General features: G+C 37.3%; 10 protein-coding genes and 2 pseudogenes across 10 annotated transcripts; 4 read left to right on the top strand and 8 right to left on the bottom strand.

Annotated features, from left to right (window-relative positions):
• Positions 1–1174: 1174 nt before the first annotated feature.
• On the bottom strand, positions 1175–1837 carry LOC143571717 (SKP1-like protein 1B pseudogene; annotated as a pseudogene).
• Positions 1838–12635: 10798 nt separating this feature from the next.
• Positions 12636–13200, bottom strand: LOC143571714 (SKP1-like protein 1B pseudogene; annotated as a pseudogene).
• Positions 13201–19476: 6276 nt separating this feature from the next.
• LOC143571722 (uncharacterized) lies at positions 19477–21098 on the bottom strand. The gene has a single exon (XM_077057070.1). It carries the CDS (start codon positions 20769–20771, stop codon positions 19653–19655), a length of 1119 nt encoding a protein of 372 aa, XP_076913185.1. The 5' UTR covers positions 20772–21098; the 3' UTR covers positions 19477–19652.
• A 25386-nt stretch (positions 21099–46484) lies between these two features.
• On the top strand, positions 46485–48916 carry LOC143571713 (transcription factor bHLH130-like). The gene is made up of 6 exons (XM_077057066.1): positions 46485–47279; positions 47476–47639; positions 47731–47913; positions 47989–48054; positions 48125–48193; positions 48287–48916. Exons 1-6 carry the CDS (start codon positions 46808–46810, stop codon positions 48338–48340), a joined length of 1008 nt encoding a protein of 335 aa, XP_076913181.1. The 5' UTR covers positions 46485–46807; the 3' UTR covers positions 48341–48916.
• Positions 48917–50632: 1716 nt separating this feature from the next.
• LOC143571712 (histone H3.2) lies at positions 50633–51091 on the bottom strand. Its single transcript, XM_077057065.1, has one exon. The coding sequence runs from the start codon at positions 51057–51059 to the stop codon at positions 50649–50651; it is 411 nt and encodes a 136-aa protein (XP_076913180.1). The 5' UTR covers positions 51060–51091; the 3' UTR covers positions 50633–50648.
• Positions 51092–58348: 7257 nt separating this feature from the next.
• On the top strand, positions 58349–76236 carry LOC143571729 (uncharacterized). The gene is made up of 12 exons (XM_077057077.1): positions 58349–58431; positions 58515–58611; positions 58699–58782; positions 59036–59076; positions 59836–59869; positions 60296–60380; positions 60628–60719; positions 60905–60979; positions 75604–75692; positions 75775–75901; positions 76009–76098; positions 76183–76236. The coding sequence occupies exons 1-12, from the start codon at positions 58373–58375 to the stop codon at positions 76234–76236; spliced, it is 927 nt and encodes a 308-aa protein (XP_076913192.1). The 5' UTR covers positions 58349–58372.
• Positions 76237–76240: 4 nt separating this feature from the next.
• On the top strand, positions 76241–78329 carry LOC143571728 (uncharacterized). Its single transcript, XM_077057076.1, has 7 exons — positions 76241–76255; positions 76345–76436; positions 76541–76606; positions 76712–76778; positions 77651–77739; positions 77820–77940; positions 78037–78329. The coding sequence occupies exons 1-7, from the start codon at positions 76241–76243 to the stop codon at positions 78133–78135; spliced, it is 549 nt and encodes a 182-aa protein (XP_076913191.1). The 3' UTR covers positions 78136–78329.
• A 5759-nt stretch (positions 78330–84088) lies between these two features.
• On the bottom strand, positions 84089–84850 carry LOC143571727 (uncharacterized). The gene has a single exon (XM_077057075.1). It carries the CDS (start codon positions 84848–84850, stop codon positions 84089–84091), a length of 762 nt encoding a protein of 253 aa, XP_076913190.1.
• A 3029-nt stretch (positions 84851–87879) lies between these two features.
• LOC143571726 (uncharacterized) lies at positions 87880–92881 on the bottom strand. Its single transcript, XM_077057074.1, has 12 exons — positions 92823–92881; positions 92646–92742; positions 92308–92399; positions 91013–91091; positions 90124–90192; positions 89898–89968; positions 89643–89769; positions 89429–89521; positions 89279–89344; positions 89086–89177; positions 88721–88787; positions 87880–87963 (listed from the first exon to the last, which is right to left on the bottom strand). Exons 1-12 carry the CDS (start codon positions 92879–92881, stop codon positions 87880–87882), a joined length of 996 nt encoding a protein of 331 aa, XP_076913189.1.
• An 11302-nt stretch (positions 92882–104183) lies between these two features.
• LOC143571725 (small ribosomal subunit protein uS10m-like) lies at positions 104184–104621 on the bottom strand. Its single transcript, XM_077057073.1, has one exon. The coding sequence runs from the start codon at positions 104619–104621 to the stop codon at positions 104184–104186; it is 438 nt and encodes a 145-aa protein (XP_076913188.1).
• A 2206-nt stretch (positions 104622–106827) lies between these two features.
• Positions 106828–107298, top strand: LOC143571724 (uncharacterized). The gene has a single exon (XM_077057072.1). The coding sequence runs from the start codon at positions 106828–106830 to the stop codon at positions 107296–107298; it is 471 nt and encodes a 156-aa protein (XP_076913187.1).
• Positions 107299–112817: 5519 nt separating this feature from the next.
• Positions 112818–118607, bottom strand: LOC143571721 (DNA topoisomerase 6 subunit B-like). The gene is made up of 19 exons (XM_077057068.1): positions 118447–118607; positions 118298–118350; positions 118090–118187; positions 117895–118000; positions 117603–117740; positions 117417–117468; positions 117271–117335; positions 116909–117015; positions 116703–116805; positions 116501–116586; positions 116206–116402; positions 115287–115402; positions 115055–115140; positions 114555–114627; positions 113951–114042; positions 113715–113853; positions 113528–113622; positions 113271–113451; positions 112818–113201 (listed from the first exon to the last, which is right to left on the bottom strand). Exons 1-19 carry the CDS (start codon positions 118556–118558, stop codon positions 113055–113057), a joined length of 2046 nt encoding a protein of 681 aa, XP_076913183.1. The 5' UTR covers positions 118559–118607; the 3' UTR covers positions 112818–113054.
• Between the last annotated feature and the right edge of the window lie 25572 nt (positions 118608–144179).

Raw genomic sequence — 144179 nt, 5'->3', positions numbered from 1 at the left:
CTGGGTTCTTCGATTTAAACCCAGGTTCGATCCCCACATACAATACTTTGAAAGGGTATGTGTGACTCAATGAAGGAAGATCGAGATCCTTGTGTTCTCCAATTCCATCATGAAGGCGTCCGATTTTTTTAACAAGTGGTTCTTCGAGCGGGTGGATGTTCTCCAAAACTGTAGATAACTTTGAGACGTTTAAGGCTCCATACGGCTAGGTTGGGCCTGCTAGCGGTGGAGTTTTGCCATTGGGCAAAATTCTCTGTTTATTAGCCATTAAAAAAAAGAAAAATTAAAGGCTAAATTTAAAAAATAATAAATTTTACATTTCCTATCTAAAAACTTAGATATTAAAAAGAAGTATGAATTTATAAACCATGCATGCTAAGCCAGGCTTCTCTTCTCTATTGGGCAAAAAACAAACACCCGAACCACTATTTCAAATTTTCAATAAACATGGTTGGACCCAAAATTCTGACGTTTAGTGTATTGTTTCATCTAAGAACTCAATGATCCATAATTGGAAAACAAAGGGTCCTAGTGTAAAGTATCAAATAATTTCTAAATCTTTCATCAAAAGATATACATTCAACAATACATTTAAAATTTAAACAAGAGATATTTAAGGAAACAAGATAAAGATGAACAATAAAAGATACAAACAAATATATAGGAAAATCAAATAAATATATTTTCTAGCGCATGCATGGCATAATTCGATTAACCCCCTAGAACCAAACCATGATGTTAAAGAAATCTTAAAATTACATCGTTCTCGGTTGGATGTTGATTATTAATGAATTTAAATACCTATTTTGTCTATACCACTGTATTTGGATCGAGAATATATAGGACATGTTTGGGATTGAGAATATATAGGACATGTTTGGGATTGAGTTTGAAAAGTGTTTACGGCTTTTCAAAAAGCCATTTTGAAGGATTTGGAGCTTTTAGAAAACTGTTTTTTAACCCTTTCAAAAAACTAAAATAAAATTTTTTTGTGATTGTCAAACACCATTTAACTTATTTTTGAAAAAGCCAATAAGTTATTTTCAAACTCAATCCCAAATATGCCCATAGACTGATCATATTATCACCATAATATTTATAGAGGTTATACAAAAAATAAAGTAAGAAAATATATCAATATCAAATCAAACTAATCTCCAAATAAGTACCAAGATTTGCATAAAACCAAAACATCAATGCCAATTAAACATTACAACTAATAACGAATAATAATCAACTAATAATAATAATAATCTTTACTCAAATGCCCATGCATTCTCCCTGAGAACTTCAGCTTCTTCCTCGGGAGTGAAGTCATTAATGATGTTGAAAATCTTGCGAATCTCTTCAGGAGTTTTGCCATTCATCATGTCAGCCACCGATTGACAGGTCAGGTCGAGTAAGCCTTTGATGTCGAGATAGTTTGCAGCCAGAATTAGATCAAAAAGAGTGTCTTGATCTACTTTAACAAATTCTGAATCAAACGCTTTCAGATCCTCTTCGTTGTTGTTCTCCGCTGGTTCGACGTGCTTTTTACAGTACTCGATAACCTTGGACAAGATCTTGCTGGTGACGTTAGGTAGTGGGATGCCGGAACTGGCACAGTCATCTTCGATCATGTGTTTGATTGTTTGTGATTGCAACGCCACCACTTCTTCAACCTCAAATGTTTCTCCGTCCTTTTTTTCGACGACGACATGGTGGTTTGATCTGCCTTTGTTGTTAGACACAAGAAGTTTGTGAATTGTGAATGAGAAAATAGAGAGGGGTAGAAGGGGTTTATATAGGTTGGGATGGCGGTGCTCTATCGGAAATATCGGCTTACTATTCGGTATCCTAATTCAAGTGTAAATCAAATTATTATTTTTAGTTTGACCTTTTATAGTTTTAACTTGTTGCATCGGGGTCCATTGAGTTCATTAGTTAATACCTGAAACATTTAAATAAAAGTTTCGTATTTTTGTATTATATCAACAATGTTCGTCCTTGTTTTAAATTTTAAATGTGTCATAGTGTCATACCTTATGATAGAATGCTCGTTTAATTGATTAGTTAAATCTAGTTTTTAAAGGAATTATTTCACTCTTTCAAAAATATTTTTAGAAATCCTTTACTTATTATAACTTGATGATTTATTTTGTGATAAATACATTTTCTTGAACGGCCAATATATATGTGTCAGTTACCCGAGGTAAACCAATGACAAAAGACGACTTCATACACCCGTGATCACAGACAACACTAGATAGCAAAGTCCACCATCTCGTGTACCGAGGAATCGGATTCAAACTTAAGATGTTGTAGTCTCCTGCAAAAATCTTCACTTCTTCTCCAATGTAAATTAAGCTAAAGCTCATTATTTGTTAGTATTTAATAATATAAGTAACTATATTACATATTAAAAACCAAATGTTGTTTGTAAGTATGAAATACTATAGCCAAAAGTAAAGTTTTTAAGTCTTAGGTAGCCACGTCTCATGGTTAAGTTGCGTGTTTAGATGAAGGAAATAAGTAGAGACAAAAATAGAAAACCACGAGATAGAGAGAATGTAACTGGAAGAAGAGAGTTAGAAAGTGTGACAGTATTCCACGTCGTATGGCAGGCTTCAGGCTCAATCGCCTTGCTGAACAAACTCGTTTTCATAAGCCTCGCAAACCGGCGACAAGGAGTTCCAATCCTAATAGTGGTATCGATTTCATAACCCTAGAAACCGAACACAACGTTGGAGTTCAAAAATTTTGGCTCGATTCACATCCAAATTTCAATTTCCTCAACTTTCCAAACACTTTTCAATCCTTTTATTTTGTATTTATCGCATTAATCTTCTCGTTATTTGAAATTTTGTTGATTCGTATTTTCTGATAACTATTGCTATCCACTATCGTAAACGGTGTAAGTCGTTAGTTACTTTGTTTCTTCTTTATAAGTTTAATTTATATTTCTAATTGTGGTTTTTATGGACTTGATTATGTTTTTTGGTGCTAATAAACCTTAGGCGAGGAGACATGAGTCTTCGATAATCAATTATGTATTATTTACGTATATTTGTGTATGTGTATTATGCATGTATATTTATGTTTGTGTATGTTATTTTTTATTTGTATGTGTGTATTTGTAAATTTATTTGTGTATTTCTATGTTTATCAGTGTATTTGTATGCTTATCAATGTATTTGTATTTGATTATAGGTGTTGGTTCTATATGACAGGTATTGTAGGTGTTGGTTCTATATGACAGGTTTAGCTAGCGTGGACAAACGCTCGAACTTCACTCGTGGACTTTGATAACTTTATAGTATTTGCATCTACAACACTTATGATGTTTTTTTGAACCTTAAAATCGTCATTAACTCCACATATTTGAGTTAGTTCATGATATCCTTTTCATAACACAAGAGTAAGATAATAAGTGTTGCACATCAAGAAGAATGGATGCAAACTTGCTTTAATAGGATGATTGACTTTTCATGTTTAAGTTTAAGTCATGAGACACTGAGACATGTTTGTCATGATAGGTGTGCTGAAAAATATAAACTAAGACAAGACTGGCACGAGAAATGTCGCTAAAATCGAGTTCAAAACAAGATATCATCAAGATAGATATGCTAAAACCAAGCCTCATATAGGTGTGTTAAAACCGAGTCCAATAATTTTCAATTATCGAAATTTTGTTATTTAAATTTAAATTACATTTATGTTATTTTTCATGATTCATATTAAATTTGTAGATTTTGTATTATTTTTCATAATCAATATTAATATCTATAATTTGTATTAAAATTTTAGATCTTGTATTAATTTTCATAATTGGAATTACTTTTATAAAAATATGAAAGATACACTAGTAAAAAAGGATCCTTAAGAGCAACTTAACCCACCATCCTAAAGGTGGGTTAAAAATTTGAACCAAAATTAATTAGCTCCAATTCCAAACCATAAACTTCATTTTTGCCAACACACTAACCATGTGCAATCTTTTAGACTCCTCGTTATTGTAAAGCCCCGAACCCGGTAGCCTTACTTTAGCGTCGGATTTACTCATAAACACAGTTCTTACAAATCAGAGTTCATTAAAACTTTCGCGGAAACGTTTACTTGAAGCATTCGTTACAAAACATTCAATCTCTTCTTTGATATTATAAAACAAATCATTATATTTAAAACATCTTTTCTTCCATCTTAAGATGCCAGCTGTTCAATCCATGCCATGTGCCATCCTCATGCTAGTTCTTTGGTCTGATCACCTGCGTGCATACTAAAAGTCAGCTATGCTGAGTGAGTTCTAGTTAATCGGACGCTATACAATACATACACATACATACATATCCGAAGATACATATCCATACTTAACTAGTTACCCTTCTGTTATACATACATACTTACTACCATACATACATACATATCTACAATCACTAACCTCAGTCTACCGAGAGTACGTTCATAGTCCGCCGTCTATACCTGTACTCAAGGTCGTGAACACGTAAAAGTGTCCGCAGTCCTTACCTATGTTCACCATTCATGGTACGTGCAAGGTCCGCGGTCCTTCCCTATACCATCCCACTTTCACAACACGTACAAGGTCCACAGTCCTTCCCTATGTTGCAACCTAATTCATAGCACGTACGAGGTCCGCAGTCCTCCCCTATGCTACCACAGCACGTATAAGGTCCACAGTCCTTCCCTATGTTGATGCCTATCTATAATAAGTATAAGGTCCGCAGTCCTTAACTACATTGTCGTCTATTATCTGTAACACGTATAAGGCCCACCGTCCCTATCTACGTTTACATCTATCATCTACATTACGTATAAGGCCCGCAATCCTTAACTACGCCATCACCAGCCGAGTCTATGTCCGACGGAAGCTAGAGGGATTTGCCATCCTAACTTACTATGTCGAACGTAGAACTCACATACCATTCGTGTACCTGTATACACATACTTCACATATACAATAATTACATTATAGCATAAGAACACTCTAGGCGTTCTTTACATCCTTCATTTAGCAACCATACCCCTTGTCGTTACGTGCAATATCCGAAGATCGTTCACGCCCCGACAAGTATTCATTTGTAATATTCATACATCTTCGATATATAATATTCGTACCTTTATTTTTAACCTGACAGTACGCGCAATATCCGAAGATCGTTCGCGTACCGACAAGCAATCATTCATATCCATCACATATATCACATAGGGCATACACTTATCACTTAGGATAAATGTATTAACAACATATCGAGTATGCACACAGCCCCGAAAACATAACACATAAATGGGGCTAGAAACCCACCTGAACTCTGCTTCTTCCTCCGATAGTTGTAAATCCCTTCTTTAACTGAGCTCGGCTGACTGTATAAGTTACACGTATCAATACTCGCCTGATCTAATCTGGTGGCCTAGTATTAGCTTACTTTTACTTATCGTTTTAATTTATTTTCTAATCGAACTTGACTTTAGGCGAAGTTAAACCTTAGGCGAACTTGGCTTTAGGCGAAGTTGTCATCAGGCGAACTTAGCTTTAGGCGAAATTGTCATCAGGCGAACTTAGCTTTAGGCGAAGTTGTCATCAGGCGAACTTAGCTTGCAGGCGAAGTTGTCGGCTGCAGCTACTGTTCGTTCTTAAATCCTTCGTTTCTTAACCAAATAACTCGATTTAGGTATCCACGGAATCGTCTGACCAGCGCCTACAAACCCCAACCATCAAATCGACCTAACATCGATGTTTAAAGGGTGCGATTTAGGCATATAGGTTACAGGTTATTTTTATCAATCGATTAACCCATCAAATCATAACCATATTCAGTAAGTTTAGCTTTGTTGGATTCGTTTTTACCATACAAACACAGATCTATCATTTCTATACTAATCCAAACCTAAAAGAACAAGTTCTCGATATAAACGTACCGTAAATGAGTCGAACTACGAACACGAGCTGGTCTTGTTGCTTTGGTTCGTCACGACGATCTAGCACCAACAAGCTCGGGTCCTCGCCTTTGGATCATGGTTCGGGTTGTGTGTGTTTTGGGTGTGTGTAGAGATTAGGATGGATAAATGGATGGAATGGAAAGGATTGGGGTTTAAGGGGGTATTTATACTCCCTCAAGCCCATGGACCGAAGGCCCATATTTCCTTTTGGTCCATATCCAAACCCATCTAATTATCCTACTAAGTCTTCATATTATACTGTTCCACTAACTCGTTTATTTCACCCGAAAAAATAATATATTAAATATTACTTAGAAATTTCGGGATGTTACAGTTATGGGCGGTAAAAGGGGGCAGCGTATGGGGGACACCGCAGAGGGTGGTGGCGGTGTGGTGAAGACGAGCGGTAAAGAAGGGAAATGGTGGGTCATGTGTTTCTCTCTCTCTCTCTCTCTCTCTCTCTCTCTCTCTCTCAGACACACTCTCTCATACACACACACACATATATATATATACTAGGTTAGGCACCCGTGTACAACACGGGTTTAATAAATTTAATTTTATAAGTCCAAAACCATCAAAATATCAATAATAATAAGTCATGATAAATGACAATGATCTATTGTTCAATTGGTTAAAAGCGCCTAATTAAAGACTTCAATTTAGAAAGGAGGATTTTGGATTCAAGCCCAGCTTTAAAAAAAAAATAAAAAAAAATAGGGGACTCAAGTTGGGTAGCGAGTTTTCTAACATATAAAGGTGTGTCTCCTTTTGAGGGTGAAATGAAGACGACCAGCTAGGTCAGTGGCACATTAATGATCCGAATTGACCGTTTAAATAAAAGTGATTATGATAATAAATTTGGTTATTAGATATAAAAGGTACAAATATACCTTACAATTAAATGATATATCTTTTTTACTAATACATTGATGAGTTATTATATAATCGAACACGATATAATGATACAATTAATCATATCATGAGTTTGAAAAAGAAAATGGCGAAATAAATTGAATAAGATGAAATATAAGTTATATAAATTACCATAAGTTACTAAAAATGAAATAATAAAATAAACATTAAAAAATATCACTTCAGGTCTTCTAATTTGATGTCCATCTTCATTGCATCTATGCCACCTCTTGTTAGTTTCTTTTCCATCTCATAGCGTTTGTTGACAAATCCAATAATGTCTAAGTTGGAACTCAAGTTAAAGCGTAAGCATTTTAATGTTTGTTTTATGTGTGAATAATAAATAAAGAATCTAATCTAGTCTGTATTACAGAAATTGATAAAAGAATTACCTAATTTGTTGTATGTGGTAAGTGGTAACAAAGTATAATGATCAATATAGGAAAAGCAAACTTACTTGGATTTTAGGATCCCGGTTGTCAAGAAATCAATTTACTAAAAGAGCATAGGACTTAATTCGATATGTATTTGTCATCACCTTATGATATTTATAGCATTATAAAATTACCAATCATTTAGTGATTTAATTAGTATTTTGGAATGAGAATAACTATTTAGTGAGTTAATTAGTATTTTGGCATTAGTAACATACCGGCCAAAATAAAAGTTCCGATTGGATAGTCAACGACGTCGAGGAGCATGTACGTCGATGGTGATGGAGATGAAACTGGATGGTGATTTTGGAGTCTGGGAATAAGCTTGGAGAGATCTTATACACCACGTTAGGGGCATAATGGATTTAATTTAGGGTTTCCAAATAATTATGATGAATCTAATTATATTTGGGTTGGGTAAGGGATCCAACCCGTGACCGTGGATGAAGTATTGTGGGAGGCGGGATTTTGAGAGGAAGGATGGCCTAGGTATACGACACATGGAATAAAAGATTCCGATAGGCTTAACGATGAGACATGGATGATAAAGATGATGATAAGACAGTGTGATAGGGATTGCCGGATCTAGAAGACATGTCGATTTTGAGTGTCGATCTGCAGATAAACTGAATCAATTGGAAAGGGGAAAGACAAATTTATGGTTTATCTAAAAGATTAATGTTGTTATCTGGTTATTAGATGGATAGGGTCGGGTAAGGATAAGACCTGGTGTGAAAAAGGGGTGTTGTGGGAGGCTGGAATTGGTGAGGAAGGATGTGGTAAGAAGATGCCACGTGGCATAAGGAAAGCTTTTATTTATTTAGTAGTATAGATATGTGTGTGTGTGTGCGCGCGCGCGTGTATTGGGGCTGTAAAGGGGCTTCGAACCATAGCGAGGCAACACAGTAAAGGGGCTTTAAAGCCCCCGGCGCCCACGTAACGTTAATGTCTCAGAGGGGCTTTAAAGCCCTGTCCATAGTGAACAGCCTTACAAGAACACCACAAATTAGACAACATATACATAAATCAAAGTATCAAACCATATGGTTTATACATAAAACAGGATGTTCTAACAATAACCAGGAAATCAAAAAGGGCTTTTAGCATGAATGTTAGGGGGTGTTTGGGATTGTTTCTTAAAAGTGCTTATGGCTTTTTGGAGAGGCAAAATATTCAAAATGCCCCTCCAAAAGCACCTAAAAGCTCCAAAGCTCCAATTTGGAGCTTTTAGGTGCTTTTGGAGGGGCATTTTGAATATTTTGCCTCTCCAAAAAGCCATAAGCACTTTTAAGAAGCAATCCCAAACATGCTCTTAGCTTAAATGGAAATTAAAATTCCATCTTTTGTCAACAATTATTCAAGAATCAAGTTGTATAGTTATCAAACAATTTCAAAAATAAATAAATACACGATTTCAAGAAAACTTAAAAGGGGTTCTTTTGCCCCAACATGTGCATCTATTTCATATAGCTCATAGAACTTTCCCATAGTAGATATGGATTAAATTGAAAAACCAGAAATACATACACAAATACAGTCATAAACTTGATGCTAATGCTGCAAAGCATAAACTAGATTTACCCATTTTTACAAGAATTGCGGCTCTTTGAAGCCTTTCATCAAACATATGGTGTGCACCTTCAGATTTGTAGAACACAACAAAAATAAGACTATTAAAATATACAATCAAGAAAAGAAAAAAACAAAGTATCTGGTCTCACAAGCAAATTGATAAACCAATCTTGCACAAATCAATTGTAAAAAAGTTGAAACAATGCATTCCGCCTTCCGGTCCTAAAACAGAACTACGGCTAAGAGTAATTACAAATCGAAAGCGATGATTGGAAAATTTAAGCCACTAAGACGGGTACTAATTTTCTTCGACCATTCAACTGCTTGACAGCATCGATGGAGGCTTAACGAATGAGGAAAATCAATTTTTAAGGTAGTGAAGGAGCCAGAAGGTAGTAGACCGCTCCTAAAGCTCGATCTTCTACTAGCCATTTTTTAATTTAAAATCCTTCTAACTTCGCATTTGCAGTAATACCATACCAATAGCCCACTAGGTCATGGGTAGCCTGGTTTAGAGATGATCAAAAAAACCGGTTCCGGAACCGGAACCGGTGGAACCGAACCGGTTCCTACCCGATTTTTGTAGGAACCGGACCCTATCTGATTCAACCCGATGATCCGTGACCGGTTCTTGCATTTCTGAGTGGGGGCGGGTAGGAACCGGAACCGGTTAGGAACCGGTTCTAGCCGTTGGATCGAGTATAGCCGTTGGAAATCGTTTTTTTTGGCCGTTTTTTGACCGTTGGGGTCAAAAATAGCCATTTTTTGGCTCCCCCAAGCACCCCACTGCTAGTATAAATAGGTATTTGGTGTCATGGGTTCATCACAACACTCAAAACGCAAACCCGAACGCAAAAAAATATAAAAAAACGCTATTACAACGTTTTGAGTTCTCTAATCTCTTGTTTTCTCTTCTTCTATATTCATATTTGTTGTTATGGCTGTCTCACAATCATCGGTTGGTCAAGGTTCCAACGCCGAACCAAGTTTCGTTCGTATTGTACCTCATAATCGTAATCAAGAGATTTGGTGCAATTGGGATTTGGTTGAATTGAGTGACCATTCATTGAAGGCTCGGTGCAAGTTTTGTGGGGTTTATTTAAACCCACTTTCGAATTCAAATTTGAAGAAACACATCGAAAAACCGTACTGCGAGGCGTTGAAAAAGAACGTCGATTCGCAACAAACGCAAATGGATAGTGAAGGCGGAATATTTACATACCAAATTGATCGAGTTCAAGATCGTATGGCGAAGTTTGTGATTCAAGAAGCTTTGCCGTTTAGCCACTTCGACAACCCTCGCTTAACCGCCATGATTCGAGATACGCTTCAACCACAATACACTCACGTAAGTCGTCATACTCTTAAACGTTATTGTTTAAAATTGTGGAAGAAGGCCAAAGAGGTACTAATTGCATATTTTGAAAATATAAATACGGGAATAAACTTAACTAGTGATGTTTGGTCGGCTCCACATGGTCTACCCGAATCTTATCTTTGTGTCACCGCTCATTGGGTAGACCCGTCATCGTGGGAAATGATGAAACGCACCATTGCTTTCGAACTCTTTGAGTATCCACATACGGGAGATAATTTGTTTGAAATTTTAGATTATGTTATAAAAACTTATAAACTAGAAAATAAAATATTTTCAATGGCATTTGATAACGCGTCGAATAATACATCGGCGGTTGATAAATTAAAATTAAAATATACGCCGATTTGCAATGGTGTATTTTTTCACTCAAGGTGTGTTGCACATATCATTAATTTAATCGTGCAAGACGGACTTGCTTCGGATAAGGTTACATCGGTTATAAACGATTTTAGACTAATGCTACATGAAGTTTTTAAGAAAAGTAAAAAAAGACAAATGGATTATAGAAAATTTTGTAAAGATACGGGAAGAAAAGCTTTGGGAGCTAATTGGGATGTACCTCATCGATGGAATTCCACTTGCACAATGTTTCAAAGTGCTTTGGAACAAAGAGAAACTTTAGAAATGTTTCATTCTAGTCTTGCTGAGAATAATTTGGCAATCCCCTTTTCAAATGAGAAATGGGAAATTATCAATGACTTATCGACTTTTCTTGAAGTTTTTAAAACATCAACTACGAAACTATCGGGAACGTATTATCCGACAAGTCCCTTGGTTCTTTCGGAGTTATTTTTAATGGTTAACAATCTTAAAGAATTTGAAAATAAAAGTCCAATGTTTTCAAACATCATATTACCAATGAAGTTTAAATTAAAAAAATACTTTCTTGAATTGCCACCGGTTTTTACTTGCGCCGCCGCTTTAAACCCAATGTTAAATGTTACGGGGGTTGAATGTGTGATAGACGAAATTTTTTCAGCCTTAGATATGCATGAAATTGACCCAAACTTTTCAACAGAGGCAAAAAATTATTTTAACTTGAATTTTAAATTTATGTATGACTTTTATTTAAATAAATATGGGTCAAACATACACATGCCTATGACGGGGGGTCTTCATCAAGTTCAAGTGCTACTAGAGTACGAGATCCCATGATTAGCCTTATGAACACCGTTCGCAACGTAACGGCTAAAAAACAAAGGGGTAACACCCCTTCAAGCGAACTAGGAAGGTATAGTGCAAATGATTACTCTACCGGTTTATCCGAAGAGGAATATGGCACTTTTGATATTTTGGCTTGGTGGAAGGTAAAGGAAACCGAGTTTCCGATTCTTGCCACCATGGCCCGTGATTTACTAACCGTCCAAGCTTCTACGGTAGCTTCGGAATCCGTTTTTTCTCTTAGTGGCAGGGTAATATCGGTGAGAAGAACAAGACTAAATTCGGAGTCGGTGGAGATGTGCATTTGCTTAAAGGATCACTTGGACTCAATCGATCATATTCAACACTTAACCACTCTCGAAGATGAAACACCACTTGATGTTCGAGTGCACGACGAACAAGAAGGCATTTCTACAAGTAATTCCGAGGAAGAAGTCGCCGCTCAATAATTACGACGAACAAGAAGGCTTTTCTAGAAACAATATGTCACAACTTTATATTTATAAGTTTAATGTTTTGTTAGTTTGTTTTTGAAGATTTTAAAACATGTAACCTTTTTTTTTTGAACTTCTTAAAGTAAATAAAATGAATTTTATGTTAATTGTTTTGTTTATTTTTCATGCTATACAAATACGAATCGTAGTTTAGAATCCAAATCGCAAACGAAAAACGAAAAAAAAAAAATTTACACTGTAACCGGTTGGACGGTTACAGTGCAGGAACCAGTTTAGGAACCGGTAAGAACCGGTTCCATATGTTAGGGGTCCGAGGGTGGGAGAACCGGTTCGGTTCCCTAACCGGTTCGAGCCTAGAACCGGTTTCAAAGGGGGTTTTGAATATAGAAACCGGTTAGGAACCAGTTCCGGTTCCTAGTCCCAAACCGTTTTGAACATCTATAGCCTGGTTATCTACTAGGATGGGCGAACCTTTATTGTGGCCCGCCCCCATTGTTTTTTGTTTTTTTGGGCCGTAAACCCCCCTCGTTACGTATTCAATCTCGCCTTCCAGCGTTTTCCTCCCTCGTCCCAGCTTCGTCTAGTGATATTTTTCTTAATTTTATAATTGAAAATAAATTAGTGCAGTCTCATATAAACATATAATGATATTAGAGTAAACCAATAATATTAGCCTTAATACAAATACCCTGATTAAAATAATCTCAACATTAGATAACCTCATAAACATAACTAGTAACGATAAATAATATATATATATATATATATATATATATATATATATATATAATCAACTAATAATAATCGGCTAACAGTGATCTTCAACTAATTAAACGCCCACGCATTCTCCTCACGGATTTCCTCTTCTTCCTCGGGAGTCAAATCATTCCTAATGTTGAAAATCTTACGAATCTCCGGAGTACTCTTACCCTTAACCATATCAGCCACCGATTGACACATACACTCAAGCAAGCTTCTAATGTTGAGAAAGTTAGCAGCCATAATAATATCAAACAGGGTCTCTTGATCCACTTTCACAAACTCGCTATCAAAAGTCTTCAACACCTTCTCGTTGTCACACGATTCCACGTGGGTTGTGCAGTACTCGATAACCTTGGCCAAGATCTTGCCGGTGACTTTAGACAGTGGGATGCAGGACCCGGCGCAGTCGTCTTCGATCATGTGTTTGATGGTTTGTGATAATAAGTCGACTTGTTCTTTGATCTCGAAGGTTTCTCCGTCGGAGCTTTGGAGGATGATTGTGTTTTGTGATGACGAGGTGGAGGCTTGGTCGGACGACATTGTTTGTTTGTTTGTTTGAGTCGAGGGTTGGTTGGGAATGAGAATGAGGAATGTTTGAGGAATGGAAGGGGTTTAAGTTTATATAGGATGGGTCATGGGCTCATGGCCCATGAGATGGTAACCCTAAGTTTTATTTTTTTCAATTTACTTCCTTATTGTTTTAATTTATTGAAGAGGAATCCTTCTAGTTTGTTGATGTTGAATTTTTAACTGGTGTTTTGCATAACTTGACCATGACAGTGAAACCCGAATTCGATGAAAAGCCCGAAACCTAATATAATTGGGATGGGTAATACCTGACCCATTAGGGTTTTGAACCGGTTTGGAATTAGTTTTGAAATTTTTCATGGATTTGGGACGGGTTTAGGATTTGTAATATACCCAATTAACTACTTGACCCAATTACCCGGTAACCTTAACCCATTTACCCAATGTACCCGACGTACCTTTTTTATATTATATATACATTTTAAATATTCTAAATGTATTATTTATCGAAACTAGTTTATAACAATTATTTAAGGCATTTTATTTTTATGGTAATCACTGTTTGTAATCGATTTGATATATTTTGGCAAAATCTGATAGAAACCAGATGGATTTGAGCCGGGTATACCCGTACAATATTTTTTCAAAGCCTGATAGGAACCCCGAAACCCGACGGGCTTTAATAATCGGGTATGAGTTGAAGAATGCCTAAACCCGACTTATAGCCATCCCTAAATTTGGCTTCTTTAAGGGAAATACGGGGTAAAAATAGTCTTACAAAAATATACATAACCAATACAGATAGATACATAATCCCTTAATGCACAACTAGGTGACTTTGAAGCGTAAGTGCATTGTCTCATACAATTTTAAAATACACTTAAACTCTTCGTAGTTGATATGTTGATACTTAGTTACCTATGGAGCATAAGCACACTGCCTCATTCAACTTTGAAATACGCTTTGGCACCTAATTTGAAGCATATGAACACTACTCCATACAACCTTGGAAGACGTTTAGCCACCTTTGTAGCCTATATCACTTACCAACAAATAAAGGCATTCTAAACAAATAAAGGCGATGCTGTCTTTTTATTAGTTGTAAGTAAAGAGAATTAAGGATTTTTAAATGATTAATGGTTTCTACACTTTATAAGTAACTTTGTCAATTTTTGTTCGTTTCATAATAATGTTATGTTGTTCTACACAATTAGAGTTGCACAAATCGAGTTTTTAAATACCCGGTTCGGGTATGGAACCGGGTTCGGGTATAACCGGGTATTGGAAAATCAGGTATTGATAATACCCGGGTCGGGTTCGGGTTCGGGTTCGGGTCCGGGTATTGTCTCTAAAAACCATACCCTATGCATCAGGTTCGGGTCGGGTATAGAACCGGTTATTCAAAAACCAGGTATTTAAATACCTTATTTTCGGTTATTGAAAAAACACTATTTTCGGGTTTTTTTCCGAGTAATTTTCGGGTATATATTGGATTTTTTTTAAAGTTTGCACTTTTTAAGGGTATTTTTCGAGTATTTTCAAGGTATTTTTCGGGTATACATCGGTTATTTGAAATACCCGGTTTCGGATGTTGGAGAAACCCGGTTCCGGGTATGGAACCTGCTCGGGTTTTCGGGTATTACCGGGTACAAATCGGGTCCGGTTTGAGTTCAGGTAGGGTCGGGTACAAGTTTGGATATTAAAAACCCATGTATTAAAAAAACCGGTTTCGAGTTTTATTTCGGGTCATGTTCCGAGTTCGGTTTTTTTTTCACCTCTACACAACATCACAATAAATTTTATCTGGACCCAAAGTCAGTTTGACTTCTAAACTTGCTTTATAAAAAAGAGATACGTGATTCACTAGACAGCCCAATTTTGCAAGCCCGTTTCAATGAGTCCAAGCCCACTTCAACGAGTTCAACTGTTCAAGCCCGCTTCAACGATGTCATCTTTAGAGACTAGTTATCTATGCTTCTATTTTCTAGAAATAATGTGTCATGTGTGTCTAGAATAGGCCTACGTGTCGGGGTCGATACCCTAGATACGGACATGGTATCTACATAACGGTAGCCTAGACAGAAAGCAAACTACATTCAAATTTTTATTTGGTTACGCTCCTATGTCTAAAGTACTAGCGAAATGTTCAAAAAGCTTCGGAATCACAAACTCGTTTATGCTCCTCGTATCCTAAATTTGTTCAAGCTCTTTGCCCCGCCCCAGCCTAACACGTCTGTTTTGTCACCTCTATAGCTAGGGGGTAAAACACTTTTTTTTTCTTTTTAAATTATGACTTGTAAAAGCAATATCTTTTATTTTATGTGACATACACTTTTGTTAGACATTATAAGCCCTTTAATCCTAACTATTTTGTTTTGTGCAATGCACTTATAAGCATGTTCCCACGTTACAATCAAACTTGCAAATGTGTATTTTCATGGAATTTCAAATCAAGTTAAAACACATTTGATAAATATAACGACAACTAGTGTAAAAAGCATGTTGCATAAATTAACAAGTAAATCATACGAGTAACCATTGTGTGTGAGACATATATATGGTAACAGGCATTTTTTCTACGACATGCATCATCTTTTGATTTTATCATATGTTAATAAGTTATTGACTTGTTATAGTATATAATTCTTGACTTAGTCAATAATGTGTGTGTGTGTAAGGGTGACTTATTGTACAAAGGAGAGCTATCGTACAGATTATATGAAGTTCGAATCTCTGGTTCATATTCGAGTTTTGAAACCACATAACCAATCCATTATCCACCAATCCACTCATGGGCTCCCAAAATCCCAGTTAGGTTTAAACTTTTAACATGTCGCACAATTGTAGTCTGCAGTTTCACGACCTTCACAAAACTCAATCATCTCATTTTGTTGGCGATCAAAATTTCAAATCCAACTTTAAAATTTCAAATATACTTTGAATTGAATTCAATTGCAGCTTCAAAACTTTAGAATTAGAATGATTAGGTTTAGATATTCAATATTTTAAATTTATTGAACACCACTGTTACTCAGGGCATAGCGAAGTTAACCTTATTAGAAATGAAAAGGTTTTCATGCTATGAGTAAAGCATGACAAGATCAAGAGTATTACAAAATAATCACAAAATATATTTGCTATCAACGAACTAATTAAGAAATTAAATATCACAATAACCAAAATTAAATGTGAGGACTTATCACTTGCATAAAGTTATAACTCCTCCTTCACTTATTACACGAAGGCAAAGAAAATTGTATTAAAATTTGAGATGAAGTGTATCCCATCTATTCAAGGTGTATTTATAGATGGTATACTTGATATAGTATATTAGTATTAATAACAGTTTAAAATGAACGAGATTGCGATGATTATTGTAGTTTCTCATGACAATGCCTTAGACCATCCGTGGTGGAGGTGGTATCCCAAACGTTTTCCTTCATAATGTGGGGGAACACTGCCCCTAGGCGTTATGAGGGTGGCGTTATAGGGACGTGTTTTCTACGTAACGCGTTTTCTACATGACTTTGTGTGTGAGAAGAGGAGAGAGAGAGTGGAGTAAATGTAATTATTGTAGGAGAGTTATGGTGTTTTGCCCACTACGTCACTTTTTGCAAAAACTCTAAATTGATGACGGGGATGCCATATGACGCATAACGCTTAAGTGTGAGCCGTTTTAACTACACATGGTTTTACCGAATAAAAATATTATTCATTTATCAGTAAGTTGTCCCGTGACAATGACCATTTCTTGAAAGAAGGTGGATGTACCATCACATTATGTCTTTAAAATCAATTTCAATTTTGTTCTCAATTTAATGCATAATCAATCATGTTGCTATACAATATTTCATTTACGAGGGAATGTGTTTCTAGTCACTTCGATCATAGGATGTAAATAGTATATTTTAAAGCTATTTATCTATATTAAAAAATCTTTTATAAGCTCTTGGCCTAGTCAACCTAGAACTATACTAAGCTCAGTCGAAACTCGTTTATTATATAAGCTATGATGTAGACTTTTACTAATTGTTTTTGTACGAGTTGATCTTAATAACTTATAAACGATTTTCTCATTCCCTCCTAATTACAGTTGGCAAGCTTTGTGTTTTATTTTAGGGGTATGAAACTATGGTAGTGAAATTAGTTACAAGCAATATAATTACTTTTTCTCAATGAAAAAATGAAATAAAATAAAATCTAAAAAGAAAAGTGGGAACTTTTGGTTTTGGATACATAACTAGAATTTGGGCCTGAAGGAAACTGGCGTAATATCTGGGCCCAGGGGCCCGTCACAAATTAATTATTGCTCTGTTGAGTTGAATCACGATCCGACACAACTTTATAAATTGGTCGCATTTCTTGTGTATTGATATTGATACATAAAGTCTCCATCCAAACACGTCTTCACGTTGTGTTTAGTAGTTTTCCCAAGTTCCAACGCGTTTGTACACCCAATCACAACACGCTAGCTGGAACCAAACACCCCGTTTAAACGCGTCAAGACGTCTTTTGGTGCACAAACACGTAGGTTCCAAAAAAGTTGCTCAAACATGTCGCCAAAGGCCCAAAACGTATTTGGTGCACAAACACATCGTTATGACGTTGATGCGGAAACACATCGTCAAGATGTATTTGAAGGGGACGGTTATGGAATTTTGTGGCTTGTGGAGACAATTCTCTAATTTCTCTCTTCAAGAGAGACATTTTGAGAATTTCCGATTTTATCTACCTTTTTATGTATGTCAGTTTGTAATACTTTGTTTCTCTCTATGAAAAATCAACCGACTGATCTACCATGTTTAAAATTCATAAATCTGGTTGACTACAAACAACTTAGTACCACTAGTTATTTAAGCATTTAAACATAATAATATAGAATAAAGTGATCATTAATGCAATGATAATTAGGGCCTTTATTTTAATGTTTAAAAAAGTCCAAATAATGAGTTTGCTCGTCGTATCAAATCATAGCAACACGAATAAAAGCATGGATCGTGTTCAAGTTAAACATTTTAACCTGTCAATAATCAAACATGATGGACACCAGTAGTTAAAGTCTGCCTGATGAGCCAAAGTAGACACGTGACGATAGACTCACGTATTTTCAACACTTTTTAGTATTTAAGTATGATACATGATTAAAAACAAATGCACAATGAAGACATTTATCTCATTACTAAAGATGTGATTTTTCTCTAACATAACTATAATGGTAAGGCACATTATGAAAAACGGCTTCCGTCTGTGCTATCCTTTACTTTAAAGAAAAAGAAAAAGAAAAAAATGCCTTGAGTATATCTTAAGGGGCAATGGTTATTCATACACCCTTTTTGATTATTCACACACTCTCTTAGCGCACACCCTATCTATATATATACCCTATAAAGATTGTATGAATAACACATCCCATCTTAAGGTTATAGGAATCTGGAAACAAGCTTCTTTCATCACAACATACCCTACAAGTCTTAAAAGTATGGTCCCAAACACTCAAGATACAGTTAATATTCCAATCATCAAAAGAGAAGGAGATCAATGATGAGAGTTTGCTTAAATAATATAAGTGCACTGTGTATGTAGACGAACATTCATGGTGCATGTGATTGTGGGATGCATGGTATGGCCCCGTACATGTGATCATGGGTCTCACTGCTCCTTGTAGGTCCAACTATCACCCATTAACCACCGAAAAACCACCCAAAAAAAATGAAAAATAAATAAATCTTCATGATTTGATTTATAAGATCTAAATTCTTAATCAGATTTGTCACGTTTTCGTGTGAATAGATTAAATATTAAACTTCAATCAATCAATTTATTAATGATACATAACAAGAAACGCAAACATGAAATCATTGGAGTGGTTTTAGTAGCATCACCAATGGCAAAGCTTGGACGAAAAGGTCGGAGACCTGAACTCAAAATGTATTTAAATTTTAAAAAGTCATAAACGAGGGGGGTCATACTCAAACTTCGGTCAAAAATAGGTAAATTTATATTACTGCACAAAAAAACTAGGGGGTGCGTTCCCTGGCCCTCACTATACTTCACCCATGAGGACCACTACTTAAAAGGTTACTATCTGAATATTAAATGTTTATTGGCATAGCTTGAGGCTGGAAGACAAAACATGGCACGTACAAATCTTAAGTTGCTCGTTAGTTATCAGAGAACGACTCACTAAAAGTTCGAATGGAGTCGAGCTTAAATGACCTACTTATTATTCATCTAAAAATTTACATATATCTATGTACACACACAAAACATTCTAAGAAGAGAACGAGGGAGAATATTTTCATTTGGAGCATAGTTTGACATAGTTAAAAACGTGAAGTGCATAGTTAATAATCACAACATCTTTTTATAACATAAAGTACAATCAAATAGATACGCATTAATAATCAAACACTTAAACACGAAAACTATATATAATACACATTAATCTTAGCAAAGCTCACTCATTTCGTTAACTTTGCTCACATAACTCCGGCATATTATCACATAAAACTATCAACACCTCTTAAGAGGCTTCCCACACAAACAATCATTATTAACAAACGAAGACGCTTCAAGGTGCTCGAACCACGACCCGGCCGGAATCAGGCCACAGAGATGATTATGACTCAAATCCAAGTGCCCGATATACGAAGCCGACGTAATCGACTTCGGTATCGGCCCTTTAAGCTTATTATGACTCAAATCCATCATCATAAAATAAGACATCGGCCCAAACACGTCCGGTATGTTACCTTCAATAGCATTCCTACTTAAATTCAATATACTAATACTTGAATTCATTAATGTTGCCGGTAATGTACTGGTAATATTATTCCCGTCTAAATTTAACGTCGCAAGAACCGCCATTTTACCGATTTGTTCCGGGATCGGACCGGATATCCGGTTCAGTGATAAATCTAAATCCGAGAGCCGGTAAATGTAAGAGATCGTGTATGGAATCTTGCCGTAGATCCGGTTTCCGCTTAATAAAGCCCGGCTGAGCATACGAAGCTTACCGAAGTCTTGTGGGATTGTTCCAGAAATCAAATTGTTACGTAAATCTAAATGCATTAAGGACGATAGATTCGAAATTGATCTGGGCATTCTACCGGTTATCCGGTTATCAGCCACGTTGAGTACTGTTAACCGGTTAAGTTTTCCGATGTCGAACGGAATCTCGCCGGAGATTCGGTTTCCGATGAGATCTAAAATACGAAGGAATGGTAAAGATGTTATACATTTTGGTATAGTACCGGAAATGCCCTTCCAGTCGGCAATAATAATACTGGAGAGTCTTTTGAGATTACAAATGGCGGGAGAGATGGACCCGTTCATGTACCCGGTCCGATGGGCCTTTTGGAAGATCGGGTCTTCGGACTCTCCACGGAGGTTTATGTCCGCGACGCGTTTTGTGGTCGGGTCGCAACTGATGCCGTACCAGTTGTGGCAACAGTCGGGACCCGTCCATGTTTTAAAAATGCCTAGGTAATGCTCGTGTAAGCCTCCTTTGAAGGCGAGTAACGCTGCCCGGTCGGATGGCGGGCAGGCGGTTACTGCGGTCATGAAAATAAAAACGAGTGCGAAAACAGATGTGATTAAGGTACTGGTGGTATAGGTACGGGTACCGGCCATAATTTTTTTTTCTTGTTTAACAAAAGACGACGTGCATGTGGGAAAATCAGGGTGTATGGTTTGGGAATGGGATGAGGGTTGAGGGGGTTTAAGTAATAATATTATAGGGGTGAAATGACGGGTTTGACCCTCACTTGTGATGTGTGAGGTACGGTGAACAGGTCAACATGGTAGGGAAGACGGGATGGGTACGAATAATAATGAAGAGAACTAGAGAAGGATATCGAACCGTGTGGCACATGTGTTAACTCGGGTCTTATTAATTGAATTCACGGCTTACATGTGAATTTAATGAAATTAGGAGACATATAATGGAATGTATTTATTGATTAAGAGCTACTAGCACCGGATCAACTGGGGCTGAGTACTTAATTTCGTATCACACGTTAAACTCACTGATATAGGGATATCACACGTTATAATGTCTTAATGTCCTAATAAGGAGCAATAATCCCCGACATACTAACAATTGTTGATAGGATTTGGGTAATACCGAATTCTAACAAGTTTTATAGAGTTGCTTGCGACGCTAGAATACAAGTGCATAGTGAAAGATTGTGAATTTCATTTAAGGCAAGATATTCAAGAGCATCTCTTCGATATAAATGCCCCTCTCTCTGTGTGGGAGAGACATTCCAACTGTTCTATATTTATTACACTCATTTTCACTCTCTTTATCATTTTGTTTTGTAACTTTTTTTAAGTTATATTCACTTATAAAGCCAAGTTCATTCGTTGAGTGTAACATAAGATATTTTCATATGTAGTAAGATCAAATGTCGGTGGCTTATGAGGGCTCATAACACCTTATATTTGTAGGTCTTGTATAATTTCTATAGGCCATGACATCTTCAGTGAATCACGTACAATTCAATTCTATATTGAAATATTTCGTTAGTATCCATGAGGGTTTATTCGGATAGTTCTCAAAGGATAACAAGAATGAATATGTAGATACATTATGAAAATAATGTGCACCAGAAATAGAAAAAAAAAACCTTACATATGTAAGGGGCCCAACATAATAATTACACAATTATATAAGTGGAAAACACTAATTAGAACTCCCATCAATAACTTACTTAAACGCACAACTTAGTTGCTATTAACATTTAACACCTAGTTACCCTTGATGACCATTTATTAGTAATGGATTACATGGCAATTGAGTTTTCGTGACTTACTACGGCCCAGATGCAATTACCATTAATTATTATTCATGATTGACGATTAGTCTTCATTAAAATCTCAATTAACTAAGACTGGCCTTTTGACCTCACCTAGGGCGTTTCCCCGGCCTCCACCAAGGGACGCAACCCTCTTACATCTCATGGCTTGTTGCGACATGAAATAGAAATAGTGGTTAACGAATATGTACTTCACACCTCATAACTCATAATAATCTTTATTCTTTTTCATTTTATCTTTGATTTTAAGCAAACCCAGATTACCTAAAACGACTTGACACCACTAAAATCATTTTTTTAACGGCTATATATTATAAACAAGGTCCAAGGACAAACACACTGACAAGCAAACCAATGAACCAAAACTATACAACGAAACAAGAAAACAAATTACAACATATCATGGTTGTTCGATCTAGCACCTAGCAATAGCATGGCATCCTCCAATATCATAAACACTCGTAAATGCTTATCACGTCATTTCTACACTTCTAAACGGTGCCACTAAAATCATTAACATTGTCTTCACACATAAAGCTTCTCTACATATTGGATTCAGGTAAGTCCCTGGTTTTCTTGTGCATATCGAATCGTGTTAAAATCTGGAATAGGTCCCAAGAAGATTAGAACAATTTACTTGAGTTTTTACCTTTTAGCAGTTTGGTGGAACAGCACATTTGTCCGGTTTCGAAAAGATGGGGGCCTAAAAATAAAGTAAAGGGGTCCCTCCAAATATATATCCAGTACCCACAAATAATTAAAACCAAAATTAAGAACACACCCACAAAAATCTAACATCTCAGCGGCATCGCATTGGAAAACCAATCAATTTGTCTTTTCCATATATGAAGATAATGTATCACTTTTTTGTAATATATTTTCTGTTCAACATAAAGTTGTTACTTTACAATTTACAGACAGACGTTTTAACTTGTTCTAAATACCAGTGAATTAAATAATTTTACAAAAAAATCAAATCAACTTATAAGTTCATTGTATATCTATTTACATGTTGATTTCTTCTTGATATAATATTGTACTACGGCTGAAATTTATAATTATAACGTGTTTTGAAAATTAGTGACTTCAACTGTTAAACTACTATGATGGATCATTCACGTTGGAAAACTCCGTCTTTAATCTTTATAATTTAACTTTTACTTTATATATATGTGTTCCAAGCTAATAAATAAAACTGAAAATCCACACTATTTCACTTAAAGTTATCTAACTTAGTGAGATTACTAAAAATAAACAAAAATGCAGTTATATAATAAGAATATTATGAAGAAGTAAACTTTGATGAAGAGATGTAGATTTTTAAATTTTTTATTATTGTTATTTTTTTCTTTTTTTTATGGATAGGATCAACAAATTTTAATAAAAGTTGTTTCAAGACAGCTATGTTTCTTAAAATTTTTAACTTTATATAACTCTAAAACTAAGGGGATGTTTGGGATTGTTTAATTTTACCTCCTTATGATTTGAAGGAAAAGCTAGAAGTCTTTGTGACTTATCAACTTTTAATTTTATATAATAAAACTTATATTTAGGGGTGATATGAGACTAAGACTTTGAATCTAAAGCTACTTAATAGTAGTAACTCTTAAATTGATTATAAGAATATGGTTCATTGGTGATTTGGTTCTATTAAAAAAATAATTCCTATATTTAATAGCAACTCAAACATCATATAAGTCTAAACTAATGGACAGATCATGGAACTCAAACCTTCATGAGTCGTGTGATGAGACATTATTTTACATATATTGATATAGGTAGGCCACGAAACCGTTAATAAAATGATAAGTATCTTTAATAACTAGCTAGATAATGCTTATCTGAAATAGTTTAATTTACTTTATTGATATTTTGTAAATGCTTGTTCATCTAAGTCCGGGCATATAAACTTTTGTAACCTTTTTTATTTTGTTTATTTAACTAAAACATAATCATATAATAAGGACGCGTTTGGTTTAGAAGTTCGTATCAGATAACGAAAATGATTGGTAATATATTTTAATATTAAAAGTTTTTTGAAACCATGAGATATGGTTTTATCCTCTCTTACACACCCATGAGACATAATTGAGGGGTCAATTTATCCATCGATGGACCAGGGGTCAGTAGCGCACATGACATGCATCACAAAGTTATCAAGAAAAACACTAGACAAGCAAAATCGATTTTTTTTTCAATTTCAATCTTTTAATGTTTTCATTTAGTTAAATAATTTGTTATAGAGAACCAAGTAGATATCAATGTGTGTAACATATCTTTTCCTTGAGGACATTTGGAAATTGGAAGTGAACTTATATTATTTTTCGAAAGGACTTAAATTTACATCACACCCATTTACACACGGAAAGGATGTGGTCTAGCGATATTAAGGTGTGTAAAATAGTATTTCTCTACAGAGAGTTCTAGTCACATGGACAATTATGTCGATTTACGAGGAGAATTAACAAGTATTTGCTTGCAATTAAGAAAAAACTATACACATGAATTAATGGCATTCATGATCTTTATTCCACAAAACACACACAAAAAAGACCTTTAATTAAATAATAGTGAGAAAAATGGTGGTCTCTAAAGTCAAACAAGGGATCTAGATGAACTAGTGTGTGTTCAGAATCGTTCATACCGCCATTGAGGTTTTACAATGTGTCTTTTCTCCAATGTACACTTTTGTTCATATCTTATTTTGTATGTAATTTCAAACGGATCAAAAGTTATACATGTTTTAAACTAAGTTTTTTTGTACCGTTTTATCACGTTGGTATAAGATAGTGGATGAATGGCCTGCGCTTGCAAACAAATACTTTAAATTCAACCAAGATGCTAAAAAATACAAAAAGAATTAGAGAAAAAAACAACTTTATGTAGTTTATTTAAAACTACTATCTAAGTGTTTGTGTGGGGCTTCAAAAAGAATTCTAACTCAAAGTCAAAACGTGTGTGTAACAATTTCATAACGTCTGTGTAACAATTTGATAGTTGATACCTCATTAAATAGTCAAATCAAATGACATGTTTCTTCTACGGTGTTCACGGTCCGGTTTTCACGATTTTTAGGTTAAACCATGAGCCAAACCGTTGGTAACGGTTTTTGATTTTCGTAAACTAAAACCAAACTATTGAACTCTTAAACCAAACCAAACCGTTGGTAACGGTTCGGTTTCACGGTTTAGGCTTCTTGTGGTTTTATACAAAAAGTCTGAAATAATTTATGGTCTTTTAATTGTATAACTCTTAATAATTAATAATATACATAATTTATCAAACTGATGTTTAGGTTGTCATTTAAAATATTAAAAGGCCGATTAATGTTTCTATCTGCGATTTGGATTTGGGTTTAGCACATGTTTTTTTATTTCTTGTCATGTTATTTACTTGAATAATTATATATACATACATATAAATATATAATACAAAATATTATATATGTATGTCTTGTTATATATTTATATACACATATATATTATAAAATATTTAATATATATATATATATACGGTCCGGTTTGGTTTTACACTGTTGGTTTTCGATTCAAACCGTAAACCAAACCGTTCGCTACGGTTTGAAAATTTCAAACCAACCGACCTAATGTTAAGAAATAAAACCAACCGTGAAACCAAATTGATGACCGGTTTGAATGGTTTCACGGTTCGCGTGAACACCCCTAGTTTCTTCTAAATGAGTCAAATTTCTACCGTTAAAAAGAAAAAAGTCAAATTTCTTATTAAACCCAAATTACACATATCCATATATCCTAATCACTATAATTAAAATTTGTTAGCTCATGTGAACTTTTATATCAAATAGAATATCAGCCCTTAAGTTTCATTCCCACGTCTTATCTAAAACAATGTCAAACAACTCTCGACGTGTTCGTCTAGGCAAACATCCTAGTTGTGTCAATATCAGCAAACCCATAATCTCACAACCGCTGGTTCGTTATCTTACTTCAAATTTTTATACCTATGTAGATACTTAGATTGCCTATAAGATCGCTCAAACATTTTGTTATCTTGATATGTGGTTCAGTATGAATTTCAGTCTATCGAATGTTCATCAAAAAACATGAAACATCCATGATCCAACTCATCAAAAGCATTTCATAACAAGGCCCATTTGTAAGGAAGATGGATTTACGGGCTGATCAATTTCTTGTAACTTTGTAACTTGTAAGTAGAGGTGCACAAACCGGTTTTTTTAAAAAAACCGGTTCGGTTATTAACCGGACCGGTTTTTTTTGGCCCGGAAAAAAACCGGTTCGGTTAATAACCGGACCGGTTAATAACCGGTTTTTTTCTGTCAAAACCCTAACCGGTCTAACCGGTTAGGACCGGTTTAGAAACCGGTTAGAACCGGTTAATAAACCGGTTTTTTTATTAACCGGTTTTTTTTATTAACCGGTTTTTTTTTTTTTTTTTTTTTTTTAAATTTCGCGGTTTCAAATACGAATATTTGTTTTTTATATTTTGTACTTAATGAAGACCATTATTTTTTCACAGTATAAACAAACCGGTAACTACAAGGCAAACCGGTAACTACAACTCTACAAGGCAAAACGGACTGACCGAAGCCATTCTTTGCTTTCGTTGTTAGGGTTCTTTGCTTGGAAGATGAGTATGAGTGTGTGTTGGTGAATGTGTTTTCAACAAACCAAAGATTAAAAACACATAACTTTCATTTATAGTTTTTACATTAAAAATACAAACATTAAATCGTTATCGCATATTCATAACTCAAAAATACAAACATTAAATCATTAACACTGAAGAAATCTCTGCCAAGAACTGTTGTTCATGATTTAACTCAAAAATACAAACATTAAATCGTGAACTAGCAGATGCTCCTGTTGTTCCCAATCGCAGTTTGTTCATGATTTGCCTCCATGTTTGCTGTTTCTTTAACTAAATTAGAAAAATCCAAATCAACAAGTAAATAAGAGCACATATTAGAAAAAAGAATGCTTAGACACGATTACATGAACAACTTGCTGTTTCTTACTCATGATTTGCCTCCATGTTTGCTGTTTCTTTAACTAATTTTCTTCGCTACCCGATCCCGAGCTATTTCTTAGGTAATCGTCGTACGCAGCTTCTTCATCGGTCATTGGTTGAGTGTGTCCTTCATTGACCTCGTCTTCATACAAGCCCGCTTCATACTCCATTTCCCCCTCGAGTGAGCGTTGATGTTGTGTCATATCTAAAGAGTCCAAGTAATCCTTGTAGCAAATCGACATCTCTATAGCTGGTGCAGTGAGTCGAGTCCTCCTAATCGATATAACCCTGCCAGAAACAGAAAAAGCAGACTCCGAAGCTACCGTGGAAGCTTGGACCGTTAGTAAATCTTTGGCCATGGCGGCGAGGATCGGAAACTCATCCTCCTTACCTCTCCACCAAGCCAGCAAATCAAGACTTCTAAATTCATCCGGAGTCATGTGTTTCACAAAGTTGGTACCACCATACCTTCCAAGTTCACTGCTTGGGGTGTTTACCCTTTGACGTTTACCGGCGTCTTCCCAAATCATGTAGTACATCCCCATTTCAAGGTCGGTTTGGGATTGGGATTGGGCAACAGCTCTTAACGAGTCATGAATTTAGGAAGACGACCCGTATTTTGTAAGGTAGACATCATACATGTTTGACAAGGTGGTGTTGAAAGCATTCTTCAAAGTTTGGCTATAATAGGGGTTTTGATCGTCGTTTAACCCAAGCTCATCACAAATTTTTTCTATTAAAGCTTCAACACCACCAACATTGATGCAAGGGTTTAACGCAGCAGCACATGTCAAAACAGCGGGTAGTTGTTGAAAATATTTTCTAAATTTTTCTTTCATTTTTACACCCATATCAAAATAAGGTGCACCCCTACAATCAAGTTCACTCAACTTTGTGCACATGACAGCAATTTTTGGTAAAGCAATGGGGCTTGTTGGATAGTAAACCCCGGATAAACTAGTTGTGCAAGATTTAAAAATTTGAAGGACCTCCGTAACGATCTCAATCAATAACCAGTTTCTAGGATCATATGGTGCACATTTACCCCTACTTGACAAAATTTGATGAAACACAATTAATGATTCTTTTTGTTGGATGGCTTTCTCAAACATATTACAAGTCGAGTTCCATCTTGTTGGACAATCCCAATTTGGCCCCAACCATTGACAATTAGCTTCTACACAAAATTTTTTGTATCTTGAAAATGTTTTATTGTTGCTAAAAACATCTCGTAACATTCTTTTAAAACTGTTTCTTTGCGTTTCGATCACGTTTAACCCATCTTGCACGGCCAAGTTGATAATATGTGCAATGCATCGGCTATGAAAAAACGCTCCATCACAAATAGGTTTATACTTTAATTTTAAATGGCCAACCGCGGCCGTATTGTTGGACGCGTTATCAAACGAAATTGAAAAGATTTTATCTTCAATTTTGTATTGTCGAATGACTTTATCCAAGATTTGAAAAATATTTCTACCCGTGTGCGGGTAATCAAACAATTGAAACGCAACGGTTCGTTTCATCATTTGCCACGACTCGGGGTCAACCCAATGAGCCGTCACACAAATGTATGAGTCGGGCGAACCATGAGGTACCGACCAAACATCCGTTGTTAAGTTTACACCAGTTTGTAAGTTTGAAAAGTATGAAATTAGTTCGGATTTAGCGTTTTTCCATGCTTTAAGACAATCTCTTCTAAGGGTCGAACGACTTACGTGTTGGTAGCGTGGTTGAACATAGTTTTGCATCATCTCCGTGAATTGAGGGTTGTCGAAGTGGTTGAAAGGAAGTGTTTGTTGAATCACAAAGTTTGAAAACTGTTGACGTACCGCTTCAACGTCGTACGTAAACACCCCTCCTTGATTCGTCATCTCCGGCTGCGAACTACTTCCCGCTTCGTCCTTCAAGGCCTTGCAAAAGCGCTGTTGTATATGCGCTTTTAAAGTGGAGTTTTCATCTTTGGCATAGAACTTCAAACAGTGCTTGCATCGAGCTTTTTGGCGACCGTTAGACAGTTCGCATAGGTCGAAATGTTGCCACACATCTTGGTTTTGTTTCGTGGGGATGATCCGAACGACCGTTATGTCTGTGTTCGAGGCACCCATGTTGACGGATGAAGCAGCACTTTGGGAGGCCATGATAATAAGAGCGTATAATCGAGTATGAAATAAACGAGTACGAGTATGAAATAAACGACTACGAAATAAGAGCGTATGGAGTGGTAATGTGGTATAATTGAGTGTGATATAACAAAATAATCGCGTATGAAATAAACGTTTAGAGCTAGTAGAGTTGTATAATCGAGTGTGAGCTAACCTACCCAACCTAAACTATATATAGTTGTTTGTGGGGGTAAAATGTTAAAAAAAACGGCTAGAAATCAAGAAAAAACGGGCAAAAAAAGGACCCAAACGGTCATATGGCCGTTTTATAACGGTCAAAAACCGGTTAACCTAAGTTAACCGGTTTTTGACCGTTAACCGGTTAACCGGTTTTTAGGTTAACCGGTTTTTTAATAACCGGTTTTTAAATTTAACCGGTTTTTTTACTAACCGGTTCAATAACCGGTTTTTGTCCACGAATGAGTAACCGAAGTACTAACCGGCGGTTCAATAACCGGTCTAACCGGTTTTTTAATAACCGGTTTTTCTATTAACCGGTTTTCGGTTAAACCGACCAAACCGGTTCTATAACCGGTTTTTTTGAACACCTCTACTTGTAAGCCACATAATAGAGTTGAACAAGAAACCCATAAATTGTGAAAATAAGTTATGCGTGCTTTTAAAAGCAACTTGATTGATCGAAAAGGTGCAAAAATCATCATTATCATCATCGTACTCAATATATCCCACCAATAACAATGTTATGGTAGGGTCTGAGGAGGGTAAGATGTAGACAGTCTTACCTCTATCCCATAGAGATAGAGAGGCTGCTTCTGGTGAGACCCCCGGCTCGAGAAAAGGTGCAAAAATAGTCATCATTATTTCTTTCGCAATTATATCCTTCAATTACTTATTTTTCATACCAATTGAGGGCCAGCCCCAGCCTATACACGACGTAAATACTTGTGTCAACTATCAAGTGACACATAAAATCCATTCGTGTGAGTAAACCATTGCCTTCAAACCATCTAATGAAAATGTGCCACGTCATCTTATTTGTATAGCATATCAATAACCAATACAAGTTAGTGATACTGTATCTTTTGCGTCATGTGCCGCAAACCTTAGTACTTTTGAGGCGGAGAGTTCAAATCAATTGCATTACGACACACCATCATATGCGCAATTAAATACAAAGTCAGGTCACAGGCGTTAGGTATAGCTTTAAGTTTTTATTTGAAACTAGGTTATTAACTCGTGTATGATACGGGTGAAAATATTGAAATTTTCTAACAAACACATGTCATTTGAAAGGACAGCATAAGTTGTTATATGTTATTCAGGACAACAACATACTTTAAGTTGTAAATAATATTTGTACGAATACAAATGATTGTGAAATACAAAGATAAACCCAAAAAAACATTCAAATTACAGTCTTTGAAAGCATAATCAAAAGTTAAAAATGTAAAATTCATAAGCTATTAGAAAGACTTTCTTATAAACCATATTGATTCTTTATTTGTAACTTTATCTTCCTTTTTTAATAAGAATTTTAACACCACTCTTTGCTTTTGATAAAGCTACATAGAGTTGTCCTTGTGTAATAACCGGATCTCTGAGATATATGTCAACTTTTGCTAGAGATTGACCTTGACTTCTATTAATGGTCATTGCAAAACAGACTACAACTGGAAAAAAAAAACTACATTCTCTTCAATTTAAACGAAAATTTCATATCTGAAGGTGTTACACCACAACGAATTATATAAGTGGAATAACCAGTATTAGTACCTGAAATAACTTTTACTTCAACAAAACACCTTTCCCAACTTAATTACTCGCAATCTAGTTCCACTATACAAACCGTTCTTCTGATTCATATTCCTTAGTAACATTATTGGCATGTCGACTTTTAGAACCAATCTATGAGTCAAAATAATTTTAGTCTTTTTGATTTTATTTAGCATAATGTGTTTTTGAAAATTTTAGTTCAAATTAAAATCTAAAAAAATAATTGGTATGATCTTAATTAAAAACCAAAAAAATTGATTTTTTTATATGGAGCACAACTAAATTTGTTAATTTTGTTGCCAAGTATGGAAACAATATAAATTGAGTAAACCAGATATAAGTAAAAAATAAGGAATAATATCTTTGCGCCTCTAATTAACATAATTTATTCGTATACACATCTTAATTATAACATATATTTTAATTGGTTTTAAGAAAATAAAATAGTATGGATAACTGAAAATTATGTTTCGTATCAATTCTAAAAAGAAAATAGAAAAAATAAATATGAAAACATACATTCAATGTTATTAAAGATTTGTTTATCAAAAAGGTATAATGTATTAACAATAAAAATATTAAAAATCGTTTATAATTTTTTGTTACAAGTGCCTAATTTTTAGATAATAACATATTAATTTTTATTTACTATATTTTAGTTAATAAAAAAATATACTTTAATACAATATAGTGTATTAACGTGTTTAAAATAAAATGTATCCGTTCAAAATGTTAATAAGTAGTTCTCTTGGCGTTGAAGCTGCACGTTTACAAAAAAAATGCATACTTAAAAATTTTAAAGGGTAACTAAAAAATATGAAAATAACTAACCGTTTGAAATCTTCTTATTGGAAGGCGTTGATTGACCAGAAATTACGTTTTCTTTAATTTTGAAGACATCTGTAATAGAATATATAATATGGTTAGCATATGAAAAAGATGAACAACATAAATATAAAAACAAAATTTTATAGAGCATGATGTTTCAATTTTTCTTACATAATGAATGATTTTATAACATAAAACAAAAAATTTGGAAAACCAGAAAACCAAATACTATTAAATTTAGTGACAATTGTAGGTTATTTATATTTGGTGTTCATAAATATATTAAAGACATGAAAATTAGAAATATTACACAATAAACAACAATAACACAACTTACTCTACTAGATATGAAGACTATTAGCTAACTTGAATCCACATAGATGATCAGAAATTCATTTACGTAAAAGTATCTAACCCACCAATATATTTCTAGAATAGTATGCCATGTTACACATGGGTTGAAAACATATAAACAACCATATACATATAGACAACCATAAAATTTCATAACTAACATATTAAACCAACAAACATATTTAACATAAGTTTGTAACCAAAATATTAAACATTTAGACTGTATACATAAAAAAGTTAATACTTACACAAACTTACTATATACCTAAATTAAAAAACCAAATGAAGATACGAACATGTTATAATCATATTAGCCCACCATCAACTTCTTCGATATTTTACAAAAAAAATTCATTTTGCTTCACAATCTAAAAAACAAAATAAACCATAACAGCCTGATTAAGTATACAGCTAAAGTTTTTAAGGTGTTATGAGTTTCATTTCAACATTAATAAATAAATAAAGGTATATTTTATTATAAATTATTTTGTAATTAAACTTTTGTTTTATTTCAATTCAAAGACCATTTAGTTAAATGTATTAAGTAAAATTGAAGTAATAAAGTTTTATTCTACTAATTTCACTAATTAAGTCTAATTAAAATAATATAGAGATAATTAAAATTAAATCGATTAATTTTAATTTTATTACATAGAAGTCATTCCCTAATTAAAATTTTGTTAAATTGACTGCAATCTAAAGTAAATTATGTTTCAAACTCTTTAACATCATTACTTTATTTAAAATCAATTTCATTATATAATTATTTTTCCAATTGTATACATTAATCTGGACATTTACGCCTAATTAAAATTGTTCGAATATAAAAGATGGAAACTTTGTTGAGATCGGAGACTATTAAAAACTATAAAAGAGTTGTCAAATTCGTTTATTAAAGATGATGATTATTTAGCATAAATAAGCAATTATAGTGAATATCAGATTTTTTAAATATAAATTTAAATAAGTAATTAACAACATATTAAATTGCTTAAAATTATGTGTATTTAATATAACACATATTAACTTTTCAGTATAAATCAAAAGTAAATTATTTAAATTTCCTGTATTCATTAAATTTGTCATTTATGCTAATTAAAAATCGGTTAAATATAAAAGATGGAAAGTTTTTTGACATTGAAAACTATTAAAAACTTCAAAAGATTGTTGTAAGAGTAGTCAATTTCGGTTTTGAAAAACAAAAATAAATAAATGTAAATATTATTATAAAAAACTTTCCATTTTGTTATAAGTTTACTAACTAAACAATATACTATTAACTTTTTTTAATTATCACGAAATTATTGTCAAAACTATAGCATCATTAATTTATTTAACAATAAATTCATTAGATAATTCTTTTTTCAATTTTATACATTAATCTTGACATTTATGCCTAATGAAAAATTAGTTAAATATAAAAGATGGAAAGTTTTTATCTTCTATTTAGTTTATTAGTTTATTTTTAATTTCACCAGAATAATTTAGACGAATCGGTAATTCTTGACATTTATGCCTAATTAAAAATTGGTCAAACATAAAAGATGTAAAGTTTATTGAGATTGGAGAATATTAAAACTAAAAAAGAGTGGTCAAATTCGGTTCTTAAAAATAGAAATAAATTAATGTATAAATGATTAAAATGTATCATTAAATTAAAGACGATGAATATTTTAAAATAAATAAGCAATTATAGTAAATATATAAGATTTTCTAAATATACATTTGAAATAAGTAATACACCACATATTAAATTGGTCAAATAAATTAATTTTTTTAATACAAAACTTATTAACTTTCAAATATTATCAAAAGTAAATTATTTAAAATTTCTGGTATATATTAAATATGTCATTTATGCTAATTAAAATTTGGTAAAATATAAAAGATGGAAAGTTTGTTGAGATTGAATACTACTAAAAACTAAAAAAAGATTGTTGCAATAATGGTCAATTTTGAATTTTGAAAACAAAAATAAATAATTGTAAATATTATTATAAAAAATGTTCGATTTTTTGGAAGTTCAATAAATAATTGTTAAAACTTTCAAGATAAGATTCAAAAACTTTAACACGGAAAAAATAAAGATTGTTATTCAAATAAAAATGAAATAATTTACATGAATTGTCTAAGCTACATAAAATAAAAAATGATATAAAATTAATAACTAAAATACATTAGTAATGACCAAAACAAACATAATCAAACTACTCTCCGTCAAATATTTTTTCCATGCAATTAGCCAATCTACCAATTTGGGCCACCATAAACTGAAATTAATTAAAATAAATTAATGTTAGATATACTGAACTATCAAAAAACAAATTAGTAAGAATTATCAATGGATGTAATCGGAATAATTAACATAATAATTTCGATAAGAAAATAAATCAACAGTATTTTCGTATATCTCAAAACCTTGGGAATGCAAGGCTTCCTTACATAGGTTTGCATTCTGTTGCCCTGCCACATTATTATTAAGATTAGTAAATAGTTGTATGAATAATATAGTAAATTAATGAATGTGTTAACAATATCATTTCGTCTTGAACAATCATTTCGATGGATCAATCTTGCCCGGGCTTTGAGTTGCCATTCAGCCGCCAAAGTTTCAAAATACGCACCTTTAGGATACACTCACTGTTAAGAACATCCAATTTGTTCAACATGGTGATATTGGTTGGCTCCATCTTGCTAGATGTAACATCCTAAAATATTCTAATATTAAATAAAGAAAGTCGCGTTTAGTTATCGTGTGTTAATAGTTAACTTATGCCTAATAAAGAAAAGACCATGGACTTAGATTAATTAAGGTGGATTAAGTGGTAATGGGCTTTAGGTCCATGGGCTTCAAGAGGTATAAATACCCTCTTAAACCAACCTAAAACCCTAAACCCTCATTTCTTTCCATCCTAATCTCTACATACTCAAAAACACACACATCCTCCACCTCACACGGCCGCGAGAGAGAGAGAACGGGATCCGAGACCAAAATCAAGCCAACCATTATTAGATCTTCGATATACGAGCTAGATACGAGATAACTACGCAAACCGAACACATAAAGGTAAGATTTCGATCTTAAAGTTCATGTTCTTATAGACGGTTTGCCATGAAACTTGAAACGATAATAGATCGGATCTAAACGAAGCGTAAAGTAGCGAACTTGATGCTAGGACGAACCTAATAAACCCTTAAACATGTACGGTTCGTTTAAGATAAACCGTAGATCTTGTATTGAACGTTTCTGGAATTAAAGGTCCAAACTTTACGTGTTTTCGGGTCAAATATTAACCAAAAACGACCATAGGAATGATCTCGGGTTAGTCAAATACCATACCCCATGGATTTCTCGGTAAAACGATGATGATTTTGGGGATTAAGGATGAACAGCGACGGCTGCTGCACAACTTCGCGTGCAAGCGAACTTCGCTTGCAAGCAAGTTCGCCTAACTAATCAACTTCGCCGAGTACATAAGTTCGCTGAGTAAGTTCTCCAAGCCATAATAACTTCGCCTGATGATAAGTTCGTTCAATGCTAACTTCGCCTGAGTTAAGTTCGCTGAATGCTTAACTTCGCTTAATGTTAAGTTCGTCTAATGTTAAGTTCGCTTAACACTAAGTTCGCTTACAGTAAGTTCGCTTAATGTTAAGTTCGCTTATTGTTAAGTTCGCTTAATGATAAGTTCGCTGGAGTTAGAGAATTAGAAAATAAATTAAAAACATAATGAAAAATGTGTTAAGACAGTTAATGGAAATAAAATTCTAGACCCCGCTGCCAGGGGCGCTGCCCCCGGACCCCCGTTCGTTGTGGGTAGTAGCTAAGACTAGAAAGATGATATGAGTAGTAATAGTTAATTGATACATGTAAATATTATACAGTTAGCCGTGCACAGCTCAAGAAGGGAATAACGATTAACGAAGAGCGTAACAAGATCTAGGTGAGTTTCTAGTCCCATTTATGTGTTATGTTTTCGGGGTTGTGTGCATACTCAATATGTTTGTTAATACGCTTATCCTAAGAGATAAGTGTATGCCTTATGTGAATAATGTGAAATGTATGAATGATTGCTTGATGGTACGTGAACGATCTTCGGATATTGCAAGTACTGTCAGGTTGGAACACTATGTATAAGGTAAGTATGATATGTATGCTTATGTGTATGAACGTGATAAAGTTAATAAAAGAAGGAAATGATGGTTGTATGGTTGTATGGTTACGAAAAGGGTACCGAGCCCTAATAATACTCGAGGTATGATGTATGGTTGTATGGTAACGAAGAGGGAATCGAACCCTACTAATATTCGAGAACTAGGGAACCGAACCCTACTAATATTCGAGGAAAGAGGGTACCGAGCCCTAATAATACTCGAGGAAGGAGGGTACCGAGCCCTAATAATACTCGAGGAATGAGGGTACCGAGCCCTAATAATACTCGAGGAAGGAGGGTACCGAGCCCTAATAATACTCGAGGAATGTAGGGCGTAATGCTCTTTATAACGTAAGATATGAAAGCAAATTAGTATAAAAGAAAGTATGAAAGTATGAAAGTAGGATTGAAAGAATATGAGTTTGTGTGTATTGTATAATGTATGATTAACTAGAACTCACTCAGCGTAGCTGACTTTTAGTATGCACGCAAGTGAATAGGATGAGGCAGCTCGCTTGAGGAGACACGTGGCATTGAATAAGAGGCTGGCATCAGAAGGCTCAAGACGTGATATGTTTTAATTACTTTGTTTTTGAAAGACAAGTTGTTTGTTTAAGACAAGTTTTGGATTGTTACGAAATGTTTTATGAAAGTTTTTAATGTTCCGCGAATGTTTTAATTAACTCTGATATTTAGAACTGCGTTTATGAGTAAATCCAACACAAAAGTAGGGCTACCGGTAACGGGGCCTTACATTAGAAAAATTTAACAAAAACACATAAAAATTAAAATTAAATAACAATAACACTTTTAAGCCTCAAAAATGAAATATGAAAATGGAAGATATATAAACAACAAAAACTAAAAACCTTGGCACAAAGTTATTCGTTTTTACTAAAGAGGCTTTGATGCTGTAAGAATTAGCCTCTCAAATGTACATATTTATATGAAATGAATTAGGGTAGAGAAAATTATAGAAGGAAGGTATAAATGTAATTGATTAGAAACATAAATTTAGGAAATTTCAAAAAATTTTTAAAAAAATATAGTAAGAAGAAATAGAATTGATATCGTAATTAATGGATTTTCAAATAATATGCAATGTTACATAATTAGATTCGAAATACAAATAAAATATTTCTAATTTTTTGAATTTTATGTAATGGTAGTTCTGTAAAATGCAATATTGCATAATGTAAAAATGTAAGTTACTAATTATATAGTATGTATTGTAATTCATATAAGGTGTGAAAATAAAAAGTTACTAATTTTGTTATATATATGTAACTCAATTGTTAATTAGTAAATCGTAATTCTAAGTCAATGTTGACAATAATAAGTGAATGGGTGAATAGGTCAACAATGGATTTGTAACTCAATTGTTATTGTTAAACAATAATAAGTCAATGGATTTGTATTTTAATTCTTAAAAGTAAATGACTATAATTAAATCAGTGGGTCAATGGGTCAACTAACGTAATTATAGTAAAACTTAATAATTGTTAATTAAATAAAATTTACATTCAAATTTAGACCATAATTTAGACAATAATTAATTCAAATAGGAATGAGGGAATATCAAATTTTCAAATTTACAAATCCGTAATTAAAAACTTTCCTTAATAAAATGGGTCATCTTTTCCTAATTTGCTTAATTTTCTTACGAGTTTGACAAATTTAATTTAAATATTTAAATAATATAATATATTAACAGAATTATAATATTTTAAATCGGTATCTCTATATATTATATATGTATATATATATATTATCCGTAATCTCTATATTAAATCCGTAATCTCTTCTATTGATGAAATAACAAATAATTAATTAAATTATTTATTATATATTATCTATAAAATTAACACATGTGGTGAATGAAATCAACCAAAAAATAACAAAGGTGATGAATGAAATCAACCAAAAATAATAAAATTTTCAAAAAGAAATTTTGAATATTTCGTATTCAAACTATACCTACGATTTTAAAATATTACATTAATTAGAATATTTTGTCTTCTTATTTAATTAATCTAAATTTACACTTTTAGCTAAATGTAATATTAAAATATTACATTATTATTTAAGTATTCAAAATGAAAATTTAAAGATTAAAGGAAAGAGGAAAGATAATAATTAAATAGCATTGATGAATCTTATTTTAATATATTATTGATTTATTTTATTCACTTGAAAATTAGAGAATGCATTGATATACACGGAAAGTATGAGAATCAACCAATAGTAAGGAGGTCTATGGACTTAAAGCTTATTGCTTTAATAGTATAGTTAGATGATTTTGGGATTTAAGTTGCTTTCGCTTTTGTTTCATCTCAATAAAATTTTCTTTTTAAATTAAAAAAATGCTACTTATTATTGTAATCTACAAATAACATAATGATATTAGAAAGTAACTTATATGTTAATTAGTCATTATTGATGTAGCAAATGAACTAAGGTTAAGAAGAAGAGAGGGAAGAAAAGTTATACACCACATATCGTTCACCTATTAGGTTTTGTTAAATAAAATATTTCTAAAAAAAGTCAAAATGATAATTTATAAAATAAAGTCAAACGCTATTTTTGTATTCTTGATGGTCGTCAACAAAGCGAATACGTGATTTTCTTATAATTATGAAACTCTGCATTTTTTTTGTTTCTTTTATATTACCATGATTCCTTTTACTCATGTATTAGACTTATTGTTTCATCTTCTTAATTGTAATCGTTTGCCTGCTACTTTATTGTAATCGTTTTATAGTAAATTATATAAAACTTCGATTGTGATGGAAAAAAAAATCTTCTTAATTTAACACTTAATGATCATAATACATTTGACTATGAGGCCTCCTTTAATCCCTTTCATTATGATTTGATTGGTTTAGTTTATTTTCTTTTATGTCTATAGTAATCCAGTATTCTTTATTGACGGTGATCAAATTGCAATAAGGAAGCTAAAGAGTGACAATATTATCCACATAGATTCAGCTACAAACAAAGCACTAGTGAGATGTTGAAATCTGACTCTATTGTAGATTGGCGTTGAATGGTAGTTGGCATCAACAAAAGAGTGAAACCATAATTTTGCAGCAGACTCGAAGTATCTATTTTTTTAACATCGTTTGGACATACCCCCAATACCCGAACGAGTGTTCTTATGACAGATGTCTACCTTCCATACTATTTTAACGCAAAAAACATCATCGAGAAAACCTTAGTGATATGAGTATTTGTCTCGACTCTCGAGTCCTAAAATTCCAACTTGCAAGTTGCAACTATCTTTAGTGGGCCACTTGTATACACTTTGGGCCAATAGGTTTTAACAAAGAGTGAAACCATAATTTTGCAACAGAATCGAGGTGCACAATTCTGGTTTTTTCTAATACTCGGGTGCGGGTATGGACCGGTTTCGGGTATGATCGGGTATTGAGAGAAACTGTGTAGTGTTCGGGTAGGGTATTGAGGAGAAAAACTCAACCCTATGTACCCGGGTAGGGTATGATCGGGTTCAGGTATTGGAACCGGGTATGTATCCGGGGTACGACCGGGTATTAATACCCGGTCTTGAATTTGTAATTTTTTATATATTTTTAATTTGTTTAAAATTTAAATTTGCTTATTAATGTATAAAAACAATTAAACTATATTACAAAAACCATAAATCCACTTAATACAAATTATTTACTTATTAATATGCATTTTACAAAAACCTAAATATAAAAGTTGTGAAGTAAACATAAAAATATACTATAAAAACTCATGTATTATTTTGGGTATTAGAAAATTGGTATCGGGTATAACCGGGTATCGGGTATAGGGTATGACTGGGTCCGGGTATTTACGGGTATAAATCGGGTACGGATATTGGCCTCAAAATGCATACCCTATCCATACCCTACGGGTAGGGTCGGTTCCGGTTTCGAGTATAGAATACCCGGGTATAAAAAAAGCGGTTCCGGGTGTTTTTCGGGTCTGGTTTCAGATACGGGTTTTTTGTGAACCTCTAATCGAAGCATCTATAAGGATTTGAATATTTGTCTTGAGTCCTTCAGTTCCAAGTTCCAAGTTCCAACTTCCAATTATCTCTAGTGGGCTTAGTTTAATTTGAAACTGCCCATTGTAATATTGGATACACTTTGGGACAATAAGTTTTATTAAGCCCGAGGTGGTTTTCTAAGTTGAGAGTTGAGTCATGAGTCATGACCGTATTGAGTCATCCTTAACTTTTACAGTGTATTCTCGAATGTAAATTATAAGGAAAAGAAACAATAAAATTAGATAGGAGAAGAAAAGAAAAAAAATTTATATATTTAAAAGACATTCTCGAGTTAAAATAAAATAAAAGAAAGTATTAATTATATTCTTGAGTTAGATCGGAAGGAAAATATAGGAAAACAAATTTATAACTTTACAATTATGTCTTCATAGCAACATGAAAAAGAGAATTGAGATATGGTAAATTAGTAATATTATAAAGTTTTCCTTCACAATCATGTCATATTTAACAGGAAAGTTTTAAAGAAAAAAATATATAACTTTTCTTTTCACTCTTTCTTTTTCTTAAAAAAAAAAACTCACGAATGAAAAAAGAAAATTTTTCTTATATTTTCTTTTTCAAATCCTTAAATAAAAAACTAAAAAATGTCCTATAGTCGATAGGCTGAATTTAAATCTACAAAATTCAAGTGGATAAAAGTATAGAACTAATTAAGTTTTTATTTATGCTAAACATACCCTTTTACGTTATTTTTACATGTTTTACCTCATCTCTCAAGTCTCAATATACAATTTAAACATTTTGTTTTGTTTTCATTTATTATTTTGTTTTATTTTTATTATTATTATCATTATTATTGTTGTTGTTGTTGTAGGTATGATTTTTATATTTACCTAAACATATAGCGGGTATTCATGTTTCAAATGATAAATTTTTGCGAGTTTTACTTTTTGAAAACGGACTTGTTGCATTTCTATAGATTTATTTTATCCTAATCAAAATAATTTGGACGCATCTCAACGTCATCGTATAACATATGGGTGTCATTATTTATAAGATATGTATATAACACATAAAAATATAATTTATCAACACACAAGACATTGATATTCATTCAAAGGTCGATCCGCCCCTCCTTCACATGAAGTAACTGAGACATTACATGTTTCTACTTTACGAGTAACCAATGTAAGTTTAATATTTAGAGAGTATTTGTTATATATTAATAAAAATCACAGTTTCACGAATTTATTCATTTGCATACCTAATCTCCCAAGTAACAAAGTAGGATTTTAATAATACTAGAGGTTAATACATTATTCTAAAGATGGCTTACTACGATATGAGATGTATTTCTTTTTTCTCAGATATATTAATTCATCGTTGATTTGTTTCTGTTAAAAACCTTTCAATAGCATAATAACAATTTTCCAACTATCAATTAAAAGAATATTAAGGAAATCATAAAATTGACCAAGAACCTGAACAAGACGTGTATAGCCAAATGCTACGGAAACAAATCTTTAAGAAAACCATTTTAAATATAATTATTTTTTCATGGGTGGCGTTCACGGTCCAGTTTTGACGGTTTTTAGAGCAAACCGAAGCCAATCCGTTACCAATGGTTTTTAATTATCGAAAACCAAAACTGAACCGTTGAAATTTAAAACCGAACCAAACCGAATCGTTATTAACGGTTTGGTTCCGATTTGGTTTCATGGTTAAGCCTCTATAAAATTTACACAATATACAAAATAAAGCTGCCAAATAGAATAAAAGTGTTCTCCAAAAAAACAAATTATGTTTACTATACAAGCTTAAAACACGGTATCAAAAATATATAAGAGTTGTCTAGTATCAAAACAGCCAAAATACAAACAAGTGTGTAGTATACAAGTTAAAGCTAAAATTCACAATGAATAGGAAGCCTAAAAAGTTAACAAGATTAACATCTAACAATAAACATAACATTAGCCTTATGAAACCAACTACCCTTGAAATATGAACATAACAATAGTGAACGTAACAAAATGAAAACCATTTTTTCCTGCATAACAGAAAGATACACGGGGGACTTTTGAGAGTTTGAGGGCTAATGCAAAGCCCACCAATGTGATTTTGAAGTTCAAATATTCTGAAGTGCGGTTTTTTTATTAAACTTAAATGTAATATATATTATGAAATATCTAAATAGTTAATATATATTATTAAATCTTATGGTCCGGTCCGGCTTTATATGGTCGGGTTTTGGTAAAAACCGTAAATCAAACCGTTCATTACGGTTTGAAAATTTGAAACCGGCCGACTAAAAGTTAGAGAAAAAAACCAACCGTGAAACCAAACCGATGAACGGTTTGGGCAGTCTCATGGTTTGAAACCGAACCTAAACACCCCTAGCTTAAACCATGATTTTTCCAACATTGATAGAAATTATGATTAGAATGAATTACATAGATTTTACATTATGGTTTTTTTCAACTTTTCAAAAGTCATAGGTTACCTTCTTATCATTCACTTGTGGATAACACGAATAGTACTTACACAGTAAAACTTTGTTGCGTTTTCCTTTTTTGAAAAAAAAAATAAAACTAACATGACATGTTATATTCTCGATATATCCTCTCGAACAACCCAACCACAACATTTGATGTTAGGTGCAAATACACAAGTTGGTGTGTTTCATGATCACGGGACTGAAAAATGCTATCGATGGAGTACGATGAAATAATTCTATTGGAACCATTCGATATAGAGGATCTATGTGATGGGTTGGCAAACAGTGAGAACCAAACATGTAATTTTTGGAAAAGCTGGTTCAAAACTATAATACGATCACAATAAAGTCTCGTTTAATTAGTACAAATATTCTCATTAGTTTATTTATTTCCCGTTCAATTCGATTGATATTTCTAAAGTGCATCACTTTATTTATTTGCCTCCCTTGATTTTGGACTAAGATTAGGACATCATACTTTATAAAAAATTGTTTTATGTGGGACGATAGTGAATCCGCTAATTCAAAGTGACTTTAGACATAACTTAAAAGTGGTTCCTAGTACGATGAGTATGTAGCAGGCCCTATTTTTCCAATGCGCGTCACTTTTTCTACACACTTACATAGAAAGGTAGGGTATAGGCACATTCGTAAGGATTTTGAAGAGGAAAATGACGGTGAGTGTGGGTTTCGTAGATTTTATGTGTCTTTGATTGTATTCTGAATCCTGCATATATATCACTTTTGGATTGAAGTATTCCGTGTCTAATGAAATTAATGATTGATAAGACAGTAAGAGCTTTCTTTAAGATGAAAAACTAAGAGGCTGTTTGGCAAGTACTGAATCATTAAGTGCTAAATGATTAAGAGGCCTGAATGATTAAAAGGTTCTGAGCCATTAAGTGCTGAACCAGTTAAGACTGTTTGGTTGTACTTCTAAATAACCATGCAAAATGACTATTTTAGCCCTTTCCTGCTGAAAGAAATGTATCTGTTCGATTAGAGCTCTGAATGATTAATAATTATAAAAAGAAACAACAAAATGTGATATGTTCGGTTAGAGCTCTGAATGATAAATACTAATAAAAAGAAACAACAAAATGTGATAGAAATCCAAAGTACACGTTTCTTCAAAATCCATGGAAACATACTAAAATCCAAATAGAAAGTTTGCGTACAAGTTGAATTTTATTTATGGAAACATACTATTCAAATAAAAAGTAATAGAAACCATCATAGGCTCATAGCTATAACTAGTTATGACCCGCGCAATGCGACGAAACCAGTTGCTTCCATGTTCTCTACACATTAGAGAGTGTACTTGTTAATTATAACTACCAAGTCAAGTCTCCTGACCAAACACCAGTAACTTTTGATATCTCCATTGACCGTCACTTTTGTTTTACTTTAGCCCATCGGTTACTTCTCATATATCCGCCTGCAAAAGCCAATTCTAACCGAAAGTAAAGTCTGACCAAAAAGTCAATTCATCAACAAAATAACTTCTTTAGTTTGTATTAACGGGTCACCAGTCTTATCACTTATTTACCAGCATCATATTATTACAATTTTTCGTCATTCATCAGTTTGTATGCTATACAACTATCATCTTTTCATAAGTAGCTTCAAATAATGTGTGGAGTTGTTTGGAGCCAAAGGCTATAAAACATAGATAATAATGTCATCTAATTATCATATAAATACAGTAGAAGCTTTAAATATTTTCTTCTTTTAAGCGCATAAACTTTTTTCAAGATCGAACATAAAAACTTAAGTAAATTTGGAATATGCATAATTTGGAAGTATAAAAGATTATGCATGACGCATAATCGTAATCAAATATTAAGATACTTTCTCGGGTTTCTTACGAATATGCATAATTTGGAAGTATAAAATATTATGCATTGCGCATAATCGTAATCAAATATTTAGTAACAGTTCGGTTTGGTTCAATTTCAACTGTCAATAATTTCATTTTGGTTTATAGTGATTACAACTTTACTAGGGATGAGATCGGTACCGAAAATCCCGATCCTGAAAATCGGAAATTCTTGGAACCGGTACCGGTATTGAAGGTAAAATCCGAAAAAATACCGGTACCGAAACTCAAAACTTTTGTACTGATTTGATACCGGTACCAATACCGAATTTGCTCATCCCTAAACTTTAATAATGGTTTTAGTTTGAGAAGCACCATAGAAACTTGAAATTATACCAATACCAAATGGTTAATTGTAGATAATTCGCACAATCCGGATTTGAACATCATAACTCAGGTATAACTAATTTCATCTTTTGGTATTTTTCAAGTGTTGGCCCATCCAAAAGTAACAATCAAATAGCTTGATTATGACAAAGAATAGTTAGAAAAAACATAGTTTTGGAACAATATTCAACCTCTAAAATGGGCTTGTGCAAGAATTCATCAAGATTAAAGAACTGTAAGTATGTAAGTGCAAGAACTCAACCAGTTCAAGAACATTAAACATGTAAGCCCTAATCTCAAAAACTTGATAAGAAAAAACACAGAATAAGCCCTAATCTCTAACAGTTATGACCAATCCTATGCTTAGAAGATGGGAGAACAAAGAACGAACCAAACGATTCATCAATTTCAGAAATAACATTCGCAAACTGCTATTGGAGAAAAAATTTACCTCGAGTGACATGAGATCGATGTAGTAGATGTATTCGAAGGGTGGGTTTCTTGCTTCAAAGGGCTGGTAGCAGAAGCTATGTGCAGATGATGTGGGCAATCGTGATTTGGGAGGGAAGAATTAGGTTAGGGTACTCTTTCTCATTCAGACTTATTTTGTGTCTGAACGAATAAGAGGTTAGAAAAATCATTTGGAGGTAACTCTTGAACAAGCCAAACACACTTAATCTGACCGATTCAGATATTGACATCTGAATGGTCCAATTAAGAGGCCAAACAAACACCCCCTTACGTGAAATTCTAATGATAGCACCTTATGATCCATGTATATAAGAATCAGATCTTTACAATGGTTAGTTTCATAAACATTTACAACAGTTAGGGTGTAACCGTTGTAGTTACATCGGTAACATAAACTTAATTTGGACCCAAGTTCTTAGAACCAATTGCGGTACATGATGATATCACATCTTAGTTGTTACTAAGTTCATTCGCTACTATTTAGGTCATCACCCAACTTGCAGTCGCTGAAGGCCTTCAATAACCATATTGCTATCGAGGCGGTGGCAAGTTGCTATTTAATTTCAGTAACGTTTAATTCAATTTTTTTACCATCATACGCTGCCCAACCCTTGTCCTTCAAGGCACTCCCATGGACCCGCTAGGGGGGGGGCACTATTGGAACCTTAATGATACCGAACCCATAGAGGTTTCTTAGTACCAAAGTCATAATAACATTAATCTAGCGTTTACTCTATAACTCATGAAAAATGCTCAAAACCGGAAGAGTTGGGCCCACTACTTTGGTCGCTTTTATTTATTATAAATTTTATTAAAAAAAATTTATGTTTAAAAATTAGTATGATATAACATGATAACAATTAATAGTATGGAAAAAAAATTGTGAATACGTCTAAAAGTAAACAAAAGTTCAAAAAAGTACTGGATTTTCACGAATACTTGCAATGATTGTCTACGGATCTTATATACCGGATATAATAATAATAATAATAATAATAATAATAATAATAATACATTATTGTTTTTTCTTTCACTTTTCTCATATAACAGGATAATGAAACTTATATATCATAAAAAAAAATAATACAAAACTGACGTGGAAATAAATAAAATAGTGGACACAATATGTGAAAGCAGCTTTTGTTCCTATTGGCTGCACCGCACTAAGACCTACAAATTCGGAAAAAGGCAAAATCTTAAAATGTCTGCTTTCTTTCTTTCTTCTTCTTATTCTCCTTCTTCAAGCTTCCATTTGACATTTCAATCCTCTTTCTCCTCTGTCTTCCACTTCCATTCATTTTCCTCTTAAATGCAACCATTTATTTAGTTAATATCACTTTCTATCCATCACTGTTTCAACCAATTTCATTTCAATGTTGAGATTTTACAACCTCTAATAATATATTGTAGCTGTTATTGACTTATATATTTCTAGTGCTCTAATGGATTCAGATATCCACAATCATTATCATAATAATAATATTAATAGTAATAATAATAATAATAATAATAATCAACAACAGCAGCAGCCACACCAGCAGCAACCAAATATGAATTCTGGTTTGACTCGATACAGATCAGCACCGAGTGCATACTTCTCGAATTTGATTAACAGTGGCGTGTATAAAGACGAAGATCTTGACCCGTTCTTTAACGCTAGAGTTTCCAGCCCCGAAACCGAAAGGATTCTGTCCAGATTCATCTCCGGTGATGGCGATAATAACCGGAATCTAGATGAGTTTCAACAGCAACAACAGATGGTGTATCAAAATCAGGCTCAATCTCAGGAAGTTGTTCGTAATAATAATAATACCGCAGTTGTCGTTGATCGATTGCCTATGGATACTTCGACGAATCTTGTTCGTCAAAGTAGTTCGCCAGCTGGATTTTTGGAGCACATTAATATGGACAATGGTACTTTCTGTTCATGATTGATTGAAATTTTTAATATTATGATAGTGTGTTTTTAACGGTTAATATTCTGCTCTTAAATTCACCTAACCTACATATTATGGGATTTGAACCCCTCGAAAGAGGGAACTGTTACACCACCAGATATCATTACGCCACCTATTATGACAATGTGTTTAATTCATTATTATTAATTTAGGTTACCCCATGATGAGATCAGTCCATTTCCAGCCTGGAAAAGTTCCAATGACTCGTAACAATGGTGGTTATTGGGACGAATCATCATCAATGTTAAATGATAGGATTCTGGAAGAATTTGGGGAAAGTGATCAAATAAATTCATCAAAAAATCACGAAAAAATGGTAATTTTTTGGTGTTCTGATAATATTTAAATCCCTCTTAATTGAGTTTATTTTATATTTTAGTCTGACAGTTGATTATTTTGATGAAAAGCATGATGAAGGGAGAATTCGATCGGTTCATGCTCCAACCGGTTTGACTCACCAGCTGAGTTTGCCGACGAGTTCAACTGAGTTGTCGGTGAAGGAAAAACTAATGCAGTTTCAAGATAATGTGCCCTTAAGGAGCAGGGCTAAAAGGGGTTGTGCCACTCATCCAAGAAGTATTGCTGAAAGGGTAAAACTATCATTTTTTGAACATTTTTAACCACCAAATAACTAAGAACAAAGATATAAAAAATGTTGTATGTAGGTAAGGCGAACACGAATAAGTGAAAGAATGAGGAAGCTACAAGATCTTGTCCCAAACATGGATAAGGTAAGATCATCTTTTCATAGTATTAACTAAATTTGTACCTAGATAATAGTGCCTTGATGTTTGATTGCAGCAAACAAGTACAGCAGACATGTTGGATTTGGCTGTTGATTATATCAAAGAACTTCAGAATCAAGTTGAGGTATGCACGCAAACAAATCATTAATCTATGATCTACCGCGTTTATGGTTTCATATTATGTCATTTAGTATGTCTTTTTGTCAAAACATTGCAGACTCTTTCAGACCGTCGAACAAAGTGCACATGTCCAAATAAGATTAAGCTGTAACACAAGTTTAAGCATAGTTATATCTCGCTTCTGTATATATATAAGTGCACACGTATAAATTTAAGTTATGGTTAAAGTAGAAAATTCTTGTTTGGTATAAAACTCCATTTCTTAGGTAACTTTTAGCATATTATATAGTCATTCTAAACTACATAGAATACTAGCAATTAGGTGTGGTGTTACGAAACAACATAAATTTATGTTCTTAGGTTAATTTGTTGTGGCCATAAAGCTGATTCTTCATGGATACTGACCGCACAAAACAACTATGTGGTACGTGGAGAATCCAGGATACCGATTCGATGAGGTCCAATTTGGTTGATGTGGAAGAGGTAGTGGGTCAAGTTGGTTGGGTAACGAGTCGGTAAAAGAATCTCTACAAAGATCATTGTCTCTATTACAAGAGGTCTGCAACGGTGCAATGAAAGAGATTCTCTCCTGGTTTGAAGTGGAGGCTGTCATGTTCGGTTGGTTTCGAGCCCGAAATGGGGATGCAAATACTAGAGAAATCCGTTAGAAGGATTCAGTCCAGATAATCAAGTCATTGTATTATTGTTATAACTATCAAGTATAAGTTCAAAAGTTTGGGTGTGCAGAGAAAAGTGCATAACTTTCTTTTTAATGGGGCAAGTATACTTCTATAACTACGAAGGACACAAATATGGTACTATAGTTGTTTTCTTGTGATTCAACATAATCTCCGTTTAAAAATCTTGATCATGATCTTGAAAAAGAATTAAAAGCGGACCTTGTGGTCTAAAAGGTAAGCAAGTCGGGTATTGTACATTAACCGTAAAACTATGTGTATCTTTCTTAACTATAGACGTATAATATGTTTTTCAAAATGGCAAGATCTGTGATTTCTCTTGTAAATATGTTTTGTTAACTATTTTTTAACTAAAAAATCATCGGCCCCACCACACATGATGTAAATTCGTCCATACCCATGGGTGCGAGTGATGATGAAATCTTGAAAAGAGTTAGTTATACGGAAAAGTCTACAATTATCCTCTACTTAGACTAGGAAAGATGGGCATTTATGGTTGATGATTGTCTAGTTTGTCGAGTTTCATTTTCTAGTTATAGAAATATGATTTGAGACAATGGGGTGAGTTGAATCCGTTGGTTATGGGCCAATATTTGTCACGATATGAGAAAGGTAAGTGCCCTGTCCTTAAAGGAAGGAGATAGAGATGGGATGGCACAATCACAAATTGGGGCTAGCAATAGTGACTTCCACTGCACCCCTTGTTAATGGTGGTCTCAAATCAGAAGGAAATTGTGTCAAGCCATGTCAAGAGTGTTCTTTAAAATAATGTAATGTGATTTGATTTTTAAGTATTCATTGTTGACTTTTTATATAAAATTTAGTTTCATATTCTTTTGAAGTCAAATAACTTTTATATACTTTGTTATTTTAAAAAATAAACTAGATCAAGATTTTATTCCTTTAATTTTAGTTTCTATTTTATAAACGGTGACTTTTAAAAAATGGTGATGCATTGTGCAAGATACATGCCTAAAGGTGTGTAATCGGTTGGGATTGGTTTGGTCCTTTACGATGTCGGCATTAGTTATAGTAACCTATATGCAAAAAGAAACGAAAATGACTTGAATAAATGATATCACGACGTAGATAAAAAAATCAGAATGCCGCGTTTTAACAAAGCAAAGTACTATTCTTATTAATTTAACCAAATTGTTACACTTGACTACTTGAGAGATTCAAACAAATATTGAACTTAGGGGACTGAAATTGCAACTCTCAAACAAATTTTTGAACTTATCAAAGTACTATTCTTATTAATTTAACCAAATTGTTACACTTGAGAGATTCAAACAAATATTGAACTTAGCGTTAATTAAGTTTTGTAAAGTTTCTCGATAATAAGTAAGCTCGAATGTTTAGCCAAATTAACAAGCCTAAATTCATGTTTTTTTTCTGAATACACCACCTGCTACCAATTGCATTAAAAAACATTGGTATAGCTTTTGACATTTAACAAATATATTGGGGCCAATTGTACGATGTCTATTTAGACTAGCAACTTGCTAGTGTACTCATTTTTAATAAAACTCATTATACTTATTGGGGAACAAAGCACCACCACTAAAAAATGAATACCTTTCAACTAATTCTTAAATTGCAGCAGAAAATTATGAACCAGAAAATAATTAGGGAACAAAAACTAATGACAAAATACCATACTTGAATAAAATATAAAACCGATAGATAACAACCATTTGTTCACGAACATAACAGACTGCAACCTTTAACCAAGTAACCAACACAATACCCATAACCACTCTAAGCTCGTTCACCACGAATCCTCCTGGCAAGCTGCATATCCTTCGGCATAATCGTAACCCTCTTGGCATGAATCGCACACAAATTCGTATCCTCAAACAGTCCAACCAAATACGCCTCAGCCGCCTCTTGCAAAGCCGCAACAGCCGAGCTCTGGAACCGCAAATCAGTCTTAAAATCCTGAGCAATTTCTCTCACCAGCCTCTGGAACGGAAGCTTCCTGATCAAAAGCTCAGTACTCTTCTGGTACTTCCTAATTTCTCTTAAAGCCACGGTTCCAGGCCTGAATCTGTGTGGCTTCTTCACTCCTCCGGTGGCTGGAGCTGACTTCCTTGCGGCCTTGGTGGCTAGCTGCTTCCTTGGGGCTTTGCCTCCGGTTGATTTGCGGGCGGTTTGCTTCGTACGAGCCATTTGAAGGTGTTAAATGTTAAAAAATTTGAATGTTTTGGTTGATGGTTGTTTGGGTTTTTATTGTGGTGGGGTTTGGGTGGGTGGGTGGGCGGGAAGGTTTTGATTTTTTGGTTTGGTGTGGTTTTTTGGGTGTGTGGTGAGCCGTTGATTAAGATGGAATCGGACGGTTAGGAAATGAATTGACACGGATTGGGAACTGTTGTGATTGTTTGATGAGAGAGTGGGAATTTCAGATCTCTTCTTTTTTTCTTTTTCTTTTTTTAAAGGCTAATAAAGATTATTTTTTTAAGGAGAAAAACACTTGTATAGAAAATTCTTTTGAAGATGATTTTTTTTGTATTTTAATAACACATAAATTCGCTCATTATCTGGAATTAGTTTTATGAATGAACTAATGTATTACCCGGTGCAACACGCCAGCCAGTTCAAATATGTTTATGCACCCATTGCGTTGCTGAAGTGCATTAATGTGTATTTGGTTGGTATAAGTTTGTTAAAATACCGACACAAAAATTTTAAAAATAATCAGTCAACACAAAAAACAGTAGCGACGCTCGTATAACTTGTAATAAAAAAAATTAACATATTAAAAAGTCTGTAACGCTAACGTTGGAAATTCGTTCGGTAAAACCCAGCATCGCAGCTGTGAGTCAACACGAATTCGGTCAGTATTGGATACCGTCGTTACGGTACCTGAACTAAACCTAAAAAAATAAATTTGTCAAATTCAAATGTTTGAAATTAAAAAAAAAAAGTAACGGTAGTAGTGGCGTTCGTAATGGTACCAGAATTAAGCCAAAAAAGTAAATTCGTTAATTTAACATATAAAAAATTTAAATTATTTAAAACAAAGTTAATTCGGTCGGTAAAACCCGAGCATTGGTGAAACCCAATCAGTGTATGTCGGGTGCTCTTAAAACCTAAGCATTGCTGAACCCAGGCATTGAACGGCGAGTCGATGCAAATTATGTTGATTTTGGTTATATCCGTTACGTTGACAAAACTAAAAAAAGGTCGGTAAAACCCGGTCGTTGGTAAATCCCGAGTGTTGTCGCTTCCGATCGTTGAGGTGATGAGTGCATGCGAATTTGGTCGGTTTCCGTTATATACATTACGGTACCGAAACAAAATACAAAAAAGTAATAAATAAAAATTTGAGGTAGACCAATGCGATGGCGTTGGTCGGTAAACTCTGTCGTTGAAACGGTGAGTCCACACAAATTCGGTTGGTTTCTGTCATATTCGTTATGATACCGAAGCTAAAACAAAAAAAAAGAGCGTTTGATCGGTTTCGTTACATTCGATACGATAGCTGAAGTAAAAGGAGCTGCAAACCAATACGGTGCCACCAAGTGGTCTAATAGAATCCTTTGCGATACCAAAGTTCTTGCTTATACTATAGTAACAATTCAATTGATATCTTTGTTTTTGATTTTTTTTTGCATGTATATAAAATTTGTGAACTTCTTTTAATATACATAAACCTAAGCTAGTAGACATAAAGTGTGTGATGGTATGGAGGTTAAGTTTGAAGAGAATTGAAGAATAAAAGCTCTTGGCTTCATTTGGTTTAAGCATAAGACTAAGTATTGGTAGTTAGCTTGGTCGAATTTGTGTGAATTTATTTTAATGTAATTTCCTTTTTTTGGTGGTTACCCTACGGCTTGTGGAGGTAGATCGCCGGTGTTGTTTTTTTGTTGGCTTGGTGCTTCCATACATGCACAAACCCAAACATACCTTGTATTTTTGGTGATTCTATTAGGGATGAGACCGATACCGGTACCGGAATTTCCGATCCCAAAAATCACAAATTCTTTGTACCGGTACCGAAATTTTAGGTTCGGTACCAGTATTTAAGATAAAATTCAGAAAATACCGATATCGAAACTCAAATCTTTGATACTTGTATCGAATTTGCTCATCCCTATGTTCTGGCACATATACAACCCTTTACACTCGTTATATACTCAACATAGTACATATGTATATATAGGTGCATATACGAGCCTTCGAGAACGTATACTCGAGTTTAGGTCTATTCATGGAGTTTTGGAAAGTCAATGGACTAAAAGTGCCAATGCTACAAATTCAAAGTTTAAGGGCTATTTTGTAATTATTAAAGAATGTCATACGAGTTGTATTGTTGGCCATATGGCCCGTATTGGGCACCGAGAAAATATACTATTTTTGCCATCTTGCCTTATGCATGTGACTTTGTTCCTGAAACCACATGTAACAATGTAACATCATCGTTTATTGTACCACCAATATTGTTCGATTTCCTCTGATGGATATCCCATTAGAAAAGTCATGGACTTGTTTTTGGTTGACCGGTGAAGACTTTATATGAGCTCGCATATTCTTTTATTACTTCCACCTAAGCACGCTTAAATGCAAAGTTTTCATATGCTAGACAACTAAGCCCAAAACGCATTGATGATTCAAGAAGCTAAACATTCCTTATGAACCAAAAATCTCTCATTTCCACACCTGATTTGGAATGTGTTTAAGGTGTTACGATTCTTTGCATCGTTACAATATTTAACACCTTTGTATTAATAAAATGCACATCCATGCTAGTTTCATACTTTTCTTGAATCCCCATTCCACTCTCCATGTTTTTTTCTTACCAAATATTTGAAGAACATTGTTATTCTTCACTTTGCTAATCTCTCAAGTGAATTTTCAAGTGCTTCATCTGCTTAAGAATCTTTATTTCGTGGGAAAGATAGTTGGATTAAAAGACTTGAGTTGCTTAGATTATTATTTTGTGGTAAGGTTCTTTTTATAGACTTGGTTTTTTTTATAACTTATTGCCTTGATTAAGGTTGACAATGCATGTTGATTTGTTGTGTTTTAGAAAGCCCCACTTGTGTTTCTTTAGTGGATATCAAGATTAGGTAACAATTCCTTGTTCAATCTTGTTAAATTCATTTGTGTATTTTTATGAAAGGAAAACTGGTTTTAAATAACCCTATTGATTTTGGCAAATAACATTCCCAACAAATGACATGGCTAACGACCACGACTAATATAATCATAACGGCGTTACTTACAGGTCACTTGAAATTTTAATTTTTTTGCCAAAAGAATCACATTTTTTGCTAGAAGTCTCAAATCTCTTTGTAACATTAGATCAGACTTTCCATAACCCTTTTCTAGTAAAAGTCTTAGTTATTGAGTTCGTCTGAACCCCATAACCATCGTCGGAGTCGATGTGGTGCTCAAGTGGTGGTAGTGAGCCAGTTGGCGTTCAAGTCAAGTTTTCCATAAAAAATGTGAGTTTTTCTACCATTTTTTTTTTCGACGACCTGAACTTAAAGATGTAAAGATTACGTTAGTAGTGGACTATTGGGAACAATCATGTTAATAGATGGGACCGTTGTTACCCATGTTGTTAGTTGGGATTGTTATTTGACAATAATGAGATCATTTAAAACCAATTTTTCTTTATGAAAAAAACAATTGTATACTTGTGTATTCAACTTACACATGTCTTGAAATGAGTTTTTCAGTCAAATGATTTTTACAATGATTCGGGTTGATGGAAATCGAAAACCGACACTTAAAACAAATTTTTTAGACTCAAAATCATCAAAGTGGTTTTCTGTCAAAAGGGCCATAAAGACCATACGACATTTCAATGTTTGTATTGGCAATGTTTTCAATATTTCATAACATGTTTGACGTCATCACATGCTCCGTATGATCTATTAAGTGTTTGCTTCATAAAGGAAAATTAACAAAATTTGAAATAAGTGTTTGTTTCATAAAGACCGTATGATCTACTCATCTACGAACCCCAATACGGTTCGTGTTGCATGTCTTTGTTTTTGAAATAAGTGATGATGTAATCATATGCTCCGTATGATCTATTTACAAACCTTGACAAAATTTGTATTGTCTTATAAAAAGAGTCAAACCATGTATTGCTAATACATTTTGAAACCCGAAACAAAACCAAACGTTTTACCTAAAGTTTCTAACATGGGAGTTGATATTGTTAGGATCCAGTAACTTGATACAGAGCAGTTGGTTAATTGCAATAGATCAAATTTCCTTGTAATCGACACCGAGAATTTGCAACTTTTATATTGATGAACTACAAGCCTATAGTTTACATGAATACCTATTAACTTTTAGATACTGAGAATGAAACGCCTGTTAATTTTAGACTATTTACTTACTTTAAAACCACTTAAAGTGATTGTAAAAGTCGAATTGTAAGCCGAGTCCCCAGCGACTATTCAGTCTCAGACCCTTATCGTGCCGACTCTGTTCAAGCCGACTAAATATAGTCGGCTTTGGTCAAAAGTCGAACTAAGGAGGTAACAAGACAACATTTAACTAAATTAGTGAGGATGACAAGATCGATATAAGACTGTCCGTTGTGGGCGGTAACAACGCCGGGCAGCGTGCACACATGGCTACCAACGTGACAAGGCTTTTGTAGAGTTGGGGGGGCGGTAAACGCCGCGCCGGGGCGTTTAGCAGGGGCGATATATGGTTACCGGTGGAATGCTTGGATGGTGGGGCCGACAAGCGTGTTGTCCGACGTGGAGATGAGGTGGAGGTCATACCGTCCCTGGGCGGTAACCAACTATTGGTTAGACTGAGGGGTGTGGGGCTTCAACGGGGGCGCTAGAGCCCCTCCGCTCGCGCCCCCAGGCGCTAACACCACACCACCAGGCGCTAGCGGGGGCGCTAACGCGAAAAACAATGCAGGCGTGAGCCGGTTAGCGGGAGAAGAGAGAGGGCTGCACGGGATTTGAGGGTTTTTTGACCGTTGGGATCCGAACAAACCCAAAAAAAAATTTATTTTTCCTATATAATTATACCCCATTTCACCCATTTTTATACCAAAACTTCAAACCTTCACCCAAAATCAATTCATCTTCTCAACTTTTTTTTAAAAAAATGGCTGGAAAATTGGTACCCAAACCTTGATTCAGATTATCTTGACGATGATTTATGGTCGTCACCGCACCAACCGATGTTTTATTCGGAGCCGCAAGAATCATCCGGCTTTCAACCATCCAACACACAACCGTCTCCTAACTTTGTTGTTCCGGAGACACAAGAATCACACGGTGAAGCTACGGGACCAAAAAGACGCGTCCACCGGAAAAAACAAGTTACAACGGACGGGTCGGGACCGGCTTCGACTCCGAGGACGAAACGGAAAGCCACTCCGTGGTCATCGGATGAGAAGGAAGCCTTGTGTCGGGCTTGGATAGTCATTTCTGAGGATCGGCGTTGCGGTAATTGTTTTAACGTTTTTAAAAATGATTTTTAATAAAAAAGTTAAATGGAAATCTAATTTATTTATTCATTTTGCAGCCGACTACCAAAAGAGCAAGATTTTTTGGACAAAGGTTAGGGAGACGTTCTACATGCTCGTTGGGAGTACAGAGCTGAACGCCGATATGATTTCGGGTCGGTGGTCCGAAATCAGAAAATTTGTCGGCTTGTTTACTAATCTTTTCAACAGGAACAACGGTCGTATGAGACCAAGTGGCAGTGATGATTTGGCGGTTTACAATTTCACGGTCGAAGAGTGGAAGCAGGAGTGTTTGCGGAGGTATGGGATGGTGAAGACGTGGGACGATTTATTGTTGTGGGAGAGGTTGAAAAGGTGTTCCAAGTGGGTTGAGCTGATGGCGCCGGACTTTGATGCGGAAGTAAGGGCGAAACGGACTAAAACTAGTTCGTCTGGAGCGTATAGCACTTCAACCGGGTCGGATTGCCGCGTTGGATTCGACCTAAACATTGCGGAGGAGGAAACGTCTTCACCGCCGAGGAGGCGGCCATTGGGAAGGGACGCCAAGGGGAAAAAACCGACTGAGGGGGAAGCCGTAAACATCGCCAATCTTGTTGAATCCCTCAATAAATTCAACAAAACCATGGAGGTGGTCTCTAATGACAAAAAGGAAAAAAGTCGAATGAGAGATTTGAACTTTCTTACTAGAAACTTCAGTAACCTAAATCCGGTCGATCAAATGCTAATGGAAAAGCAAAAGAAACGTATCCGAAAGAGGTTGATCGAAGAAGACCAAGCTGAAGAATAAGAATAATGTTTTTTTAGTACTTTAATTTTTATTTTATTTTTAGATATTAATGTGTTTTTTTTATTAATGTGTGTTTTTTTAATAATTTATGAGTTTTTTTAATAATACGTTGTTTGAATATATTTATAAAAAAATAAAAAAAAAATTCGCTGGAGCCCCTGCTGGAGCCCCTCCACACCAGGGCCAGGGGCTCCAACGGGGGCTCCAACACCCCCTTATCCAGTTTCTCTCTCTGCCACACGTCATAATATTATTGGTTGGAGCCCTCATTAAAGCCCCCCACACCCATCAGCCTTATTGGTTACACTAAAACTTAACATACATTTATAACTGAACAATAGTTATTGGTTACACTAAAACTTAACATAAATTAATTTTAAAATTAAATAATAAAAACTACAATACTCAAATAAGCCAACGAACGAGCTCACTTGACTCGAACTTTGACTTCTTCACAACACTCGTCGAGTTAGGGGTGTTCATCGAATAGAATAACAACTTTTCAAGTTAATCGAATTGAATCATTCGAATAATTTATTTTTTTGATGGTATTCGAATTCGATTCGTATTTGTTTAAAAGTTGGATTATTCGATTCGTATTACATACCATATTCGAAATTCGATTCTATTCGTATTTGAAACTCGAATCCGAATAAATTTGAATTGATTCAAGTTCACATATGTCAAAAACTTAAAAAATCATAATCATCAATGTAAAACACATAAATATAAATTTAAAGTAGCTACGATACCATATGAAAATAAATTCAAAATTAAGTATTGACAAAATTAAGAAATATCAATATGAGATATTGAGATTTATTATTATGTTTTGAAATTTATTATTTAAGAATTTAACCCAAATTAATAAATTAAATATATATTAATATATTATATAATTTTAATTCGAATTTCGAATCGAATAAAAAATCATTAATTCGTATTCGATTACCATACTCGAATACGAATTGAATCAAATTCGAATATTTTGAAATCGAATTCAAATCTTCATATTCGAATTTGAATAAAGTCGAATTTCGAATGTTTCAATTCGAATCAAATTTTGAACACCCATACTACGAGTCACCCGCGCTAAACCGTAGCACCTGGAGGGATTGATTTAGTTCGCCCCAAATTATATAAAAAGGGCGGGAACTTTATATATTATTTTCATCGCCTCACTCTCACCACACCACCTATCAGTCATCACTCCGTACCCTCATTTGCTTCCACAAACACTCCGTAATGGACAAGTACGCAGTTCCAGTGGCTCCGATCAACGAAAAGCCTAAGCCAATTGCAAGGTACACCAATTCAAATTCAAATTCAACTATCGTTGCTTTAACCTATTTCGTTAATTGCTGTTTTTATTATCACCTAAATTTAGGTCACACTGGAAACGGAGTCTCGTTGAATTGAACGGCAAATCGGATCGCCGTTACCTTCACGACGTCTGCCCGCGGCTAATGCAATCGTATTCCGAAGTAAGAAGTTAGGTGTTTGTTTGTACTGTTTATTAATATGATGTAGTTTGTTGGATTACTAACCCTAGGTTTGTTTTTTCAATTGAGATTGGGGTTTTTCCTCATACTTATTATGAAGAGGCGTCAACACCTTGCAGTACACATTACAGACAGTACTATCCGTTTTCCGTGGTGAGTTTTCATCATGCTTGTTGACAGTGTTGTAGAACTCGCTAGGCGCTAGTAAGCTTGTTTGGGGGGGGGGGGGGTTATGAACTAGCGATTAGTCATATATATAATTATCAATTTTGACCGATTTTGACCAAATAGCGATTAATCGCCGAGTAGTCGGTGGGGGTACCTGCTCGCGATTAATTGGGGATTAATCGGCGCCTAGGTGGAATTTTTACAACTATGCTTATAGATGATAATTGATTATTTGCAGAACGATGAACCTCAATCAGGCATCACCAGGTTCACACAACTGTGAGTACTCAGTACCTCAACTTTTATATTAATTTGCTGCCTTTGATTAGGGGTGTGCAAAGTCGGTTCGGTAAGGGGGCTTAACCATAACCGAGCTTCGGTTATGGAAGATTGCTTAATCATAACCGAATGGTTGGTTAACCGTCGGTTTGATCAAGTTTGGTTAATAGTCCGATGCATTTTTTTTTCAAGTTAAAAATGGTTCGGTTATTGTGTTTATGTTAACTTATGAAGTTTCGAAGCTGAAATATGCCTATTCAAAGCATAGTTATGGTATTCACTATTTTGAGCTATGTTATAAACAACTGTAGCATAAATTTAAATGCTCGAAGTTAAAAATGGAGGTATAAAAGACGGAATAGATGTATAGAATTTGGAAAAACAAGAACATACCAGGTTTGGTTTTGTTTAAAGTCGGTTAAAGAAGACACCATAACCATAACCATAACCATAACCATAACCATAACCATAACCATAACCATAACCATAACCATAACCATAACCATAACCATAACCATAACCATAAATGTCCGTTTTGTTTGGTTATGGTCAATTTAGGTTAACGGTTTGGTTTTGTTATGGTTCGGTTTTTGCTCACCCCTACTATGATTATGTATAGTTGTATACACGCATATTGTGTAAGGAAGTCATTCACACATATGCGTGTAATGTGTTTTAACTTTGATAAATGCTGCAAACAAGAACATGTTATGGAATTAATAGTATGCTATGTCAAAGAATCACTGCTTTGTTATTCAGGTTGGGTGTCTCTGCTTTGGAATTTGATGCAAAGGTAAAGTTGGTTCACTGGTTGGACAATTATAGTGTCTGTGTTTCTATGTTTTATCAGCACTATTTTAAATGTTATAAACTTATAGTAAAATCATTTCAGTTAGTGGTTTGGCTTTTTGCCAGATCTAGGACTAGGAATAGAACATACATGTTAATAATTTCATGTAATATATTTTTTCAACATTATTTTCTTTGCTATAAACTTATAATAAAATCATTTTTGTTACCGGTCTGACTTTTTCCCAAATCTAGGACTAGGAATAGATCATCCACCGTATTAATTTAACCTAATATAGTTTTCAGCAACATTTTATCTGCTATAAACTTATAATAAAATCATTTCAGTTACTGATCTGACTTTTTTCCAGATTTAGGACTAGGAGTAGAACATGCGTGTTGTTAATTTAAACTGTATTTTTTTCCTCAGGGCATCTATTTGGCATCAGTGACAAGACCAGGGTGCTTAACAGTACATGAATTTGAATCTTTATATTGCGAAAGTAATGGGTCTGGTAAGTTTTTGAAATTTGGTCTATGATCTTTGTCGCCTCTTGCAATCCAATGATTTTAATGAAAGAATTGATTTGAATTTGGGTAGATGAACTGTGCTGTTTTTGTGAACATGAAGTGCGCAAGTCACTTATTTTGATTTTTGTACTAATGAACTCATATCATTTTGTTTTTTGCCACACCAACTGTTTCAACTTTCAACCATGAATTTCTTACAACCCCATTTATGTTTTTTATATGTGATTTTAGGCGCAGAGGAAGATCAAAGCAAACATTTGCTACACATTCCTATATTTAGTGGTGCCAATGCTGTTCGCTGGAATCCTTCTAGTCAGGATGAGGTGTTTAATTACCTTCTTTTCATCTTATTGCCATTTACTTAATTTTTTCCTCTACAAACGCATATGTTTTATACCTTTATATAATATAATGCATGCCGATCCAAAAGGTGTTTTTTTAATCTTGTTATTATATGCTGTTCCATCAAAGTAGTTTTTTTAATAAGATATAACTTTATATCATTTAGGTTGCATGTACATCTCTGAGCAATAATGAAGTTTGCATATTTGATCTTGGGTATGAATCTTCTGAACCAACTGAGGTATGTTTTTTCTTTTATATTCTCATATGATATTTTGCTCATTTTCTTAGCAAGTCGCTTGCTAACCTCTAGCAAACCTTTATATGGAATTTTGTATTTACGTTTTTTGTTTTGTACATTGTGATGCTTTAGTATTGAACTTTATGTTATACCATAAGCATGAAACATACTGACCTTGCAAAAGCACATTCGTAATGTTTCATCACGAAAAAACTAATTGATCATCTCAATTTAGGTTAAACAAGTTATGTTGAATGTTTAACATATGATTAATTTTAATTGGCCTCAAATTCAGCATTCAAGGGTTTAAATAAGAGGAGGGGAGATGACAAGTTATGTTGAATATATAACATCTGACCCATGCATTAATATTTTTATAATCCTTTTACAGAGTTTTTTACCAAAATGGGGTTTGGGCAAAAAGTATTTACTAATATGGGGATTTTGAAACTTATTTACCAAAATAGGTTTTTTCTTTATTTATTTGTTTCTTTGTTAATGTAACTCAGTTAATTAATTCAACCAATTATTTTATAAATAAAATCATACTAAAATGCCAATTAATTATTAGCACAACTCTCTGACTATTATTGTTGTTCAAGTCGACAGATTATTCTTCAACTCTGCAAATTATTTTGGTTGTTTTAGTCAAACAATAATTATAATAATAATAATAATAATAATTATTATTATTATTATTCAACTCTCCGTTAAAAGATGCAACATGCTCTTCAAGTCTTTTTCTTCTTTACAAATGTTGGCACAAATGCACTATTCAAAAGCATAAAATAATGGACTATCATCAGTAATATGCCTAATTATATACATCCTCAGATCGTTAATCAAAGGGAATGAATATTAAGAAACTTGATTCCGAGGTGAATTCACATATTAATCAAATGGAATGAATATTCAGACAAACTAACAGATCCGGTCGCTCTCCCTTTCATCGATTTTCCAAAGGAAACCGCACAACCATCGCTTTTGTCTTCTTAAGAACCATTGATTTTATGTTATGATAAGCAGCAGCGCGTGAGATGGTATTTGTTGAGTATTAGACAAGTTATTGATATTTATGTATATGATTTATATTAGAGGGTATTAGAGTGTATTTATGTAATCTATTTATATCTTGTAATCTCTTATGCATAATCACACAATACAATACAATCTTCGTTGTTTATTTTGGTATCAAGAGCCAAAAAGGGTCACAAACCCTAATTTTTTATTTCTGTCGTCAAACACCCCAGCCAACCACCCTCTGCTGCCATGGCACTTCTTGCATCCTTCACCCAAGCAGAAAAACAGAGTCACAACTCACACAAGTTCGGTTTTACACTCTCTACAACTAATTATGGCTACTGGAAAACATTAATCCAGCCATTCCTTGTTACCAACAACCTTTTTCCCTATGTTGATGGCACCATTCCTTGTCCATGATGAATACATGATCAGGAAGACTCCAGCAGCCCCTATGCAAGCCTTTACAGCCGCAACACCACCAGCTAGCTCTTCTTCAGTCGCGGCTCCTTCATTGCCTCCTGACACGGTTCATGCTCTTCAACAGGTTATGTCACAATTTGGCCTTCTTCAGCCACAATCTTCGGTTTCACAGCCCGCTTTTCCACATCATCAGGCAAACTATGCCTCTCGGGGCCGTGGTCGCAGTTCGTACAATCGGGGTCGTGGAAATTGCAACAATTCTAGGAACTACAACAACAATCACAGTTTCAACAACTCTAATGGTGGTAATAGAAATTAGTTTTCTTGGGCATCTACTTTCAAACATGGTTTTTGGTACTTGTAACAGGTGCGGAATTGGACATATTCCATCTCAGTGTCCTAGCAGGGATCCGAGTACTATGAGGTCTACTCCACCTTCAGCAAACTTTGCTGACTATCGTTCACAGGCAACAACTAATTGGCTTCCTGGTTGCAGCGGACACTCTGCTATGGATCAACACAGCCTTGATCACTCAGAACCATACTATGGTAAGGATTCTCTTTATGTTGGTAATGGTGAAAGTCTCCCTATTTTACACATTGGTTCAACCAAAATTTACTCCCCACACAAAACCTTTACCCTTTCAAACATCCTCCATGTCCCTCAATTAAAACGGAATCTCCTTTCTGTCCAACAATTTTGCTTTGATAATAATGTGTATTTTGAATTTCACTCCACTTTTTTTGCTGTGAAGGACACGCTTACGCGGAAAACCCTCCTCAAGGGTCCAAATGACAACGGGCTTTACTCTCTTCGGCTTCCACTTTCACGTTGAAGAGGTAGGTCCCAGCAGAGCCCGGTTGGACCCGCAAGACTCACCTTGAAGAGGGACGTCTGCGCGAAGACCAACTGGTTCCGCAGGACCCACCAGGCTCAGAGAGATGAAGACCTTACGCGCAGTACGCCAGCTGTTTCCGCAGAAAAAGCCTCCCAATGGTGAAGTACCCCGCCTGTTCCCGCAGCTGCGGATACAAGCCATCAGGGAAGGCTACCCGCACTAATAGCAAGGCTACACGCACAAGGCACTCAATAATTCAGTAGTCACCTGAAGAAGGAATGAGCAAGGCGGGAATACTCCCGCCCAAATGAGCCAGTCCGTACGCTTTTGGAAGATCTTTTGTACTATACCTGCCAAGGTATGGACAAAATAGACAAGATCTGACCAAAGCAGCCCATGAACCAATCACAGGGTGACAGCTCACCGACAATAGTACGAGGAGGAGCACGCTCTAGTACAAAATGTCACTATCAGCCGCTGCCTACTCACCAACCCTTGTTGTGGCACGTACATAGCCTGCAGTTGGTGGAAAAGGAATAGTAAACAGCCGGCCATGTCACTATCAGTCGCTGCCTACCCACCAACCAGCATGGCACGTACGTAGCCCACAGTTGGTGGAAAAGGAATATTATACAGCTGGCTGTACCTGCTTGGAAATCTACCTTCGGCTATAAATACTCCAACACCTTGGAACGGTATGGATATCACATCTTATCACATATCATCTGATACACACATATCTGCTCTAACTATTTCTCTTAATATACACTTATCTTCAGAGCAATCTAGTCTGATTCTCACGCCGGAGGGTGGTCATAAGGAGGAACCCCCCCTTCTCAGTGACGAGCTCACGGTGTCTGTTTTGCAGGTCATCAGAAGAATAACCATCTTTGCCAGACCTAACCCTCGTGGGAAACATCTACTTAACCCCCAGATTATCCGTAATCTGCCGGGGTCATTTAGTGTTTCTTCATTGGCGCCATCCGTGCATAAAAGCTAGAACTAATTCTTTTTCAGTTTTTTCAAAACTTCTGGAAAGATGGTTAAGGTTACTCCGGTGCCAAGGCCAACGAGTGACCAAGAAACCCCGGTAACCACAACCCCAGCTACTGGGGGAACACCGGCGAGTACACAAATTTTACGAACACTACCCTGGTTACCCAAGCCGGGGTAAGTGCAGTAAATTTTACGAACACTACCCCGGTTACCCGAGCCGGGGCAAGTGCAGTAAACAATCCTTCACTGGGATTCACCAATACCCAGTTGGAGAGACAACAGACGAGACTCCCCCGCCAAACACTTGATCAAGTTAAAGCGTGGGCGGAAGCACGACAGAGGGAATTCCAAGCTGAGTTGGATGAACGCTTACGCTCACTCCAACAGGCTGCGAATTCGGAAGCATTCAACAGCTCAACATGAGCAATGAGTGCGAGTACTGGGATGATGATCAGGAGGAATCCGACAGCGACGCAAACCCTCGCCACAGGGCGAAAGGGAAGCGTAAGGAAACGGACTTCCAACCAAGAAGGAATTTTGGAGAAACCTTCAAACCAAAAAACGCGGGTGGAAACCCACGTGACTTCTCCAAAGCCTTCAGACCAACTGTTGCAAATGCGGGAACGTCCAAGTTTGCAAGGGACATTGCGGAAGCAATCGCCCCGAAGAGCGCCAAGCAGATGCCCAACATCAGCACTTATGATGGTATATCCGACCCAGACGATCATTTGAACAGATTCATAGCAGGGGCAACCGTCAGCAACTGGACGGAACCCACGTGGTGTTATATGTTCCAGATGACGCTGGTTGGAGCGGCTAGAGCGTGGTTTGACCGCCTACCGGTCCACCACATTTACGATTGGGCAGACTTCCAACAGAAGTTCAGCCAACACTTCAGCCAACAGAGGAAATATACTGAAGAACAGTGGACGATCCTCAACTGCATCCGAGAGAAAGATGAGTCTTTACTAGACTTCATCACTCGCTTCAACTCAAAGAAGCTGAGTCTGGGCACCATAAGCGAGGATCTTGTTCGCGCAGCTTTCATCCAAGGCGCCGAATATCCAGAGCTTATCCGCACATTGACGGGTAAAGACGGCATGCCATCCACATGGGATGCCATCATGACAGCAGCTAAACGCTTCGCGGAAACGGAAAAGCAACTGGGTAGAGATCTTTCCCAGAGCACAAACATCTACACTCAGAAAACAAGAGAAAACAACGTCCTTACCGCTCGAATAAACAAAAAAAGGAAGCTAGGTATTTGGTAGTCAAGGGTAAACTTTGACACCTCATCCGGCTCGCACCCTCGGTTAGGCAGAAAGGATAACATGCAGTCGTCGAACCGGAACTCCAGATGGACGCCACTCACCAAAAGCGTCACCGAGATATTCGCCACCGAGAGGCTCCCGTGGCCAGAGGCTCCAATTATCCGACAGCGTCCAAACGCTGATCAAAGCAAATCCTGTGACTTCCACAGGACAAGAGGCCACACCACCGAGGAATGCTTAGACTTGAAGGACGTCGTCGAAGCATTTGTCAGAGATGGGACACTCACGCACCTTGTGGCGTAATGAACGCTGAGCAGGCTAATGCGTGTAGAACCCCAGTTGGGGAAAACACGAATGAAACTGCAGCTTCAATGTTGGAAACTACATACTGCGTAAGCAACGAGATTCCGAACCAGGTGAATATCGGCTAGAAAGGCTCGATGACACCCCCATCCCAAGAACATGGAATGGAGCTCAATTACGCAAATGTTACATGTAGATCAATTCCAAACTTGTAAAGAAAAGGCCTAGAGCCACTTTTAATGGAAATGATTCTCCTTTATCACATTGTGTTGATAGCCTTACCTTTATACTTATGAACTTTCCACACTGATATGCCGGTATTCACCGCATAAATAAGTGTGAAAAGAAGTAAGTCGTTGCGTGTGGAAGGCGGCAAAACCCGCATAAACACAAAAAACGACAAAAATTTCTGAGAAAAAGATGAGGAAAACCTTCACGCAGGTCAGTTATAGGTGAAGTTTGGTCATCCCACTAAATGAAAGTGATGGTCCTACCCGCACAATCATGATAGAGGAAACTGAACATCAACCTATTGACAACCGCGCGTCGAAAGGTTAACTTATTTAAAACACTTAGAAAATTTCTAAGGAAAAGATGAGGAAAACCTTCACGCAGGTCAGATATAGGTAAAATTTAGCCACCCTACTAAGTGAAAGTGACGGTCTTACCCGTACAATCACGAAAGAGGAAGCAAAACTTTAACCTATTATCTGCCACGTTGAGAAGTGAACTTATCCAAAGTAATCAAGAAATTGCTAAGTTAAACCAAAATATGCGTGAAACAAAACATATAAGGTTTACAAGGCAAGACATTAACAAATAATATATATTCCATCAAAATTCAAATATTACAAGAATTGCTGGGCACATACCAGCATGCAAAAATATAAATCTATTCTAACAGTGGGAAGGGATCTACAGGTTCAAACTTCAGGACCACTCCCTCTAAACCCACTTGAACATGCACCATCAGTTGGTTGTGGCGGTTCAAGGAAAGTCTTGAGAATAGTTAGCCCATCATCAGCAGCAGCAATTTCGTTCACCTTCTCCATCACCGGATGCGGGAAGGCAGCATACTGGTTCACTGCTTGGTCGTAAGCAGCTTCAGTGTCCACGTCATAAAGAGGGAAGTTGGAAGGCGGGATGCCCTTCTCAACAAACCCCAGACCAAGCAGGAAACCAGCCTTTTCCCCATCATCATGGGAAGCGTTGAGAGCTGCGCTCATGGCATCGTCATAGGATGTGTTTGTGAAGACCCGATGCACAACCTACAAAAAATATGTATGTATCAAAAACTTTTCTTCTAAGTATAAAGAAAAACGTAAAGATATTATGAAGCTGCGCATACCTGCGACAACGCTTCTCGTAGAAGCAATTCCTTGGTGATCAGAGCTTCCTGGAGGGCAGCTTGAGCTTGGTCACGGGCGCGTTCGGCTTCATTTTGGCTAAGGTTGGCAAGCAACACTTCTTTAGCTGCAACCTCTTTAACGCCCTTCAGCTTACGCTCAGTGTGGTCAAGCATACCCCTCTGGTCCATGATCTCTTGGAGCTTCTTGGCGTCTTCCATGGCCAAGGCATCATGAGCCTGTTGGAGCCTCTCTAGTTTGGCTTTAAGCTCCTCATTCTCGGCGCGCAGAGGCTCAGCAATGGCTTCAGCTTCGGTGGCCTTCTCAGTCGCGTTCCGCGCAGTTTCCTTAGCCAACCTAAGCTGTTCGTTAACAGCTTGGGTAGCCTTGGAACGGGCCTCGAGCCGGGCCTGAACTTCAACCTCGAGGGCCTTGAAGGCCTTTTCCTTATCCGTAGCAATGGCGGCAAGTCTCCTGTTCTCCTCCCGGATAGCCCGCGCCTGAGCCACTTATTTGCTACGCGTCGTCTTTAACTTGTCGTTTTCACGACAAAGCAACTCGACGCGCGGCTGCATCCGGGCAAGGAGAATCCGAAGCTCGTTCGTTAGCCTACCCTCCTGGTAGCTAGACATAGCATCCCCCAACGCACCACTTGGGGCTGCGTGACGCGCCCACTCGACGCAGTCCACAGCCGTCCGAAGGGTTGTTCCCCGGCGGATGTTCCACCGCGGAACATACACCTCATTGGAATCCGAAACTGCAAAAACAAAAAGCAGTTAGGAAAAGATGATAAAAAAAAAATAATAAAAAGGCCAAAATAACCCTACGCACCTGTAGGGTCAACAACAGGCCGATAGCCGCCAAACCCATCACCCGAACCTAAGGGATATCCATCCAAGAGGTCAGGCAGATGGGAAGGAGGCAGAGATTGGCTAGAAGCCCCAACCCTGAACGCATCTGAGGGACCGGCCGTAGTCGCCGGCGTTGGAGGAGGCATTGTAGAGGCCCCTGCGGTAGAAACCAACGGAGGTGAACTCACAACCGTGGCCGTAGCTGCGGAAGAACCCGCAGGATAAACCACCGCCGGCTCAGTGAAGGATTCCGTGAAGATGGCACTGACAGCCGGCGGGGATGATGTTACAGTTGGAACAGTTGCCTCAACGGGATGAGCAACTGAATCAATGCTGCAAACAGGCGCAGCCGCCTGGGTCATCGCCTCGGGTAGGTTGACCTAACCTACCGTCATGGGTCCTGAGACGCTCCTTCCCGCTCCACTCGGGAATGCGGTTGCATCCACGCCTGCACGAAGACGATATATAAGTATGATGGCGGAAAGATATGCAGTTAAGCTGAATATAATTTATACTTACGAGTTTTCTTGAGCTTGAAGGTTCTGACAGGCGGGGACGAACCCGATGGAGCCGGCCTCTTCATGCCGGTCATCGTCGTCGTACTGGGCTGCCCGGAGGTGACAGCTGTCTCAACCCCCGGAACAGTGGTTTCACCACCCCCAGGGTTCCCCGCCGCCTCCTCGCTTTCAGTCTCGGAGTCAGACTGATTTCCTAGGTCGACGGCGGAGGTAACCTTCGCCTTGCCCTTCGCGCCAGTAGCCTTCTTCTTCCTCACGAAGAAAGGACCATCTGCGGATTCCTCATCAGAAGATGACAAAATTAGAGGAATTCCAGCAGAGGTTTGAGCATTGAGAGGGCGAGGGTTAAAGAGTCCCTTACCTGGCCGCGTGGCGCTCAGAATCTCGTGGCCCGGCGGGTAGACCTCCACAAACCGATTCGCCGTTTGCTCCAGGATGGGCAACTCGTTCTCGTCAAGATCACGAGTACCCAACCGAGCGGGACCACCGCTCCCCCGCGGCTGCAGAAGAGACTGCAAGTTGTTTCCCTCTGAAAATAAAAAGAAAGAAATGGTTAGAACAAAAACCCTAAATTAGCAAATAATATGAAGCATACCGTAAGGGATAGAGTTCAAACCGTATTCGAGGACGATGGGAATCTGTGGCGCCTCTGCCCCAGCATCTTTCCACACCCGGCTCATTCCGAGCATCACCATCCCAGACTCCGCAAACCGGTAAACCGGAGTCTGGATCTGGGAGATCTTGGTGAACCATTCCGCCTCTTGGTAATTGGAGGCGTGAAGGCTAGGGAGCGCCCTCCCGTTCTTGAACGTCATCGCAATGGGGACGACGCGAGTGGAGATGTAGAAAAATTCCCGCTTCCAAGACCGAAGGCTGCGCTCGGTAGCGCAGATCTTCAAACCCTTGATCCGAGTGACCAAGGTATACCAGCCCTGGATGCACCTCCAGGAGTAGAAGGTCATCAGGCGGTCGACGCGGGGCTCAACGCCCAGAATATGGCACAACCATTCAAAGTGGCGAACCTTAGCGATCGCCATCGGGTGCACCTCCGTCAAATGTTCACCATGTCTCTCCAGAACACGGTATACGAACTTCGTTAATTGGAATATGAGATTCCCATATATGAAGAATGAGGCATAAACCCCTATCTTGCCCTTGGGGGCATTGTACACCGTATGGTGAGGCTCAGGAAACTCAGGCTCGAAAGGCTCGAGCATGAACTTCTTGATGATGTACTGGTACAGGTCGATGGTAAGAGCACACTGGCACTTGCCAGCAGTACTCTTATCGTCCTTATCAGACGCGGACATTGGGTTCTCGGTGTACACCTCAGACTCCTCGGCAGTAGCCTCAGGATCATGAATGGAAGACATATTTTGGATGTAAAGAAGAACGATTTCAGGAGAATGCTCGACGGAAAAGTTAGAGATTTCGCCGGAAATCGTTTAGAAGAAAAAGAGTGAAGTGAAGGTGTGGATTAAGATGCACCCTCTCCCCCTTTATATACTCATCACAATGAATGCGATGAATTTAATGCGGAGGAGAGAGAAAGCGCAGGTGCAATGAAACTATGACACGTGTAAAGAGCAAGCTGGCAACAGCTGTTGAAAGGACGCGTGCCGTAAAATTCGCGCCCACGCGCCCGAAAACTTGCGCCCACGCGCCTGAAAAAGCGTCTGGAATGACCATATACCATCACGTCACCATAACTTCCTGCACGTCCTGAAACTGTCAGGAGAAACCGTCGGACGACGCTAACGTCCCTTCAACAGTTTGAACTGTTCTTATCCTTTCACCAACTCTTCGAATTTCAAAAAGATTCAAAAATAAGAGGGAATATACCCCCTTACCTTGGTAACCAAGAAACCGTAAGACAAGTGCGGGTACAGTGTCAAGGCGAAACCCTTCACATACTTAGCACCTGCAGGGAATTGAAGCCAAGAATACCTTGGTAACCAAGAAACCGTAAGACAAGTGCGGGTACAGTGTCAAGGCAAAACCCTTCACATACTTAGCACTTGCAGGGAATTGAAGCCAAGAATACCTTGGGAGTCAAGTAACTATAAGACGAGTGCGGGTACAGTGTCAAGGCGAAACCCTTCACATACTTAGCACTCGCAGGGAATTAAAACCAAGAAGGATCTTTTGGGCCATGCTTGTGGAAAGGGAAATAACATCCCCGCATAGCGGGAACGTTGAGAACTAGATTGTTTGAAAGCTCCAAGATGGAATTGGTTGTTTAACATAATTGATCACTATGTCTAAAACTACCAAAATCTCGTGGAGAATCTACACAAGTGAAACTCAACGCTCCTGACTTGCGAGGAGGTTACACACCTACCCGCATCATACCCAAAGATCAAGCAGGAAAGTCGGGAATTTCTGCACGTGACATTAGGGAAACCGCGGGAAGAATCCCCACGGACAACCTTAAAACTAAAAACCCTTTTCAAAAACCCTTGCTTAAGTCCAAAAGTTCACCTCACTTATTAACAATTCATGAGAAGAACATTGGACTGGGGGGACTTGAAGAGGTAGGTCTCAGCAGAGCCCAGTTGGACCCGCAAGACTCACCTTGAAGAGGGACGTCTGCGCGAAGACCAACTGGTTCCGCAGGACCCACCAGGCTCAGAGAGATGAAGACCTTACGCGCAGTACGCCAGCTGTTCCCGCAGGAAAAGCCTCCCAATGGTGAAGTACCCCGCTTGTTCCCGCAGCTGCGGATACAAGCCATCAGGGAAGGCTACCCGCACTAATAGCAAGGCTACACGCACAAGGCACTCAATAATTCAGTAGTCACCTGAAGAAGGAATGAGCAAGGCGGGAATACTCCCGCCCAAATGAGCCAGTCCGTACGCTTTTGGAAGATCTTTTGTACTATACCTGCTAAGGTATGGACAAAATAGACAAGATCTGACCAAAGCAGCCCATGAACCAATCACAGGGTGACAGCTCACCGACAATAGTACGAGGAGGAGCACGCTCTAGTACAAAATGTCACTATCAGCCGCTGCCTACTCACCAACCCTTGTTGTGGCACGTACATAGCCTGCAGTTGGTGGAAAAGGAATAGTACACAGCCGGCCATGTCACTATCAGCCGCTGCCTACCCACCAACCAGCATGGCACGTACGTAGCCCACAGTTGGTGGAAAAGGAATATTATACAGCTGGCTGTACCTGCTTGGAAACCTACCTTCGGCTATAAATACTCCAACACCTTGGAACGGTATGGATATCACATCTTATCACATATCATCTGATACACACATATCTGCTCTAGCTATTTCTCTTAATATACACTTATATTCAGAGCAATCTAGTCTGATTCTCACGCCAGAGGGTGGTCACAAGGAGGAACCCCCCCCCCCCTTCTCAGTGACGAGCTCACGGTGTCTGTTTTGCAGGTCATAAGAAGAACAACCATCTTTGCCAGACCTAACCCTCGTGGGAAACATCTACTTAACCCCCAGATTATCCGTAATCTGTCGGGGTCACTTAGTGTTTCTTCACACGTCCTGTTCACCGTGTTGCTTTTTCTGCCGTTCGTGCATCTTCTGACACATGGCATCGAAGACTTGGACATCCACATCTAGATCTTTTGAAGTCTATGTTATCTCAATTTTCTCTTCCTGTTAGCAATAAAAGTTTGAGTGCCTCTTGTAATTCTTGTCACATGGGGAAATCCTCGAAACTACATTTATTAACTTCATCGTTTACTAGTACTAATGTTTTGGATTTAATATTTTGTGATGTTTGGGGCCCCGCACCCGTTAAATCCTTTAATGGGGATTCCTATTTCTTATTATGCGTTGATCATTTTACCCGTTACATGTGGATCTTTTCATTAAAACACAAGTATGATGTTTGTGCTATCTTTAAAACTTTTCATGCTATGGTTGAAAGACAATTCAACACTAAACTTAAATCTATTCAAACAGATTGGGGAGGGGAATTTCGATCTCTTTCTCCCTTTCTCTCTTCCTTGGGCATTATTCATCGTCTCTCATGCCCTCACACCAGTGAACAAAATGGTTTTGTTGAGAGACGCCACCGACATGTGGTGGAAACGGGTCTTACTCTTCTTGCCTAGTCAGGTGCTCCTAAAAGGTTCTGGAACTTTGCCTTTGATACAGCTGTCTACTTGATTAACAGGATGCCTTCTCGTGTTGCTTCCAAAATCTCTCCTTTTGAACACATCTTTAAATGCAAACCTGACTATTCCTTTTTAAAAGTTTTCGGTTGCCAGTGTTATCCTCATCTCCGTCCTTACAATCCTCACAAAATGGACTTTCGTTTCATACCCTGTCTCTTTCTTGGTTACAGTCCATCCCATCATGGTTATCGTGCCTTGATCTCAAAACACATCGCCTATACATTGCTCGCCATGTTCGGTTTCATGAACAATATTTCCCTTTTCTTCATTCGTCTTCTCCTTAGTCTACACATTCCCAATCTACACAGTCCCAACCTGATCCTTACTTCTCCTCCTTTCCACTCTCTTGTTGCTCTCCGACACAACCTGCAACAGAACCTGTTTCTACCCAACCAAATCTGTCCGTTTTGACCGACAACCCAGCCCACAACCAGCTCACCCAGACCTACCAAACCTGCCCGCTACTGACCCAGAACCATCCCTACCACAACAGCCCGTCTCTGACCCACAAACCAGCCCCGAAACTACCTACCCTGATGCACAATCATCCCCGACCGTTACCAGCCCACAATCGACCCACTCACATACTACAGCCTCTATTGAAACACAACCGAACCAATCTGTTCCAAATCACCCAACCTCATCGACATCTATCCCACCTAATACCTCCACCAGACCAGCACATCTTCGCCAAAATCCTCCTAAAACTAAACGTTATGATCCCTCGGCTTTTCACACCACCACTGAACCAATTGTCACTGAACCCACGACTTTCACTATTGCTAACAAGGATCCTTAATGGCAACAAGCCAAGTCTGAGGAATACAGGGCTTTGATGAAAAATGGCACGTGGACTTTGGTTCCACCTATCTCAAATGTTAATGTGGTTGATTGCAAATGGGTGTACAAACTAAAATGGGACCAACATGGGGCTATTAAACGGTACAAGGCACGCTTAGTTGCAAAAGGGTTCAATCAACAAGCCGGTGTTGATTATCATGAAACCTTCAGTCCCGTTGTTAAACCGACCACCATCCGGGTTCTTTCTTTGGCGGTTACCCGTGGGTGGCCTCTTCGTCAGTTAGATGTACAAAATGCATTTTTACACGGTGATTTAAAGGAGACTGTTTATTTGAGACAACCACCTGGATTTGTGGATCCAGCTAGACCTGACCATTTATGCCTTCTACACAAGTCTTTATATGGCTTGAAACAGGCCCCTAGAGCATGGTTTCAACGTTTATCTAAAGCTTTGCATCTTTTGGGTTTCAAAGGGTCCCACTACCGACCCTTCACTTTTTATCTACTCTTCTGCAGGCATTATTCTTTACATGTTAGTTTATGTTGATGATATAATCCTAACCGGCAACAATGATGCAGCCATTAGTCATGTTGTTCATAGCTTGAGTTCCACTTTTGCTCTTCAAGACATGGGTGCACTGTCTTATTTCTTGGGAATTGAAGTTAAATCTGTTGGTTCGGACCTCATTCTTTCTCAGAGGAAATACATCTTGGAAATCTTAAAAAAGGCTGGTCTCTTACAATCCAAACCGGTTACCTCCCCATGCTCCACTACGGCTCATCTTTCTCTTGGTGACAGTCCGGTTTTTGAAAATCCAGTTCGTTACCGGCAGGTTGTAGGTGCTCTTCAGTATCTCACTTTAACTCGGCCTGACATTGCCTTTGCTGTGACAAAGTTTGTCAATATATGCATTCCCCGACAGAAAATCAATGGTGTGCTGTTAAGCGTATTCTTCGATATATACATGTCACTTTGAATCATGGTCTCCTCATCAAACGGTCGTCTGGCTCTACTTTGCATGCTTATACTGATGCGTATTATCAGTCTTTTACAGCATATTCAGATGCGGACTGGGCTGGCTGCCCCGATGATCGTCGATCCACGGGGGGATATGCCATTTATCTTGGTTCCAATATTGTATCTTGGTCAGATCGGAAACAAAAGACTGTCTCTCGATCATCGACTGAATCCGAATATAAAGCCTTAGCCGACACAGTTGCTGAACTTACATGGCTTGATTCGCTTATGCGTGAACTACGAGTGCCAATGAAATCTGCTCCGATCTTATGGTGCGACAATATGGGGGCTACATACCTATCTGCAAATCCTATTTTTCATGCCCGTACGAAACATGTTGAAGTTGATTTTCACTTTGTTCGAGAAAAGGTTGCTCACGGTTGACTCTTTGTTCAGTTTATTTCTACACGTGATCAGATTGCAGACATCTTTACAAAGCTGTTGCCAACTGACAGATTTGTGACTCTACGGGACAAGCTACAGCTTGTTTCCCACGCTTAGCTTGAGGGGGGATATTAGACAAGTTATTGATATTTATGTATATGATTTATATTAGAGGGTATTAGAGTGTATTTATGTAATCTATTTATATCTTGTAATCTCTTATGCATAATCACACAATACAATACAATCTTCGTTGTTTATTTTTGAGGATGATGATGCTGCAGCTGCCGTCACTTGTAGTTCGGTTGATGGTGGACGGAGACACACGCCTAATGAACCCGCTGTTGCGATTTACGAACCGACTGTTGCAGACCCATTGCTGCTCAACCGATCGAAGAAGTTCAACATTTTGGTGATCGGTTTAGAAGGATTGCCGAATAAAATACCGGTCGCCGGAATTCGGTGGCTGGTGAATTGAAGAAGAAGATGGGGAGAGTTGATGAGGGTGGTGTGGGCCGTATATAATACTTTATATTTTTTATTTTAATTTTAAACCTATTTTGGTAAATAAGTTTCAAAATCCCTATATTGGTAAATACTTTTTACCTAAACCCCATTTTGGTAAAAAACTCTCCTTTTACAATCTATTTTTTAATGAGAATCCTGCTAACTTGAATTTGTTCTATTATTGATATGCAGGTATTAAAAAAAAGGTCTACTGTCAGTGTTCATGGTACTAGTGTGCGACAAGGTTTATCTGACGTGGCCTTATGTAATGATGATGCAAGGTCTGTAGACAAGAAACACATAATATTGAACAGTAATTAAAAATCCTAATAGATTGTAACATTAAAATATTTTGTTTCATAGGGTACTTGCTTCTGATACATGTGGAACAATAAGTATCTGGGATAGGAGAGCAAGCAATCTTCCACAATCTGGGCTTACAACTAATTCAACTCATGGCCTTACCAGCATTCAACTAGATGAGAATCAAGTAAATTATTTGATATATTATCATATACATTGTTACATAACAATAATTTGAAATTAACATTTCTTGAAGTAATTTTATCAAGACTTACCTTGCATCTGTTTTATCAGTGTGTTATTGGTGCAAGTAAAAGTGGCTTTATATATATATGGGATCTACGTGGCGGAAGATCAGCAGCTGCTTTTCAAAGTCACAAGGAGGTGATCTTTCAGAAATAAAAAAAATATGAAATAAGAAATTCTTTTGGTCAATAACTCAAATAATAAATTGTCTCCCACTTGCAGGCACACTCTTCTCCTCTAACATCAGTAAGGTTAGCATCCATGCCGGACCTCTGAAGGTATGCATAAGGATTATGTCACCATGCATTTTGTTTTCTTTTCAACCTATTATAACTATAAATTTATGTATATTATAACTTTATATTGTATATTTGTATGGTGCAGGCACAATCTGATATTCTCCCTAAGGAAATACAGTCAATCAGCATTAATTCATCTTGTCCATATCAGTTGGGGTTCCATCTTGATGATGGCTGGTAAGTTAATTCAGGAAATTAATTCGTTCGTCATTTAAGATTCTTTTATGTTTTTTCTTTTGCTATTACATGATCATTAATTTTGATTTATTTATTAATTTTAGGTCTGGTGTTTTGGATTTGCATAATTTTCAAGTGTCACATATCCATTGCCCTCCTCCTCCTTGGCTGTTAGTCTTTCTTTATTCTCTGTCACTCAACAGAATCAAAAGCTCTCTTTATTATTTCAATAGTCTCAACTTTCTAATGCTACCATGTTTATTGACAAAAATTAGGGATGAATCAAATGATGAATTCCCTATATCCCTACCAAGGAAACCATCTTGGATACCTAAACACTCTGTAAGACATTTATCTTTCGTTTCATTGTTATTAGTAATTACCATAGTTATCAAATGCGATAAGCGCTCAAAAGCGTTGAGGCTGGGCCTAGCGCTTAGGCGATAAGTGCAAAAAGAGCGCCCGATTTTTTAAAAAAAGCGCACATTAAAAAAACAATTTTTTTTAACTAAAATAGAACATCTTAATAAGAAAACATACATTCATTCTTGAAATAGTTCATAGAACAACCAAACACCAAAATCCAAAACATGAAATACCAAGTACATCTTAATAATTAAAAAAACTTAATCATTAATACATCTATCATAATTCCAGTAATTCAACAACTCTATAAGCATTCATTTTAACTGCCAAGAACAATTTGATCCATCCACAATTGAAGCATTAACACATCTATCATAATATCCAGATTTCCAAAAATTAAAAACTAAAACTTAATCACAAATTTTGAATAGTGTAATCATTTAGTAAGAAGTCAAATGATATTTACTACACATGGGCAGGTTGGGAACAAATTATGGTGCTTTAATAGTGGAGTTTTAGACTTTTAGGTACTCCTAGAGAATAGGAACAGGTTGTTTAATTGATATTTAATATGCATGGGAAGGTTGGGAACATATTTATGGGCGCTTTAAATATTTGAGGCATGCAACTCGCAGTTAATGCGACTAGCGCTTTAAATGCGCTTATGCGCAAAAAGCGCTCGATTTTAACAACTATGGTAATTACTATTTGTTTCTTTTCGGTACCGCTAAACACCCAACATCAAATTGTATAAAGTTTTCTGGTCACTTTAGTTGTCTATTAATCTGCTACGTGTTTTAATATTAAATTGGTAATAACTAATAAAAGCATGTTTCAACTATGTGCAGATTTATGCAGTTGGGTCAACTTTAACTAACGGTCTGCATCTTTTAGATTTTTATCCACACACCAGCTCCCCGTGCCATGTAGACTACGAGTAAGAAACTTCACACGGTTCTCTTTCTTTTTAAGAACATATGGACGCTCAAATCCCAATCATGTCTATTTTTTATGTAGTGACTCAAAGAATCCCAGTGAGACCTGTGAGTGCAAACAAAACATGTTCATACCATTATCTGGTGTTGTTACTGCTTGTGCTTCTCATCCCTTTAACGGCACCATTATTGCTGGAACGGTGGTGCGTATACATACACTTGTATATTTGTTGCTCTTTTTAATAGCCGTGTTTTATGATACAAATATGAAAATGCTAATGCAACAATGTTTTTTTCAGGAAGGATTATTAATAATGATTTCTCAAAAGCACCTTGGTGAGAAAGGAGATGGTGATGGTGATGATGTTGAGCATTCATTAAAGACAATAAGTGAATAGACCCAGGAACTGTAAAACTGCTACTGTGAATGTTATAATAGAGGAATGACATATCTTGAAGATGATGATGGCTTTACATAAATAAAGTTTTTCAACAGTAAATTAGGTTTGCCCGGGTAGCTGCTTTTGTTTGGGATTTATAGAAATGTAGAATTAAGGATGAGCAAATTCGGTACCGGTATCGAAATATTCAGGAATAGGGATGAGCAAATTCGTTACCTGTAGAATGAATGATGGAATCCCCCTCCTTTCCTTATTTGGGATGGGAATGTGGTGTGGATCTGATGATCTAAATAACTAGAGCTTTTGGGGGCACTTGGGTGTTATTGGGCAATGAAAATGTAAATGGTTTTTCCATTGCTTGGCTAATTGTTCAAACAAATTCCTCAAATGGCTTATGAATGGTTTATTATTTGTTAAAGGGTATTAAATCATTAGTATACCTTATTAGCACATCTAATCATTCTTTTTACAAAAAGATAGTTTGAAAATTTGAAATGACTTTTGGTGGGAGATTATGATTTTTGGAAAACGAGATTCAAAATGAAGAATCTACAATTATCGTTAACTTCGTAAATTATGTGAATGTTCCATGAACTTTATACATAATTACTAATTGGCAACTTGGATTTAGTAATTCAAACTATGTTTATTGGTTGATAATATCAATATTAGCAATTTGGTTACTAATAGCCTTAATTCTCACCTTCGTTGTCAAAAGCAATCCTAGTAGCATAATCATCATAGATTTCACGCCCAACTCACCCGGGAAAGTTTATGCAGAGTGGGGCTTGGTTTTCGTTGTTGGTCTGCGACTAGTCTTTGTTTGGCCTGGATTAAATACCTCAAATTCAACAACAAAATCGGTACACCCGGGGTTACTCGTCTAAAAGGTTGATAAACAAAGTTTCCATTCAAAACTCTCGTTTCATCGAACTTTACGCACCTATCCTTTAGAAGGGACACACATGTTTATATGCCTTCTACTTGGGCTGATATCCCCAAGTGTACCATTAGTGAGCTTCTTGGAATATTATATGTTAATTAAATCTTTAAAACTTTTACCATAAATCATATTTAGTTAATATAAAAATGGTTTGGGTTGGTTGCTAATGGGTGTGAAAATTGGGTTTGATTGGGTTATACATAGGTGAAGAGATAAATTAGATTTCAATGAAAGGTCGGGCTAAGCTGGATGTTGAATGAGAGTAGTTTATGTGATATCAAACATTTAATTCAATGATATTATGGTGTATTTAATGGTTCTCTTCCCCACTTCCCCTAAAGGCTAGGGGACTTGGGATTCACTGTGAATTGTGAAGTAGATTAAAAGTAGATAAAATGAGGTGTACATGGGAGGACATATGCATAAATAATAGACAAGTGTGGGGCAGACATAAATGATATGGATGGGCCGAACACAAATAATATGGATGGGCCGGACTTAATGCATACAATTTTTTTTTTTTGGAAAAAATTACTCTACTAAGCTAAAAAGCTGGATGGGTCGAGGCCCGCCTTGGCCTATAAGAAGACCCGTCCCTGAGCATACATGTTGTATATTTGCGTACCTGGATGATGAATTCAATTAATGATGCAAACATGTAATCTTGATTTCAATCTTGGTTTCTTGAACAATTGTCTGGATTAATCTCTGAATTGTGAATCACTTTCAGATATATTTGCGGGTTACATACGATGATTTATCGGATAAGACAGAGATTTTTGTAGATGGAATTGGATTTTGATGATTCTGTGAATGTGATGAAGAACCAGAGGAGAGGTAACCGTCCTCTTGTTCTGTGTATTCGATTAAGTAAGGAATCCCAGAGATGAAATCATCGGCCTATAAAAACCGATTCCCATATCTCTTATCCCACATAAGCCCAAATATTTAATTAGAAGCCCACCTATTATTATACTTAAGCCCAAGTATAGCCACATAATACATTGAAATAACATTTAGAATTATATTGAGCTCGCACTCCCGCATCACCTAACTCGTTTAATCTCTAGCGTTATTTCCTCGATCGACAAGTTAATCCAATAACACTAAAATAACCAACAATATATTCCCAAACTAAAGAATGCTAATTCTGTTAAAAAGCAAGCAAATCTATATGCAATAGAAAAAGTGATTTTGTGATCGTGTGTATGCGTATGGTTAAACAAATGAATGATAATATTGTAACTTGGTGAAAGAATGTATATTTCGTTGCCTTCCATTGTGTCAACAGCCAATTACATATATACAAGAGATATCCCATCTATTTAGGGATATTCCTAACAAACAAATATTCTTCACTAATAAATCGATATACATGCCAAATATACTAATATCTAATAGACCCCCGCAGTCGAAGCTGGAGGTTCACGAAGGCTGAGACTGGCACGGAAATCTTCAAATAAAACTTTCGGAAGACCCTTCGTAAATATGTCAGCAATTTGATAACGGGATGGGACGCGTAGGACGCGTACGAGACCCCGTTGAACTTGTTCACGAACGAAGTGAATGTCAAGCTCAATGTGTTTTGTTCGTTGATGTTGCAATGGGTTACCCGATAAATAAATGGAACTCATGTTATCACAATACACCAAAGAAGCCTGTGTAACAGGTCGATGTAGTTCCAGAAGGAGGTTTCGAATCCAGCAGATTTCGGCAACTACATGTGTAATACCTCGGTATTCGGCTTCGGCATTGGATCGGGAGATGGTTGATTGGCGTTTTGAGGACCAAGCTAGCAAGTTGTTGCCGAAGTATACACAATATCCCGACGTGGATCGACGAGTGTCCGGACACCCTGCCCAGTCGGCATCAGTGTAGGCCCGTAAAGAGGTCGAAGTTAGTGGTCCAAGAGTGAGCCCGAGATGAGAAGTGCCCCGAAGATATCGTATAATATGTTTCAAGCTATCCCAATGCGGAAGACGCGGGGAATGCATATGCATGCAAACCTGTTGAACAGTGTAAGAGATGTCCGGTCTCGTAAAGGTGAGATATTGGAGGGCTCCTGCCAAGCTTCTGTAGAGAGACGGGTCTTCAAACTCTGGTCCGCTTGCCGGAAGCTTTCCTTTAGTGTCAACCGGGGTTGCAAGAAGTCATGCCGGCTCGATTTATAATGTCTTGCGCATAATTCTGCTGTGAAAGAAACATTTTGTCGCATGTTCGTATTACCGATATCCCAAAAAAATAACTTAGCGGCCCCAAATCTTTCATTGCAAATTCCGAACTCAGATGATTCATCAGGTTTAGACGGAGTTTCTCAGACGATGTCGTGAGAATGATGTCGTCCACATATAGTAACAAATATGCGGTTTCGGAACCGTGATGGTAAATAAAAAGCGAGTTGTCGCTTCGGCTTTGTTTGAATCCCAAGGAGAGAACAAATTCGGTAAACCGTTGATACCAAGCTCGAGGGGCCTGTTTCAGTCCGTATAGTGACTTTTTAAGCAAGCAAACATGATCTGGAAACCTGTTATCTCGAAAACCCATAGGTTGGTGCATGTAGACCATCTCGTTTAAGTTCCCGTGAAGAAAAGCATTGGTGACATCAAGTTGATGCACCACCCATGACTGAGATAAAGCAATGGAGAGGACTGTGTGAATAGTAGTCGGTTTGACAACAGGGCTAAATGTTTCACCACAATCGATACCAACTTGCTGACTACGACCATCACACACCAAACACGCTTTATAGCGCTCCAATGACCCGTCTGATCTGAACTTATGCCTGAATAACCACATGCATCGAATGATATTCATATTTGGTTGGTGTCGGACTAACTCACACGTCTCATTTTTAATAAGGGAATCATACTCGTTGTGCATAGCGTTTCGCCATACCAGTGTGGACAAGGCAGTTTTTGGCGAGTTGGGTATTGGTTCGACCTGTGTGGTGTGAAGGTTGAAATGGGGTTTCGGTTTTGAGATCCCATTCATTGCTCGTGTGCGCATGGTGCGAGTAGGAAGGGGGGCCGTAGGAGGTGGTGGTGAGGTGGGTGGTATGGGTTGGCCGGGTACGGTGTGGGTGGGATTGGTAACGGGTTTTGAGCGACGAGTGTAGGTAAGAATGGGTGGGGGTAGTAACCGAACGAGGTTCGTAGTGTTGTGGAATCGGTTCGTTTGAAGTGTGAACTGGGGTCCGGGGTGAATTGTGATTGATGGATGGCGGTGTGTTAGAGGAGATGTTGGGTGTAGTGTTGTGTATCGGGGTGATGGGTAGGGTAGACATATTGGCCGGTGCAGCATTGAGTGGGGGTTGAGAAGATGATGTGTGAGAAGTGTCTTGGATGTTTGACCAGAGGGTAGGGTGAGGCGGTTCAAACAGAAAGGTGTACGGGTCCGATGTCGGGTGTGGAGTGTTGACATAGGGGAAGGTGGCTTCGTCAAATATTACATGTCGGGACGTAATCATTTGACGGGTTTTGAGATCAAAACATCGGTATCCGCGATGGTTAGGTGGATACCCAAGAAACACACATGCGTTCGACCGGTATTCAAGTTTGTGTATTGTGGTGGATGGTTTGAGAGGGTAGCAAAGGCATCCAAACACCTGAAGATGAGTGTAAGATGGTTGACGGTTGTATAGAACATGGTGGGGTTGTTAAGGTTATTTGGTCTATTTGGTAGGATGTTCAGGAGTAGGTGGTGGTTTCAAGAACATAGTGCCAATAAGTGTTGGGTAGGTTGGATTGTGCAAGAAGGGTGCGAACCATGTTGTTGATGGTGCGGATTTCGCATTCCGCTTTACCATTTTGTGAGGATGTATGAGGGCAAGATAGACGGAACGCCATACCATGTTGGTTAAAGAATTGGTGAAATTGATTATTTATATATTCTTTGCCATTGTCGCATTGTAATTGTTTAATGCGTTTGTCGAACTGTGTGTTAATTAGGTTATAAAATTTTGAAATATTGAGAAAACTTGTGATTTTCTACTGATTGGGAATGTCCATATAAAATCAGAAAAATCATCAATAAATAGAACATAGTAGCGGTGACCCCCGGAACTCAAGATTGGTGAGGTCCAAAGGTCACTGTGAACAATCTCAAAAGGTAAATAAGTGCGATTACAAGAACTAATAAAAGGGAGTTTCACACTTTTCCCAAAAACACACGGTTCGCAGACACGTTTATTGGACTTAGAAAACAAAATAAATGAGCACTTCTTGAGAGACTGCAAAGGACATGAGCCCGGATGACTAAGACGTTGATGCCACAGTGTTTGTGAGATCGCCACATTTGCTGATGGAGACTTGATTTTTGATAGCATTTGTGGCGTCAGAAGATACAAATCACCGGTATTGTTGCATCGTAGGATAGGGGTCCGCGTCTTGAGGTCCTTCATAGAAAAACCGAAAGGGTCAAATTCAACAGAAACCCAATTGTCTGTGACTAAACGTCTAACATATAAGAGATTATGAATTAAATTAGGGGCGTAGAGGACATTGGTTAATATAAGGGGCGGAAACGGTGGGGGTAAAGTTTAATTGCCTTGTCCAAGAACCGGAACAGTAGTTCCGTTTCCAACGATAATATTACGATGAGTGCCCTTATTAAAGTGAGACGTGAAGTTACCTGGTTGGCAGTTGGTCATATGGGTGGTTGCTCCGCTATCCATAGCCCATGGAGTATCCGGTGGGTTGAGTGACATTGTATATAGAGCCTGTTCAATGTCGGTCGGGGCATAACCAGCTGCATACGCCAGCTTAGGTTGTGGGCCGAGAATACCCGGAGTTTGACTACCAGTGGACCGAGGGGTGGTTGGGTATGGGCATGGTGGTTGAGCAGACCATTGATTTGTATGTGAACCGTGTCCCCACGAAGGCTGGAAAACCCATTGCCCTTGAACCGAAGAAAACGGGTGTGGGGGCTGCTGTTGGTGGTTGCGTCACGGCCACCATATCGTCCACGGCCGCTTCCTCGGGACCTGCCCTGGCCTCTGCCATGGTCAGTTCATGAGTCAGAGGTGAATCGCTGGTCCGACTTGATGGTTTGGGTCTCAGCTTTTTGAGAGGTTGCGGCGTGAAGTGCGGTTCCCACGGTCTGTGATGCATGAAGGGTCATGTTGGTCTTTCGATCATACTCACGCATAAGTTTGGAGCGTGCCTCGTGAAACGAGGGAAGTGGTTGAAGATTCGATATCAACATAGCAATCCCTTCGTATTGCTCGTTTAACCCGGTGACGAGTTGTTGTACCATCTTTTCATCTGTGAGGGGTGCCTCCACGTTAGCGAGTTGATCGCATATGACCTTGACCTCCTGGCAATAGGCAACAATGTTTTCAAAATTATCGAGACGGGTGTTATTTAGTTTCTGAGTGAGGTATATGGCTCTTGAGGATTTGTTGTCTTGGAATAAGGTCTCGAGTGTGGTCCAAGCTTCACGGGCAGTTGTGTTCGGTTTAAGAATTGTGTTGAGAAGGTCAAGGGAGATGGTGCCATAGATCCATTGGAGGACTATGGCATCCAACCGATCCCAAAGGTCAGCAGCAGCAAGGGCAGCCGCGATTTCCTCGGCAGTCCGTTTTTCCGAGGATGAGGTGGTGGCAGCAGGGTTGGGTTTTGGTAGAAGGTGATTGTAGACTTGATACGCTCGGCAGTGCATCTTGAACAGTTCTGACCACGATGTGTATTGGCCGGTCTCGTTGTCGAGGGTGATAGGGATGGCGTGTTTGATGTTGGAAACGGTGATAGCGGGGTGGAGTTTGGAATCCATTACAGAGGTGATAGAGAAAGGATCGAAGGGGGGTGGGTTACCGCCGGCGACAGATGAAGAAGGAGAGGGTTGGCGGCGGTAGGTTTAGGCTGATGATACCATGAAAGAAGGTATATTTCATTGCCTTCTGAAAGAAGGTATATTTCGTTGCCTTCCATTGTGCCAACAACCAATTACATATATACAAGAGATATCCCATCTATTTAGGGATATTCCTAACAAACAAATATTCTTCACTAATAAATCGATATACATGCCAAATATACTAATATCTAATACTTGGTGAATCTGTTTACAAACGAACATACATACTTATAGTAAACTTGGCGGCCGGAAGAACCTATAGATGTCTTGATGTTACAATAATATTACAAACACAATAACAGTAACACTACTAATGCTAAGTTTAAGCGTTTACTATCAAATAGTTTAGGTTTGGACTAATTTAGATCATTAATAACAAGAGGAATTGCTTGTTAGAAGAAGCAAATGGTAATCGGTAATGCTTAAACGATAGTGTGTGTATACGACTTAGGTTCAAACGAGAGTGAATAATATCGAACAAAATTGATAAATATTTACAAGAGTTAACATGGTATATACAACAAACCAATAAGCAGCTTTTAATTAAACCGTTAAACGATAAAGTTAACGCTTGATGACACCAACTGTCAAATTACCGGTAATAACCACGCTTAACTACCATGCTAATGTACTTAAATTTACATATTGCTTATATAATATACCGATGTTTTGCAGCTGCAACTGCTTTATTCTGGATCTACACCAGACCCCACCATCTTCAGACGAACGTTGTACACATTACTACTATATCTTCATATATATTATGTTTTAATGGAATGATAATCTTTTTTTTTTGGGTTTAATTTCAGAGCTCAGATTTATGGTATTTTTCAAAACCATCCGTAGTCACAGCGGGTGTCTCTGCTTTAGAATTCGACACAAAGGTATTTCTTGTGAAAACATAGCATCTGTGTTTATTTTAGTCATAACACCATAAGAATTTAGCAGTTAATTAATGATCGTGAAATGATCATGTGAATGTTTTTTAGTCACTAATTTGTAGATCATTAAGGTCTCATTTCGGCATCTATAATTTCCATGTTTAGGAACAGGAATAGCGCATATGTCTTATTAGTTTTATTAATTATTCATCTTTAGCAGGGGGGTGTTTGGCATCAGTGATAAGATCAGGGTGCTTAACAGTGCATAAGTTTGAATCCTTACACAGTCAAAGTAATGAATCTTAAAGTATATGATATTAGGTCTCCAATCTTTGTCAACCCTTTTGCACTTTGAACATTTTAATCACATGTATTGTTTTATTTACCTTCTTGATCTGTATAAGTGATTAAATTGAAATACATGTTTTTAGTATCCTTCATGTGCATGCATTCAAATTCCGGCAAGTGCAAATGTATATGGTTGATATTTTAATAGAGCTGTGGTCTTGGTTTAGAAAAGCGGTTAATGTTTGTTAGTGATTTTTCAAAAGCACCGTTGCAAGAAAGGAGATGTTTATGATGATGAAGGCGACGAGCATTCATGAAAGACGGACCATGGGACTGTAAATCGTGTTGAGAGTGAAAATGTAGTTTAGACGTTATAGCAGTTTCTAATGCTTTCAATTTTTAGTAGTAGATAGCTGGTGATCAGTTCATGATTCTATACAAACTGATGTTCTAAGATTTCAAGAAACGGGAAAGAACACAAATTCTCAATATACTTTCTCCCGGTAGATTTAGATTAGCTTGGATTAGAGCAGAATCATATAGTTGGTCTTCAAACATGAATTTCAACCATGACAACTATGATTGCTTAATAAGGTCAGTAGTTGGTGACGGAGCCGGCACACTTGCTGATTCAAGATTAGCTCATCATTCCAATTTTGGCTTAATAAAACTGAGAGAATAACAAACTAACAACTAACTGGAAGTTAGTTATTCGTTAATCACAGCGTTACAATTGAGCCTCTCAACTATTAACAGTTGCTAACTTTAGCTATTTTTTTTATTTAATTTCTAACATTACTCCGTCCTTCAAAGGATTCGTGACCTCTAGAATTAAAATTGGGAAATTTCAATTGAAAATACGTTATAGAGTTAGACAGTTGTTATTGTTGTTTAAACCTTAAATTCTTCGATTTTACTTCGTTCGCAGTTGATAAGATGTCAGCAAAGGGACTCTCCTATGTTGTCTCCAATAGTAGCAAAAATTCTTTGTGTTCTTAAGGTTTTATCCATCTCTGGATTCCTATAATTGTTGTCACGTTGTAGGTTGTCCAGGTGAGGTAATAATTCTGGTAATTACAACGGAGTCGAGGACTATCAGCTCCGATACCAATGTTGAGGGATAAACTGAGAGTGAATTCATAGATACTTGACCCATTCAATTCATTGTTTTTCCCTAAGTGATTGAGGGTACTCCCGATCCCATGGCAGACGATGACGTTGCTGTAGATTTATGAGTAGTTTAAATGGTGTATAAGTTAGCACTTCTAAATATAAACTATAAACTACTCCGTATATATTAACAACTACCTTTTTATTTAGTTTGTAACACACTGCCATTGGCTGTCCATAAATTCTAGAAAATGACGTGGAGATAAAAGTATCATTTTTTCGTCTATTTGATCGACCTTCCAAGAATCTTTTCTTAAATAGCAATGTTAAATCTTGTCACTTACAAGGCACATGGTAACAAAATAATTAGCATATGGTAAGAGAGTATAGAGAGATTCCACTAAAAAGCAATTTCCAAAATCTGAAATGTCAAATATATGCTTTGATGTAAATTGTAGGACATCACATCACAACATATATAATACACAACATAAAACAACATAAACTAAGTAAAAACTATTTGGACTTGCTAGCTTCTTTCTAGAATGCTGGTAAGACTATCCCCATTCTCCACCCTCACTAACATATCTTTCTCCGTACATATCATGAAATCATGTACTGTTAAGGGCGGATCGCTTTGATTTAGGGTTCCATGTCTAGCCTCTTTCATGATTGCTCAACATCATGGTCATTATCACCATCTCCTTTCTTGCCAATGTGCTTTTGAGAAACTGTTAACAAAGACCCATCCTAAACAAAAAACAATAACTTTTGCATGAGCCTTAACAACACATCCATTAAAAACATAAACAATATAAAGGTGGATGTATGTATACCCACCAGAGTTCCAGCAACAATAGTGCCATTAAGTGGATGGACGGCGCAAGCCGTAACATTCTTAGATAACGGCACAAATATGCTTTGCTTATCCTCAGCATTCTCATCGGACTCTCAGCATCGCTACAGGAATAATGGCAATTCAAAATAACATCAAAAGTTTAGCTTTAGCTTTAACGGGAAATCAAAAGGCAGAACGTTTCTTACATATAATCCACATGGCATGGGGAGCTCAGATGTGGATGAAAATCTAATAGGTGAAGGCCTTTGCGAGAAGTTGATGGAGCCGCATAAATCTGAACATAGGTACGTATATGTACTAATTCAAACATGCACGCTTTTGTGTAACCAATTAAATGTAAAACACATAATGCAACCAAAGAAATTGATATAACTTAATGTTAATTAGAAATATAGCACTGGTGTCTTAGAGCTAATGATTAAAGAATAGATGTTAAACTCATAAATTTATATAAATTAAAGAAATTTATAATTTATATGTAACCAATTATATGCTAAGCACATACCGCAACCAGAGAAATTTATATAATATAATGTTGGAAATTTAGCAGCGGTGTCTTGGAGGTAAATGATTAAAGAATAAGTGTCTTACCAAAGGGAACACACACATCACTTAATGAAAACAACTAAAAAAAAGTAACGTTTTTACCGAGTGTTCTGGAAGCCATGACGGTCTCCTTGAGTATGATATAGGTCTTCCATAAGCGTGACTATCCCTAATTTGATAAACAAACATGATAGATATTACAAACTTTGAATTATGAAAACTTTGTAAGGAAAAATAATTGTACATAAATAAGATAGAAAGGTTAACAAGGACTCACAGCCAAATAGGAAATTGAGGGCAATGGATGTGTGACACTTGATAATTATGTGTATCCACAACGCCGGACCTAAAATTCAAAAAGGAGCCGGGTGACTTTAAAACACAGAAGAAAAAATATATAACGGAGAAACACTAATAAAGACATCAAAGGTATTTGAACGACAAATTTCTTTCCCGACTAAACCTACCAGCCATTGTCAAGGTGGAATGCTAGCTGATATGGACAGGATGGATTGATGTTAATTGCATGTAGTTCTTTCGGTCGACGATCACGCCTTGTCTGCACCATACAACGTACATGAAATTAAAGAATATGATCAAGTACTTAGAGCGCAAATTTTAGAAACAAAAACAAAAAATATGTTGTAATAACTTTCATACCTTACGAGGATTAATTTGTTTCATCAAATATTCCAAATCCATTGATGTTAGAGGAATAGAGTGTATCTGATCAGGGAGATGATTATTATTCACCAAAATATTCTTGTTTCAGCTTTTGTGAAATTTGTAAAATTAAAAACGATAAACAACCTCCCAATCACTTAGAGAAGCAGCAGGGGATGATCGCATTCTACGCAGATCCCACACATATATAAACCCAGTCGTAGCAGCACCGTACACACACTGATAGAAAAAGATGACGTTAGTGTTGATACAAGCAAATGGAAAACGTTAATTTCGCACATGTTTCAACATGTAACATAAAATTGTTGTAATGTGTATGTTATAAAATGTGAAAATTTACATGATCTCCAAGTATTTGGATGCTAGTAAGGCCGGTGATTTTTTTAGTTGTGAGCAACCTTTGTGGAATAATGTTCGCTCGTCTATCCCACATATTTATTACTCCCCTCGTGTCGGAAGCAAGTACCCTATTTAACATATCATGACACTCATAGTTATCAATTCAATCAATAAAATTAAGAAAAAAAAAAATAAAAAAACATGCAGTGGGTACTAGGACAATAATAAATATTAGTGTTTTGTTTTTTTTTCAAACCTCATCCCATCATTCAGAAAAGCTATGTCAGATAATTCTACGGTCTCACGATTAGAGCTCTTCCATAATACCTGCAGACTCATAAACAAGAGAACCTGAAGTTATCATGATTCTCATTGAAAGTCATATTGTAATTAACTAATATATGCTGCCATGTTGGCAACTGACTTGCTAAAAATATGAGTATTGTCACATGACTATATGAGAACTCAAAGGAAAAACATACCTGAACTTCTCGGGATTGCTCGATGTCAATAATTCTAAGTTGAGTGCTTCTAAAGGATGCACATGCAATCTGATGAACTCAAATGTTAAACCAAATTAACCACTTGCAATAGCACAGAGTATAATAGTAAGACAAAAGTAGTATATATACTGAAGTATGAAACTTGTACCTCTGTAGACGGAAAAGAGAAAAATTAAAAGAAAAGGAAGAAGTAATAACGCACCTCATTCTGGTTAGATGGGTTCCAACGAACAGCGCTGATACTATCAAATTTCCCATCATATAAAGGAAAGTGCTTCAGCTGATCTGTAACCAAAAAGGATGAAAACCTCAGCCTGGAATTAATATTTGAAACCTACCTGAAGTCGGTCAAAGTTTAATGCTTAACACGTATTTCTTTAAATTTAAGCACAGGCACAAACGAGACATAAGTTCTAGCATTATACAGAGAAGGTAAATTAAACAATTCATTCGTGGCGTAAACAAAGTGATAATAAAGTAAATACAATTTAAAACTGCAAAAGGGATGAGAAAAATAGTAGACCTAATTTCATTATAAACTTACCACTTCCATTACGATGACTGCATAGAGATTCAAATTTATGCACCGTTACGCAACCAGATCTTGTTACAGATGCCAAATTTGTTCCCTGTTAAATTATAATAGTTATTAAGGCACGCGCAAATCCTGGCTCTAAATATGCAAAACATCCCAAAATGAAACCTAGATGAGAAATATGTAAAAATCCCATAAAAATACACACAATGCCTTAATCATCAACTAACTACTAGATTCTTTGATACTTATGGGACTTCCGGCATGGTATTTATGACTAAAACAATCACTGATGTTATGTTTTCCCAAGAAATGAAGCAAAACTATATATACCTTTGTATCAAATTCCAAAGCAGACACACCTAGCTTGAACAATATACTTTCTGAGCCATAATCGAATCCAGCTCCAATTCTGAAATTGAGCCAAAGCGGTAAAAGTTTTAAATTTTGGATCAAGATGTACGTCGACTGTCTTGGCCATAACAAGATCGTATATTTTACTTAGATATCATGTTTGTTTATAACGATATATAAAAAAATGGAACAACATAACATGAAAATAGAGTAGTAACACTAACAAAGCGTTGACATCTAGTCCCTCTTCAGAATAAAGCCTATCCAGCTGCAAAACATCATTATTTATGATCCCTTAATTCGTCCAAAGCTAAACTGTGGAATTGTGAACTAGGCTTGTTTTGTTTGGGAAAAGATGCTAACCGCGTGATCATATGTGATTTGGCTATAAGGTGTTCTGCAAGGTGCTTGCCATGTATGATATACATGGGGAAATTTTCCCAATCTTCCAAGGAAAACAAATCTTGGGTTAGCTAAATAAAAGTTAGTGAATTACTAAAAGGGTTGTGATATAGCCACACCACCTCATTTGATTTCACACTATCAAACGACCAGCCACAAAACACATGTCTAGGCCGTTCTGGCGGGGTGTTTTTCTAACCGTATCCGAATACCAAACCCGATTCGAAGTGACTCGAGACTCGAATAACCCAACCCGAATTTACCTTAACCGAATAAGCTCTTAACCTGAACCCGAGATAAAATAATTGGGTTGGTATTTGGGTTGAAATACACAAAATCGGGTAGACCCGAATAACCCGAACTAGGGTCAGCTAAATTCTAAAGTCGGGTTTTTTTTAGGTTTAACTAATAATGAATAACCAGTGGTGTTTTACTTTTTTTTTTTTAAGGAATCCAACTTCCAACATGTGTATTTTTAGTAGGCGCAACAATGCAGCATGCATATCCTTGGTAATGTACTTGATTAATTGACAAATATGCATAATGTTGTAAAACCTTGTAATATTAACTCATAAAACTCAAGAATCGTTTAAGGTAGGCTATGTTTAGTCGAATAACTAGCAACAAAGACAAATCAATTCATTTGTGTGAAAATTTGGTTGATTCGGATTCTAAATGGTAACATGACAAATTTAAAAAAAAATAGTTACATATAAAACTGATATACAGATCAAATGGTTTTACCAGATACTCGACCCGAATATACCCAACCCGTTTAACTTGAAACCTGAACAACCCAATTTTATTTGGGTCGGGTCTTGGGTCGATTTCTTTTTAGCTCAAACCCGAATAACCCGACCCGAAAAACTTACCCAAAGAACACCCCTAGTTCTGACCATAGACCGTCAAACTGAAAATTTGGGGTTATAATGGCCGATGAGCCAATATCCGGATGACCGTTCAACTATGAAAGTTTTTGGTCAAAACGTTCATTTGACTTCTATTTCTGACCAAAGACAGTCAAAACTATGAATTTTTTTTATCAAAACGGCAGTCGGATCTCTATCCAGACAGACTTATTGTAGACTACGAAACTTTGAAAAATGTTGTTCAAAAAGGCTGCCGGGCCTCTACAGGACGACCATTTAAAAACTGTGTAGATTAGATGTACGTCAGACAGTACGTGCACCAAATAATGTTTAACTCACACCTCAGTATACGACTTGCATAGCAGCGGAGACATCTGGTGCTTGTAATACCGTTCAGATCTTCCATTCACTTCATTATGAATCCTCTTCCTGCGGGACCTAATGAAAAACAAAATAACAATTAGCATTCAATTGAATTATTCAAAACAACAAAATCAGCCAGCATTAGGCGAGTCTACTCTTTAACAGGCCTAGCGTTTGCATCGATCTGAGCTGTCGGGTTCTCGTAATTTTCCATGGCGGATTGATGTGATATCAGTTGATGTTTCAGCGATAGCGATGAACAAAATTTGTGTGACCAATATAAAGGTCCAGCTAATATATATATACACACATATAAGGTGGTGGCTGAGTTATTTGCGGGCTGAAGTAATGCTTATTGGGACAAGGTTCATTCACCGAATCCCTTGTAATTAAGTCTTTGTTCCCCAGGTTAATTAACCAAATAAATGAAAAGAAATGAAACTAATTAACATTGTTTTTTAAATAAAGTGATTTTAAACCTTTGTCTCTGGTAATAATTTTTTTTTTTCCATTCACACACTACTCTACTATATTCATTAAGTTTGAAGTTTGATTATAATCACAAAAAGAGTTAATTCAATTAATTAAATCATTAATTATTTCTCAAGCATTAAAAACCACTCTAATCATTCATTAATTACTCAAACATTAAATTTAAATCCCCCTTATCATTTTTCAGTATTATTTTGGCATTAGTTTATGTGAATTTATTTTCGGTCTCAATGTGTATAAAGAATTAAGATTTTATTAGTAATTTTGTAAAAAACCTGGTTCTGTTAAATTAATAAAATTACATTAATAGAATAACGCATTGGTTTAGTAAAAAAAGAGTTAATTACGTCATTAGTGTCTGTGATTTTTAACGCCCGTTAGTGTAAAGTGTGTGCAAAAAACAAAGCATAGTACAACTTGAAAACTTTAATACCCAAACATGTTACTTTTTAAAAACCACAGTACACATACACTAACGACGTAATTAACTCTAAAAAAACTGAGTGGATTCTATTATGTGAATAAATTAGTAGAAATTTAAACGCACTGACATACATAATAAGTTTTTAAAAAACATTTGTATAAAATTTAATGATCGGGTCATAATTTAATTAAAGAAGATTTTAATGATTCGATGATAATTAATGAATAAGAGAGAAATTTTAATTTTCAGACTGTAGGTCGCGCTAGACAAGAGAGCTCATTCAACTAACAGGAAAATCTGGACACGGTTACAATCGTGGAGCCTCGCGATTGCTAAAGCAGTTATACGCAAAAGTGTGGTTCTTTATGAATTATTGGTATTTGGTTAATTTTGTAGTTCGCTAATTAACCGTTGATTTGTTTTCTTTGGCAGATTAGGGCACTTCCACATGGCTATTATATCTGGGACTCACCTTGTAAAACAATAATTAGAAAATTTGGTATCTCTAACATGGTTGGTTATAAGTGCGCGTCCTTAATTTCCAAAACTAAACAAGTGCTAATTCATGGTTTAGTTAATTTTTTTTATGGTAAATAATACGGAAATGTTCATAAGTACAAAACGATTACAATAAAGTGGCAGACAAACGGGCAACAAGTTGTGCCGCAACCCCCTTTTGAATAGCAAGAGGGATTGCTAATGTATAGTAGCGATTTTTGCAGCTGCGTGCACTTTATTTTGGATCCGTACCACATGATGCCGATATCTTATTGTCAGTGTTAGTGTTTTACTGCTGTATTTTCATGTTATCAAAGTAAAATACGCATTTGCTTAAATTAAAAACGTATATTGCTTTGATCCTTTTCTTTTGGTTTAATATCAGAAATCCACGTGCAGTCCCTCATATGCAAAGTTTTTTATCCACTTTTGGTGTGTCTTCTTTGGAATTTGACACAAAGGTATAGTTTTTGCTTCATTGTATGGAATATATAGCATACGTGATTATTTCAGTCATAACCATACCGGAAGTACCATACGTGTATCTAAGAATCTAGAAGTTAATTAATGATTATGAAACCGAAAGTCATTCGTGTCTCATTTTGGCATATTTTTCAAATTTTGTATCGGGATCGAATAGCACATGCACCTTATTAATTAATTTATAGTTAACAGGGGACATTTTTGGCATCGGCTACAAGATCAGGGTGCTTAACCCGGCCTGCATCGATATAAACTTATGTACAATCATTTTAATGAACTCGGTGAGTTTATCTAACTTCTTCTGTATTATGTTAGAATTTTTGTGAGAGTCATCTTTTCATATAGTCCAATGGGAAGATGGGAGGCAATCGTTGTGGCACATTTCTTTCGTATTGCAGATAAACAATCGATCAAGAATAATGTGTAAAGAAATTGATGATTGAGAATTGTTGTTTTATTCTTTGGTAACCGTCGAATACAATATATCCCTTTGGTGAAGATAAGATTATCCAATCAACATAATTCTGATTGGTATAACCTAAGTATTATAATGTTACATAAATTAACGAATAAACTATACAAATCTATAATATATATAAACGAAAACATAAAAATCCTACGTGTCGCGATGTGATCGCTCCCCCTTTTTTTGGAGTCACCAGATTTGTTTGATTTTTAAATGGATGATTCTCATGCATTTGACCCGAATTCATGGGTATGGGTCTTACCAAACCCAGATATTCCTTAAATGGGTTATAACATCTCATTAAATAAAAAATTATTCTCACCAAATTATTGATGTAAAAATCCTATAAAATAGGATATACTAAAAATTAATATCTTATTATTTTAAAAAAGATATATATATATATATATATATATATATATATATTATTTAAATTAAAAAACCAATTTTATAGTAAAAAAAATAAACGGGTCTTGGATCTCATCAAACCATAAGTATATTATTAACTTTCATAAATATTATTTATAATTAAAAAAATCAATTTTATAGTAAAAAAAAATAAATGGGTCTTGGGTCTCATCAAAACCATATACTCCTTCCGTCTCTTTATAAGTGTCATAGTTTGATTGTTCAAGTCTTTATTTTGCAATCTTGACCGTAAATATTTTTGTTCATGTCATATAATACTTGATGATAATTATATCAATGTAAAATACATTTAAAACCCAATCCATTCATATATTTTACATCAAGTATTATATAACACAAACAAAAATATTGTCGGTCAAAGTTAAACAAGAAAGACTTGAAAAATCAAACCAGGACACTTATAATGGGACGGAGGGAGTAACTTTTAAACCGGGTTATAACAACTTTTAAACCGGGTTATAACATCTCATTTATTTGTGAAACAATTTATCATCAAACCATAAATATATTATTAACTTTTATACAATAAAAATATAAATTTGAAAATTAAATAAATATTAAAACAAACAATATAAAACAACCCCCGTAATACGGGGGATAAAAACTAGTACATAATAAAGATAATAACAATAATAATCTAGCTTATATAATATAATCTAATATTTCGTTGAGGGTATCAATGTTGTTCGTTAGTTTCACGTACACTGTATGGTGCAGGCTGCAGGTACAAGCAAACATTTAGCAAAGGGAAATACAATCTATTAACATTAATCCATCTTGTACATATCAGATGGGATTCCATCTTGATGATGGTTGTTAAGTTAAATCAGGAAATATATTTATGTCATTTAGATTTGAAGTGCATGTGATGTTTTAATTAGTGTGTTTCTTTTATCAACTCTTTTTCCTATCGTGTTTCACTTGTTTTGATCGCCTTAAAAATTTTAGTTCCCGTGTTTTGGATATGCATAATTCCAGAGTGTCACATATTCATTGCCCACCCCCTCCGCCTGGTTGTGAGTCTTTCTGAATCTCTTTGTGATTTCTTTTTAACTTCTTTTGTTATAATTTTTTCATAGTCCAAAGTTTGTAATATCTATCATGTTTGTTTATCAAATATGGATAGGTCGAACCCTCTAATCGCTGCATTACCCCCAAGGAGTCCATCATGGTTTCGTGACCAATCGGTAAAATAACTTTCTTTATCCTTTGTTTTCTTCAATTTATATGTGCTCCTTTTTGTGATCGTGTTATGTGTTTATTCCAGCAATGGGGTTCATCTTTTAGATTTTTATCGACACCGCAACTCCCCATGCCATGTAGATTAAGAGTAAGAAACCTCCCGCCTTTTATTTTCCCATTATAGCTAAATCTTTTTATCTTATTTTTGACTGTACGTGATTCTCTGTGTAGTGATTTAAAGAGTCCCCATGAGAGTGATAAACATATGCAAAGTGTATTTGTACCGTTATCTGAACGTGCTACTGTTTGTGCCACACATCCACTAGATGACATTATTGTTGCTGCTACAATGGTGGGCATACATACATATAACATGCACACACTCCCTTATATTGTTTTCATTTTTAATGCAGCATCTGGCATTGTTTTGTTTAGGACGCATCTTTATTATGGATTTCTCCGAAGCATCTTTGCAAGAAAGATGATGATGATGATGAATGAGCATTCATGAAAGACAAGGCACATTATGATAAAATAATTCCCATATGGTAGAAAGATATTCCATCAAGAACATTTTTCTAAATTTTGAATGTTGTATTTGAAACAAACAACTATATCCATAGACACTAGAGTAGAGTAATATGATATGATGTAAACTGTAATACATCACAACATATTATATAAGATATATAACAACATATTTTGACCGCTCCCTTAGCATTCCCTACAGGCTACATATCCAATTATATATCCATCTTCCAGAATTAACCTTTATCTTCCCCTTTACCTTCACTCCATCTACTTCATATATATGTTTGAAAAGTAACGCGTGTTAGCAAACGAATTAGTGTTTTGAAGTCCACATCATGTTGGACCAGCTTTGCATACGCCACTCTAGCCGAGCCAGCAGCCCGCAAACAAGCCACTCACAAATATGAGAATATCGTATTCACTAAATATTGTCCGGTATATTGGCCTAGACAGAACAATCAATCAAATCTAACAAACAGAGCACATATTTGTAAAATAAACTTTACAAAACAAACCCCAAAGTTTAACAAATCAAGATTAAACCTTCACATTTTCATCTAATACCATTAATACGAATGAATTATATTTAAGCATTATACTTTTGTAGACACGTTGTAGAAAATGTCTCTTCCTCTATTTGTATTAAACACAAGTTAGATTCGAGTATATGCCTCTTATAAATTCATGTGTCTAAAAAGAAAATGTTGTATATATACTCATATTTATTTAAGGAGGGAAAGGAAAGGATGGGAATGAATTGTTGTGTTCTTGAGTTTCATTTAAGGAAGGAAAGAACAAAATGCGTGTTCTCGAGTTTCATTAAAGAAAGAAATAAAATGAAAAGAAAGAAAAAATGGGTGAAATAAAGAGTAAATGGTGGATGATCTCTTTCCTTTCAAAATGGGAGGAATTGAGGTCGAGAGGAAATTAAAAAGAAAATAATAGAAAGGAAATGAAAATGTTTCACTTCGTTTCCTTTATGTTGTTATATATGATTCGAATATGGATTTTTAACTTGAGTAACTCATGATTTAATTATGTACTATCACAGGCTAAAATGATGATAGGCAACTACATGTGTATAATATTCACATTGCCATGCCATATAGGTACAACACAACTAGACCGTAGACAGCAAATTTCATAATTTTAAAAATATGAGAAAATCACGAAAATAGTAATTTATCACAGTTGTGTTATACCTTTGTATCCATGTGAAAACAACTTCACATATCTAGTCATGTGATACGTGAATCCATGGTCGGTATAAGCTTTCATTTGTGTATCTACCAGGGTATTTTGTTAAGTTTAAACAATTTAATTTTTATATGTGTTTACTTGGTTATAATTTGGGTTGTGTAAAAAACTTTTGTATAAAAGTCTCAAATGAGACTACCCATAACCATTTGGTTAGGAGTATAACCTCTTGCTACTAGACCAAGCTAGTGGTATGTAATTAAGTTTAAACATTAAATATACATATCGTATATAATAAAAATACATAATTTAAAAATATATATATATATATATTCGGGCCTAGCAAGGTGTCGGACATGTGGCCGCCGACCACCTTGCCACCTCCAAAGGCCGGCCCTATATCCCACTTCAATCCCATTAAATGCATGTTTATATTCTACGTAAATTACATCCTTCATATCACAGGTGAATCTTACTCTCGTGTCAATGTTTGCTTGCGTATTACAAACTTTATTCACATGGTACATATTTGTCAGGGTTATATTAAGACTATGTGTAGTGGAATGACTACATTGTGGCGATTTTTGACACGTGACGACACGTCAGCAGGGGGCGATTTTCATTTAAGGGTGTAGTGGTTTGTAGCCTAAAATCCGTCAAATAATTACACAATATTATTATCTTTTCAAGTTAAACGGCGACAAATACATCCCCCCCCCAACACCACAAAAAAATCGACACAAAATCGTTGTGATGGGTGGGTGGGGGCGGTGTTGACGGAAAAATTGGGACGATTTTCGCCTAAAAAATCGCCCCACTACATTAGTCTAACACACATACAAGCAAAAAATATGTATACGATTGTCATTTGAATTGGAATGCAGCAAAGCACTAAATATTGTCATTCAGTGACGTAGTTGGGTAATCATCTTGTTGTGTAGGTCGATACAAACAGATAAATTAAACATAGTACAAGGCCAAGTAAGGGCTTAGGCTCACACTTAATTAAGGCTTCCAATTATGTATTGGTCTAGTTGTAAACTTGGTTGTTACTAAGTTGTAGGCCACAAGTTCAAGACCCATAATAAGTGTTTTTTTTTATTTAGATTCACAATTGTTATGAAATGGCTTACAAATCTCATTTTATTTTAGGCCTCCAAAAACATTGAGCCGGCCCTGACGTAGCACCTCCCAATAATAATTTTCATCGATTCTATATATTGCATTGATGGGTTGGGGGAACTGCTAAACATAACACAACATATTACTTTCATCAAAACTATAATGGTTGTAAATAAACCATCATATTTGTTAACTATCTTTCTAAGCCAACACTAACAATATTTATGTTGTACATGTTAAATTCTAACGGAGTAACGGACACCATGTGGCAATAGCGTCTGTTATGGCCAAACTGATGGTGGCTGGAAAGATGGAAGGGGGGGGGGGGGGGGGATGGGGATGTTTATGGACACGACATTGGTGCTACGAAAATTGTGTGCATGTCATTTTTTCAATTTTAGTGAAATTAATGAAAATCGATATGAACCAATGATACGAGAAAAATAGCAGTGACTTAGAATAACAGCTAAACTCCCACCAATTTTTTGTATTTCTTTATCTACATCATGCGTTGTGTTATGTATCATTAGATGGGTGCCCGCGCGATGCTGCGGAAAATACATACCTTGGTAATCATGTAGATTTATGGGTGCTTGTTGTTTCGTTGTAACCGTGAAACCATTTATTGTTATAAGTAAATTCATAGTTCTTATTTTAAACTCAATTTAATATCAAAGTACAAACGAAAACGAAACCTAACCATCGTTAATGGTTTGGTTTTGTTGGGTTTCTATTTTCAACGGTCTAGTTTCAGTTTTCGGTGACCAGAAACCGTTAATAATGGCTTGGCTCACGGTTTAATTTAAAACCATCAAAACCGGACGTGAAATCCATATACGTAAAATTTTATTTTTTTTAACAGAAAAGAAACTATGACAATATCATACTCAAATTAAAAAAAAATGCTCGTTTTTATGGTGCAATTTTTTTAAAAAAATATTAACGTACGAAAAAGTTATGACCATTTGAAAATCGTGGAGGTATTTGGGTTAAAAATGAAATTATAAAGAATAGATAGTTAAAAGATGAATGACAAAATTTATAACTTTTCTTTAAATTTAGATAAATTGATTAAAGTTGAGGGAAAAAGTTGTAACTATTTTTAAGAAAAATGGAAAATACGTGATATTTTATGCTAAAATGACTACTTTACCCTTATTTTATGTTGTATCATGTGTTTAAACATTTGTAAATTCCTTAAAATCAAGTGTCTTAATTTTCCCTTCTTTCATACATTATATATAGCATAGATAACAAGTTAAACCAGTTTGTAAACTACTTAAGACCAGCTCGTCAAAACCTTCTCACAGCATAAATCTGACACGTATGATTAGGACTGTTCAAAGGGTAAGACCCGACCCTTTTACCTAATACCCTACCCGGACCCTTTACCCTTTTAGGAAGAAACTTGAACCCGAGACCGTACCCTCTAACCAATAAAAGGGTCGGGTATAAATAAGGGTTTCAAGGGCCCAACCCTTTACCCTTTAAGACAGTAATCAAATCTCCTTTTTCTGCATTTACAAGTTACATATCTCATAAATGACTTTAATATATGAATCATAGAACAATTATACTTTCTTTTAATAACATAGTAAAATTTAACTTCGAAAGTTTATCAATCATTTGAACTGATGCAAGCAATATTCACATTCACAAATTACTTGTAGAGAACAATTCAGTGATTTTCATATATATGTTTCCATTCAGTAGTATGACCCTTTATTTTTATTTTTCATAGTAGTTGGAAATTTCTGATGAATCATATATGAAAATACAAACCTCTCATAAATTTTATATTAATCGTGAATATGATGTATATCTATCTAGTAGAAGGGTCAAGGGTTTGAAAAAGGGTCAGACCCTTGAAACCCTTTTACCCTTTAAGGCGAAATTTAAATACCCTTTACCCTACCCATATTATTTATTCGGGTCTAACTAAGGGTTTTAAGAGTCGGGTAACCGGGTTTCAAGGGTCCGACCCTTATCTTGCTCACCCCTACGTCTGATTAACTATTCTGATTCACACTCAAGTAAACTTTGGAAGCTAACCTACTCTTAAATACTCCTATAAACCGCAAGACATAAGTCTTGCAAGATTTGAACCCTCCCCTTGCAGGTAAATCACATCTTTGTGTATGGCCTATATCTAATTTGATTCCCACGCATAATGTTTGATCAGTATGGCATGACTGTTACGAAGTCGACACCTGCATTTTTTTTGCTCAACACTGCTTGCTCGGGACATACTATTAGTATCCCAAAACAATCACACCTTTATTTGGTACACCGAAGAGAATGAAGATGCTTAATACTTTAGACCAGAATATATGAGGTTGGGATATGGGTCAAAACAAGTTAGGATGAAAGAGTCGGTTAGATTAGGTTGGAATTACCTTAGAGCTGTTCACAAGCCAAGTCGAGCCCGAGCTACGGTCAGCTCGAGCTCGGCTCAAACTCGAAAGCCTAATTGAGCTAAAAACTGTAAGCTCGAGCTTGGCTTGGTTTTACACCGCTCAACACAATTTGGCTCAAATACGCAAACATAATCTAATCAAAATCTTTGTAACTTAATTTACCCAAAGGGCAAAATGTGAAAGTCACAATTTATTTACTTAAGGAGCACCTTAGATTTTATAGATAAATGCTTCTCACTAATGTGGGACGACAACATTGTTGAAAATTTTTGTTCTTAAACTCTGGATGAACTTAAGAGTTAAGAACGAGTAATGCATGGCTTGGTTATTTAAAACTTGCAAACACGGATTAATACAGTAAAATAATAAAGACAAATGACTGAATGCTACTCATTTCATTTGAATTTATCTCTAGGACCCCTGCTTTCAAGTCTTAATTTTAAAAATTAAACTTGGTTGATGCATAAGCAGACATGCAATAAAACATCTGCAAGATCTAAATGGACTTATGGTTATGGTTTAACCATTTGAGAACTCATCTGCACAAACAATTTTCATGGTTGCCATGTGATGCGACCCAAGTCTATGTGTGGAAAAAGAACAAAGGCACAACCCCCTACAATCATCTAATTTTCAAACTAAAACCTTGTTATCTTCTAAGATTTCAAACTAAAACCATCTGGAAACAGATCTTTAGAAATTATAGAATTCGCATATACTAGAACACAAAAAAGAAAATCAAACTCATATTTATATTTTTCAAGCATAAATATGTGTATATAAAATAAATTGAAGATAAATTAATAGGGCCAGTCGAGCAAGCTCAAGCAGAGTCAGGACTAGCCTGGGTTCGCCTCGTTTATAACCAAGTCAAACTCGAGCGACCTTTAACGCAAGCTATTTAAACAGCCCTAGTTTACCTATTATTTTCTATTTTTAAAAACTATTTTTCTAAAATAAATGATTCAGGGGGCTGTTAGCATTATCTTTTTAGCTAAATGTTCTATTTCTATTTGGCTCATTTGGGATAAACTTCAACCCGGTTAACCCATTAACAGGAAAACGGGCAGAAATTTACACCCTAAATCCTAATCCTACTGCATATAATATAGCTATATAGCTTCAACAAAAACGCAATCTTGAAAGAAAAATTGTACAGTGTATCTGATAAGTACCTATGCATACGCAAACTGATTACATGGAAAAAGAACAATACCTGGTATAGTATAACCTTTGCCATCAGATAGTTGGTAAGAATCTAGGTCACCAATAGTCTACCATCATATACATCTAGGGTCTTCAAATAATTCTAATCCCAGTATGATAACAAAAAAACAAAACTCCTGTAGACAAAAACAATATGCTATAACACGATAGATAAAAAATTTTGCAATAACATGAATCAATCATACAAGACATGCACACAAGTAAGTTAGTGCATAGTTAAAAGCAATGTTGTCAAAAGCCCCTTGGGCGTGCACCTAGACCCTCAGGTGAGGCGAGGCGCTTTCCCAACGCCTCGCTGACATCCAGGCAATTAAGTGGCCTTTGGGCAAGCTTTCAGCCAAATCCTAAGAATTTCAACAAAATTCTGCAAATTTTGGGCAAACAGGTCTGAAACATAAAAAAAAGGCCAGTAACAAGCGTAAAGTCCTAAACTAACTCTAAACAAGCCAAAAACATGTTTAAAACCCCTAAAAAAGGTATGCTTATGCTGTCTAGACCCAAGGCTCACAACGCCCTGAGTGCGCATTGCACCTTTGACAACTACGGTTAAAAGAACAGAGAAAATGCACAAAAAATAAAAGGAAGCTGAAATCCAAAACATAGCAAACTTCTCGAAATCCAAAAACAACAAACATCAAAACTGTTACCATCTAAATCAAAATACCCAATTCAACAATCAACATTATTCCACTTCAAGCAGTAATTCAACAAACACCATTCGAACCACTCTGAAGCTTATCTTTCTCCAATCTTGTTTTACTACTAACCAACACTTCAAACTAACCCTAAACCAGCCAAAAACATGTTTAAAACCCCTAAAAACGGCATGCTTATGCTACGCGCCTTGTTAATCTACAGGCGTTGACAACTACGCTTAAAAGAACAGAGAGAATACATTAAAAAAAACGAAAGCCGAAATCCAAAACATAACAAACTTCTCCAAATCCAAAAACAACTAACACTATCTAAATCAAAACACCCAATTCGACAAACAATCAACATTATTAGTATTCCACTTTCAATAATAATAATAATAATAATTCAACATTTAACAAACACCCTCTAATCCACTCTGCAGAACCTTCTGCAGCTTATCTTTCTCCAACCGTGTCTTGAAACTAAACAACACTTCAAACTGAGATCCAAATATCCTCTGCCGTTTGAGCCAAAAGAACTTGTTACGCAGCTCATTCCTCTTGGCTTCCATCACCAGCATCTGCTTATTAATCTTCATATGAAACTGCTCTCGTGCTTTCTTATGCACGTGAGGCGACTTCAACACGGTGAATAAGGATCGTCGTGAAGGTAATCCGATTGTACGCGTGGTAGGTGGAAGCTCAGGGTGAAGACTTTTGCTGTTTGGATCGAAGGATTTTATCATTATTTGGATTTTCGTGTAGTCGGATTTGGATCGACGTGTTTCGTGACGGAGGAGAGTGTTGCCGGAAACGGATTTGAGGAATAGGTTTCTGAGAGGTGACGTCATGGTGGCGGTGGAAATGGGTAAACCTAATTTGGGAGTGTTTGTGTGGATGGATGGATGGATTCCGGCGTACAAGTTACAGAACTATAAGGAAAATACGAACAAGTCCCTAAACCTCATAAACACGGTCACAATGCTGTTTTTAAAATGTAGCTAAAACAAACAATAGAACCTAGAGATTGCAAGCACGTGCCGACCTGCGGATATCGGAGGGCTGTCTTTGAGAATTCGAGTGCCCGAGACAAATATCAAAACTAGGTCTTATATAACTCTTTTTTTAAAGATTGATGATTATTCTATTGTTTTACATTTATTTAGACTTTTTAATAGTTTTTACTAGGGTCTTTGTATAAACCCAAACAATAACAAGAATTAATAATAAGGCGTACGACATATAATTAATTGTGATAAAAGTAACAAAAATATATTTTTCATTACTAAAGAAAAGAACTAAAAAACATCACATAAAATTTAGATTATTATGAAAGTGTCGGTAAGACATCCATGTGATGGATGACAAATTTGTTAATATCAATTATATGAACATGTCCCCTCTATAGTAATATTTTTTTGTATATATATCTACCTTTGTAATCTAAGAAGATACACCATCAAAAAGTTTGTTATAGTTAGAGCTAATATTATAACATAGATATTAATGTTCAAGTTTAAATATTTAGAAGTTAAATAATTTAACAAATGGACTAGACATTCTTAACTATTTTAATTGTAACCCTACAACACCTATTCAAAAGTAAAAAAGTAAATATTAAAATATTTACTACACAGCCACCCATAATCTTCCTTCTTCTTTTTCATTATCTTTCTAAAGCAACCATAAACTAGTGCAACAATCACAATTTCTGCTAGAATTTTTTTGTTTGAACATGTTTTCACTTGCCATCTTTGTGCCCTCCGCCGAGCATGTGCCCTAGACTCCGGTCGAGCCTTGCATGGGGTCAAGGCTGGGCCTGGATATCAAGTTTTTCAATACCCAGTTCTAGGTGTGGAACTGCCGGTTCTAGGTATGGAACCGGGTATTGTCTCTAAAAACCATATATGCATCGAGTTCGGGGCAAGTATAGAACCGGGTATTTGGATATCTTATTTCCGGGTATAAAAAAACCCTATATGCGGGTTATTTTTTGGATATATATTAGGTTTTTGAAGGGGCTGCACTTTTGGGGGTATTTTTGTCGTATTGTTTGAATAATTTCGGGTATAGATCGAGCATTTGAAATATCTGGTCTCAGGTATTCGATAAACCCAGTTCCGAGTTGGAACCAATTTCGGGTTTTGGGTATTTCCGGGTACGGTTGTTGGTACTGAAATGCATACTATATCTGTACCCTCCAGGTATGGTCGGGCTGTAAAGCCCCGGGTATAAAAAACCGGTTCCGTATTTTTTTCTGGTTCCAGGTCGGGTTTTGTGCACCTCTACCTAAGTCCGAGCTCGACTTGTTTAACTTACAGAGAGCTTGAGTCCATGCTTGGACTCATTTACTTAACATGCTTATGTTAAGCATGGCCTATGCTCAACTCAATTCGAGCTCTTTTATGAGTCTGTCTCAAGTAGCTCGCAAGCAGCTTAACTAGTTTACCCCTACATTTTATCATGATTTATATTTTATTTTTGTGTAAATCTACGGTTACAAGTATACACGCAGATATGTTGTATGTTACATATTAAAAAACACATTTTATTGATTCATGTTAATCGGGCGGTCTCAATAAACTAAAATTATTATAACAAATAACTAAAGAAGAAAACATAATGTGTAAATTAACTGGTTATAAATTTATAGCTCAAGCCTTTTGAAACAAATTTATAGTACTGTTGGTTAGTTAAGTGTTGGTAGTTAGTTTGTTATTAGTTAGTTTGTGATGCCTGTAACTTTTTGTATAAATACTTTGTATGTTCTCTCAAGTTTTAATAATAAGAAATATCTTTCCTTCTTCTTTCTTTCTCTGATTTCATGGTATCAGAGCAGATTCCGGTCATCTGCTCGTTTCCGTTTCATTAATTCCATTCAAAATCAGTCAATCTCAATCGATTTCTCAAATTTCTTCAATCGTATGTTCAATCCTTTCCGTTCTTTCGTTTAAATTGATCAATTCTTCTCGATTAGTTCAATTCTTTGTTACAAATCGTTCAATTCAGTTTGTTTTTGACCTAATTTTCGTTTTTCCCTAATTTTGACCTAAAAGCATGGTTTCTTCTGCAAGTACAGGACATCCTGTTAATAATCAAATTGATTCATCCAATCCTTTGTACATTCATCCATCAGATCATCCTGGCATGTTGTTAGTTTCAAAATTGTTTGACGGATCTGGTTTTGGAGCATGGAAGAGAGCCATTTCTATTGCATTATCTGCTAAGAACAAGTTATGTTTCATCAATGGTGAAATTCAGATTCCTACAGATCCGATTCAACATCAAGTCTGGCAAAGATGCAATGACATGGTAATTTCTTGTTTATTGAATGCTTTATCAAAAGATATTAGTGATAGTGTATTGTATGCACAAACGGCTCAACAAATCTGGCAAGAACTTAATGATCGTTATGGTAAACCTAATGGAGCCAAGATGTATCAATTGCAGAAAAGTCTCTGTGATATTTCACAAGGAAATAATGATATAGCCACATATTTTACCAAACTAAAATGTATTTGGGATTAACTGAATTCTTTCAATTCAATTCCTATGTGTACATGTGGGAATGCTCAGCTTATGGCAAAGAAAGATGAGGATCAAAGGCTTATTCAGTTTCTTATGGGCTTAAACCCTGCATATGATAATGTTAGAGGCAATATTTTGATGATGCAGCCTATGCCATCTATCAATCAAGCTTATTCTCTTCTTACACAGGATGAGAAGCAAAGGGAAATTCATGCAAATGTTCAATTCAGTCAAGATGCTATGGCAATGAATACCTATAATTTGTCTAAAGGTTCACAAAATGGTAAAAATAATGCCAAGAAAGGAGTATCTTGCACCAACTGCAAGAAGAATGGGCATACTATAGAAACTTGTTATAGGCTGATTTGTTTTCCAAAAGAGTTTAAGTTCACTAATACGAATGCTACCAAGCCTAAACGTTTTGCAGCCACTACATCTTCTGAAGAACCTATAATTCAGCGTGATCAAACAGATAATCAAGCAATGATGAATACTTCTAGTCTTACTTAAGAGCAGTTTCAAGGTCTTTTGCAGTTGTTAAACATTGTTCAGATGGGCTCTGCATCTGCTGCAAATTCCACTGTCAGTTCTAAAAATTTTGCAGGTATAATATCTTGTAATTCCTCTTTAAGTTCTCCTATTAATGATCACAATACTTGGATCATTGATACCGGTGCAACAGATCATATGTGTTATGATATAAATCTGTTCACTAATATTCAAATGCTCATCAAACCTTTCTATATTAATCTTCCTAATGGAAATCTTGCCATTTCCAACAAAGTTGGTATAGTCTATCTTACTCCAAATTTTCCAATATATAATGTCCTCTTTGTACCTCAATTCAAGCGAAATTTGATTTCTATTCCTAAACTTTGTAATGAAACAAATGGTTTGGTTTTCTTCAATAACAAATCTTGTATCTTGCAGGCCCCTTCCATGAGCAAGCCACTGGTTCTTGGTAGGCTGCTGAATGGGCTTTACTTGCTTAAGCAACAATCTGAGTTGGCTTTTCGTTCTGTTTCTAATAATGTTGTAATGAATACTTGTAATGTTGCAACTATTTCTGGCCATACTTGGCATGCAAGACTAGGACATTTACCTCTTTACAAGTTGAAAACTTTAAGTGTTTTTCCTTCAACTCATGTTGATAAAATTGAAACTTGTGATATATGTCCTAGAGCTAGACAACACAGATTGCCATTCACTCAAAGTTTCATTAAAACTATTAAGCCTTTTGATATGATTCATGTTGATGTTTGGGGCCCGTATAACACTTCTACATATAATGGTTACAATTATTTTCTAACCATTGAAGATGATTTTACTAGAGTCACTTGGACCTATCTGCTTACTACCAAGAGTAATGCTTTTCCTATTCTCCAAAATTTTATTGAAATGGTCAAAGTGCAGTTCAATACACATGTTAAATGCATTAGAACTGACAATGCTTTTGAGCTTGGTTCTGGTCTTAAACAGTCTGAATATTTGTTAAATAAAGGCATTATCCATCAGACTTGTTGTGTTGGTACTCCTCAACAAAATGGAGTGGTTGAAAGAAAACATAAACATTTGTTAGAAACAGCTAGAGCTTTGTTTTTTCAATCCAAATTACCTCTTAAGTTTTGGGGAGAATGTATTCTTACTTCCACATATCTCATCAATTTGTTTCCAACAAGCATTTTAAATGGCAAAACTCCATATGAATGTCTTTTTGGCAAATCACCATCTTACAATCACTTGAAAAGTTTTGGTTGTTTGTGTTATGCATCTACTCTTAAACAAGGCAGAGACAAATTTCAATCAAGAGCAGATCCTTGTCTTTTCATTGGCTATCCTTTTGGAAAGAAAGCTTACAAACTTTATAATTTGCAAACAAATATTGTTTTCTCTTCAAGAGATGTGGTGTTTTTGAGCATCTATTCCCATCTCTTCCTTCGTCTTCTGCTTCCATCTTTCCAACTCTTGATGCTATTTCATCATTTTTCGATTTTTCTGACCCTATTCCAGCTCATATTCCTTCTAATTCATCTCCTTCTTTTCCATCTTCTTCTGATCCTTTTATTCCTTCTCAATCTACTCCATCTATTCCTATTCCTCAGCCACCTACTCGTTGTTCTTCTCGTGCTTGTAAGCCACCTTCTTATCTTAATGACTATGTTTGTACTTCAGCCCAATGCATTCCTTGCTCTCACACTATCACTGCTTGTTCAGCAGTTCATAGTTTTTCTGTTGATGGTTTATCTTCAGATAATCAATCTTTTTTAAACTCTTTAGACTCCACAAAAGAGCCTGAATCTTATTCTGAAGCTTCTCTTAATCCTCATTGGTAAACTGCTATGCAAAAGGAATTTGATGCATTAGAAGCTAACCGCACTTGGTCCGTTGTTGATCTTCATTTGGGTAAGAAACTAATTAGAAGTAAATGGGTATATAAAGTCAAGTATAATGCCAATGGGAGTATTGAGAGATATAAAGCTCGTTTAGTAGTTCGGGGAGATACTCAAAAAGCTGGGATAGATTACAATGAAACGTTTTCACCTGTTGTCAAGATGACTACTATCCGTGCTTTGCTAGCTACAGCTGCCAAACTAAACTGGGAAATACATCAACTTGATGTAAACAATGCCTTTTTACACGGGGATTTAGATGAAGACATTTATATGTTTCCTCCTTCTGGGATGCAGTTAGCTAAATCTGGTCAGGTTTTAAAACTTCAAAAATCCCTTTATGGTCTCAAACAGGCCTCTCGCCAATGGTATGGTAAACTCTCAGATTTTCTCAAATCAAAAGGATATGTTAGATCTCTTAATGATTATTCATTGTTCATTAAAACTATGGGATCTTCTATTGTTCATCTAGCAATTTATGTTGATGATATCTTGCTTACTGGTAATAATTCTGATGAACTTAATGCTATCAAGTCTTCCTTAGATTCTACATTTAAGATTAAAGATTTGGGTTTTGTCAATTATTTTTTGGGTATTGAGGTTTTGAAAACTACTGCGGGTTTAATCATGTCACAAAGAAAGTTTGCTAAGGATTTGGTTCAAGAGTTTGATGATTCTGATGCACATATTTCTCAGTGTCCTTTGCCAGCCAACTTAAAGCTCTTAACTGATGATGGTGAAGTCTACTCTGATGCTTTAAAATTCCGCAGACTTGTTGGCAAGCTCAATTATTTGACACACACTCGACCTGATTTGGCTTTCGCAGTTCAGTTTTTGAGTCAGTTCATGCAAGACCCTCGTATACAACATTGGGAGGCTGCCATGCATACTCTTAGGTATGTCAAGGGCACTATTTCTTTTGGTCTTCTCTTCAATGCTTCTTCAAATTTAAAGCTTGAAGCTTTTTGTGACTCTGATTGGGCCTCGTGTCCGAATACACGCCGATCTATTAGTGGTTTTTTTGTGCTTCTTGGTGGCAGCCCAATTTCATGGAAATCAAAGAAACAACCGACTGTTTCACTTAGCTCTGCTGAAGCTGAGTATAGATCAATGAGGCGTGTTACTGCTGAATTAGCTTCGCTTACACGACTTCTTCATGAGTTATCCATTCCTTCTGTTGTTCCAATTCCCCTAAAATGTGACAGCCAAGCTGCAATTCACATTGCTAAAAATCCTGTCTATCATGAACGAACTAAACATATCAAGTTAGACTATCATTTTGTTAGGGAAAAGCTACAAGAAGGTCTTATCAACCTTTCTCATGTTCCTACAAAATTGCAACTTGCAGACATCTTTACTAAGGGTTTAAATGGGCCACAACATTACTCTTTATTGACCAAGTTGGGGCTTTCTATACCTCCAACTTGAGGGGGGGTGTTGGTTAGTTAAGTGTTGGTAGTTAGTTTGTTATTAGTTAGTTTGTGATGCCTGTAACTTTTTGTATAAATACTTTGTATGTTCTCTCAAGTTTTAATAATAAAAAATATCTTTCCTTCTTTCTTTCTCTGATTTCAAGTACAAACAGAAATATGCTCATATATCATGAAGGCTACATTTAAAGGAAGAGACCATGTCATTGTATGGTCACCATACTATGGTGTTCTTTGAGCACCTTTGACAATTGTTAACTCCCCAATTAGTCGTCCTTGCATCTTGTTGAGGTTTTTTTTAAGTCTTTTGGGTGCACAAAAACGCCCAGCCAAATTTTATTTGCCAGACTAAACCATAAAGATTGAAGAGTTAACTTTTTTTATTTTAAAGGACATGAAGATCAACTTTTTTTATATGGACATGAAGATCAACGGAGAAGCAAAATACAATAGAAGCTATTTGTAGAACGGAGGTGCTTTATAAGCAACGGATATACTTGGTTCACATTTCACAACCTATTAATAAATTTAAAAAACTAAAAATACTTTTTTTAAAAACTTAATTTAGAAAATTGTGGGTTGAAAAAACAAATTATCTATCTATATCTGTACTATCTATACTATATATATAAAGCATGGGTAATTTTTAAGAGGTACCAAACTTGTTGCTTTTAATACAAACTATAATGCACAAGATTAAGGCATTTTAGGGGCAATTTTGTATTTTGACAACCAAAATCATTAACGGTTTATTTTTTATTTATTAAAAAATAATTACATGTTTGGTCCATTAACTTTAATCACATTTTGTTAATTTATATCATAGTTACATATATACCCCTTATTTTAAACCAACTACCCCGACGACGTTTAAACGTTTATAACTTTTTCACACGCTAATATTTTTTTAAAAACATTATACCGTAAAAACGAGTATGTTATTCTCTTTAATTTGAGTATGGTATTGCTATAGTTTTTTCATTTTAAAAACTTAACGTGTTACGTGATTACCATTAAAGACTGGCAAACGAATCGGGCGGTTTCGGTCGTTCGGGTCATGGGTCTAAAAGGTTAAGGCTGGAATGAGTCGATACAAAAAGGTTAATTTGGTTTGGGTCGGGATGGGTTTGGGTTGAAATGGGTCAAGTCATAACAAATTTCGGTTAGAACATTGTCAAGCTGAACGGGTTGCGGGTCAAGACGAGTTCAATGTAGCGTTACGTGCGCACCAACACCTGACTGAGCGTGACAATCGTTGTGTGGCGTGCTTACTAACACCGGTTAAGATTCCAATGCCGCAATACGAGCATACTATCGTCGTGTTACGCGCGTACCATTGTTAAGTCACGCACATACAGAAACAATAACACCGGTCACGCATCCAATGTCATGTTTGCGTGCAACCTCGCCGCAACGCGCGGGCACGCAACTAGTATAACTTTCTGTGGATCTTTTACATTTAACTAGCTTTTTATATATTGATCCTTTAATTAACAAATTAAATAGTATAACTTTCTGTGGATATAACATAACACAAATTAACAAATTACCAGTTAAACGACACCCAAATTGATGCCAAACACACACATATATATACACAAAAGCGCACATCTATAGATATGTAATAACAAAACAAATTCAGGATACAAAGCAAAAACTCAATAATTAAATAGTAGTTTTATAAGTTAAAATGATGATTTACCTATTGTTACGAACCGCATTCGTTAATCAAATGGCCCAAAGAAAATAGAAAGGATCCATATAAGAAATTTAGATAGAACCCAGACTTGATTTTTCAATCGAAAAGTATGAAAACTACTAAATAGTTAGACCCGCTGCTCAATAACTATCACCACTACTCCACTAAGTAATACAAATATATAAATACAAGATAATAAACATGACATGCATGGACGTAAATCAAGGCACATAACACCTACTGAATGAGCCTGAAAACAAAGACCGGAGAATGAAAGTCTATGAAGTTCTTTTGAGGTTCCAGTGGTTGTAGGTATATGCTTTCTCTCGGTTCTTCTCTCACTCCACTTTGTGTAGCATACTCCATCGCCATCTCGTAATCCACCTGTAACCAACAAACAACATAAATAAAACAGAATTCACCCAATCACGTGTAAAATAAAAGATTGCTTACCTGCTCAACATGTTGAGCGAGTTTTTCACTCAGCATTTCTTTGGTTATTAAACGATTTAAAACCTTCTGAAGTATTTCTGAATCTTCATCCTTGATGTCCATGAGTTTCTTTTTTTTCACATGCAATTGTGATGACTCTTTCAGTATTCCATAGATGGCATTCGTAGCATCATCAATGTACCTAAATCAACAAAGAAAGCATTTAAATTATTATTATTTATTTAAGTGTGGCGTGACATAAAAAGCGTTGAGCTTACTTGCTTAAATTTCTTTTCCTCTCTTGCTGCTCACGCGCCTGAATTTTCTTCACTATTTTTGACTTTAGTTGAGCGCAGCACTGTTTAATAGAAGTCTGGAAAGCACAGATTGTTATTTGTTATGTTAACAAAAGAAAAAAGCTTTTACATTTATTTAAAGTTAAAACGAATATTGAAGGATGCGCACCTTCACAGCAGAAGCAATCTCACTTATGTCATCTCCAATATACTCCTTTCCAGTCCCTTTGAACGGGATTTTTGTGCTTACAATGCTTACAAAAACGCCAATTTTGTCTTGCGTCTGATTGATTTTGTAAATATTCCAACTGGAAGATTAAAGAATCAAGATAGTTTGTGTTATAAAGTGGTTAGAATAACACGTCCATGTTAAAGCAGAAACTTTAATATTATCAAGAGTCTTACTTAATTCTCTTCATTGCAGTTCTGGTAACAACATCAGCACCTTGCTCAAACAGCAACGGAATCCGATTTGCAAACCGAAAGATATTTAAACCCTAAACAAGAAAAAAAGGGTAAAAGAGGAAACTATTGTTACTGCCATTCTCAATTATCTTCATTTTAATTAATTTCATGATGATGTGACTCGGTTGATGTCATGCCAGCTGCCACATCAAATGATATAAATGCAAGAAAATGCTTATTTGAAATTTATTTTTAAAAACAAAGTATTTTCAGAAATTTAAAAAAATGATTCATTTCTTAAATTTAAATTACAAGTTTGGAAAAATAATTCATTTTGTAAAATCACATTTCAAAAATCATTAACATGTCACACCAGATGCCATGTAACATATTTGTTATACCAAAATGAGTAAACAAATAAGATGTCACATCAACAACTTTTTTAAATCATGTAATCAGCAAAAGAAATGAAATGCTACCAGTTGGGCAGGTCATTCAATGCTACAATTGGTAATGAAATGTGACTTGGTTAGCACAAATAATATTACAACTGAAAGTGGCTAATGAGATCTCTGATCTCATGGCAAAAAAGATATAAACTTACTTGCTTAACATCCTTCCCTCCCAGACTGACTCCAGCTTCCACAATGAATGGATGTCCTTCAAATACTTGAGCACTACAATTTTATATTAATCCCAGATGTGTCAACTTTTTTAAATCATGTGTCAAAAAATTGCACTAATTTTGACGTTATTTTACTAATCACGTGAAAATAACGTTAAAAGTGGCGGAAGGTTAATCAGGCATCATGTGGTGGCGTTGATAGCCGAAAGACAAGGGCACATGCACCAATCAGCCGGTGTCCCGATGATTGAGTGTTATGTGTCTTATGTCCAAGGCTTGATTCAAAACTACTATCGAGCCGGGGGTCTCACCGGAAGCAGCCTCTCTATCCCTATGGGATAGAGGTAAGGCTGTCTACATCTTACCCTTCTCAGACCCTACCATAGCATTGCTATTGGTGGGATATACTGAGTACGATGATGTGTCAATTTCTAACTGAGGTTGAACGTTTTAAAAATAATATCAGGAATGCATATTACCTTGCAGTATAAGTTGCAACCATGTCTGGGTGAAGTTCCTTTATAATACCCAAGCGAAGGTTGTACTCCCCTGCAGGACTAAGGCACTATAAAGGAGCAATGTTATTTATGGACTTTCAATTACTTGAATACCAAATTTATTCAGAATATAAATAATGGTACAGCAACAATAGCTTTCTTTGTTGATTAACTTAATTTTCAAAGGAAACAACTACATTAAAAAGCATCTTACATCACCACTAGGATCATCAAACTTGGCTTGACGAAACAATTGATGGATGCGAACAATTTGCTGTGGAGTCAGTGATTTGACTAGTGTTTTGGGGGTGAAATCAGGGCCCATTTCTCCTGCAATATGATAAAAGTGAAAAACTGGAGTTATCAGTATCAGCTAAAACTAAAACCAGAACACAAAATTAGAATATCCAAGTCATACATTAAGCCAAGGTCACGCAACTAGCAAGATAAACAAAAGGAAAGTCATTATCATGTAGTTGGCATTAAAGCCAAACAGCCAGTTTGATCAATGAACAATTTGGAGAACCATCTGCCCTTATGAGAATTATATTCAACTAGCTTGTACAATACGGCTACTTGAGATGTAAAAGTCCCAGTGAAGTAGTTAGAACCAAGTTGAGTTAAAAGTCAGGTAATATTGAAGGATCTTAATAATAATCAAGCATAAATGTTGAATAGGCCGCCACTTAGATCTCCTAATTTATGAGATTAAGCTCAAACTCAGATTCTTATGTTATGACAATCTATTGATTTAATAAAAGCTTTGGTTAATGGCTAATTGGCTATCCTTGATTGAAAGGGTAGCTTTTCAGTTATACAGCTTGAGCTATAGTGATATGTGGAGAATTAACTAGGGAATTTAAGCCAGATACTTATAACTGCAGTTTGTGTGACATTTTGTGAAGAAACCAAAGCTAAAGTTAAAGCTGTGATATAAATGGCATGGAGATAAAAGAAATCCTACAAATAACTATTTAAGATCTTTATGTCAGATAGCAATTTTCTTTTATAAACATAAATTATTATATCTGAAGTGTGAACATGTTTATAGATGAACAGAATATCACGTAGCTTCTATGCTGCCTAACTGCATAGTTGCATATTATTATAGAAGTGCAGAGAGAATTTTGTACCAATCAATCTTTCAGCATGTGACTTCCCAATGTTAACAAATTCATGTTGAAGAAACTGCAAAAGGTTCTGCTTTGTAGTTTCACCAATTAGACGTTTAATGAGAAGCAAATCCACAGCCGATGGATGGTACTTTGTTTCAAGAGGAACTGCAGGCATTACATCTGTCCTTCTCGCAAACCTTATGCTGACAGTTTTACTTCAAAGTGCAAAGTAAAAACAGAATTAATTCGCATAATAATGTAAAATTTTCTTTTTCATGTATTTTTATTGATATAGCAAGGGACTGGGTAGTACTCTGCAGTGTCAGATACAAATCGAAACATGAATTGGGCATACGGAGTAATAACAGCCATTTGACGCATATAATGCAATATCTTCGACTGTAAACATGAAAAAGAAAAAGGTGTTAGTTAAGAGATAATGTCAAACTATAGAAGACCGTACACATCATCATAATAACATTATAACTTGAATAGAAGCACAAATTGATACATACACGATATGTTGTCCAGTTTCCCTCAATTACAACTTGGATTTCAGCTCCATGCCATTGTTCTTTGTCCTCTCTCTTCTCGTGCACATGAACATGAGGAATGTTTCTAATCATTAAATAGAAAGAACAAAATGTTAGAGCACCAGTTTTTGCACTAAAAAGATCTGATTAGTCTTTTATGAGTAATATTTAATGGGCTAGAACAAAACCGATGAATATCTATATCCAGCCTGCAAAATGAGGTGTAATTTTGACCCTTCATTGACGAGGATATCTCAATAGGTAGACCAGTACTCATCTTTGACCAAATTAATGCCTGAAAAAACAAACAATGATCCGCAGTTACTAATTGCGTCACAATAATATTTTCTTTATTAACAGAAACAGAATGTATGCTGCAGAAAAATACCCTGAACACAGTTAGAATAGTGTGAGATGATCTATCTTTGTACATCCTAACTGAGTTATCTACTGCCTAGTGCCTAGAAGGAATCTATGCCTATATTAACACACACACACACACACACTTATATTAAATCAAAAATATGATTATATAGAAAGTAGTACAGACCATTTTTGCACCAAGTCCGAATTTTCCTCGTGTTTGTTTCAGCCCATACTTAGTCCCAGATAAAACTGCATAATCATGTTGAGGGGTATCATGCATAAGCACAATGTATTTAATATGTCAATCAGCATGAAATTAGATAACCAAACCTCGTCCGAACATATTTGGGATATCATCATGGGGCATTCCTCGTCCATTATCCTACAAAACATTTCAAACCATTGGTCATCATCAAAAAGCTGAACCGAGCAAAAAATTATAAGCCTAAAAAACGAATGTATCACAAATCTAAAAAAATAAAGTAATAAAAGATTCAGAGCAGAGATAAGTCAGACCTTACAAGTCACCCTGTAAAATGAGGCCTCACCTCGACCCTTAATGGCCTTTGCAGCAGCCGGTTCTTTTACTTTCTTCCCAAGGGCCACATTTTTTGCCTGAATTTCTTGAAAACGAGCTTCTTTGGCAAGCCGTTTCTAAAAGTAGCACATAAAACACAGAAAGACAGTACAGCATAAGTGTAATTGTTAAATGAAATGAGGTTGATGCAGCTTATGATTTTGAATTTATAAAACTTTTCAACTCAAAAACCTATTTATTAATGAAAACTTAAACTACAAAAGTACAAACCTCACGAGCCTTGTCAGTCTCAAAATCACCATACAGCGCCTCGTCAATTCGCTCACGGTCAATAAGACCAATCATGGAATTAAACTTGCTTTTATTAATCTCCTCACTGTCATACCAAAACAATACAAATTATAAAATATAAAAACCATGATCATGTACCTATGCATTACTGATTACAAAACCCTAGCCACTTACATAGTTACTTCGACAAACGGAAGCTCAGCAATCGACTCCGCAGAATCAAGTGCATTCTCAACCAGTTCTCTAACAGTAGTGTATAGTGACTTCCCAGGCTAACATTCATTCAAAACAAACACAAACACAAATTCCTAACTCAATTTCCATAATAATAATATTACACAAAAATCAGTTGAATTAAACCTAATGAAGCTATGAAACTCACATTATCGAATCCAGCTATATTTTTGTTCTCCGCAAAGAATTCAGCCGGAGATTCTGAAATAATTAACCTAGAACTTAATTAACAGTAAAATGGATATCGTGATATACATGATGAACTAATAATAAGAGATATAAGAGAGAGATACTGACTCTGTTTAAGAGCACTTGCTTTAGGTTTGCTTGTAGTTTTGGATTTGGATTTGGATTTGCTTTTTTTATTATTTTGTATCGGACTTTCTTCGCTGCTGTCTCCGGCGTCCATCGGAGATATTTTCCGGTCAAAGTCAAAATTAGGGGTTTGTTGAGGCGGGAAGTGGTTTCGTCAGTGTGAGACTGTGAGGGGATTCAGTGGGATTCTGTGCGCTGACTGAATGAATTTCAATAATGGTCGCGGCTCTGAACGAGCCGAACGAATACAAACAAGGTATTGTCGTGTTTGTTAAGGAAATAATGTGTTTAATGTGTTCACGAACACAATTAAAATCGACAAGATTGAGATCAACGTATTCATCAATGTAAATAATGAAAGCTTGTAAATCTATCGAACGAATACAAAGAAAGGCGTGTTCATGTTCGTTCATTTAACTTTAAAAGAATATGAATACTTAGTTGTACAAATATTTATGTTCAGGTTCATTTATTTAGAAAAAGAACATTTGTATTCGTTTTTTTTTAAAACTAAACGAACATAAATGAACAAGTTAATCAAACACAAATGAACATATGAACAAATGTAAATGAAAACAAACAAACATAAATGAAAACACTTAAATGAACACAAAATAACAAATATAAGACATTTTTGCAGATGACTTATCCAAATAATATTTAATTATTTTCTATTAATACATAAACGAACATAAATAAACAGACATAAACGAATGTTCATGAACATAAATGAATGAACGGGCATGTGTTTATGTCCGTTCGTTTAATTAAACAAACACAAATTTTTTGTTCGTGTTCGTTCGTTTATTAATAAACGACCAAAAACGAACTTTGCACTGAACATTTACAAACATTTCATCGACACGTTTCGGCTAGTTTACATGCCTCATAATGGTGCAGCGTCCATTGCGATAGATAAAAATGGAAAACGGGCCACCTGTGAAGTCTGAACTCTGAAGTCTAAATGGTAACTATTCATGGTTCACGGGCCACGGGAAGGAAAGCTTGGGTTAAGCTTTGGGCTAAAAAGCCCATGCACTTGATGTCTTACTTATGGCCCTTGAAGTAGTGGTGCACTAGTGTGTAAAAAATCCAAATATGAAATCAAACCTGGATTATGCGATATTCCAAACCTGAAATATCCAAAACTTGGATTCGAATACATGAATTTTCTAATCCAATTCAGATTGAGAAAATTTTAGATATTTGAATCATCTGAAATATTTTTTAAATTATTATATATAATACATTAAATTAGAAAATTCAGATATTTTTGATAAACTTTGGAAATATGAAATAAGTTTTTTCTACTTATAAATATTAAAAAGATAATAACTAATAAATATTTTTCTTAAAGAAATTTGGATATTTGAAATTTGTAGATATACAAATTTGAATGCCATATATGAGATTTTCTTATATCTAAACCTCAGATTATCGGATTTGAACAACTCAACAGTTAGTATAAAAACTAAAACCGATCTATGATTGTATGCAAGTTTACACAAAATACTGTCTTTTAAAGTAAATTACATGAAAGTTTTATGTAATATGTTTATATTTTCGTTTTTGGTTCTCAACTATGAAAATACACAACACTGAAATCAAACTATGTAAAAACATAACACCTGAACGTTTTCATCTCCTCCACCAATTCCCACATGACTCGGATTCCTTACGCTGCTAAACTTTCACTTGATCCAAAGTCTTGTTGTGAAACTTCTCTGACACGATCGTGTTATTAGCTCCAATGTCTTTAATTGGTATGAAAGTGGATTCATCCATCAAAAACTTATATAGATGGAACATGTGAAAAGTATTGTGCATTTAACTCAATTCCTCTGACAACTCTAAACAATAGGCAGCTTCTACGGCTGGTGCAATGATCTTGAAAGACCCGATATATCATGGACTTATTTTACCCCCTTTTTGAAATCGGTTTATGATAAACCTTTAATCTCTACCTATCATCCAAACCATAATGAGACTTGGATCAACATGTAACTTTTCTATTGATAATAACCAAGATATCTCAATTTAACAAAATTTAAATAAAATAAGATACATGGACCCCAAACATGTATATGTGCAAAACAAAGTTTAAGTCTGTTCTCTGTTATCTTCATCTTTATGAGCGAAACCAATAACAAAAATATATTGTGTTGGCGACTTTTTGGGTTGAATCTAACACAAACCCAAAAATGCTACACAGACGAAACTGTGACACACATGTATTCACTTTAACAAGGACATTTAACCCGAAAACTTTATTAAACCTTTCTTTTGCATATTGTAAATCCAAACTTTCATATTATTTCTTGGAAAAAGATCACATTATTTCTTAAAATTTTGAACATTACATTACCCAAATAGTTTGAGTAATGTAAATGAGTTAAACATGTTCAAGGCCGGTTCATGGGCTAGCGAAATGAAGATATGGCTCTAGATCCACACTTAATTAAAGCTTCTAAAATAAAATAAAATAAAAACATTATATATAAATATATATTTAATCGGTGTATAGAATAAAATATGTCTATTAATTGATCTGGTGGTAAGATTCTTTGTTGCTAACTTGCAGGTCATGAGTTTGAGACTCATTATAAGCATGTTTTTTTCGGTTACAAAACAAGTGTCATAAAAGAGTGAAGAGGTAGATCCCAGCAGAGCCCAGTTGGACCCGCATGACTCACCTTGAAGAGAGACGTCTGCGCGGAAACCAACTGGATCCGCAGGACCCACCATGCTCAGAGACGTGACGTCCTTACGCGCAGTACGCAAGCTGTTCCCGCAGGAAATGCCTCCCAATGGTGAAGTACTCCGCCTGTTCCCGCAGCTGCGGATACAAGCCATCAGGGAAGGCCACCCGCGCAGCAAGGCTACACGCACAAGGCACTTAGCTCTCAAAATAATTCAGTAATGTCACCTGAAGAAGGAATGAGAAAAGCCGGGAACAATCCCGCACAAAGGCGGGAGGGGGAATACTCCCGCCCAAATGAGCCAGTCCGTACGATACTGGAGGATCATTTGTACTGTACTTGACGAGGTATGGGCAAAAGATCTGACCAGAGATACGACAGCTCATTGACAACAGTATGGCGAGCAGCATGCTCTTGTACTGTATGTCACTATTAGCCGCTGCCTACTCACCAACTCCTGTCATACCACGTGCATAGCCTGCAGTTGGTGGAAAATGAATAGTACACAGCAGGCCTGGTCACTATCAGCCGCTGCCTACCCACCAACTACCAGCATGGCACGTGCGTAGGCCACAGTTGGTAGAACAGGAATACTATTCAGCCGGCTATACCTTCTTGGAAACCTACCTTCGGCTATAAATACCCCAAATGGTATGATCATCTCATCTTATCTTGTATCTTATATCTTATACCTGATATCTGCTCTAGCAATCTCTTAATATACACTTATATTCAAGAGCAATCTAGTCTGATTCTCACGCCGGAGGGTGGTCACAAGGAGGTACCCCCCCTTCTCAGTGACGAGCTCACGGTGTCTGTTTTGCAGGTTATCAGAAGAACCATCTTTGCCGGATCTAACCCCTCGTGGGAAACATCTACTTGACCCTAAGATTATCCGTAATCTGCCCGGGGCCGATTAGTATTTCTTCATTGGCGCCATCCGTGCATAAAAGCTAGAACTTAATTCTTTTTCAGTTTTCTCAAAACTTCTGGAAAGATGGTTAAAGAAACTCCGGTAACCACAACCCCAGCTACTGGGGGGAATACCGACGACTACACAGTTTTTACGAACACTACCCCGGTTACCCAAGCCGGGGTAAGTGCAGTAAATTTTACGAACACTACCCCAGTTACCCAAGCTGGGGCAAGTGCAGTAAATAATCTCTCACTGGGATTCACCGATACCCGGTTAGAGAGACAAAGAACGAGGCTCCCCCGCCAAACACTCGATGAAGTTAAAGCATGGGCGGAAGCACGTCAAAAAGAATTCCAAGCAGAGTTGGATGAACGCTTACGTTCACTCCAACAGCCTGAGGAATTCATAGAGTACTTGGATGATGATTCGGAGGAATCCGATAGTGACGCAAACCCTCGTCATAAGGCGAAAGGGAAGCGTAAGGAAACGGACTCCCAACCGAAAAGGCATTTTGGAGAAACCTTCAAACCAAAAAACGCGGGTGGAAACCCACGTGACTTCTCCAAAACACTTACACCAACTGCTGCAAAGGCGGGAACGTCCAAATTTGCAAGGGACATTGCGGAAGCAATCGTCCCGAAAAGTGCCAAATAGATGTCCAACATCGGCACTTACGATGGTATATCTGATCCAGACGATCATTTGAACAGGTTCATAGCGGGGGCAACCGTCAGTAGTTGGACGGAACCTACGTGGTGTTAAATGTTCCAAATGACGCTTGTGGGGGCAGCTAGAGCGTGGTTCGATCGTCTACCGGTCCACCACATCTACGATTGGGAAGACTTCCAGCAGAAGTTTAGCCAACACTTCAGCCAACAAAGAAAGTATACCGAAGAGCAATGGACAATCCTCAATTGCATTCGAGAGGAAGATGAATCTTTGCCAGACTTCATCACTCGCTTCAACTCAAAGAAGCTAAGTCTGGGTAATATTAGCGAAGATCTTGTTCGCGCTGCTTTCATCCAGGGCGCGAACGACCCAGAGCTCATCCGCACCTTAACGGGTAGAGATGGCATGCCATCCACATGGGATGCCATCATGACAGCAGCTAAACGCTTTGTGGAAACGGAAAAGCAACTGGGTAGAGGTCTCCCCCAGAGCACAAACCTCTACACTCAGAAAACAAGAGAAGACAACGTCCTTACCGCCCGACTAAACAAAAAGCGGAAGCTAGGTATTTGGCAGTCAAGGGTAAACTTTGACACCTCATCCGGCTTGCAACATCGGTTGGGCGGAAGGGATAACGTACAGTCGAACCAGAACTCCAGATGGACGCCACTCACCAAAAGCGTCACCGAGATATTCGCCACTGAGGAGCTCCCATGGCCAAAGGCTCCAATAATCCGACATCGTCACAATGCTGATCGGAGCAAATACTGTGACTTTCACAGGACAAAAGGCCACAACATTGAAGAATGCACAGACGTAAAGGACATCGTCGAAGCATTTGTCAGAGATGGGACGCTCGCGCACCTCGTGGCGTAACGAACGTTGAGCAGGCTGATGCGTGTAGAACCCCAGTTGGGGAAAACACGATGAAAATTGCAGCTTCAATGTTGGAGACAACATACTGCGTAAACAACGAGATCCCAAACCAGGTGCATATCGGCTCGATGGCACTCCCATCCCAACAACATGGAAGGGAGCTCAATTACACAGTTTGCATGTAGATCAATTCCAAACTTGTAAAGAAAAGGCCCAGAGCCACTTCTAATGGAAATGATTCTCCTTAGAACATTGATGCTGATGATCTTATATTTATACTTATGAACTTTCCACACTGATATGCCGGTCTTCACCGCATACATAAGTGGGGAAGTCGTTGCTTGTGGAAGGCGGCAAAACCCGCATAAACACAAAAAACGGCAAACCTTCACGCAGGACAGTCATAGGTGAAGTTTGGTCATCCCACTAAATGAAAGTGCCGGTCCTAACCGCACAAATCTTGATAGAGGAAACCGAACTAACCTATTGACAACCGCGCGTCGAACGGTTAATTTATTCAAAACACTGATGCCGGTTTTCACCGCATAAATAAGTGTAAAGAAGTCGTTGCTTGTGGAATGCGGCAAAACCCGCATAAACACAAAACGGCAAACCTTCACGCAGGTCAGTCATAGGGAAAGCTTGGTGATCCCACTAAATGAAAGTGCCGGTCCTAACCGCACAAATCATGATAGAAGAAACCGAACTAACCTATTGACAACCACGCGTCGAACGGTTAACCTATTCAAAACCCTTAGAAAATTTCTAACGAAAAGATGAGGAAAACCTCCACGCAGGTCAGATATAGGTGAAGTTTAGCCATCCTACCAAGTGCAAGTGACGGTTTTACCCGCACAATCACGAAGGAGGAAGCAAAACTTCAACCTATTATCTACCACGTTCAAAGGTTAACTTATTCTAAACCCTTAGAAAATTTCTAACGAAAGGATGAGGAAAATCTCCACGCAGGTCAGATATAGATAAAGTTTAGCCATCCTACTAAGTGCAAGTGACGGTCTTACCCGCACAATCACGAAGGAGGAAGCAAAACTTCAACCTATTATCTACCACGTTCAAAGGTTAACTTATTCTAAACACTTGGAAAGTTGCTAATTTAAACTAAAGTATGCATGAGCAAGTCATATAACGTTTATAAAGCAAGTAATCCAGTGAAAAAAGATTTATATTTCATAATAATTCAAGTATTACAAGAATGGCCGGGTAACTACCCGCCTACAAGAATATAAATCTGTACAATGTAAACCTATCCTAACAGTGGGAAGGGATCTTAAGGTTCAAGCTTCAAGACCACTCCCCCCAAACCCACTTGTACCCGCACCATCAGTTGGCTGTGGCGGTTCAAGGAAGGTCTTTAGAATGGCTAGCCCATCATCAGCAGCAGCAACTTCGTTCACCTTCTCCACCACCGGATGCGGGAAGGCGGCATACTGATTCACTGCTTGGTCATATACAGCTTCAGTATCAACATCATATAAAGGGAAGTTGGAAGGCGGGATGCCTTTCTCAACGAACCCTAGACCAAGCAGGAAGCCGGCCTTTTCCCCATCCTCATGAGAAGCGTTGAGGGCTGCGCTCATAGCATCGTCATAAGATGTATCCGTGAAGACCCGATGCACAACCTACAAAAAGAAAATGTGTCAAAACCTTTTCTAAGTACAAAGAAAAGCGTAAAGACATTATGAAGTTAAGCTTACCTGAGACAACGCTTCTCGAAGAAGCCATTCCTTGGCAACCAGAGCCTCCTAGAGGGCGGCTTGAGCTTGGTTACGGGCGCGTTCGGCTTCACTTTTATTAAGGTTGGCAAGCAACACTTCCTTTGCAGCAGCCTCTTCAACACCCTTTAGCTTCCGCTCAGTGTGGTCAAGCACGCCCCTCTGGTCCAAGATCTCTTGGAGCTTCTTGGCGTCTTCCATCGCCAAGGCATCATGAGCCTGTTGGAGCGCCTCTAGTTTGGCTTTAAGTTCCTCATTCTCGAGGCGTAGAGGCTCAGCAACAGCTTCAGCCTTGGTGGCCCTCTCGGTTGCGTTCCGTGCAGTTTCCTTAGCCAGCCGAAGATGTTCGTTAACAGCTTGGGCAGCCTTGGTGTAACACCCCGACCGATGGCGGATTATACATCGGGGCGCCACGTATTGTTTCATTACTCGCGACACTATTTGGGTGTCAATATTTAATAAATACATTTCATTGCGCACGCGCAGAACACGACATAAAGTAACATAAATCATATCATAACTTAAAATATTCAAATAACATAAACTTGTCTTGTTACATTTTAAACTAGGTCCAAAAGAAAAGTAAACATCCTATGTGTCCTCAAGCTTCCAGAAACAGCTACAGCAAACCTGAACATGTGTTAAAATAAAACGTCAACACTTGCGTGTCGGTGAGAAATCAAGTTTAATAGATATAAATAGATAACAATATCTGCGCGCATCATGTGTATAACTGGTGTTCAACAAGGGTGTAATCAGATTGTGATCAAGCCTTAGATCATAGCTCATAGTTCAATCCGTGCTCCCAATTGAGCACAAAAACAAGAAAACTGTGCAAGTGTAAACAAAAGAGAAATCATAAACGATAGTTCTCCCGTGTTCATCTAATGGATCCATGAAAACTGCGGAATAGGCCGACAAGACGGTTAATGATCCACACATACAAATAAACAGCCAAGTCTACGTCCATAACACATGGGGTTTTGCGCGACAAAAGTTTATAAACAAGTTTAAGACTCAAGTTTGTACGAACACATGAACATCCCAAAACATTAAAAAAATAAAAAGGGATTAGGTACGAGATTACTCACCTGAAAAAGGTGTGTTGAAGGATAATGCAAGAACCAACTTTTAAACAAGCACAAGTTAACCTATAAATAGAGATTATTGGTTTAATGATTTGTTTTATGCCTTGAATATATGTTAGCATAGTAATATGTATCTTTAACAAATTATTATATATTATATATTACCGGAAATCTGGGCAGGACAAGGGAAAAGACGAAGGCAGAGAGAGGAGGCGGCTGAGGACAACGGCAGAGGGCAAGGAGAAGAGAGCAGAAGAGAGTTTAAGTGTTTGTGTGTGTAGTGTTAATTAACAAGAAAATAGTATTATATATAGGGAAACCCTAGGGAACACAATCCCTTAAAAAGAGGAAAAGATCTTATCAAATCAGACAAAAGATATTAAAAGTACAAGAAAACAAAAGCAAAAGATATCAAAAGATATGCCGGCAGGGGAACAGGAAAAAGGGCTGACAGGTTACAGAAATAAAGCATGAAAGGTGTCAGATAAAGGTACTTGTCAAGGCATGGGAAAAGCAGATTTCAAAAGATTATGTCAGTCACTTTTTCTGTCAACCAATAGGATTGGTGCGCATGCTGCGCCGAAAGTGGCTTTTCGGACAGATGTCGGAACTGACCTACAGCTCAAACAAAAGATAAGATATCACAAAAGAATACAGGCTGACCTAAACAGAAGAAAAGACTTAAGGTCTAGCGCGAGAAGATTCGAGCGCACGCGCGAGGGCGAAGGCAGACAGAACAAACCTTAGCGCGTCGCGGGAAGAACTACCGTTCTTAGCGCGCTGCGAGAAGAACTACAAATCTTAGCGCGTCGCGGGAAGAACTACCATTCTTAGCGCGCTGCGAAAAGAACTACAGTTCTTAGCGCGTCGCGGGAAGAGCTACCGTTCTTAGCGCGCTGCGAGAAGAACTACAATTCTTAGCGCGCTGCGAGAACAGTTCGCCTCGCGTATCGCAGGAACAGCTGGTCTTCGCGCCGGCTTCCTTGTAAGGAGTCTGGCGCGTGGAGCTGCGCAGACATCCTTAGGCGGGAAGAACCAAAGGACAAGCAAAGAGTTAAGAGAAAAAGGGGTTCAAGGCTCAAGGGTTAAGCAAAGGGGCGGGACGGCGACAAGAGAGAGAAAGAGGAAGGCGGGACGGCGGAGAGAAGGAAGAAAGGGACGGCGACAAGAGAGAGAAAGAGAAAGGGACGGCGACAAGAGAGAGAAAGAGGAAGGCGGGACGGCGGAGAGAAATTATTATTAGTAATATATAAAATATATATATATATATATATATATAATTTATTTAATGTTAAATTTACAAAGATTAAATAATCAAATTTTAAATTATAAAAAGAATCGGATTCGAAAACGGGTACCTGGGTCGGGTCGGATTGGGCAGTTGTCACAGTCTCCCCTACTTTAAGAAATTTCGTCCCGAAATTTATCTCGAAGTAGGTTGCGCAGAGAAAAGGTGCGGGTACTTGATCTTCATTTTATCTTCCCTTTCCCAAGTGAACTCGGCTCCGCGCTTGGACTGCCAACGAACTTTGACAATAGGGATGCGACTGCGCTTGGTTTGCTTTACCTCGCGATCCATAATCTCAACAGGCTTCTCAACGAAATGCATAGACTCATCAACTTGAACTTCATCAAGTGGTATGTGGAGGTTCTCGTCAGCTAAACATTTCTTGAGATTGGATACATGGAAAGTTGGATGCACATTGCTGAGCGCGGGCGGCAGGTCCAGTTTGTAGGCAACTTTTCCCACCCTCGCAAGAATCTTGAATGGACCAACATAACGAGGTGCAAGCTTACCTTTCTTCCCAAAGCGGACAACACCCTTCCAGGGCGACACTTTGAGGAGAACAAGATCACCAACTAGAAATTCGAGAGGCTTCCGCCTGCGATTTGCGTAACTCTTCTGTCGGCTTCTGGCAGTCAGCAGATGATCACGGATCTTGGCGATTTTATCGGTTGTCTCTTGAACTAGTTCGGGTCCTGTGATTTGAACTTCACCCACTTCGCTCCAACAAATCGGTGAGCGGCACTTTCGACCGTAAAGTGCTTCAAATGGGGCCATACCGATGCTGGAATGATAGCTGTTATTATAAGAGAACTCGATCAGAGGTAGGTGTGAATCCCAATTACCTCCAAAATCAAGAACACAAGATCGAAGCATATCCTCAAGGGTTTGGATGGTTCGCTCAGACTGTCCGTCAGTCTGAGGATGATATGCAGTACTCATGTCCAAACGAGTTCCTAACGCAGATTGGAGAGATTTCCAAAAGCGAGATATAAAACGGCCATCGCGATCGGATATGATGCTCAAAGGAATACCATGACGGCAGACAATTTCCTTGACATAAAGATGCGCAAGTTGTTCAACACGGTAGGTTTCACGAATGGGCAGAAAGTGGGCAGACTTGGTCAATCGATCCACTATTACCCAAATGCTATCATGTTTGCTTGCGGTCAAGGGTAACTTGGTGATAAAGTCCATTGCTATACTTTCCCATTTCCACGTAGGAATTTCAGGTTGTTCGAGCAAACCAGATGGGCGTTGATGTTCAGCTTTTACCTTAGAACAAGTTAGGCATTTAGCTACGAACACAGCAATATCCTTTTTCATACCAGGCCACCAATAAGAAAGGCGCAAATCCTTGTACATTTTGTCAGCACCAGGATGAACAGAATACCGAGTTTTGTGCGCTTCACTCAGTATGACAGAGCGAAGATTCTCATCATTGGGGATCCAGATGCGATTGAGATAGCAGAGAATTCCACTCAAATTAGGGACAAAATGCGCTTCCGCGCCACACGCTAACTCGGCGCGAAGGTTGCCATTGCTGATGGATGCGCGTTGCGCGTCGCGAATGCGCGATTCAAGATCGTTTTGGATCGGCGCGAAGCGAAGCTGCAGGCGCGGCAAGATACAGTTAAGTTGGCTGGGTTTACGGCTGAGCGCATTGGCTACCACATTAGCCTTTCCAGGGTGATATCGGATCTCACAATCGTAATCGCTGATGAGTTCGTTCCATCGGCGTTGTCTCATGTTAAGTTCCTTTTGATCAAAAATATGCTGAAGGCTTTTATGGTCTGTGTAAATGATACACTTAGTCCCATAGAGGTAGTGTCTCCAGATTTTCAAGGCAAATACAACTGCACCAAGTTCGAGGTCGTGAGTCGTATAATTCTTTTCATGAATCTTGAGTTGCCTTGACGCGTAAGCGATAACCTTGCCTCGTTGCATAAGTACACAACCGAGACCTTGGTTGGAGGCATCACAATAAACGACAAAGTCATCAGTACCCTCAGGTAACGCTAGAACAGGAGCTTCGCACAACAATCGCTTGAGCGTTTGGAAGGCTTCTTCTTGCTTCGAGCCCCAAATATACGGTTTGCCTTTGTGCGTTAAAGCTGTTAAAGGCAAAGCGATCTTTGAGAAGTTCGAAATAAATCGCCGGTAGTAACCAGCTAAGCCCAAAAAGGAACGGATTTCGGTAGGAGTGGATGGCGTAATCCAGTTCTTGATTGCTTCAATCTTGGATGGGTCGACATGAATACCCATCTTGTTTACAACATGACCAAGAAACTGTACTTCATCCGACCAAAACTCACACTTGGAGAGTTTGGCATAGAGTTGTTCGGTTCGAAGCTTTTGCAACACCAACTGAAGATGTTGCTCATGCTCGGCCTTGGTTTTGGAATAAACCAGAACGTCATCGATGAACACGATCACGAATCGGTCCAAGAAAGGCCTACACACCCGGTTCATTAGATCCATGAAGACAGCGGGTGCGTTGGTTAAACCGAAGGGCATGACCAAGAATTCAAAATGGCCATAGCGGGTTCGAAAAGTAGTCTTGGGAACGTCCTCTTCGCGGATACGCAACTGGTGATAGCCAGAACGGAGATCGATCTTGGAGAAACAAGAGGCACCTTGGAGTTGGTCAAAGAGGTCGTCAATACGCGGTAAGGGATACCGGTTCTTAATGGTGAGCTTGTTCAGCTCGCGGTAATCAATACACATGCGAAACGTACCATCTTTCTTTTTAACGAACAACACCGGAGCACCCCATGGCGAAGAGCTAGGGCGAATGAATCCTTTATCGGTCAACTCTTGAAGTTGACTTGCCAATTCTTGCATCTCAGCGGGTGCAAGACGATAAGGAGATTTGGCTACGGGGGAAGCACCAGGGACAAGATCAATACGAAACTCGACTTCCCGAGCTGGAGGTAAACCAGAAAGATCATCGGGAAAGACTTCAGGAAAGTCACGCACGATAGGGATTTCGCGAAGTTTCTTCTTTCCTTCATCGGGTTTGACCACATGGGCTAAGAACGCTACACATTTCTTCCGCAAAAGTCTTCGGGCTTCAGAGCATGACATAAGTTTAAGACCGTTAGATGGTTTCTCGCCGTAGATATGCAGATCACCATTTTCTAGAGGAATGCGAATCATCTTTTTGGCGCAAATAACTTCGGCGCGATTTTGCGAGAGCCAGTCCATACCGATAATAACATCAAAGCTTCCAAGCGGCATAGGAATGAGGTCGATTAGAAAATCATGTTCGTTAAGGTTAAGCGTGTAATCTTTGATTACGGAGTTTATTAAAATAGTTTCACCATTAGCCAATTCAACTGAAAAGTTTTCGTTTAAGTTTACTCGCGGTCGCGCGAGTTTTTGTTCAAATGCGCGAGAAATAAAACTTCTATCGGCGCCAGTATCAAAAAGTATAGATGCATATTGTCCGTTAAGTAAAAATGTACCATTAACCACGTCATTATTCGCTTGCGCTTGGTGCGCGGTTATATTAAAAGCTCGGCCGCGTGACACTTGGTTCGAAATTTGGTTAACTGGGTTCGCTTGCGTAATCTGAACTTGTAGTCTTGGGCACGCGTTCCGGAAATGACTGGGATCACCGCAGTTATAGCACGACCTGGGTCGTGGATTAGGGTATGTTGGTTGTGGGTTTAGCGGGTAAGTTGGTGGTGTTTGCGCGATTGGGTTGGCGGGAAGGACTCTACAGTTCTCAGCAGTGTGACCAGTACGGCCACATCGGTTACATTGTCGACACGGGACTTGAGTTGGGTGATGAAGTCTACAGGTTGGGCAAAAGGGTTGGTTTCCTGTGTAAGGTTTCTTAGTTGACGGGGTAGGGAGTGCTGGATTGGTTAAGGCATAGTTGTGGACTACAGGAGGTGTTGGGTAGGTCGACAGTGGGTTAGGCGCGTAAACTGGAGGTTGGTAGGTGGGTTGCTGGACAATGGGCGGGCTGGTAAGCGCGTAGGCTTTGCGCCTGCGCTTGAGGTTGTTACGGTTTAAGGGTTCTGGTTTGGTTTCTATTGGTTCTGGGACAGTCTTGGTGAGTTTGGTCTTTTCGGTTCCTCGCAGGAACAGGGTTCCTGCCCTGACATGGTTGTCGCTGAGCACAGCAGCAACTCAATGGCGTCAGAGAGGGTTGCTGGGTTCCTGGCCCATACAGAATCTTGGATTTCCATGGGGAGACCCCCAAGGAACTTCTCGATGGCTCGGCGGGAAGGGGTAACTAGGTGCGGAACAAGCAAGCTTAATTCATGGAAGCGCGTCGCGTACTCGCGCGCTTCGCCACTGTACTGTTTCAGGTTCCAAAACTCTTCCTCCAGGCGCTTTACTTCGTTGGGAGGGCAGAACTCTCGCGTCAAGATTTCCTTGAATTCCTCCCAGAGCATGCTAGAAGCAGCCTCTGCGCCACGCGCATGAGCTACTCCGTTCCACCAAGTAAGCGCCCTTGATTCCAGGACACTAGAGGCATATAAGGTTCGTTTGTCTGGAGGGCATTGGGTATGGAGGAAAGTGTTTTCAATTTTCTCGAGCCACTGGAGCATTACGGTGGCTCCTTCAAGTCCGGTGAATTTCGGAGGGTTACCCGCATTGAAGGATTTAATATTGTATCCGGAGAGGTTGGTATTATTTTGGTTTAAGGCTTGGGCTATTGCGGCGGCCATTTCCTGGGAACGTTGCTGCCTACGTCTGCGCGAGGCTTCTCTCCTCTGATGACGGCGAGATAGCGGAGGCATTCTATAAAAGTTTTAGTTTTTGTTAATATCTTGGTATGGGAAATCGTTTTAGCGCAAAGTATATCGTCGTAAAGCTTGTTTCACGGAGTTAAATGCTATCAAATTTTGAAATAAGATATGAATTTAAATGCAAACTTAATACAGGTAATAAATTCGAATTGAAAATCGACAATTCATGCATCACCATGACTTTCCGAGTTCTCAATTTAAAATATCGAGTAAACGAGCATTGAAGGTTGACAATTCATGTATCACCATGACTTTTCAAATCTTCAATTTAAAATATCGAGTAAATGAGCATTGAAGGTTGACCATTCATGTATCACCATGACTTTTCAAATCTTCAATTTAAAATATCGAGTAAATGAGCATTGAAGGTTGACCATTCATGTATCACCATGACTTTTCAAATCTTCAATCCCCTCAACAAACGAATATACAAGTAAAGAAATAAATTGAAATTTAACAATAAGAATCGAAAGATCGTGGATAAAATACGAAATCATATGCCGCGTATGCGCAAGCATATTTTATAAATATCGAGTAATTAACAATTAGCGCGCAAACATGAGATATTTCTCATGCGCGAGAAGGGACTCTTAGGTATTCTAGGTCGTTACGTCTAAACACCTATCCTAAAGTCACGGAGCTCTGATACCAATCTGTAACACCCCGACCGATGGCGGATTATACATCGGGGCGCCACGTATTGTTTCATTACTCGCGACACTATTTGGGTGTCAATATTTAATAAATACATTTCATTGCGCACGCGCAGAACACGACATAAAGTAACATAAATCATATCATAACTTAAAATATTCAAATAACATAAACTTGTCTTGTTACATTTTAAACTAGGTCCAAAAGAAAAGTAAACATCCTATGTGTCCTCAAGCTTCCAGAAACAGCTAAAGCAAACCTGAACATGTGTTAAAATAAAACGTCAACACTTGCGTGTCGGTGAGAAATCAAGTTTAATAGATATAAATAGATAACAATATCTGCGCGCATCATGTGTATAACTGGTGTTCAACAAGGGTGTAATCAGATTGTGATCAAGCCTTAGATCATAGCTCATAGTTCAATCCGTGCTCCCAATTGAGCACAAAAACAAGAAAACTGTGCAAGTGTAAACAAAAGAGAAATCATAAACGATAGTTCTCCCGTGTTCATCTAATGGATCCATGAAAACTGCGGAATAGGCCGACAAGACGGTTAATGATCCACACATACAAATAAACAGCCAAGTCTACGTCCATAACACATGGGGTTTTGCGCGACAAAAGTTTATAAACAAGTTTAAGACTCAAGTTTGTACGAACACATGAACATCCCAAAACATTAAAAAAATAAAAAGGGATTAGGTACGAGATTACTCACCTGAAAAAGGTGTGTTGAAGGATAATGCAAGAACCAACTTGTAAACAAGCACAAGTTAACCTATAAATAGAGATTATTGGTTTAATGATTTGTTTTATGCCTTGAATATATGTTAGCATAGTAATATGTATCTTTAACAAATTATTATATATTATATATTACCGGAAATCTGGGCAGGACAAGGGAAAAGACGAAGGCAGAGAGAGGAGGCGGCTGAGGACAACGGCAGAGGGCAAGGAGAAGAGAGCAGAAGAGAGTTTAAGTGTTTGTGTGTGTAGTGTTAATTAACAAGAAAATAGTATTATATATAGGGAAACCCTAGGGAACACAATCCCTTAAAAAGAGGAAAAGATCTTATCAAATCAGACAAAAGATATTAAAAGTACAAGAAAACAAAAGCAAAAGATATCAAAAGATATGCCGGCAGGGGAACAGGAAAAAGGGCTGACAGGTTACAGAAATAAAGCATGAAAGGTGTCAGATAAAGGTACTTGTCAAGGCATGGGAAAAGCATATTTCAAAAGATTATGTCAGTCACTTTTTCTGTCAACCAATAGGATTGGTGCGCATGCTGCGCCGAAAGTGGCTTTTCGGACAGATGTCGGAACTGACCTACAGCTCAAACAAAAGATAAGATATCACAAAAGAATACAGGCTGACCTAAACAGAAGAAAAGACTTAAGGTCTAGCGCGAGAAGATTCGAGCGCACGCGCGAGGGCGAAGGCAGACAGAACAAACCTTAGCGCGTCGCGGGAAGAACTACCGTTCTTAGCGCGCTGCGAGAAGAACTACAAATCTTAGCGCGTCGCGGGAAGAACTACCATTCTTAGCGCGCTGCGAAAAGAACTACAGTTCTTAGCGCGTCGCGGGAAGAGCTACCGTTCTTAGCGCGCTGCGAGAAGAACTACAATTCTTAGCGCGCTGCGAGAACAGTTCGCCTCGCGTATCGCAGGAACAGCTGGTCTTCGCGCCGGCTTCCTTGTAAGGAGTCTAGCGCGTGGAGCTGCGCAGACATCCTTAGGCGGGAAGAACCAAAGGACAAGCAAAGAGTTAAGAGAAAAAGGGGTTCAAGGCTCAAGGGTTATGCAAAGGGGCGGGACGGCGACAAGAGAGAGAAAGAGGAAGGCGGGACGGCGGAGAGAAGGAAGAAAGGGACGGCGACAAGAGAGAGAAAGAGGAAGGCGGGACGGCGGAGAGAAATTATTATTAGTAATATATAAAATATATATATATATATAATTTATTTAATGTTAAATTTACAAAGATTAAATAATCAAATTTTAAATTATAAAAAGAATCGGATTCGAAAACGGGTACCTGGGTCGGGTCGGATTGGGCAGTTGTCACACTTGGAACGGGCCTCGAGACGGGACTGAACTTCAACCTCAAGGGCCTTGAAGGCCTTCTCCTTCTCCGCAGCAAGGGCGGAGAGCCTCCTGTTCTCCTCCCGGACAGCCCGCGCCTGAGCTACTTCTTGGATACGAGCTGCTTTTAACTTGTCGTTTTCACGACAAAGCAGCTCGACGCGCGGCTGCATCCGGGCCAGGAGAATCCGAAGCTCATTGGTTAGCCTACCCTCCTGGTAGCTAGCCATTGCTTCCCCCAACGCACCACTGGGAGCTGCGTGACGAGCCCACTCCACGCACTCCACAGGCGTGCGAAGGGTTGTTCCTCGGCGGATGTTCCATCGTGGAACATACACTTCATTGGAATCCGACACTGCAAAAACAAAAAGCAGTTAGGAAAAGATATAAAAAAAAATGGCCAAAAGAACCCTACGCACCTGTAGGGTCGACAACAGGCCGATAGCCGCCAAACCCATCACCTGAACCCAAGGGAAATCCATCCAAGAGGTCAGGCAGATGGGAAGTAGGCAGAGGTTGGCGAGAAGCCCCAAGCATACCTGAAGGATCGGCCGTAGCTGCCGACGTCGGAGGAGGCATGGAGGCCGCCGCGGTAGAAACCAACGGAGGTGAACTCACCGGAGGTGAACTCACAACCGTGGACGCCGCTGCGGAAGTATCCACAGAAACATTCACCGCCGGCTCAGTGAAAGAATCAGTGAATATGGCACTGACAGCCGGCGGAGATGTCGTCACAGTTGGAACAGTTGGCTCAACTGGGTGAGCAACTGAACCAACTGAAGCAGGTGCAGCCGCCTGGGTCATCGCCTTAGGTAGGTTGACCAAGCCTACCGTCATGGGTCCGGAGGTGCTCCTCCCCGCTCCTCCCTGGAATGCGGCAGCATCCACGCCTGTACAAAGAAGATATAAGTATAATGGCGAAAAGATATGAAGTTAAAAGGAAGTTTGTACTTACGGGTTTTCTTGAGCCTAAAGGTTCTGACAGGCGGGGACGAACCCGATGGAGCCGGCCTCTTCGCGCCGCTCACCGTCGTCACACTGGGCTGCCCGGAGGTGACAGCCGTCTCAGCCTCCGGAGCAGTGGTCTCACTACCACCAGGGTTCCCCGCCGCCTCCTCGCTCTGGGTTTCCGAGTCAGACCGGACAACCGGATCTGCGGTGGACGCAACCTGCGCCTTGCCCTTCGCGCCAGTGGCCTTCTTCTTCCGCACCAACGGAGGACCATCTGCGGATTCCTCATCAGAAGATGACAAGATTAGAGGAATTCCAGCAGAGGTTTCAGCATTGAGAGGTCGAGGGTTGAATAACTCCTTACCTGGCCGCGTGGCGCTCAGAATGGGATGGCCTGGCGGGTAGACCTCCACAAACCGATCCTTCGTCTGCTCAATGATGGGCAACTCGTTCTCATCCAGAGCACGAGTACCCATCCGAGCGGGACCATCAGCCTCCCCGGCTGCAGGAGCGACTGCAAGTCGTTTCCCTCTGAAATAAAAAAATAAAAAAAAGAAACAGTTAGAAGAAAAACTTATATCAACAAAGAAGACGGAGCATACCGTAAGGGACAGAGTTCAAACCGTATTCGAGGACGATGGGAATCTGGGACGCTTCCTTCCACACCCGGCTCATCCCAAGCATCACCATCCCAGACTCCGCAAAGCAGTACACCGGAGTCTGGATCCGGGAGATCTTGGCGAACCATTCCGCCTCCTGGTAGTTTGGGGCGTGAAGGGCGGGGAGTGCTCTCCCATTCTTAAACGTCATCGCTATCGGGACGACGCGAGCAGATATATAAAAGAACTCCCGCTTCCACGCACGAAGACTGCGCTCGGTTGCGCAGATCTTCAACCCTTTGATCCGATTGACCAAGGTGTACCACCCCTGGATGCACCTCAAGGAGTAGAAAGTCATCAACCGATCAACGTGGGGCTCCACACCCAGAATGAGGCACACCCACTCAAAGTGGCGGATCTTGGCGATCGCCATCAGGTGTACCTCCGTCAGGTGCACACCGTGCCTCTCCAAGACACGGTATACAAACTTCGTCAATGGGAACCTGAGATTCCCATAAACGAAGAATGCGGCGTACACCCCTATCTTGCCCTTGGGGGCATCGTACACCGTCTGGTGTGGCTCCGGAAACTCAGGCTCGAACGGCTCGAGCATGAACTTCCGGACGATATACTGAAAAAGCTCGGCAGGAAGAGCGCACTGGCACTCGCCAGCAGTGCTCTTGTCGTCCTTATCGGAAGTGGACGACGGATTCTCGACGAACACGTCAGACTCCTCGGCAAAAGAAGACATGGTTTGGAGGTAAAGAATAACGATTTCAGGAGAATGCTTGGCAGAAAGTTAGTATTCGCCGGAAATCGTTTAGAAGAAGAAGAGGAAGGTGAAAGTGTGGATTAAGATGCACCCTCTCCCCCTTTATATACTCATCGCAATTAATGAGATGAATTTAATGCGAAGAGAGAGAAATCGCAGGTGCAATGAAACTATGACACGTGGCAAAGAACAGGCTGGCAACAGCTGTTGAAAAGACGCGTGCCATAAATTTCGCGGCCACGCGCCTGAAAACTCGCGCTCACGCGCCCGAAAAAGCGTCTGGAATGACCATATACTGTCACGTCGCCATAACTTCTTGCACGTCCTGAAACTGTCAGAAGAAACCGTCATAACACGCTGACGTCCCTTCAACAGGTCAGACTGTTCTTATCCTTTCACCAACTCTTCGAATTTCAAAAAAAATCAAAAAGATTCAAAAGTAAGCGGGAATATACCCCTTACCTTGGCAACCAAGTAACTATAAGACAGGTGCGAGTACAGTGTTAAGGCAAAACCCTTCACATACTTAGCACCTGCAGGGAATTGAAGCCAATAATACCTCGGCAACCAAGTAATCATAAGACGGGTGCGGGTACAGTGTCAAGGCAAAACCCTTCACATACTGAGCACCCGCAGGGAATTGACGCCAGGAATACCTTGGAAGTAAAGTAACCGTAAGACGAGTGCGGGTACAGTGTCAAGGCAAAACCCTTCACATACCTAGCGCTCCGCAGGGAATTGAAACCAAGAAGGATCTTCTGGGCAATGCTTGCGGAAACGGGAATAACATCCCCGCATAGCGGGAACGTCGAGAACTACATTGTTTGAAGCTCCAAGATGGAATTGGTGGTTTTAACATAATTGATCACTATGTTCAAAACTACCAAAACCTCATGGAGAATCTACACAAGTGGGACTCAACGCTCCTGACTTGCGAGGAGGTTACAGACCTACCCGCATCATACCCAAAGATCAAGCAGGAAAGTCGGGAATTTCTGCAGGTGACATTAGGACTTCCGCGGGAAGAATCCCCATGGAAAACCTTAAAACTAAACCCTTTTCAAAACCCTTTGCTTAAGTCCAAAAGTTCACCTCACTTATTAAACATTCATGAGAAGAACATTGGACTGGGGGGACTTGAAGAGGTAGGTCCCAGCAGAGCCCAGTTGGACCCGCAGGACTCACCTTGAAGAGAGACGTCTGCGCGGAAACCAACTGGATCCGCAGGACCCACCATGCTCAGAGACGTGACGTCCTTACGCGCAGTACGCAAGCTGTTCCCGCAGGAAATGCCTCCCAATGGTGAAGTACTCCGCCTGTTCCCGCAGCTGCGGATACAAGCCATCAGGGAAGGCCACCCGCGCAGCAAGGCTACACGCACAAGGCACTTAGCTCTCAAAATAATTCAGTAATGTCACCTGAAGAAGGAATGAGAAAAGCCGGGAACAATCCCGCACAAAGGCGGGAGGGGGAATACTCCCGCCCAAATGAGCCAGTCCGTACGATACTGGAGGATCATTTGTACTGTACCTGACGATGTATGGGCAAAAGATCTGACCAGAGATACGACAGCTCATTGACAACAGTATGGCGAGCAGCATGCTCTTGTACTGTATGTCACTATTAGCCGCTGCCTACTCACCAACTCCTGTCATACCACGTGCATAGCCTGCAGTTGGTGGAAAAGGAATAGTACACAGCAGGCCTGGTCACTGTCAGCCGCTGCCTACCCACCAACTACCAGCATGGCACGTGCGTAGGCCACAGTTGGTAGAACAGGAATACTATTCAGCCGGCTATACCTTCTTGGAAACCTACCTTCGGCTATAAATACCCCAAATGGTATGATCATCTCATCTTATCTTGTATCTTATATCTTATACCTGATATCTGCTCTAGCAATCTTTTAATATACACTTATATTCAAGAGCAATCTAGTCTGATTCTCACGCCGGAGGGTGGTCACAAGGAGATACCCCCCTTCTCAGTGACGAGCTCACGGTGTCTGTTTTGCAGGTTATCAGAAGAACCATCTTTGCCGGATCTAACCCCTCGTGGGAAACATCTACTTGACCCTAAGATTATCCGTAATCTGCCCGGGGCCGATTAGTGTTTCTTCAAAGAGCTACAAAATCTCACTATGGTTTAGGCCTTCAAAATCGTTGAGCCGACCCTGAACATGTCAACCCACAAAGCCGGTTTAACACAAACATTACCCATTTAGTTAAGCATGTATGTGAGTCCGACCGGAAACCAAAACAATCGCGTTTAAACTAAACTTAGATCTGTAAATTTCGTTCTTTGTTTTAGCATGCTAAATCAGTCTAATCACACCTACCAAAACTCACCAACTTTGACTCGAACCCATTTTCATTTTGATCCAAACCCATCAATTATTACCCACCTCTTTTTTCTCCTAAACGCCAACAAGGCGCGCAAAAACTTGGTACCTGAAAACTTGTGGACATTTCCCGCGGACCAAGTATTGTGGCTCCCATCTCTGCCGATTGTCGGTTGTTGTGTCACACGGTAGGCCAAATGTGGGACTTGAAGCGTACAACACTAAACAATATCCATACATATAATATATATATTTTCAATATACAAATAATTTCACACCATAATTGTGTAACACGTACAAATAATTATGTAACATCATAAATCAACCACAATTATGTATAACTTGTGCGCTTAATATCATTTTGTTTATTTAAGTTCTAAATGATATTTAAGGAGCATTTTGTAAACTATTTAATTTGTTATATAAAAAAACATTCGCTTTTGAACACTGCATTATGCATTGCTGGACTAGCAGACAAGAAACCGTGGCTTAAATAATGGCTCGGGTGGCAGATCTGCACCATGCAAACACACGAAATATAACAAAATATCTATTGGAATTATGAAAGAAGTCAAGAAGACATTATTAATATCTTGAAAACTGTACCGATCGAATGGTCTGTCGAGCGGTAAACCATAAACTATCGGTACTGTCGATTTGGATACGACTAGTGACTAGACTCAAATGAGCTAGTTGATTTTAAATACCCGAAAGTCTTCCAAATTTAAAATAAAAGAAATTTGTTTTTTTTAATAATAAATAAAGTGTTGGAGACTTGGAGCTATCGATTTGACAGTGGCTACGGTCTCCAAAACATAGGATACCGTATATTAATGAAAGCAAATGAAAGAAAGAAAGAAAATGAAAGCTACTTCAAACACGTCTTAATGAAAAGGGCAGATCAATATCCATTTAATTATTAAAGATGCATGCACTATATATATAGAAAATGACATTCATTTCATTATGTTTTCTTGAACCTTGACCTATAAGAGTACAAAATAACACGCGGCTAGATTCGGGTATGTGACCAATTGTAACCAAAAGTCTTACAACTCACTGTTTAGAGGTAGGTTAAATTTACTAAAGTGTTTTGAAGGCGGTTCTCATAATGGATCGGTTAGCATTCTGTTCGATTTTTGGTTCGATCGGTTCTAAAACATTGATATTTAACTGTAGAGTTTATATGTTTAATCTTGACTATAAGAGGGCTAGTGAAGAAACACTAATCGGCCCCGGGCAGATTACGGATAATCTTAGGGTCAAGTAGATGTTTCCCACGAGGGGTTAGATCCGGCAAAGATGGTTCTTCTGATAACCTGCAAAACAGACACTGTGAGCTCGTCACTGAGAAGGGGGGGGGGTACCTCCTTGTGACCACCCTCCGGCGTGAGAATCAGACTAGATTGCTCTTGAATATAAGTGTATATTAAGAGATTGCTAGAGCAGATATCAGGTATAAGATATAAGATAAAAGATAAGATGAGATGATCATACCATTTGGGGTATTTATAGCCGAAGGTAGGTTTCCAAGAAGGTATAGCCGGCTGAATAGTATTCCTGTTCTACCAACTGTGGCCTACGCACGTGCCATGCTGGTAGTTGGTGGGTAGGCAGCGGCTGACAGTGACCAGGCCTGCTGTGTACTATTCCTTTTCCACCAACTGCAGGCTATGCACGTGGTATGACAGGAGTTAGTGAGTAGGCAGCGGCTAATAGTGACATACAGTACAAGAGCATGCTGCTCGCCATACTGTTGTCAATGAGCTGTCGTATCTCTGGTCAGATCTTTTGCCCATACCTCGTCAGGTACAGTACAAAAGATCCTCCAGTATCGTACGGACTGGCTCATTTGGGCGGGAGTATTCCCCCTTCCGCCTTTGTGCGGGATTGTTCCCGGCTTTTCTCATTCCTTCTTCAGGTGACATTACTGAATTATTTTGAGAGCTAAGTGCCTTGTGCGTGTAGCCTTGCTGCGCGGGTGGCCTTCCCTGATGGCTTGTATCCGCAGCTGCGGGAACATGCGGAGTACTTCACCATTGGGAGGCATTTCCTGCGGGAACAGCTTGCGTACTGCGCGTAAGGACGTCACGTCTCTGAGCATGGTGGGTCCTGCGGATCCAGTTGGTTTCCGCACAGACGTCTCTCTTCAAGGTGAGTCCTGCGGGTCCAACTGGGCTCTGCTGGAACCTACCTCTTCAGCTAGTATTAACAATCAAGAAGTACATAGGGTAAATTGAATAAGAGTTTAAAGATAAAAGAAGATAAATAGAGTTAGATTCAATATGAAGTTTATTTTAAATAGTATTTAAGTATCATTAGGAATTAGAGTTGTACGAAACAAGTTAAGTTAAATAGAGGTGTATGGTCATTACATTTTGTGTAGTTTTTCTTCTCGATCAATTAAATTAACTCGTAATTAGTCACGCAACCCTGTTATTATGTGATTGCTCAATCCATTTAATTATTGGGTTATTATGTTATTATTACATGTATAATATTTCACTCTTTTGGTCGATGCTCCCAATCTCCCATGCAAACACGCTTATTTGTGGAGTTATCTTCTCGTCCACAACTAAACGTACAAAACGCGTTAGCGTTATTTAAGGTACACGACATTCTTATGTGTTAATAAATCAAAACAACCATATGAGATTCGCTTAAGGTGTCTATATTCTTGATTCGAATCCGGGAGTTTTTATTTGCTAAGATTTAGAAGCTTGTATATTTTCACACTTAAAAGTGCAATAAAATTTTATTTATTTATGCAAATTTCATGTATTTGTTATAGTGTTATTATTGTCATGATATTTTACAAGTACATTTTGAGGAAGAAATTACCTACAATTGATGGAAGTTTCCCAGCCATTTATAATATTGTGCATGATCAAAGATAAATGCCTTGATTGCACCATGACAAAAGCAGGTCGGAACAGCTAGTACTATCAGTTCAGTTTGATAGATACACATAGCAATATGCTAAATCATAAAATATTAGAATAAAATGGAAAGATTAGAAGTTCATACATTAAAATCCTACAAGATATAAAATGATAGAAAGAACATGAGAAAAATTATTGAATATCTTTCTTCATATTCTTAACAAAGTACTACTAAAATAAATAGATAAAAAATTTACAAAAAATACTAGTCATGTGAAGAGCTTCACAAATCACATTAGCATATGAATTAATTAACAAATTGGCTAAAATCAAAACTTTCTACATTAAGATCTCCTTCCCTTCAAGAAGAAGAGCTAAAATCTTCAAACCCCACAGATCCGTCAATGTTTTACTAACCAATAAGATCAGGTAAATAGCAATATCAGCTAGGGAGTGGCCTTCAAAAACTTAATGCAATTAAAACCTTGCTTCATGTGGTTGCCACTTAGTTTGATCCACACCACCATCTTTTTTGAGTTGTGAGGACACAAAGGTCGTAGGCTAACGTGAAAGAGAGAGGGAGAAGCGTCTGTCACCCAGAAATGCCCACGAATGAACGCTCTGAGTGTGGAGGATGAGGTGTTTTTGGAGCTTGCTAGAGAGGCAAAGCCACCTAGAAAAGAAGTGCTAAACTACAAGAAAACTTGGAAAATTAAAGAGATGAACTCTCATTATTCATAGTCTCTACACAAAGTACTACTACAATATGTGGATCACTAGTTATGTGAAGGGTTTGACTTGCTAGGTGGTCGATTCCTCAAACTATCTTCCATGGATGTCTGTGACTCGTTCATGGCTGCACCCTTGTGCTTAGATGGATCCATGGAAAGTGAGGTGAGAGATGAAGCTGCCATCATTCTTCTTGACTGAAAACTTTCTCTAGGAATACTTTGTTTTTCATAACCAAATGATGAAACCGAAAGATGAAAGAAGATCAAGAAGAAGATGAAGGAGAGTGGTTTGAAACTCATGGTTTCTGAATATGGTTTCAGGAAAAGAAGATGACAAGCATAGAAGTTACTCTTCACATGGAAGATCTGTTTATTAAGATGAGAAAATATGGTAAATGGTTGCACCTGTGGTCTGTCTGACTGACAATGCACGTGTGATTTGGCCTATTATAAAATATTATTTGATGTAATTATTATAACAAGAAAAATGAAAGAAAAAGACTAGTTTGAGGATTATAAAACGTTTCTACACTTGCTTTAATATGTTAGACTATCCACAACGTTATAACATGTTCTTTTTCATATACAGGACTAGTCAGCATTTCATATTAGATTATCACCTAAATACATGTTTACTCCCAACACTACCATACTAATTCTTTTCACAT

The sequence above is a fragment of the Bidens hawaiensis genome, unplaced genomic scaffold, assembly GCF_021521415.1.
Source record: "Bidens hawaiensis isolate Kalapana, Puna unplaced genomic scaffold, B.hawaiensis_p1.1 tig00025555_1, whole genome shotgun sequence".
NCBI lineage: Eukaryota > Viridiplantae > Streptophyta > Magnoliopsida > Asterales > Asteraceae > Bidens > Bidens hawaiensis.
The sequence above is the reverse complement of the archived record's forward strand: the minus strand, read 5'-3'. Positions and strand labels throughout refer to the sequence as shown.

Coding starts and splice junctions, on each gene's coding strand:
- LOC143571713 (XM_077057066.1), top strand. CDS start 46,808: ATGGATTCAGATATCCACAATCATTATCATAATAATAATATTAATAGT. Junction 47,280..47,475: donor GCACATTAATATGGACAATG/GTACTTTCTGTT, acceptor TTATTAATTTAG/GTTACCCCATGATGAGATCA. Junction 47,640..47,730: donor CAAAAAATCACGAAAAAATG/GTAATTTTTTGG, acceptor TTTGATGAAAAG/CATGATGAAGGGAGAATTCG.
- LOC143571729 (XM_077057077.1), top strand. CDS start 58,373: ATGGACAAGTACGCAGTTCCAGTGGCTCCGATCAACGAAAAGCCTAAG. Junction 58,432..58,514: donor AAGCCTAAGCCAATTGCAAG/GTACACCAATTC, acceptor ACCTAAATTTAG/GTCACACTGGAAACGGAGTC. Junction 76,099..76,182: donor CTTTTCAAAGTCACAAGGAG/GTGATCTTTCAG, acceptor TCCCACTTGCAG/GCACACTCTTCTCCTCTAAC.
- LOC143571727 (XM_077057075.1), bottom strand. CDS start 84,850: ATGGATTCCAAACTCCACCCCGCTATCACCGTTTCCAACATCAAACAC.
- LOC143571724 (XM_077057072.1), top strand. CDS start 106,828: ATGGTTTCTTCTGCAAGTACAGGACATCCTGTTAATAATCAAATTGAT.
- LOC143571721 (XM_077057068.1), bottom strand. CDS start 118,558: ATGGACGCCGGAGACAGCAGCGAAGAAAGTCCGATACAAAATAATAAA. Junction 117,016..117,270: donor TCGGACTTGGTGCAAAAATG/GTCTGTACTACT, acceptor TTGTTTTTTCAG/GCATTAATTTGGTCAAAGAT. Junction 113,623..113,714: donor AGATTGCTTCTGCTGTGAAG/GTGCGCATCCTT, acceptor TGTGCTTTCCAG/ACTTCTATTAAACAGTGCTG.
- LOC143571726 (XM_077057074.1), bottom strand. CDS start 92,881: ATGGAAAATTACGAGAACCCGACAGCTCAGATCGATGCAAACGCTAGG. Junction 91,092..92,307: donor GAACTAGGGGTGTTCTTTGG/GTAAGTTTTTCG, acceptor GCTCAATTTCAG/AATTGGAGCTGGATTCGATT. Junction 89,522..89,642: donor TCCAAATACTTGGAGATCAT/GTAAATTTTCAC, acceptor TTTTTCTATCAG/TGTGTGTACGGTGCTGCTAC.
- LOC143571712 (XM_077057065.1), bottom strand. CDS start 51,059: ATGGCTCGTACGAAGCAAACCGCCCGCAAATCAACCGGAGGCAAAGCC.
- LOC143571725 (XM_077057073.1), bottom strand. CDS start 104,621: ATGACGTCACCTCTCAGAAACCTATTCCTCAAATCCGTTTCCGGCAAC.
- LOC143571728 (XM_077057076.1), top strand. Junction 76,437..76,540: donor TTCCATCTTGATGATGGCTG/GTAAGTTAATTC, acceptor TATTAATTTTAG/GTCTGGTGTTTTGGATTTGC. Junction 77,941..78,036: donor CCATTATTGCTGGAACGGTG/GTGCGTATACAT, acceptor TGTTTTTTTCAG/GAAGGATTATTAATAATGAT.
- LOC143571722 (XM_077057070.1), bottom strand. CDS start 20,771: ATGGCCGGTACCCGTACCTATACCACCAGTACCTTAATCACATCTGTT.